This window comes from Chanodichthys erythropterus, chromosome 9, assembly GCF_024489055.1.
Source record: "Chanodichthys erythropterus isolate Z2021 chromosome 9, ASM2448905v1, whole genome shotgun sequence".
Taxonomy (NCBI): Eukaryota; Metazoa; Chordata; class Actinopteri; order Cypriniformes; family Xenocyprididae; genus Chanodichthys; species Chanodichthys erythropterus.
The window spans coordinates 35,981,895-36,126,073 of NC_090229.1; the positions used below are offsets into that span (position 1 = coordinate 35,981,895).

General features: G+C 38.2%; 3 protein-coding genes and 1 long non-coding RNA gene across 14 annotated transcripts; all 4 read right to left on the reverse strand.

Moving 5' to 3' along the window:
* Positions 1 to 1,033: 1,033 nt before the first annotated feature.
* On the reverse strand, positions 1,034 to 6,904 carry ankrd39 (ankyrin repeat domain 39). Of its 4 annotated transcripts, none has more exons than XM_067394072.1 (5): positions 6,828 to 6,904; positions 6,487 to 6,578; positions 6,304 to 6,407; positions 6,014 to 6,217; positions 1,034 to 3,947 (listed from the first exon to the last, which is right to left on the reverse strand). In XM_067394072.1, exons 1-5 carry the CDS (start codon positions 6,887 to 6,889, stop codon positions 3,798 to 3,800), a joined length of 612 nt encoding a protein of 203 aa, XP_067250173.1. In that variant the 5' UTR covers positions 6,890 to 6,904; the 3' UTR covers positions 1,034 to 3,797. The 4 variants fall into 4 exon arrangements, with proteins under 4 accessions (XP_067250173.1, XP_067250174.1, XP_067250175.1 ...); XM_067394073.1 differs by having other exon boundaries at positions 6,487 to 6,610; positions 6,828 to 6,898; XM_067394074.1 differs by lacking the exon at positions 6,828 to 6,904 and adding an exon at positions 6,672 to 6,779.
* Positions 6,905 to 8,769: 1,865 nt separating this feature from the next.
* kctd9a (potassium channel tetramerization domain containing 9a) lies at positions 8,770 to 21,587 on the reverse strand. Of its 4 annotated transcripts, none has more exons than XR_010895901.1 (14): positions 21,400 to 21,564; positions 19,127 to 19,169; positions 18,707 to 18,828; positions 18,339 to 18,382; positions 18,078 to 18,174; positions 17,228 to 17,286; positions 16,981 to 17,109; positions 15,957 to 16,024; positions 15,392 to 15,487; positions 14,477 to 14,626; positions 14,272 to 14,377; positions 14,012 to 14,145; positions 13,696 to 13,778; positions 10,267 to 10,346 (listed from the first exon to the last, which is right to left on the reverse strand). XR_010895901.1 is itself a non-coding variant. In XM_067394076.1 (13 exons), the coding sequence occupies exons 1-13, from the start codon at positions 21,405 to 21,407 to the stop codon at positions 10,230 to 10,232; spliced, it is 1,173 nt and encodes a 390-aa protein (XP_067250177.1). In that variant the 5' UTR covers positions 21,408 to 21,553; the 3' UTR covers positions 8,770 to 10,229. The 4 variants fall into 4 exon arrangements, 2 of the variants coding, with proteins under 2 accessions (XP_067250177.1, XP_067250178.1); XR_010895902.1 differs by having other exon boundaries at positions 10,268 to 10,346; positions 13,696 to 13,775; XM_067394076.1 differs by lacking the exon at positions 13,696 to 13,778 and having other exon boundaries at positions 8,770 to 10,346; positions 21,400 to 21,553.
* Positions 21,588 to 55,903: 34,316 nt separating this feature from the next.
* Positions 55,904 to 81,847, reverse strand: npy8br (neuropeptide Y receptor Y8b). 5 transcript variants are annotated; one of them, XR_010896026.1, is made up of 3 exons: positions 80,650 to 80,812; positions 60,013 to 61,647; positions 55,904 to 57,167 (listed from the first exon to the last, which is right to left on the reverse strand). XR_010896026.1 is itself a non-coding variant. In XM_067395465.1 (3 exons), exon 3 carries the CDS (start codon positions 61,453 to 61,455, stop codon positions 60,322 to 60,324), a length of 1,134 nt encoding a protein of 377 aa, XP_067251566.1. In that variant the 5' UTR covers positions 61,456 to 61,647; positions 71,213 to 71,261; positions 80,650 to 80,812; the 3' UTR covers positions 55,904 to 60,321. The 5 variants fall into 5 exon arrangements, 4 of the variants coding, with proteins under 4 accessions (XP_067251566.1, XP_067251568.1, XP_067251565.1 ...); XM_067395465.1 differs by adding an exon at positions 71,213 to 71,261 and having other exon boundaries at positions 55,904 to 61,647; XM_067395467.1 differs by lacking the exon at positions 80,650 to 80,812 and adding an exon at positions 81,773 to 81,847 and having other exon boundaries at positions 55,904 to 61,647.
* A 6,764-nt stretch (positions 81,848 to 88,611) lies between these two features.
* Positions 88,612 to 91,683, reverse strand: LOC137026665 (uncharacterized). The gene is made up of 3 exons (XR_010895903.1): positions 91,564 to 91,683; positions 90,376 to 90,452; positions 88,612 to 88,916 (listed from the first exon to the last, which is right to left on the reverse strand). It is a non-coding gene; the product is annotated as an uncharacterized lncRNA (long non-coding RNA).
* Between the last annotated feature and the right edge of the window lie 52,496 nt (positions 91,684 to 144,179).

The window sequence follows — 144,179 nt, forward strand, 5'->3', positions numbered from 1 at the left end:
TTTTTTTTTTTTTAGTGGCGGAAACGGGCTTCCATACTACACAGCCAAAGTAATCGAGCAAGCGCTTCAATCAATGATGAACCAATGGTAAGCAAGACCAACCCACCTAATTATCATACATGACAAAGAAATGTAAAAATAAATATGAAGATAAATTTAAAAAGTTGAAATAAATAAATGTTACAATAAATAAATCTGGGAATAAATACATATTGGAATAAATAAATATAAAAATAAATGAATGCATAAAATAAGTAAATATAAAATAAATGGAAAAAATAAATAAAATAATAAATAAATAAAATTAGAAATAATTAAAACATAAAATCAGAAAATAATAAATTAAGGGGGGAAAATGAATTTTAAAAACGAATAATATTTATTTTATCATGTTGTTTATTCATTAATTTATTTTCCTATTATCACATTATTTATCTATTTATTAATTTATATATTCATTCATTTATTATTCATTTTTAATTTCTGCAGGTTTGGTCCTCCATACCGAGTGTGTATTTTTCAGCTGAAAATTACACGTGCGGTTTTTGTAAAGGAAAAAATATATTTTGCGCTCGTCTTGAAAGTAATTTCGTAACGCTTACTGAAAATTTTCGTGCGGTTGTTTGTGATCATGTGAAGGGGGGGGGGGGGGGGGGGGGGGTTCGAAGTCAAAACTAATACAAGCAGTGGGCAGACAGACCTGACTCCCCTCCATCACTGACACACGGTAGCACCAAGCCAAGACTACTTTATTTTCACTAAGATTCACAATTTACAAAGTAAAAAAATCCATTAAAACACTGGAATAGCCTTTGAGTATTTTTCAGTTAAGCAATCATTGCTTCAAAAAGAACAAGTGAAAAATCAGTAATAAAATTATATATAATAGCATAGCCTAATAATATAATATAATATATAATCAGAGTTGGGAGGAATACTTTTAAAATGTAATCCGTTACAGTTACAAATTACTTCATAAAAAAATATCCAGTAATGTAATCCAAGTTCTTTACATTACGAAAGTAATGTAATCTGATTACCTTTGGATTACTCAAAGGTCATATATTTAAATAAAGTTAGATAAAAAGCATCATCAAAGTACTTTTATTTAATTATGAATTTAAAATAAAAACACATTTAAAAGTAAAACAAAAAAACAAGCAATCATGTATTGTTGCACCATCTAGAGATTACACAGCCTCGTATACATTTATATAAAAGGCTATACAGACATCTAGTGGCTACAGTATGGTTTTTTATTTTTTTAACATGTACAAGGAAAAAATATTATAGTTTATACACAACATTAAAAAGACTACATCTACATATTAATCTATATCAAAATATCAAGGCCATGATCTTTCTTAATTTCACTGACTGACCCTGGGGTATTAGTGGTGGGAGATACACTTTGTGGGAACTCTCATGTTAAAGTCCCCCTGTGGTCAATAATTTTATCCCTTAAAACTAATCTTTGATCACCAAAAAGACATATGTTTTTTTTTTTCCTGTGAAAAAAAAAAAAAAAAAGCTTTATGCCTTAAAATAACTTGAATGTAACTCTACACCCCTTCACTTAGTATAGCGGATATATGAATATGATAATTAGCTCCACCTTCTCTCACTCACGCCAGCTCAGAGATCCACTCGGTCAGCACTGCACAATGGTATCATCACTCTTTACAACGTCAGACACATAATGGTAATTACCAGTTGTTCAAAAAGTTTAATCTGGACTATATCTGGAAATCCCATGTTTTGCTATCCAGGATCAAGTAATCCATCTTACTTTTGTGCAGGTTTTTCAAAGAAAAACTGGATTGGATCAACCTGATCCTACTGTCAAAAAGCGCCGTCCTTCAGATGAGACGTTAAACGGAGGTCCTGACTCTCTGTGGTCATTAAAAATCCCAGGACGTCCATCAAAAAGAGTAGGGGTGTAACCATGGCATCCTGGCCAAAATTTGCCCATTGGCCTCTGTCCATCATCATGGCCTCCTAATCATCCCCATATTCTGATTGGCTCCATCACTCCACCAATAAGCTGGTGTGTGGTGGCCGTTCTGGCGCAATATGGCTGCCGTCGCATCATCCAGGTGGATGCTGCACATTGGTGGTGGTTGAGGAGATTCCCCTTTCCATATGAAAAGTGCTATATAAATGTAAGGGATTATTAATTATTATTATTCTTTCTCAGGTTACCAAATCTGGATTACCAGCTCCAAATGGGGTTTTTCATTTCACAATGTATAGGCTGCTAGCTTTATAAAGAACAACAGGTAGAAGAGTCAATGTGGGTCACTATATAAGAGCTTTTATTTGAAGAGAAAGAAAACAAACACCCCCTTACATTTTCAATTTCCTTCAAACAATCTGACCCCTATGGAGGCACTAAAGGGACAAGGGAGGAAAATTATATAAGTTTTGCGCTCCCCCAAAAAACATTTCCTTCACTTGCTAAGAACTCAAATGTTTTGAGAACACAGAGCTTCTCTGGGAATGCAAAATATTTGCATTAAAATATACTTTTAGATTTGAAGTACATTAAAGTAGTACACATTCAGTACAATGAGCACACTTCCTTTTCACAGTGTCAGAAACGATAAATCGGTAGAACTTTGAGTCTGAGAACTTGAATTCATGTTTATCATTGAATCATCTGTATGCGTTTTAAACCTTGCAAGTTTAAGCATTCAAGTGAATTGAAACGGTTCAAGAGCAAACTAAAAAAAAAAATAAGAGAGAACTCATTTCAGTACTTTCTTGACATCCATGTAGGCAACCTAGGATCTGGACATGATGGTCTGGTTTTACAGTAGTGGCCAAAAGTGATGTCCAGCAGGGATATGTGATTTTAATGAACCTAAGGTTCAATTAAACCAACAGAATATGAAAATATTTAATTATAATTATTTAAATATAAAGGAAGAACAAAACACAACTTGGTTAAGGTATTTATCTGACAAAGTATTGTCAAAAACTACACCTTCAGCTTTTATTTTTAATATGCAAAAAGCATGTTTTATGTTACAGCAGACAATATAACTGAAGGCCCTTGTCTGTCTCTGAATCAGATTTACACCAGATCAGAAAAGAAATCCAGACAGTTGATTTCAGAAACACTGTACTGTAGTTTTCCAGATGTGTATGTTACCCTGTGTATAGAATCTACAGTACAGCAGGGCAAAATCTGCTGGTCAAGTACAACACAACATTGTTCTGAACCATATCTTTAGACACGGTGTTAATTGATGTGGCAACCACAAAAAACGTGGTTTGCTTTGCACTGGATCGCTCTTTTGCTATACAGTGATAATCCAGCACTGATCTGTACTGTAACTAGTGTGTGCCATGAAAACTTTTTAAAGCAGTTCATCATCTTCATATAGGATTTACTTATCTGGTGCTGGAAACAGCTGTTTATAAAGGTCTTCAGAAGCATCAATTCTGAGTTTCCTTATTCAGTGAACATTAGCAGGACTCAATCACCCTCTACTGGAGAAAACATAAAGCACAGGCTCACTGTGGAGAAGACTATCAGTGTGGTAAGGCCGTGAATGCATAGATTTTTCGATCATTGAATGGTGTAGTTAAAACATCTACCAGCAGCAGCTAACTGCTCAACAAACCTTATATACTCTTGTAGGCTCTCACAACATGAGGAAAGGCTTGTGAGACCAATTTTAGTATCTATGCCTCTTTTCAACCATGAGTCACACTGATTTAGAAGGCACAGATTTTGAAAATGTTCTTCATAATCCTTAATGAAAAGGCATTACAGACTAAGTTAGATCGGGTCATTGAGGTGGTCTCAGGAACTCCCAAACTCTGTCCTTCTCTGGGCAGAGATCGAAAGGTGTGTGTGATCTTTTGTTCTTCACAACTCGCAAGGCTGGGAAGCGGTTCGCCAACAATTCACAAACCGTGAAATGCCTCTGTTCAGCAGCCTGTGTGCACAAACAATCACAAGCCCAAAACATTAACCAGGGTAGCAAAATATTTAATTTTTGAAAAGAATGAAGATGAGGCGGTGATTGATAGAATACAGTGTGTTCAATGGATTGTACTGTTGTTTAAAGGGATAGTTCACCGTAAAATGAAAATTCTGTCATTTATTACCATCATGTCATTTCAAAGACTTTTGTTTCAAGAACCAGTTAGATTCATTCTCATGTGTTACGCAGCACATTTGAGCTTCAGCGAAAACCAATCAGGGTTGATCTCGCACGTTAAACTTCTGTTTATGTTCACTGATCAATGTTTATATGTGAATAAAAGCCTAAATTCAATCTGTTCATTTAAAGAGATTGTTTCTCTTCAGAAAATTGACTGCTCAATTCATATTAATTAGTTTAACATCTCTTTATGTACTTTTTGAAGTGTCAAAGTGGTAAAGTAAGTAGCTGTCATTGATAGCCATCGCACCAGGGGCGGTTTCTTCATTAGGGCAATAGGGCGACGCACCACCAAAGTGAGAAAGGGACGGATTTTTCAATCACATTCAACCACAGAGTTACGCTAGCTGTCACTGCTAGGCTGTTTGTTCTGCCTCTGGATGTAGTCCAATCAGCGCCGAGTCACGCTCTGTGGAGTACCGCCTCTTTTTGGGCGATTTCAGTCTGGCAGAGATTTGCCCCGACTGCTCCCATAGACTTCCATTCAAAAAGCTTTTTTTTCGAACTGCAGGCGCTGCAATGCAATCTCTATGGGTTCCGGGAGGGCTCGCACTAACGTGCTTTCGTCATCATACGTAACCTTAACTTGTGCAGCGATTGGTGGAAACAAACATTAATTTTTTTTTTTAAGCTGAAGTGACATTTAATAATTTCCTCAGTGCATAATTTACATTTCACAGACATATTCTCCATCTGTAAAAATTAGAAAGTCGAGAAAATATTTCCATTTTGCAGCCTTCAGCAAGCACAAACTTCCGTGAACGAGCGCCGCCGCGAGCATGCGCGCCAAACAGACAGAGTTCAATCTGAGTCAAATACATTTTGCTCAAAATATTTGTTGAAAATTTGTTTTTGTTGGCGAACATAATTATGTCATATGTAGAATTTCGAACCTACAAATAAGTGTATTTGTACGATAGCAGTAACTGTGTAAAGTGACTATTAATAATTATTAGTCTGTTCTTTTGTTTTTATTTTCATTTTTAGTGTATTTAATTTCTGCTTCAAAAAACATTTTGTTTTTAGATTGTAAAGGTACAGTTTTAGAATGTAGCCTAGGCCTAATGTGATTTGACCCATTTTTTGCACATAATTTATAGCATATACTACACAGTTACATTCATGTTTGTTTTTATAGCCTTCAATATGAACATTGTTTCTAGGACAATATTGGGCAGGATCTTAAATAAATTTTTTTTTTAAATTAAATACAGATATTTTTTGTAGATCTCAGCCCTATGGCATGCTTTAAATACTGAATTTTCCATGTTTTAGATAGATACTTTATTATATCACTTGTTAAATGGATATTTAACAATTAGCCTATTCATTCCTGCATTTCTAAATTTTTTTTTTTTTTTTTTTTTTTTTTTTGCGCCCCCCCAAATATTTTTTGCACCAGCCGCCACTGCATCGCACAGATTTCATTAAAATATCTTCATTTGTTTCCCGAAGATAAACTAAAGTCTTACAGGTTTGTAACGACATGAGGGTGAGTAATTGATTAAAGAATTTTCATTTCTGAGTGAACCATCCCTTTAAGAACATACACTGTTCAGCTAATGAAACATTTTTCAGATAAAAGGAGACAAAACTCCATAAAGTTTTGAAAATTTCGTGATCTATGACCTTTATACAGTGCATGTCATTGTAAAGACAGTAAGTCTATCCCTCACAGCCTTGTTTTCATCCGCATTGAATTCAATATGCCATCTAACCTGGCTAAGGTCTATCACTTAGATCCAGCAAAACATGTTCTGCATTTAAAAAAATAGTTCTATTAAGAATTGAGTGAAATAAAATGAGGCAAATTCATCAAATATAGCCATATTGAGTACCTTATGAAGTGGTGTTGATCCATCATCATCAATCAGACATGGATCAGCCCCACGGTCTAGCAGTAGCTGGAGCACACTGTAGTGGCCGCAGTAAGCCGCCCTATGAAGCGGGGTTGCCCCACCACGAGTCTGGGCGTTCACACAAGCGCCACAGTCCAGGAGTAACTCGCACACTGACTGCTTACCTGCTCGACTAGCATAATGCTGCTCCGAAGAAAAAGAAGATGTGCATTATGAGATGATCAAAATGATTAATGATTAGTAGCGAATTATAAAATAAATAAACAAACCAAAGCACTGTAGTTTGCCTGGTCCCTCATATTTGGATCAATCCCTTTTTTAATAAATGTCCTGACTCTCTCCACATCTCCATCCATTGCAGCCGACCAAATACCTACAAACAAGCAATTCACATGTTTTTGATATACCACTATAGTGTGACATGATGACATGAACATAAGCAGATGATGCACCTCTCTCAAAGTCCATCTCCTCCAGAGTTTGATGCACGCTTGGTGTGGAGCGATGGGCACTACAGGTGCACTGACTTCCATGGGAATCCATCCTAAATGCCATATAAAGCATGTTTAAATAACTCTGTGTGAAATAAACGCGGTTATATTTCATATAAACCGTATCAAAGATAAATCTCACACACTTCATACTGGTTATGGACTAACTTTGTAAACAAGAGCTGAACTGATTGTCGCTTTTAGCTGCTTGATAAAATATGTCAAGTTATAATATGACGAGCTTTTGTTTAAGGTTCAATTACTGAACAACCACCAACCAACACCTTTAAAACTGTCATTACCTGCACACGAGCTCAAAAACACTGTAACATATGCGGCTAGTGAAGAGATGTCCTGCATGCATTCAACAAACGGGCGACATTTCAAAATAAGAGTCCTGCGCAGGCTACTTACCATTGGGTCGTTTTGGTTGGGCTGATCTTCAACCAATCTTGTTTTTTGTTTTTTATGAGTTTTGTGAGCACATATGGGTATGCTGTTTGAGTGACCATGTATCGACTTAAGTATATTAGAAATAATCTTTCTAATATGCTGATTTGCTGCTCAAGAAACATTATTGATTATTAATATCCATAAAAATATTAAGCAGCACAACTGTTTTCAACATTAATAAGATTTTTTTTTTTTTTTTTAAATCATGATATTAGAATGATTTCTGAAGGATCATGTGACACTGAAGACTGGAGTAATGATGCTGAAAATTCAGCTTTGATCACAGAAATGAGTTACATTTTAACATATATTCACATAGAAAAGTTATTTTAAATTGTAATAATATTTCACAACATTTCTGTTTTTACTGTATTTTTGATCAAATAGATGCAGCTGTGGTGAGCAGAAGAAAAAATCTTACCGACCCCAAACCACTGAATGTTTGTCCATATGAGTCATTCCATGAAACCGGTATAATTTGAGTCCCTCTGACCTTTTTCAGTGTATTTTATCTATTTGGTCAGCAAAATATGTTTTTAAAAGCTATTTGTATTAATTGAAATGTCTCTTTAAATAATGTTTAAAAACATGACATGCATTTTATCTTCATATTAGAAATTATTTTGTTTTTTTCAGTTGACACTATCTATTTTGTCATGTCCCTTGAGGGGGGAATGAAAGTGTACTTGGAATATGAATAATAAAATGAGAAAAAAGTCATTTTGTCATTTCCATAAATATCAATCTGTGCTTTTTTGCTGGTAATGTAAATTCATGATTATTCATTAAAATCCCATCATTACCTCAGTAACCCCTCAACCCCGTTACACAAACCATTCTCCCCCTGTAAAAATAATAAACTGATACTAATGTGACATAATTAACAGGAAGTGACATCATAGAAGTCTTCTGAACAACATTGTGAGCAGACACAGGCAAGTTACCACCTTCTTTAATAATTATAACTAAATTATGTTATGAAATTGTGTTTGTCAAGCTGAACGACTCAACCCTGTTACATCAATTAAAGATAGAAAACTATTACCTGTGAAAATTATCTTTGTTATTTCAACATTATTCATGATTTCTTAATATCATGCATGCCATGTGCTCTTCATTTATTCACTTGATTTAGAGCAGTGGACAATTTGGGCAAAAAATCGCAACCCCATCACACCTACATTTTTATTTTTATTTTTTATTTTTGTTAAGTTTATGAAAAACTAATTTAAAGTTAGTTGAATTCTGTCTGAAATGTTCAGAGCAATCAAAAAAAAATACTGATTTTAGTTCAAATTCTGAACTTAAGCCTTTGAAAATCAAAAATGAGGTTGCAGTCACAAAAAGTGCCCATTTCAGGCTTTAGTAGCAAAAGTGTGAGATTTTATGTAACTTTTATATTTGCAATTACTGAATTAGTGTGAGGGACATCTGATTAATAGGAAAATGTTGATTTTATCACAAATACATTTTATAATAATATTCAGAGTGCTCCCATAGTGTCCATAACTTAAAATAATGACCAGTAATAATAGGGATTTGATGCCTGAGATGGGAAAATATGTTTTTTGGTAGTTAAATATGTCATTAATGTTGTGGGGTGTTTAGAAAAGTAATACATTTTGGTAAAGAATCTAAAAATGTGCAAGTCCAAATTGTACTTGTTTCGTGGAATGACTCATATATATATACAGTATATATCCACACACATAAATAAAGACAGACAAAAGGACAGACTTTGATTATAACAGTCTATTTATGGAAACACATTTCCGTAATAGAGTGCAACAGAGTTCGGTAAAGAGGGAACCGGTAGATCCTCCCCTCCACCACTTACATAAATACAGCCTGATACATAAATAAATAGCTTGCACCCTTTCCACAAGGGTCTGATATACATAGAGAATCACACTTAAAGTGCAAAAGTCTATTTTGATTGCCTTCATTTAACAGGATTGATGGAGTACCTACAATAACATTTGTAAATGAAAAACAACAGCATGTTTTATAAAAAAAAAAAAAAAAACTCTCTGACAGAGATGGTTAAGTTTTCATTTTTTAACCATGCAGCAAATAATCTAGGAATAGTTGAGCAGCACTAAGACCTAAGCTGCATTTTATAAATGTGCTACTTTTTCAGTCTTATTACACACAATTTTTGGGCACGAATGCACAAAGTCAAGTTCTAGTTTAGTGCTTCATATGTTCAAATGTTAACAAAATGTGGGACAGTATTGATGAACAAATGTTGTATCATGATAAACATTAAGGAAGAACTGGATTTGATAATAACCCGAGAAACATCACATGAAAATTTTTGGTGTGGGTTGGTCACTTCAACATTTCACTTCATCAATTAAAAATCAAATAAAAAAAATGGGGAAAATAAGAACACTGAAAAGTGAAAAGCATAACATTTCCACATATTATATAGTGATATGATAAACCAGCATATATTGGCACCACAGGTTAATTATTGTGCATATTAACCTATGGCTAAATGTTATTACACAGTTATCAAAGATTAAATAGGTTTTGCAAGAACGCAGCAAAATGTGGTTTGCATTTGGTTGAAGTCTTTGCACGACTGCATGAATTCAAAAACTAAAAATGACTAAAAACTAGAACGGGTTGTATGGGAGGTAGATCAACAAATGGCAAACCGAAAACCAAAATAAGCAAATAATTTTGTTTACATGTAAATGTGAAAACGGAATTTGTAAGAGCTGTATGTTTATGTTGCATATTTGAAACCAGAACTGTCAGATGTTTAAGATATATTATTCCATATTTTATATACAAAAGGCTACTATTATGAATTTTGCCTGCAGTAAGCTGTGCAACAATAAGCCTTATCATAAATCTAAAATTCGCTAGATATATTTGGTTGTAGTGATTGATTGAAATGTTGACTTCATTATTTGAGACAAAACACAACATGAAACAAATACATTCGGTAAAATCGAACAATAGTTCAACACAAAGCATAAATAAAAACAAAATCGAAAGCAATAATGACTTTTTTAAATATTTGGAATCTCTATGATAAGCTTTCGCTATGTTGGCCATGACTACAGACCCTGGATGTGCACTAGTGCGTGAGAGTAAAGCTCAAAGAGTAGGGGTGGGAAAACCAAGTGCTAGTATTGCATACGGTTCCACAGGAGCGTGAAACGGAAAGGGGGTCGGGGTGAGGGAGAGCTGTAAATAGCTGGCTGGTGAGGTTGCCGGGCACGGAGAAATGTAATTGGTTATCTCACACTTTGGGACATGTGCAGTGGAGTCAGCATCTCCTCAAAGATGGCACCTTTCACATTTGAGCCACGCAGATTCGCTTCCTGAAGATCACAGCCTGAGAGATCACAGTTCTGCACACATATTACAGAAAACCTTTTTTCAGTGTTATAATGGTGTCATTATTTTAGCTATGCCATTTAGTGTCGCTAGATGCCCCAAAATTACACACAACACTAGCTGTGTTTACATGGACCCTAAATAATCTGACTGTAATTGGACTGGTAGCACAGTCGGAATAAAAACGTCACATGTAATCTTGTCAACTGGAATGAATTGACCAATGAATCGAGACTGGAATGTTCTGCGCACTTGCAGTGATGTAGAAACGGCGAAATGACGTGTGGAATTATGGAGCTAGAAATATGACAAAACTAATATATAATAATAAATATGTTTGAATTTGAATCATGGAAATTTGAATTATAGACAAGTGTCATTTAAAGGTGCCCTAGAACATTCTTTCACAAGATGTAATATAAGTCTAAGGTGTCTCCTGAATGTGTCTGTGAAGTTTCAGCTCAAAATACCCCATAGATTTTTTTTAATAAATTTTTTTAACTGCCTATTTTGGAGCATCATTAACTATGCACCGATTCAGGCCCCCCTGAGCTCTCGACTATAAAACAGTGCATAAACAAAGTTCACACAGCTAATATAACCCTCAAATGGATCTTTACAAGATGTTTGTCATGCATACTGCATGCATGTGTCGGATCATGTGAGTATAGTATTTATTTGGATGTTTATATTTGATTCTGAATGAATTTGATAGTGCTCCGTGGCTAAAGCTAACATTACACTGTGGGAGAGATTTATAAAGAATGAAGTTGTGTTAATGAATTATACAGACTGCAAGTGTTTAAAAATGAAAATGGCGATGCCTCGTCTCTGTGAATACAGTAAGAAACGATGGTAACTTTAACCACATTTAACAGTACATTAGCAACATGCTAACGAAACATTTAGAAAGACAGTTTACAAATATCACTAAAAATATCATGATATCAAGGATCATGTCAGTTATTATTGCTCCATCTGCCATTTTTCGCTGTTGTTCTTGCTTGCTTACCTAGTCTGATGATTCAGCTGTGCACAGATCCAGACGTTAATACTGGCTGCCCTTGTCTAATGCCTTGAACATGAGCTGGCATATGCAAATATTGGGGGCGTACACCCCGACTGTTACGTAACAGTCAGTGTTATGTTGAGATTCACCTGTTCTTTGGAAGTTTTTTAAACAAATGAGATTTATATAAGGAGGAGGAAACAATGGAATTTGAGACTCCCTGTATGTCATTTCCATGTACTGAACTCTTGTTATTCAACTATGCCAAGATAAATTCCATTTTTAATTCTAGGGCACCTTTAACAGAATTGAATATTAAGTGCCATTTTATATAGTTTTGAATTTGATTCAGAATTTTTTAATTAATTTGAATCCTGGTCATTTGATATTTTACGAAATTCAAAATTTTTATGGCGTTATTTTCTACATATTTATTTTCAAGCAGTGTATTTTTTTCAGACTTTTTTGACTGCAAATATCCTCTTCTTAAAAATACAGCTTCAAATTTTTGAACATGAACAAATTCGAAACACCAAATTCAATATTCTAAAATACAAAACGCAGAAATTCAGAAATTCCGGGTTTCACAGGGAACAGTAGAGGTTCTCGGAAAAGTCAAATGCCGCATTTTGGCCAATTAAAACTAAATTGCGCCTGCTATGTTACACATATCTGAATGATCATATGTGGGGTTCTTGAGCTCAAAATGCCAGCGAGTGTTTGAAATAGCCTAACATCTAACTTGGATTTGATTCCGATTACAGAATGAAGCAGAAATATAGTAGTTGTGTGACTGTTATGCATACTAATCACTTCCATACTAAATATACTTAGTACTAAAACAAAAAGGCCTAGCAGAGACCCCCAGAATGTCTCGTGTTCTGAGAATTATTGCTACTCTGTAATTGGCCGAAGTTATACTTTTCCGAGATCCTCGGTGGAACCCAGACCTCTGACCTACTTTCAGTACTATCTGAATTTCTGCGTTTTGAATTTTAGATTATTGAATTTGGTGTTTTGAATTTGTTCTCCATGAAAACTTGAAGCTGTATTTTCAATAAGTGGATATCTGCAATCTAAGAATTCAGAACAAAAAATACACTGTTTGAAAATACATATGTAAAAAAATTATGCCAAATATCAAATGTCCAGGATTTGAGTTTTTAAAAAAATACAAATTCAGAACTGTATAAAATGGCACTTAATATTTAAATCTGTCTTTTAATTCAAAATCACACAATTCAAATCGTTTTGTCATTTTTCTAGCTTCATATGGAATGAGCTGTTATTGATGAACGAACTCGTGTCAATCTAAAATTTTCCTTCCTTTCATTGTTTGTGAAAAGATGCAAGAAGCGTCCCAGCAGTCTTTGCTTCGGACTCTCATCCACAGATGCCTTGGATGTAAAGGGATGAAACAATTACCGGTTTGACAATAAATCATGATAAAATTCCAAATGGAACCGTTTTCAGTTACCGTGATTTGAACAACTCACGATGAATAAATACTGTCCAGCATTAAGAAACGTTTTAAGCAACAGTCTCACGCAGGCGCAGCACACAGAGTAGTTTTGTTTTATGCGAGAACATGGCGGAAAGCTGTGAGGTTTTAAAAGAGTGCTAAGAGAAATTATACGAATGAATATGAATTAATTATATGAATGTACCTTTGAAGGTTCTGACTGTCTCGATGGCATTTTTTTTCATCTTCGCTCCATGTAATGCCTATAAAGTAGTGTTTATAATCGCAATGCTTCTTTGTTTATGGAGGTTACTGGGAAAATTTCTGTGGTTCCATAAGCGCCACCCAGTGTCAGAGAGTGGATTTACAGAGAGTTACATTTATATTTAGCCTGTGTGCAGTTTTTGTCTGGACAAAAAAATTTGCATGAACCACTATAAATTTTAACCGGTTGATGAAAAACAAGCTTATGTGGATTCTACAATTTTAAACAATTTGGGTAAGGCATCTAGAACTATTTATGGAGCAGATAAAATACCTATAATCATTTTGACTTGACCCTTTTCTTCATCTAAAGGCTGAAATGTGAGGCTTACCATTTTATGAACTTTTTCAAAGCTTTATTTGAACATTTTGTATATGTTATTATACAAATAGTTGTCAGTCATGTTGTCATTTGAAATCAGGACATCATTGATAATGTTATGTTACTAGTGTTTTATACAAATAAGACATACTTTTATTTGTTTGTTGATTTTAAATGTAAAAATTGGTGAAATGATTTACGTGTCAGTACTTTTTGAACATTTCCAGTACATTTTAACAATACTGTGATAATATTGATAACCGTGATTATTTTGGTCACTATAATCGTGATAAGAAATTTTCATACCGTTTCATCTCTAGTTTGGAACTTGAAGGTGAGTAAATGATGACAGAATTTTCATTTTTGGGTGAACTGTCCCTTTAAGTCTGCTTTTTAAAACAATGGAAAGGAGGATGGTTAGAATGCGACAACAGAGGAAAACTATTTGCGAGTGTGCGCATGTCAAAAGATCAAATTTGATTTGAAGCTTGTGACATATAAACACACACATTAACCCAATCACTTTATTCAGCGTTCATGTAAACACTGTTCACATTCATCAATCGGAAGGAAATCATTCAAACAAAAGGTGTCCATGTAAACGCAGCTACTGCACCCTTACCTCAAGATCTGTGCCGGCTAATGTAGCACCTCGCAGGTTACAGTTCTTCAGCTTAGCATTCTTCAGCGTAGCCACACGCAGATTAATACCAGTCATCTGACTGCCCTCCATGTCAACTCCCTTCAGATTAGCTCCTAAAGCGCACAGAGAACACACTAATTAACTAAATGCAAACAAAAACATGACAATGCAACATTAATGCGACATAATTTTCATTAACAATGATATTCTATGAATAATTCGGTGTGCAGGAGTTTTACCCTCTAGATTGGCCTTGAGCCCAGAGGGATCCTCAAAGTTACATCCTTTAAGGGACGCTCCCTCTGCATTGGAGCAGAGCATTTTCACGCCCTGAAGATTAGCACCCTGGAGCACATGATTTTTTTTTTAGAAAGTAAACAAGAAAGGCTTCATATCAATTCAAGAGGATTAAAACATAAAGAAAGCAAGAGATGATCAGCTCACATCCAGGTTGGCTCCAGAAAGGTCCGCTCTCTCCAGGTTTGAGCAGCACAGGTTTGCATAGGTGAGATTGCAGCGACTCAGATTCGCCATCTTAAAATTAATATAGCGCAAATCCAGCCGAGAAAGATCCGCTCCACTGAAATTAAGACCCTGAGAGGGAAAAAGACACCCCAATACAAACATCAGACCAGACTCAGGTGAGAAAAAGTAATAAAAAAGTAACGTAACACATTACTTTCTATACAAAGTAACTAAGTAACATAATTAGTTTTTAGGGAGTAACACAATATTGTAATACATTACTTTTAAAAGAACTTTCCCCAACAATGAAATTGTCTACCACAATCTAAATCCAACACAATCTCATGGCAGTTTGTAACTATTTTAAATTTTGGCAAATAAGTGGTTAATTTGTATGAATTTGTACGATTTTGTATGATCTGCTTATGCCCCAGTGGCGGTAAGGTTTAGGAGTGCGGTTAGGGGTGGACCTTCATGCTTACTTTTTTCTAAAAATCATACATTTTCATACGATTGACATCGTACGAAATCACCACCTCGTAAAATAGTTTTGTTTTCCTGTGAGATTGGGTTGGTAAATCTATTTAAATACTCTCCGACCATAAGTTTTAGTGGTCTGCACGGGAAACACCCACAAATGCATATGCAATAAGGACAGGCCTAAAAATAACTGTCTCCACGCTAATTTCTCACTGCGTGTCTTTAGTAAATCCTGACAGTAGTTTTTAATGCCAAAAGAGGGTTTGCACTGGTGGAAGTAAGACATATTTTGTTGATCCTGGAGCAAGATTCCTGTCTGAAAACATAGTCCGAACCCTATCCCTATCCCTATCCTAACCCTAAGCTTATGCCTAAAACACCTGACTGAACAATTACAAAACAAAAGTCTTCTACCTGACAGCGTAGCTCTGATTTGGTTGGTGTAGCCAGCAGGAAACGAACAAATTCTTTCCGTGAGAGTGGAGAGTGGTCTTCAGGTGGATGAGAATTCTGCATGTCATGGAAAAAGTTAAATAAAGTTAAATATATGCATATACACAACCTCTCAAATGCTTGGGGTCAGTTTTATTTCTGAAAGAAATTAGTATTTATTACATTACAGATGCATTAAATTGATACAAATATTAAGTGGCACAACTCTTTTCAACATTGATAATAATCAGAAATGTTCAAATGAGCATCAAATCAGCATATTAGAATGATTTCTGAAGGATCATGTGACACTGAAGACTGGAGTAATGATGCTGAAAATTCAGCTTTGATCACAGGAATAAATTACATTTTAATATATATTCACATAGAAAACAGTTATTTTAAATTGTAATAATATTTCATAATATTAGAGTTTTTAGTGTATTTTTGATCTAATTAATGAAGCCTAGGTGAGCAGAAGAAGAAAACTTTTGAAAGGTAGTGTATCTGTGGATATATTAACAAGAAAAACCTTCCATTCTAATACCTTAATGGCGACTTCGAGCTGTTCTGCCAGTTGCTCTATTCCAAAGAATCGAGCTTCTTCCAGCACTCCTATAAAACATAAAAACATTCCACAAACTAAAGAATAAAACTGGCTTAGGATATGACAAGAATACGTTTTCATTATTAATTATAATTATTTATTAAACAATGGTGTCTTTTATTTAGGGCTGCAACAACTAATCAATTATTATCGATAATGAAAATAATCGACAACGAATTTGATTATCGGAGGTGGGCACATGCGCGTCAAACAGACGGAGTGCAGTAGAACAGAAGTGCAATAATTCTGACTAAAATATTACACATTTTGCTAAAATATTTTTTGTTTAGGTTTAAAATTCTACTTAACAAGAAATCATATTTATGAGATCAGTAACAGTAAAGGCACAATTAATAGCTCATTAATGTAATATCATTACTATGTTCAGATGAGTGAATGTGTGTGTTCTTCACACCTTGTTCAAGTTAACATTTTGTGCTTTTGTTTTTGTTTATTAACATTTTTAATTTAGTCGTTTTAATTTCTGCTTTTAAATAGTAAGCAATCAGTTGATTCTAGGTTTAAAATGTAATGTTTGTATTTTAACCCTTTTTTGCTTCTAATGTACAGCATAGCCTACATTCACTATATTTGTTTTTTTCATAGGATTTACATTACACATTGTTTGGAGGACAGCATTGGGAAGAATGTGGAATAACAATGTATAAAATAATGGATTAAAATTTACTTTTAATAATAATTTTTAGATTTTTCATCTGAATAATCGAGAAAAAAAAAAAAATCAACAGATTAATAGATTATCAAAATAATTGTAAGTTGCAGCCCTACTTTTAATTAAATATTTCTATTGCTGTTACTTTATAAAAATAAAAAACTGGCCTTGAATTACAGTGATTTCACCCCAAGCCTGAATGTACAGTATATCTAATATGCTATCTAATGTATAGCTAATAAACTTGATGAGAACTAAAAATGCTTTAGTAAACATTCAGGCCTCACTCACCGAGTAAGTTTATTCCTTCATTGACAATGATCTGGCCATGCCTCAGGTAATTCAGGATGGGCTCAAAGTACTCTGGGCTGCGATCAATGAGGTAAGCCCCTCGTTCATCCTGCTTATTACCCCATTCATCTGCAGATCAAGACAGCAGGGGAAAGAACTCTGTTATAAGTGTGCTACAAACTGATTCACAATTCAATGAACCAGCAAAACAAAAATCAGTCAGTGAGTGTACAGGAACTGAACTTACCCTTCTCTCTGAACATGTGTGCCAGCATGCTGTCAGGCTCCTTACTCACAAGAGTACTCCTTAAACAAGAGCAAACAGAGACCAGACTTCAGAAATGATACTTGAAGGACAGACCACTGCAGACTACTGTTGTTTCAGTATTATTTTATTTATATACTATTGTATTTGTTAATATGCTGAATTATCTCAGCATATTAGTCCCCCTGTAGTGAAAATCAAGTTTTTAATGTTGTTTATATGTCTATTTGGTGTTTTTAATATGATTTAAGACAAACCATGTGCAAATTCATAAATCAACACCATTGGAGCACCAAAGTCACGTGATTTCAGCTGTCAGTTTGGCAGTTTTATATTCTGATTCTGACAAAAGATTCATAACGCTTTGAAGCAGTGTTTTGAAATTGGTCATCACTTGATATTATTACAATCATTTTTGGGGGTTTTTTGGCGCACAAAAAATATTCTCGTCGCTTTATAATATAATATGTTTTTAGTACATTAATGGATCTTAAGAAAGGAAATGTCATTGCTGTCTATGGAGGCCTCACTGAGCCATCGGATTTCATCAAAAATATCTTAATTTGTGTTCTGAAGATGAACGAAGGACTTACGGGTGTAGAACGACATGAGGGTGAGTAATTAATGACTGAATTTTAATTTTTGGGTGAACTAACCCTTTAACTATTGTCACTTTACAGCCTTTCATTCCCTTTGCTTTATTTCCATTCACTTCTATATTAATTCACAAAAATATCTATTAAAATTAGTTACAGTAATGGATACGAAGTTGATATTTCAATGAGAGTTACAGAGTAAGCCAACAAGACAGCAAATCATGCTGCGTGGTTACCTAGTGGTTGTGAAAAGTCGCCCACCAATATTTAGCGTCAGCCAATCAGTGTGTGATCCTGAGATGTCATCTGACGTTTTCCCATCACTCTGAGGATCTAAAACACAAACACAGTCATAGTTTTACACACTAACCTATATGTACACCTTCAGTATCAATGAACAATGATAATACATTTTATGCAAAAGCATTTGCGTTCCCTGGGAATCCAACTCATGACCTTAGCTGGACAACAGGGAAAACAAAATGACGGTGACTCACCAATGAAAGGGTCTCCTTCTGACACATATAGCACATCATCATCTCTGTGGATTACATACATTATAAATAATCAGTCAGTACATCCGACACATGACCTCTCATTTGCCTATCCCACACAAGAATCAAGTACAAGTCTCACTGTAATCGGTTACACTTAATTTTGATGGTCCCTTTTAGACATTCTACTGAGAATAAGTAATGCTACTGATACTCTAATGAGAGTTAGTTGACATGTAACTACTTATAGTCAACAGAATGTCTAAAGGCATCAAAATAAAGTGCTACCCATCAAAGTTTTCCATAATGTTCCCACCATTGTCTTTCCTAAATGAATGAATAATAGTTGAAGAATGCCAGTGCAACCGTACCTGATGAGCGCAATGTCATCTATAAGACCACCTTTCCCATTATAAAGGTTACAAGCCCTGATTCCCAATTTATTGCTGGCGACTGTCAAAAGATCAGACAGAGTCCCATAAACAGCTACAACCTGCAAAATAAACAAACACATGAAGAAGTCATTAATATTGCAATGTTTGCATTACAGTGGTAGAATGTTTATTACAATAATTATTATGGTAAAGTAGTTAACTACATTAGTTAAAGTCCCCCTGTGGTGAAAATCAAGTTTTTAATGTTGTTTATAGTCTATGTGGTATTTCTAATATGCTTTAAGCAAATTCATTATGAGCAAATTCATGAGTCAGTACCATTGCTGAGTATTTTCTCCTTAAAACTGCAGAGAAAAAAGACAGTCTCAAACCCGCTTTAGCATTTCATTAACTTACCGTGTAAGGGAGTCTCAAAAGAAGGTTATCCTGGTTTATTTTTCTGTTGATATGAAAATCGGGTAGATTTAGCAATATAGCGAGTGTTTGATGTATGTTACGATGTTATGATGAACTACATGTCTTTCTCCACTTTTGTTCAAAATGTTTCTTAGGATACTGATTTTTAGAAGACAGACTGAGATGATGAACGAGAACATGGTTTGTAACATTAGCAACACATAATCAGCTGTTTGATAACATAGTCAAGCAAAGCGCTAGTTATATTAATTACCGTTATGTGTCCGACATTGTAAAGAGCGATACCATTGTGCAGTGTTTACTTCAGTAAGTTGACCGAGTGGATCTCTGAGCTGGTGCGAGTGAGAGGAGGCGGGGCAAATTATCATATTCATAGATCCATGTATATTAAATGATATAGTGTGGAGTTACATTCAAGCTATTTTAAAAGGTGCAATATGTAAGATTTTTGTCCACTAGAGGCCGCTAGAAGCCTATTCAAAACAAAGGTGTAGCTTGATGACGGCAAGTTTGAGCGCGGAATCTTGGGACATGTGCTCTTCACCTCACAGCCGGTGGGAATAATCGGGATAGGACTCAGGAAGAAATCATGTTCATGGATGCGATTATTAACGTTACTGTAGTATGAAGCAAAGCAGGAGCGAGTGTTGTGGAGCTGAACGAGGAGCTGGAGCGATTGATCAACACACGCCTCACGAGCAGCGGGACTTTTATTATGACACAGTCGCCGCGTGCCGCTTCCGCTTTTCCAGTCATGAGTATGAGGTAACGCAGCTCTGTTTATCATATTAGATACATTTGAGAGTGTTGAAAATGATGTTATAACGTTACGAGACACTGTTACACACTGCAGTAAGATTTTTATGATTTTACAATTTCATATTAAATGCTGGATGGCTTGTATTGATAAATGGCATGCAATTAATTTTAAAACGTATTGTATGATGGAGAAAATGCTGTATTACTGTTACTAAAAATAAAGCTGCATCTGATTATGCTATGTTAGCTACTTCACAAAATAGTGTTTTTCTCTGAGGCATGGTAAAGCATGAGACTCGCAAAAAATCAAAAAAATTAGATTTAAACAATAAGACTAAACATGTTGAGCTATATAACAACAATTAGTTTTCTGTCTATAAATATATCAAAACAGTTGTTCCTATTGTGTCTATTAAAACATGTAAATATTAAAGCGTCTTTGGTGTTTCCATGGTTTCTACAAAATAAACCGGAAACCGAGGGTAGCGCAGGTATGACGCAATTGACAGGCGACTCCTCACACGTCCCGGAGCCTTGGTTAAATTTCTCATGATTTACAAATAGTTTCAAACATTTACAAAATATATAACACTGGCATAGTGGATTTTGGATATTTTACTGCAAAAATCTTACATATTGCACATTTAAGGCATTAAGATTTTTTTTTTTTTTTTTCACAGGAAAAATGTTTTAAATATGCAATTTTGGTGATCAAAGATGAGTTTTAAGGGATAAAATTATTGACTACAGGGGGACTTTAATGAACTATAAGTAGAAAAATTCTTCTAAAGCATCATTAATCTCAGTTAATGTAAATTTCAACATTTATTAATACATTATTAAAATCAAAAGTTGTATCTACTAATATCATTTAATGGACCTGAGCGGATATGAACTAAAAGTGACCAGTTGTATTTTTATTAACTAATGCTAACAAAGATTAATAAATAAAACGAATGTATTGCTCATTGTTAGTTAATGCATTAACTAACGTTAACTAATGGAATCTTATTGTAAAGTGTCATCATTATTACAATCATTATTGCAAGTTGTCTGGATGAACAATGTGAAGTGAATAAAGCAATTTAAAAAATAATGTTACTATTATTGAATATTTCAATAAATATTATTATTTTGACTGAATATGAATGTTTTAATATTACAAATGTATATAACAAAAATAGTTTAAACTATACATTTATTGCCGTAACTAGTTGCTGTTGGTAAGGTCAATAAAAAAAAAAAGAATTACAATAACGAGGAATAGTAATAAACAATAATGTTAAAATAACAGTAGAGCGAGCTCTTATGTGGCCTTACGCATATCGTCAGGAGTAAAATGATCACTTAAATGTTTAGAGTTGCATGCCATCTAGTACTTTCCTAAATAAAGTCAGGCACTTAATAGGTTTCATGGCATTAACAGGACATCTCTGTCCCTCAACACTCACTGGAGTTGAGCAGCTAAACGTGCACTGCGTGTGTTCACTCACCTTGCCATTTTTGGAGGTTCCGTTGACAAAAAGCGTCACCCTTCGCATGCTTTGTTTGCACTAATTTAGAGTATTAACTGTACAAATATTAATAAATTAATATCTCGCTAACTTATCTATGTATTAAACTAATACCTATGTAAAGAGAGTAGGAAGAACCAACCTAGCTACATTGTATCAAGATGACGACGAAGAAGCTGTCCAATGAAAATGCGCATACTGTTGCCGACCTCGATGATTCACCAATCACACGACTCGTTTCATAAACTGGGCCTGCGGTTCGGACCAATCGGACACAATTGTGGTGATGGTCATTCTAATGAAAAACTTGCCTGGTGAGAATGGAATTTTGACGCAAGGGAAATGATTACCTCAGTGACTGACTGGGCTGCTCCAGTCCAACTGCTCATTCATCACAACCCAATATAGCAGGACTGCGGTTGAGGTTCTGGAGGCCCAGCCTGTGATATGTAAACAAACTGTCAAGCTTAGGTAAAAATGTCAAAAAACGAATCCAAAATCTCTTATACGTATGCAAAATTTTTAATTGTATTTAAACTCTTGGTGGGTGGGGGGATACAATACAAAATTTTAAAAAAGAAAGAAAGAAAGAAAATAATTAACATTGTTTAAAAAATGATATATGCTGCGGTTGAGCCTTTTTTCTACACTAGGGGGCAGAGTAGGACATCTTTTTATTTTATTTTATTTTTATACGCTCATTTATTTCCTATAAGTTTAACATGAAAACATGAATCTGACACTCCAAGATTTTCTCAATTAATCTTAATCTTGTTAACTGTGTGTGTGTGTGTGTGTGTGTGTGTGTGTGTGTGTGTGTGTGTGTGTGTGTGTGTGTGTGTGTGTGTGTGTGTGTGTGTGTGTGTGTGTGTGTGTGTGTGTAGGTGGGTCATTGACGAATAAGGTTTTTAAAAGTGTAAAAAAAAACATAATGGAGATTAATTAATTTTGAAGTTTTATTCAGTGTTAACAATGAGATTATGTGGTTTTTGTTATCGATTAACACTGCTTTTGTCATTTTTTACAAGATGGACAATTTGTCACCAAAAAATTCATTTGGATTAACCAAATTTCAGTTTTACCGACAATGCTAACTGACTAATTTCTAGCTGGCAAAATGAGTCAAACATTTTATATTTAGTACAAGTTTTTAAAATATTGCAACATTTTCCATGTTTTATAGCGGTTGTACTGAATGACCTGATTTGTTTCGGGACATGCGTATGAGCAAGTGAAAACATTAATTTTTCAAATAGTTAAAAGAGAGTTAGTTACTTTGCTTTACAACCATGTGGTCCTGTGCAGATGTCTAAATGATGTCACATCCTGTCACATGATATTGACCGCATGACTTGATCAAAAATGGTGCCTTTGGTTACTCAAATAACATCAATGAAATTCATTTTTCTGGACATTCTTTCTCAAAACAAAGCAACAACTTCCACACATAATTTTAATCTCATTTTGCACTATGTTGATATATGATGTTATAAAATCATGGCAGAATAAAAAATTAGAAAAATTAGAAAAAATTAGAATAGAAAAATTTAAGATGTTTTAATCACAAATGAAATTGCTGTATTGGGCTTTGGACGGTTAAACCGAATGACCTTTTGACACTTCAAAATCTTTAAAATACCTTTATATGTAGCAAAATATAATTAAAACCCTTTTGGATTCAATAAAAGAGATCTAGTTGTACTATCTTACATACTTTGGATGTCATATCTTTGTTTTTTATTATTATTAAGGCCTTTGGACAAAAAAATGACCCGTCATGTCATTGACCCATATATGTGTATATATATAATTTCTTGTGACAGCCTACACATGCACACACAATCTAAATGATCATTGAAAATGTATTTTTATTGGCAAAACAAGTCATTATTATAAAGAATATGCATCTAAATTTCACCCAAATGCATTCAAGGGAAACAGTATGCTCAGGGCCTAACAACATGAACATTGTGAAGTGCAAGAAAAGTAGTCATATCTGCATGTTAACATTTGTTTATTACACTAATTGTTACTTTAATATTTCACATATTAAATGCAATGAGAAATTCTTCAGTAATCCCAGTAAGAACTGTTACAGCTGCTGCAAATTTACAAATCAGCTGTTCACCAATAAAATTCACTTATGTTATCTTTCTAATACTGACAGTATAAAAAAAATCCCCATAAGCTAAAACTAATATTGTTAGTTGGCCAACAGATGTTGTTTGTCCGTCTATCTGGAGCATTTAGAAAAACTAAAATAGGACACATGTAGAAGCATTGATAAAAGACGTTAAACAATAAGGCAGCGAGTGATAATATCCTGCTTAAAGCTGTCTGATTCTTACACAGTGTCCCCAGTCTTATCTTCTGTAAAACGACTGTCTTCCAGAATGTCCCAGTATGTCTGTAACTGCCCACATGCTCTGCAAACACAGGGCCGATAATCACTTCTCCTGCTGTTGACAAAATTTCCTTCACCTACAGGGAAGTTTCCAGTTCCCCCTTGAATTCCCGTTCAGTTTATTTGGGTTGGGGATTGCCTTCTTGAAAAATAAATTAGATAAGGAGCCATATGTGCGCTGTGCACACACTATATAGAGTGTGTTTTCTTTACACAGGTTTACAGAGATAACGTTATGACCTGTTGTATATTCAAAATCACTGTCAAGCATGAAAGGTTTGTGCTTCTTAACTGACCTGGCAAGACTTATTAGTTATGTTATCAATTGGGATGTTACCCAGATCACGTTCAGTCTCATATTGTTTGACTGATTCAACATTTAATCAGTAAATGTGGAACCAAAGCACAGCTGTGCCATAGTTTAGTTTTGAGGCATAAAATACAAATTATTAAATCCATTTTTCTTCTCTGACTTAGGATCTGACAATACACATTAAGTGTCACATTATCATCTGAACTGGACTGATGGCAGCAGTGAAATTTTAAAGTGCCCTTATTATGTTTTTTCAAAAAGTAACTTTAATGCAGTGTGTAATAGAGCTATTTGTGTATGTAAAAGGACTGCAAAGTTATGAAGATCAAAGTGCACAACAAATAAAGTTATTGCCTCCGAAATGAAAGAATCATTTCTGAACTGCCTGAAGCGAGTTGTCAGTTATTCCAGTCTCTCTTCCTGTTACAAACCTACTTAACAATGTAACATATTTGCATAATGCCAGTCTATGGTCTTCATTGGCTGCTTGTAAACAACGTCTACTTTGCCCCGCCTTCAAACACTGTAGTTGTAGCCGAGACTGGAAGAGGTTCTTGTTGTCGACATGACGAGAAGATGCCATTTTAATGCACTGTGAATCCACTTTCAAAGAATGAGGACTCATTCTGGAATTGATATAGTAAAACCGACTCCATCGTTACTGTTCGTATTACGTATCAAGTTAAGAGGAACATCAGAACTGAAATTCAGATATGGTAATGGACGTTTGGTTTCAGACACACGCTGTAAGCGGTCAACCAATCACAACAGACTGGACCATCTGGCCAATCAGACGGAAAAAAAAGACGAAACCCTTTATCAGTCCCTCCAGGATTTCACGATTCTGCGATTGCTGAATTTCTCAAAATCAAGCAAACTCCGCAATATTCGGAAGAGCTTGCATTTTTCTTAATTGCCACAAAATTCCCGCAGATTTTAGGCTTAAGGTGATAATACATGGGGCAACTTTTTGAGCAATGTTGCCATCAGCGGGCAACCTGGTGAGACACAGGGCAACAACTAATCAGAGAGGAGCAAATCTATTGCCATTATTATAAACACTTGTTAGGCACTCTATTTCAACTTTTCAAATATTTTCTTAGTTTTTATTAAATATAAATGCCTTTCCAATCGGATTGGTGATAGGAAAAGTTTGGCAAAGAGGCGGATTTGAACCCGCGTCAAAAGCTACTTTCACGTGTCATACGCCCTACAGCTTACGCCACTACAGACAGTAAACATCGTCTTTTTAGTATTTAACCGAAAACATTCGATGGCAAAATTACAGCCTAGGCACATTAAATTGGACACCTGTTGGTATTTTAAGCATTAAATGAGGTAAATTCCCTGTTTTTGGTCGACTCCTGACGACCAGCGTAAAAAGATATAAGTTCACTCTCCTTTTTTCTCCTTTTTCACTCTCCACCCTATGGTGGCTGCTAGCAATCTGAATGGAGGATCTCAAAAACTTGCCCACGACCGATCTAAAGTATCCAGATAAACATTTGTTGCTCATTCTCAATAGGAAAGTGCTCAAGCAACATTGCCCGGCAACATTGCTCAAAAAGTTGCCCCGTGTATCATTACATTTAAGGCCCCGGTATACTTCAAACGAAATAGAAGAACGAACTGATGTGACGTCATTTCGAACAAAAGATTCAAAAGATTAATTTCAAAACAAAAGATTTGTAAAGCTTTGAAGCTTCATGAAGCAGTGTTTTGAAATCCCCTATCACTAGATATTGTTGAATAAAGTCATTATTTTGTTTTTTGCCACACAAAAAGTATTCTCATCGCTTCATAACATTAACGCTGAATCACTGTAGTCACATGAACATGAAATATGTCTTTTGTAGCTTTCTGGGCATTGAAAGTGTTAATTAACTTGCTGGCAATGGAGGCCTCACTGAGTGTTACGACCCTTCCTTGGCTGTAATTTATCTAGGGAAGAAGGGGAACATTGGGCCAGTCGAAGGTCGCTGTCATTTAAAAAAAAACACCGGAAAATGGGATGAGAGGTGAACGGAGACTGCAATACAAGGTATAAGTGAACCTGTAATTTATTATAAATTATACATAAAGTTTTAAAGTTAAAATTATTTACAAAAGGAAGAAAAAAAAAAGAAAAACAAACAAACACCAGCAAACTCACAGTATTTAAGAACTGAGGAGAACAAAGGAACACCAGACCGTGCCAAATGAAAGAATAGAATAAAACAAAAACAAGCTTTCTAACCCATTTACACACTTTAGTTAGTTTTACTAACTAAAAAAAAGAAAAAGAAAAGAAAAATCTTCAACGTCCGAGACGTCGTATCTTTTCTACACTAACTAACAAACCAAAATTACAATAGATGGCACAGATCCCTAACCTAATGTGTCTAAACAAAAATCAAACTAAGTGTGTGCACCATGTAGGTCACGTGACATGCTTACCTAACCCCTTTTCCTCCGTTCAGTTCGACACTTTTATAAGCTTTCAAACAGTCACAAATGAGAAAACAATAGGGAAACTCAGAGAAACAATGTTTACATGGTAAGCAAAGCACACACTAACATAACTCTAAAAAGGACAAAAAAATAAGCCAAAAAGTATAACAAAAAAAACACAAGATACAGAAACAAAGACTAAAGTTCACACAAATAGGCCGGCTGCTGTCTGCTCTTTGGCGTTTTCCTTATATAGCGTCCCTCCCCTGTCGCACAGCATTCCGATTGGATCATCTCCTACCATCATCCCATCCAATCCGTTTTCTTTTCCCGAATGATTGGTAGCTAAAACAACCAATCAGCTTACATCTGCATCACAGAGAGAGAAAAAGAGCGACAGAAAACAACAGGGGAGAGAGAAAAATACAAAAGAACACCTACACCACCACTAAACGTCACAAAAGGAGTCATCGGATATCATCAAATATATCTTAATTTGTGTTCTGAAGATGAATGAAGATCTTACGGGTTTGGAATGACATGAGTAATTAATGACAGGAATTTCATTTTTGGGTGAACTAACCCTTTAATAATTGCACATCTACATGAGGTTGCATGGTAGGCTAAAGGTGTAGGCGCTTGGTGTCAGTAGTCATATTTTAAAAATTCATAAAAAAAATCATAAAATCAAATTGTTTTCTGCAAACTCCACCAGATTCTTGTTCTACATCTCCCCAAGTACCACTGTGGTGATTTTAATGTTGTTTAAATCTTTCCTTATTTAATAATTGCTTGACAAAGTCATATACTATTTGCCTTGCTATACAGACATTTAAAAGAAAAAATCATAAAAAGTAGATTTTCTGTGTTATTCATTAACAGATGTACAGTTACTTTTCCAAGTTGTTATTTGGTGCTGGTTATTTGGAGTTCAACCTATTCAATGTAAACAATTCCTTTGTTTTGTGGTATGCTGACATTTTTTATATGTATATTGTTTTATCTGAGACCTGTGATCTTAAAAAGATGCTGAGAAAATGTTTATTCCAAAATGTAATTTTTGTAATAACTACATTAATTTTAAAAAATGTCACATTGGGTGAATATTCAATACATCTATATATTTGTAAACATTAGTCATCACGTATGGGACATGTTCATGTTGCATGTCAAGACAGACGAACAGCACACACAAGGCAATATACAAGGCACAGTCAATATACAAACCTCATGGTTATCCCAAAGCCAGCCAAAATTATATAAAAGTCTATAGGTTAGTCTATGTTTATGGGGTAGGAATACCGGTCATGACTTTGGAATGCAATTACTAAAGAATAAAACAAATAAGCAACATAAAAATAAATCACCACAGTGGTACTTGGGGACAAGAATCTGGTGGATTTTGCAGAAAACTATTTGATTTTATTCATTTTTTTATCATTTTTTAAAGTATGTCTACCAACACCAAGTGCCCACACCTTTAAAGGGATAGTTCACCCAAAAAAGAAAATTTGATGATTATCTGCTTACCCCCAGCGCATCCAAGATGTAGGTGACTTTGTTTCTCCAGTAGAACACAAATGATGATTTTTAACTCCAACCATTGCTGTCTGTCAGTCAAATAATGCGAGTGAATAGGAACACAATCAATAAGAGTCGAAAAAACTTGCACAGACAAATCCAAATTAAACCCTGCGGCTCGTGATGACACAATGATGCACACCTCCTGTTACGTTATCATCACTGACCAATGGACGCATGAAGGTGTTTTGCAGCTGGAGCGAACTTTTCCTGAAAGTTCGCTTTGGCAAGCCGTTTCGAATTTCCAAAAAGAACACAAAACGAACTTCTTTTTGGCCTGATTTTGTTCAAAATGACGTCACATCAGTTCATTCTTTAATTTCGTTTGAAGTACACCGGGGCCTTTAGCCTACCACTCAACCTCATATAGACGCAAAATTATTTTTAAGCGTGACCGCGCTAGGAAAGCGCTTGAATTATTGTGAGAAATGTTCCTGGAATCTTGTGAGAAGCATTCCATTTCGTCGCAGAATTCTCTGTTAAACCATGTAACTGGAAACCATGAGAAACATTACACCATGATGAACACAAAGTGTAAACTGTAGTGACACGAACAGAAATAACTTGTTTTCGAGTGCTTTCAAGTGCTTTACACAACTTTTCCTAGCACTTCAAAGCGTTAATATTGCCCATATTTAATGTCATTTTCAATGTGATGTCCAAAACATTATTTGTTCATCCTTCATAGTTTGTCCCCATTTGTAATATATAAAGTAAAATATAACAGCATATGCACATGAAATGACATGGGTGAGTAAATATTGACAGATTTCAAATTTTTAGGGTGATTTACTCCTGTAAACATTGACTGGTTTGCTGTAGGACCGCTGACATACCTCCACTAAGCTATAGCAGTGTCTTCCAGCGGTTAGAGTAAAAAGTACTGTATGCATAAAGAGGGAAGTGTAAATAGTGGTTAGTACTAAGCTTCTGTCTTCATGCGTGACTTGTGCAAATTGTCTCTAAGCAACTGTGGCCCTCAATATGGTTCTGAAATGGCTAATGGGTTGTAAAGCTCACAGAAGATTATGATAAACGACTGTCCCTGCTGAAAGGGAGAAGACTTTTATATTTACTCTGTATTGTAACATGCCTTTTGAGTTGAGGGTTGCCAGTTGTGTTTTGCAAAACCTTTTGCTGAGAGCGTGGATGTTGCTGAGGCTGATGAAAATCACAGTGCAACATTTCTTCAGTATTGAGGAAACACTTGGAGCCGTGTAAGAGCAACCCTTGTGCCAGTGGGTCGTCTGAAAGCTGCACCAGTCCATGAATAAAGCATCAGGTGCCGTGTAGCTCTGATCTGTTTTTTAGGAACTCTTTGAAATAAATCAGATGGATAAATAATAAATGCATACAGTCAGAGAGGGGACAAGGTAAAGCAGAACACAAACACAGAGCAATGAAGGAATAGAAAAGGACATCACAAACACTAAATTACCTTACAAACATCTTTAATTACTTCCTTGTCATGCCTTTTATCAGTATAGCTTCCTTACTTTCAACAGAATTGCTTTATAACAATAACAACTATATTTTAGGGCTGTCAAAACTATTAAATCGCATCTAACATAAAAGTTTGTGTATGTAATATATGTGCGTGTATAATATATATATACAGTACAGTCCAAAAGTTTGGAACCACTAAGATTTTTAATGTTTTTAAATGTTTTGTCTGCTCACCAAGGCTACATTTATTTAATTAAAAATACAGTAAAAACAGTAATATTGTGAAATATTATTACAATTTAAAATAACTGTGTACTATTTAAATATATTTGACAAAGTAATTTATTCCTGTGATGCAAAGCTGAATTTTCAGCATCGTTACTCCAGTCTTCAGTGTCACATGATCCTTCAGAAATCATTCTAATACGCTGATCTGCTGCTCAAGAAACATTTCTGATTATGTTCAATGTTAAAAACAGTTGTGTACTTTTTTCAGGATTCCTTGATGAATAGAAAGTTCAAAAGAACAGCATTTATCTGAAATACAAAGCTTCTGTAGCATTATACACTACCGTTCAAAAGTTTGGGGTCAGTAAGAATTTTTATTTTTATTTTTTTTAAAAGAAATGAATACTTTTATTCAGCAAGGATGCATTAAATCAATACAGATGCATTAAATCAATCAGATACACACGGTGCTTTTGAACTTTCTATTCAACAAATAATCCTGAAAAAAAATATTGTACACATTAAATGTTTCTTGAGCAGCAGATCAGCATATTAGAATGATTTCTGAAGGATCATGTGACACTGAAGACTGCAGACGAAACTTCTTTTAAAAACATTAAAAATCTTAGTGGTTCCAAACTTTTGGACTGTACTAATATATATATATATATATATATATAATATATATATATATATATATATATATATATATATATATATATATATATATATATATATATATATATATATATATATATATATATATATATATATATATATATATATATATATATATATATATATATATATATATATATATATATATATATAAAATTAAAGGAACACTTTGAAAACACATCAGATCTCAATGGGAAAAATAGCATGCTGGATATCTATTGATATGGACTGGATAATGTGTTAGGAACAAAAGGATGCCACATCGTTTGATGGAAATTAAAATGATCAACCTACAGCGGACTTAATTCAATGACACCCCGAAAATCAAAGTGAAATGATTATGCAGCAGGCTAGTCCATTTTGTTGAAATTTCATTGCAGCAACTCAAAATGGTACTCAGTAGTTTGTATGGTCCCCATGTGCTTGTATGCATGCCTGACAACATCGGGACATGCTCCTGATGAGATGACGGATGGTGTCCTGGGGTATTTCCTCCCATATCTGGACCAGGGCATCACTGAGCTCCTGGACAGTCTGAGGTGCAACCTGGCGGCATTGGATGGACCGAAACATAATGTCCCAGAGGTGTTATTTGATTTAATTCAGGCGAGCGTGGGGGCCATTCAATGGTATCAATTTCTTCATCCTCCAGGAACTGCCTGCATACTCTCGCCACATGAAACCAGGCATTGTCGTGCACCAGGAGGAACCCAGGACCCACTGCACCAGTGTAGGGTCTGACAATGGGTCCAAGAATTCATCCTGATACCTAATGGCAGTCAGGGTTCCATTTTCTAGACTGTAGAAGTTTGTGCGTCCCTCCATGGATATGCCTCCCTAGACCATCACTGACCCACCACCAAACCGGTCATGCTGAATAATGTTACAAGCAGCATAACGTTGTCCCCAGCTTCTCCAGACCATTTCACGTCCATCACATGTGCTCAGGGTGAACCTGCTCTTATCTGTGAAATTCCAATTCTGGTGTTCAATTGCTAATGCCAATTGAGCTCCACGGTGCAGGGCAGTGAGCACAGGGCCCACTAGAGGACGTAAGGCCCTCAGGCCACCCTCATGAAGTCTGTTTCTGATTGTTTGGTCAGAGACATTCACGCCTGCTGGAGGTCATTTTGTAGGGCTCTGGCAGTGCTCATCCTGTTCCTCCTTGCAGAAAGGAGCAGATACTGGTCCTGCTGATGGGTTAAGGACCTTCTACATCCCTGTCCAGCTCTCCTAGAGTAACTGCCGGTCTCCTGGAATCTCCTCCATGCTCTCGAGACTGTGCTGGGTGACACAGCAACGTTCTTTCACAAGATGTAATACAAGTCTAAGGTGTCCCCTGAATGTGTCTGTTAAGTTTCATCTCAAAATAAAATTAATTTAATTTTTTTTTTTTTATTAATTTGTTTAACTGCCTATTTTGGGGCATCGTTAACTATGCACCGATTCAGGCTGCGGGCCCTTTAAATCTTGCGCTCCCTGAATATTGTTAAAATAGTAGAGAGAAAAGAAAATCCTCTTAGAAGTTGATGTATAAATATACTACTTCATATAAGAAACATTTGGAACACCTACAAACTCAAACTGGGTGAATTATTATTATTTATGAACTTAATATTGCTTAATTGTTTAATTTGTCTGAATACCAATAAATAAATAAATAAAAATCATAATTGTCTTATATTTATGCCTAATACAAAAGTTACACAAGAAATGCATTTAATAGCACAGGGTATTGCAGAAGATGGAGTCATTATTAAGGGTCACAGATGGAGGAAAGCTGTCATCTACCTTCTACAATGCATTTGCTGTCATTTGGAGGAGACTGAGAGCACCAGTAGAGCTGCTAGACAGCATGAGGCATCAGATCAAAGACCAAGGAAATGGTGTTTCAGATGGTGAAGCAACATCTCACTCTGCTCCTGTCTGGGCTGTCCATGGGTAAATTGTTTTTCATACAGCGATGGAATTCATTGGAAAGCACTTCTGAAAGCCTCCTGCTTTTCTGATAAAAAGTTTAAAGAGTTCCCAGAAGGGATCTCAAAAATGAAATGAGGGTCTACATGAGGAATATATAGAGAACAACCCAACATACACTATAACATACACTTAAAATATAGATTGTATTCCTAATGTTATTATCCATTTTAAAGTGTATCTTTGGGATTTAAATGATCTTTTATGGCTTGCTGTATTTTTCATCCTATATGTCTCCATAGAGCTTCCGAATGTGAGGATGTGTATCGACTAAAATTGTATGTCCACATGAAATATATAAATTTGCATTGAGTTATACTGTAGTTTAATTCAGTGATAGTCATATTAAAAAACGGATAGTTCACCCCAAAAATTAAAAATGTACTCACCATCAAGCCATCCTTGGTGTATATGACTTTCTTCTTTCAGCCAAACACAGTCAGAGATATTATATCCCGGCTCTTCCAAGTTTTATAATACAGCATTTTATCATAAAAGTAATCCATACGACTCCAGGCGATTAATAAAGTCCTTCTGAAGCGAAGCAATGCGTTTTTGTTAGAAAAATATCCATAATCATAACTTTATAAACTGTAATTACTAGCTTCCGGTAATGTCCGTCCACGGGTTCACGAGTGAACCTCTCAACGAACTCAAGCTCCTCCAACATTTCTCTTTAAAAATTCTAGTGTTAGACCTCTAATTCCTGACCGCTGTTTTGTGTTGCTCTATCCTCTGCGCTTACGCATTCATCAATACATCCTGTGTCGAGTCAGAGGTCACTCTGCCGCGGCATTCGACTCATAGACAGAAGCCAGTGATCCTAGTTAATAAAGTTAGAAATTTTTATTACAATCATTATTACAAAAATCCATCGCTTCACTTCAGAAGGCGTTATTAACCCTCTGGAGCCATATGGATTACTTTTAAGATGGATGGATGCGCTTTTTTGGGCTTCAAAATTTCGAGCCCCATTCACTCCCATTATAAAGCTTGGAAGAGCTGTGATTTTTTTAAAATATAACTCTTGATTGTGTTCATCAGAAAGAAGAATGTCATATACACCTAGGATGGCTTGAGAGTGAGTAAATCAAATTTTTGGGTGAACTATCACTTTAAAGCTCTACAAAAGGCCCTGGAGGAAACTGGCAGCTGGTGAACTGACCAGGCTGCATGTCTTTCTGAGGGGACTAGACAAGGAAGATATGATTTTCCTTGAACTTCTTCAATTACGAAATCAGAACCATTTAAGAAGAGAATCAGATTAATAGACTTGACTAGGGACAAGGAACAGGCAGGTTTAATATAACGGATAGTATCCTCGTCCAGGCCCAAAGCACGCGTTAAGCGATGCATCTGGCCAGTTCACCATCTAGCTCAGAAAATTCCTCCACGTACCTCTCCAGCGGGCGACCGTCCTGTTTAAGGGCCCATACACGGTCCACCGCTGAGCTGTAGTTCTGCGGGACAGCTGGAGGGATTGGCAGGAGGAAGTTTCCCATTTTGCTGTAGAAGTCCTCATAGTTTGGTCCATTCTTCTGTTACAGTTGGTTGTAGTAGAGAATGCACAGAAACAGACTTCAACAGAAAAAGGGTTTTAATCACCAAAGGAACATTACAACCAAACATTAAAGGTGCCCTAGATTCAAAAATGGAATTTATCTCGGCATAGTTGAATAACAAGAGTTCAGTACATGGAAATGACATACAGTCTCAAACTCCATTGTTTCCTCCTCCTTATATAAATCTCATTTGTTTAAAAGACCTCCGAAAAACAGGCGAATCTCAATATAACACCGAATGTAACGAAACAGTCGGGGTGTACGCCCCCAATATTTGCATATGCCAGCCCATGATTGAGGCATTAGACAAGGGCAGATTGTCTGGATCTGTGCACAGCTGAATCATCAGACTAGGTAAGCAAGCAAGGACAACAGCAAAAAATGGCAGATGGAGCAATAATAACTGACATGATCCATGATATCATGATATTTTTAGTGATATTTGTAAATTGTCTTTCTAAATGTTTCGTTAGCATGTTGCTAATGTACTGTTAAATGAGGTTAAAGTTACCATCGTTTCTTACTGTATTCATGGAGACAAAAGTCGTCGCTATTTTCATTTTTAAACACTTGCAGTCTGTATAATTCATAAACACAACTTCATTCTTTATAAATCTCTCCAACAGTGTAGCATTAGCCGTTAGCCATGGAGCACAGCCTCAAACTCATTCAGAATCAAATGTAAACATCAAAATAAACACTTACGCGATTAGACATGCTGCATGACGAACACTTTGTAAAGATCCATTTTGAGGATTATATTAGCTGTTTGAACTTTTTTATGTTGTTTAAGGCAAGCGTGAGCTCTTGGGGCGTGGAGCACGAGATTTAAAGGGCCACACACCCTGAATCGGCTCATTTCTAATTATGTCCCAAAATAGGCAGTTAAATGAACTAAAAAAAATCTATGGGGTATTTTGAGCTGAAACTTCACAGATACATTCAGGGGACACCTTAGACTTATATTACATCTTTTAAAAAAAAAAGTTCTAGGGCACCTTTAAGCAAACAATACAACATCAAGAACGGACAGGGAGTGCAGGGAAGTGAGTCCTTGGCTGCGTCCGAAAACTGGAAAATGCTGCCTTCCGAGGACACATTTCAAGGTAGTAAGGCATCAAGGCACGTCCGAATCCAATGTTAGCTTCACTTCCTCTCTCATGAGATACCTTCATCTGATCGATTTTTGAAGGAAGCATAGATGTATCCTTAGCTGCCTTTGATATCCCACAATCCTGTGCTTTCCACTCTGTGACAGTTGAGCTAGAAAAATAAAGATGGCGTCCGAAGGTTGCGTTTGCTCCTCAGTTTGTGTATAAATGTACAATTTTGATCAACATATTTCAATTTTGATATCATTTCTATAGAGAAATTACTACTGTAGTAATTAAATATTTGTTTAGTTCTCACCAAAGCTCGTGCTATATTGCTGTAGACCATTAAACTGTTACGCTGCCTCAGAAGTCTGTCCGAAATCAATTTCGTGAGGTACCTTCATGAACAAATGCTGCCGTACAAGTCATTCTCTTATAAGATAGCGAGGCAGCAAGACAGCTACCTATGTTTTCGGATGCAGCCGGGAGTGCTGATGAACCAGTCCAGGTGCAGGTAATCGGTGATGATGGGGAGATGATGAGGAAGTTGGTGCAAGTGTGGAAATGGAGGATCATAGGATTTGGAGTCCAGAACGGAAGGGAACTGTGACACATGCAGGTATTTTTAAAATATAAGTACAATGTAAAAACATGTATGTACATTGTATCAAATGATTAATTTAAATATAAGTGCATAGTTGTTAAGGCCACCTAATATAAAGTGGGACCCATGATTTAACTAACATGCAAAAAGCGCCACAAAATTGAGCAAAACACACTAATGACTTAATAAATTATGCGTCATTGATGTATTTTAGGCCACAATCAAACATTTATTGAATAAATGAGCAAGAAACAATCTGCAGTAGCAGATGCAATATTAACATTCACATGTTTTATTCCTGATGATGTACTGATTTAAACTATATGTTTAAAGAAAAATATTTTGGTGTTTCAGAAGTTATCACCTTAAACCAAATAATATTCTGCTTGCTAAAATCAAAATGTGGTTAGAAGTGTCATTTCCTAACCCTCCTGCTGTTTTGACTGCAGTCATGGAGAGGCTACACAGTGTTTTGTAGGGTGAGAAGGGAAAGCCTGTGATGAATATTTTATGAGCGATCATTCAGCTAGTTTTCTGTGGTATGACAGCTGTGAAGAGTCCTACGCTCTCTTAAAACATCCCTTCTGTCAAACAGAATGGCATGCAGGAAAAGATGATAGTATGACAGAGTCTTTGTGAAATCCTCAGCTGACTTAAAATTTAATGTAAAGCTAAGTGACTTCACCATCAAACAATATTATAAAGCTTACTTTTATTCTATTTAGCTAATGTTTTTGAGTTAGACACCTTTGTGTAATAAACTACATGACAGGAGTCAAACTTACATCATACAACAGGACTGAATTTCATGAATTATTTAAATAATATTACTTTTCTCAACCATGGCCTGGTTATGTAATAATAAGTTTGATGAAAGTTTATGAAAACATGCAAAAAAGCCTTATTTCAACATGCTACATTCATTCAAACAATGTACAAAAATGTGCGCTGCTGTATTGTTTTTCTTTAAACATGCATGTGACACACTTTAAACCAGAGGTTGTTATCCATCAAGCTTGTTTTAGGTGATTGATACAGTCCAATTTGGAAGCATATGTATCCCAGAAAACATATATATCATATTTATTTCTTGTAGTGGCACAGTTGTCAGATGATGTATGAAGCGTCTGTGTGATCCTGATATTTACGATGATGCTCTGAGTTTCTGTTGAAAAGGAAAACTATAGTCTACATTTTAACTTCATCATCTGCCTTTAAAACATGAATCACCCTAAAATGAAAAGTTTGTCATCATTTATTTATTTATTTCATATTTTGTTGTTCCTCTACTTCAGCTGTAGGAAGTGATACATTTCTGAGTGAAACTGTCAAATTTAGGCTGGGATTTGGATATTATGAAATATTTCAGTAAAATTATTAGGTAAAGGTGCAATATGTAAGAATTTTGCAGTAAAATATCCAAAAACCACTAGGCCAGTGTTATATATTTTGTTCACTTGAGTACTTACAATATCCCAAATGTTTCCAACTATTTGTAAATCATGAGAAAATTGCAATTTTAACCAAGGCTCCGGGACGTGTGAGGAGTCGCCTGTCAATTGCGTCATACCCGCGTTACCCTCGGTTTCTGGTTTTATTTTGTAGAAACCATGAAAACACCAAAGACACTTTAATATTTACATGTTTTAATAGACAAGGGAACAACTGTTTTGATATATTTATAGACTCAACACGTTTAGTCTTATTGTTTAAATCTAATTTTCATGATTTTTTGCGAGTACCATGCTTTACCATGCCTCAGAGAAAAACACTATTTTGTGAAGTAGCTAACATAACATAATCAGATGCAGCTTTATTTTTAGTAACAGCATTTTCTCCATCATACAACATGTTTTAAAATTAATTTCAAGCCATTTATCAACACAAGCCATCCAGCATTTAATATGATATTGAAAAATCGATCTATCTTACTGCAGTGTGTAACAGTGTCTCACAGCAGAGTAACGTTATAACATCATTTTCAACACTCTCAAATGTATCTAATATGATAAACAGAGCTGCGTTACCTCATACTCATGACCGGAAAAGCGGAAGCAGCCCTGGCGACTGTGTCATAATAAAAGTCCCGCTGCTCGTGAGGCGTGTGTTGATCAATCGCTCCAGCTCCTCGTTCAGCTCCACAACACTCGCTCCTGCTCTGCTTCATACTACAGTAACGTTAATAATCTCATCCATAAACATGAGTTATTCCCGAGTCCAATCCAGATTGTTTCCACCGGCTGTGAGGTGAAGACGTCATGTCCCAAGATTCCGCGCTCAAACTTGCCATCATCAAGCTACACCTTGTTTTGAATAGACCTTTAGCGACCTCTAGTGGACAGAAAATCGCACATATTGCACCTTTTAATAGGGGTGTAATGGTACACAAAAAAGACGGTTCGGTATACCTTGGTATTGAAGTCACAGATCGATAAAGCAGGGGGAGAAAACTAAACATAGAATTGCTTCCTTTTTTTATCAAACAGTGGTTTACTGAACAAATTGTCTCTCTTTTTAAATGAATTCAGTTATAATTAAAAGCTTCTTAAAGATAAAAAATTATCTCTGCAAATGGTCTAAACTATATGAGGAGCTCTTACTTGCACATCACATGTGTGTCATGTCCATGACAGATTTATTTAAATATACATTATATAATCAAGGCATCGCTAACAGGTTAAGTAAAATATAATAAATGTATAGGCTACATATAGTGCATGTGTTTAGAGAAAGAGTTCATTTCTCTAGCGAACTAACAAGCTGTGGACACTGAATGACTTACCTGAGGTAAATGTAATGCTATACATGACATATTGTTTACAAGCTGTTTTACTGATGTCTTTCTGCTGTTGAAACACTGAGCGATTACATGAGATATGACTGTTTCAGTAAGTTGTACTGTTTCTTTTTAACATACCTTCAGATGTTCATTCATGTTTAGTCTGTAACTAGTATTAAAGAGGAAAAGATGATCGCGTTCAATCGCACTCCACGCTGCTGCTTGAACTGAGGCACCTGTATGCTAATCTGTCACGCCACATCAAAGAGCATCAAAACGACATTTTTTGGTTAAATTTCCTGATCAAATGGACAGAATTTGAAAGCGACACTTTATTTCTTATCAAAACTAGCAAAACGCAGAGCTTATTGCGATCATTAATGGTTAATGGTGGTTAGGCCAAACTGCTGTATTTGTTGTGTACACATACGTACCAAACCGTAGGACACGCACCGAAAATTAGCAGGACAAATATGTGTACCATTACACCCCTATTAGTTAATATTATTTTTATCCTGTGTAGCTTTGGTTATGTCAGCAGAAATCAAAGTCTGTTCCCAAAGCCAAGAAATCAATAGCAAATTATGGGTCATGTCTACGCAAACTAAGGTCTATACTGGCTAATGTAAAAGAGGCCAAAAAAGGACAAGCTCCTTGATATGTTTCACCTCTCCTTTTTCTATAGAAAATATGTCACCACAAGAAAGAAAGACCAGCAACAGCTTTCTTACACTCGCAGAAAAACACTTCTGTCATGCTAAATGCTATAGCCACTGGAATACTGTGGGCTGCAGCTGGATTCTTTCAAGGATCAGCCATATCATTGCTCAGTTTTTCTCATCTCTACTTAATCACAAGACGTCATCCTTCTGTCAACACATAAGGCCTCGGTTCAGCAGTGATTAAGCAGTCAGGATACGGATTCATCAAGGCTGAATGAAGCAAAATGATCAGGACTTTCTGTTGGTCTCTTCTCCCAGCACCCCTATAATAAATGAAGTTCATTTCCAAGTTAATAGCTGCCCTCATTTGTCATGCCTTATTTTCATGTTTATCTGTTTCCAGCTGATGCATAATGAGTTTGAGCTTGTTTTCCACAATTTGTCCACATCTACAGAGGAGTAACAGTGGTCAAAGGTGCTTGTTGATGGAATGAGGCTGCATTATTCATACTGAAAGGATGTGGATAAAATCACTTGCTCCATGTTGCCTTTTTTTAGCAGCTGTAATTGCAAATGGACCATCCTCCACAAAATAACCATATAAACCAGCAAAACCAAAGAGAAATATGGAATAAACAAGAACGACAAGTACTTTTTCCAGTCACAACAGATATTATCCTGAGTAATAAAGTTTCTTAATTTTTTAAAACTCAGAGATGCTCTTGTGAAAAAGAAGTACTTTTAAATACAAAGCTTATAATACAGCCTATTAAAAAGAATATAGGCCTATTTAAGTGTGAACTAAACCTAATGTTTTCGGACACTTAATTACATGTAAATGTCAGTTCAATTAAAATTTATTACAGCCTATATTTTATATAAATTTATATTCAAATTATTAAGTTGAACTTAAGAGTGCCTTTTTGAACCACTGTTTTATCATATTAGATGCATTTGTGTGTTGAAAGTTGTTTTAATGCTACTCTGCGTTCGCACTGCAACTAATGAGACACTTGTTGCACACTGCAGTAAGCTAGTCATGGTAAAACATGGTACTCACGGTAAATCAAGAAAACGAGATTTAACAATAAGACTTACTGTGTTGAGCTAAATAACATGATTAGTTTTCTGTCGATGAATGAATCCAAACATTTGCTCCCCTGTCTAATAAAACACATAATATATTAAAGCATCTTTGGTGTTTCCATGGTTTCTACAAAATAAAACCGGAAATCGAGGGTAACGCAGGTATGATGTCATTGATAGGCAACGCATGGATACGGTCCGTGTCCTGGTTAAAATTTCTTATTTCTCTGGATTTAAACATTCTTGGAAACATTTGGGGTAATGCAAGTACACAAGTCAACAAAATAAATAACATTGTTCTAGTGGTTTTTGGATATTTTTATTCAAAATCCTTACATATTGTGCCTTTTAACATAGTCATGAAAGTGTACTTCCTTTTAGTGGCCTTTTATTTCAGTAATATTATTTTATATGCAAGTACAGTTTTTTTTTTTTTAAATATACTTTAAAGTTTTAAGTACACTAAGTGCACATTCAACAGAATTAAGCACACTTATTTTTCACAAGCTGATCATGCTGATCCACGTCGATAGCAGCGCATCTAGTTAGTTAGACTTACTATAATTAGACTATAATTAGTTAGACTTCGCTAAAAACTGATCGCCTTAAACAAGTAAAGTAAAATAGGAATTTTGTTGTACTGACAAATGCTTAGTTAGTATAGTTCACTATACATGAGAGTTATAGTACTAAAAATGAACTGTAGAGAGTACTTGATCATTTACTTTAAATAATATGTAATTGTTACTGTTGTTGTGTTTTGCATGCTGAATGTTGAAGTCTGTGCGTGACTCAGGCATGGTCAATTGCAAGATACTGTCACAAATATAGAAGTGTCACAAGGTGTTTATGAAATAAGTGTTAGCAATAATCATAATCCGACATGAAAAACAGACTAGTTAATGATTTAGTTAGAAGTTCGCTCACCTTTTAAAAGCAACCTATTATTTCCCTTCCTTCGAAACCAAATAACTGTGATGTCTTGTTGCATCACTGCAAAAATAGGAAGAGAATTATAATAATATAAATGAAGTTCCAAGTGCCCAACCAAATGGAACACTGATCAGAATAATGGTGAATTAAAACAAAAACAAATTCAACATTCAAGATGACTTTGGGGAATGAGTGAATGCAACTAGAGATAACTGCAGAAGTGGAGGAAATGTCAAAGAATTCCCCCACCTTTTATTTATATATATATATATATATATATATATATATATATATATATAATATATATATCCCTTCATGGCGGACGGTAGCAGGCTCCGGCCCACGGCGTACGACGACAACTCCCCTGCTCCCACCTGGACGGCAGCCACCTCACCTCGTCCCAGGAGCATGGCAACGGGGTCCTAGTCACAGCTGTCACAAGGCTCCAGTACCTCTGCCTCAGGCAGCCTCTCACGGTCTTCACTCCCACGCTGCCCGAACTCCGCAGCACCGCGATCCCCCTCAGCAGCGAGGGCTCTCCGACAGCATGTCCCTCCTTCCTCTCGGGTTTCGGCACCAATGTAACAAGGTTCTTAGATGTGGGAAAAAGGAGGCGGGAAACAGCGAACGTTCAACAATAATCTTTAATAAAATTAACAAAGAAAAAAATGAAAGTAATGCCGACAGACCCTTGCAGACGTCTGTCGGCCACACAAACATAATAAAACATAAAAAAAAGTCCAGGCCTGACCCTCTGTCATCCTGTCGTCGCTCCTCCTTTTATGCTCCCGGAGCTCCTCCGTGAGAGACTCAACGACCTCGCGCCATTCCCTCATGGCTCTCGCCCGCCCTGCTTGCCACACCATGTGTTTGTGTAAGAAAAATATCCATATTTAACAAGTTATGAAGTAAAATATCTAGCTTCTGCCAGACCACCTTCCGTATTCAATTTACAAAGACATGCACTTTCTTGAGATTCAAACTCATTGCCCACGCCATTATAATGCTCGGATATTTATTAATATATCTCTGATTGTGTTCATCGGAAAGAAGAAAGTCATATACACCTAGGATGGCTTGAAGGTGAGTAAAGCTTGGGGTAATTATCATTTTAAAGTGAACTAATACCATGGTACATACACTATATTGCCAAAAGTATTGGGGCACTCCTCCAAATCATTGAATTCAGGTGTTCCAATCACTTCCATGGCCACAGGTGTGTAAAATCAAGAACCTAGGCATGCAGACTGCTTCTACAAACATTTGTGAAAGAACGGGTCGCTCTCAGGAGCTCAGTGAATTAAAGCGTGGTACTGTGATAGGTTGCCACCTGCGCAATAAGTCCATTCGTGAAATTTCCTCACTACTAAATATTCCACGGTCAGCTGTTAGTGGTATCATAACAAAGTGGAAGCAATCGGGAACAACAGCAACTCACCACGGAGTGGTAGGCCACGTAAAATCACAGAGCGGGGTCAGCGCATGATGAGGCGCATAGTGCGCAGAAGTCACCAACTTTCTGCAGAGTCAATAGATAGTGTTCTCTGGAGTGACCAATCACGCTTCTCTGTCTGGCAATCCGATGGAGTGGTCTGGGTTTGGTGGTCGCCAGGAGAACAGTACTTGCCTGACTGCATTGTGCCGAGTGTAAAGTTTGGTGGAGGGGGATTATGGTGTGGGGGTGTTTTTCAGGGGTTGGGCTTGAACCCTTAGTTCCAGTGAAAGGAACTCTTAATGCTTCAGCATACCAAGACATTTTGGACAATTTCATGCTCCCGACTTTGTGGGAACAGTTTGGGGATGTTCCTGTTCCAACATGACTGCGCACCAGTGCACAAAGCAAGGTCCATAAAGACATGGATGAACGAGTTTTTGGTCTGGAGGAACTTGACTGGCCTGCACAGAGTCCTGACCTCAACCTGATAGAACACCTTTGGGATGAATTAGAGCGGAGACTGTGAGCCAGACTTTCTCGCCAACATCACTGCCTGACCTCACAAATGCACTTCTAAAAGAATGGTCAAAAATTCCCATAAACAACCTCCTAAACCTTGTGGAAAGCCTTCTCAGAAGAGTTGAGGCTGTTATAGCTGCAAAGGGTGGGCCAACTCCATATTAAACCCTACGGATCAAGAATATGATGTCATTAAAGTTCATGTGCACGTAAAGGCAAAACTCAGCTATGGTGCAAGCTCCCATTATAAATTTAGTGCTTCTGCAGAACATTTCACAACACAGAGAGGATATTTAGCTTCTCTCTCAACTCACCAGTTCTCAGCTTCCATAATCACATGCTTTTATTTTTATTTATGCTTGGTGCTTTACAACTGTCATTTAGTGTAATTGCTTTAGGGTAGAGCAGGTGCTGGATCTCAGCTGTAATTAAATAGTCTATTTCAGAGCATTTCAGGCAATCCATTTAGTATTCCATTTAATATTGCAGTGTAATATTTCTATAACGGATACACACACACACACACAACGACGGATGAGATCTATTTACAAAGATGGGTCATGGAGAGCAGTGTCACATGTGTTTGTGGGGACTGGTGATAGTTAAATAAATAAAGTTTCCAGTACTGTTTCCAGTAATTCCCAGCAAAAAGTATTCTAAACAGAAAGATGATCAAATATCCCGAACGATCCAGACTGTGTTTACGTGAGGTTATCCAGGATTCTTGTGAAGTCCACACATTCATGTCTTCTTGCAATAAAACATTTTTAAGGTTGGTGATAAAAATGTATACACAATGTGCACGTCTGTGTTCTTTTATCCTGTTTTAACCCCAGAGTGTGTGTTCTGGTGCCGTATAATAATGCCAATACTCCGTATATGGACTCAAAACTCTGAGACTCGTTTGACATCCTATGAATAAGGCATGAATTTCACAGTGTGGGTTTGCTCATTAAAGACAGGTGAGAACTGAATCCTGAGGCGAAAAGGCAAAATGGAACATAAGAAGGGGGGTAGAAGGAGAGAACCACAACATAAGGTGGGAAAAATAGATCTTATTATAGGTATGGGCTGGTGGATGGAAAGAGAAAATTAAAGTGACAGAGGCTCATTAATACAGCTCATTTTGCTGTCTGTGCCCTGTCAAATCTCTTTCTCCATTTTTCCATGAAGCTGTCCGATTATATGTCTAAAGCAGAAATTACTCAAGGTCCCATTCACACTCATTAGAAGTGAAGTTAGACTGCTGTGGCATGACATGCTACATCCTACTAGGACATATTGTGTGAGCAAAGTACATGTGGAAGAGAAAGATATGTTGTGAGTGAGTCGTTTCTATTCATTATTGTCTCTGCCCTGCCTTAGATATGCATGACCTGATGTAGACGTTGTCCATAAAGCACATTAATTCTGGAATGTCTCATTTGAGTGTCCATGCTGTTTTGTACAATCCTTTAATTTGAGCTCACTCAATTCTTAACATGACATCTTCAACTTTTTTGTACAGTAGCATTAAATTAATATTAGTCAAAAGGTTTGACATCCGTTGTAAAAAAAGAAGTGTATTGTATTGAATGTACACGTCAAATCTTAAAAGTATTTTTTAAAACTGTACTTGCAGCTAATATACTGAAGTAAAAGACCACTTAAATGTACTTTAAGAAAGTGTACTTTAAAGTAATGTCAATTTAAAGTGTAATTACAGATGTATTAAATGCATGGCATACAAGTTTCATTAGAAATTTCATTTAAGTACATTTTAGTTACCATAAATGCTTTTTATGCACAACAAATGCTTACCACACATTTCAAAGACAATAGAAGTTGTGAAGTTACATATAAAGATGTACTTAAGTCCTACTTAAATGGGTCAAAAACAGCAGTATGTTCAACAGGTTTAAACTTAAATTTAAACTATAATTCCTTTTCATTTAATTGCAAATAACATGCAATAATTCACCCTTCTCCTTGAGTTTGATTGACAAGCTATCTGAACAATCATAAGGCCAAAATATTATGTTGGTGGATCCATTTTGTCTAACAAACAAACAAACAAACCAGACTGTAGAGTTAGTAGATTAACGTTGGTGGACTTGAACTTGAAAAATGGTGTGTACTGATGTCTTTCTTTGGATAAAACAACATGGTGTTCATTCATGTTTATTTCATGCTATAACTAGTAAAGAGGAAGAGATGTTCGCTTGAACTGAGGTGATACAGCGACCTGTCACAACACATTAAAGAGCCACAAAATGGTGTTTATTGTTTGAATTTCTTTAAAAAGGACCCAATTTGAAAGCTGAGACTTTGTTTCCTACCAAAAGTAACCTCCTCTGTCTTGTCTGTCGGCATGTTTTCAGTGTCCTCTTTGCTCCACAATGTATTTGTCACTGCGATAGGATCTTTGCAGTAATAATCATTGCAGTAAGATGTTTACTTGACTCAACCTCTTTACTCCCATTTACATGCCATTTTCATTATTCTGATTATTTGCTTATTATATGTGGTTATTTTTGATCGACAACACAAATAATGAACTCAACTGCATGTTTCTGGCCACTGTTTTAATCTACTTACATCAAATGCAAAACCATTTCTATGGACGTATTGGAAGGTTATTCAGTTCCGTTATGAACATTGCAATGCTGCTGTAACCTGGATTTGTTCTTTGTGCCTGTGTCCTTACTTTTCATCCTACCCGTCAAATTGCATCAATATTACATAATTTTTGTCATGATAGATAACACAAAATTACTGTATATGCACTGTTGCAAGGGTAGTTCCCTTTCGTGGGAACTATCGACGCTACGTCGGATGACGTGATGGGAACCCTCTGTATTTTGTGTTCGTGAAGCACCTCTGTATCCAACCAATGAAAAGACGTGACGTCAGAGGCGGGTGACGTCACGGATCAGGAAGCTGTAAAGCACACCTGAACACAAAGCACGCCAGCTTCTGTTGTCTTCAGCAAGCGCTCTCTGTATCTTGTTTGTCTTATTTATTGTTTGTCTGTCTGATATATTCACACAGTGATCTCTTCGTCCGAGAACAAGAGTTTCAAGCACAATAAAGACATATAAAGAAATAATATGGCGGAAAAGCAGCAGTTCAAGAAGTGTGTTCCTCCCTGCCCACGCTTCATTGTGGAAGGGGATACACACGACATGTGTGTAAAATGCCTGGGGGTTGAGCACGCACAGACGGCTCTCGAGGGAGCTGTCTGTGTGCACTGTGAGCGGCTCACCCTCAGAGTGCTGCGATCGCGTCGAGCGCTCTTCGAGGAGGGCGCCGAGGCGAGTGTTCCCCGCGGGTCCGGTCCCGCTGTTGCCGAGGCACAGCGTAGGCTGCGTTCGTGGGGTTCACAGATGGATCTAGCGGAGGGGGAAGAGACGGCCCTGCCTTATCGCTTCCCTTACCCGCTAGACCCAGTGTCTCTCCTTTGGTGGTGGAAGCACGCGTAGCGGTTTCTTCCCCCCGAAGAGAGGCACCGATACTCAATATATCTTCCTCCAAGGAGGTTGATGTAGAGAGTGTCGATGATGTACCGCCATCAACTTTACCGGCTTATGAGGAGTTATTAGAGGTAGTGACCAGGGCTGTTGAAAAGTTGAATATAGAATGGCCTGCGGAGAAAGCCGAGTCCAGAGTGAAAAGTAAACTGGACGAACGCTTTCTTCCCCCTCGGTCACTGCCTCAGCGCCGGGGTCTCCCGTTCTTTCCCGACCTCCATGCCGAGGTGTCAAGGTCGTGGAAGAGACCCGTACAGTATCGGCTGTACAGTCCGCAGACATCGCTGTACAGCAATATTGTTGGCCTAAAAAAATCATGGCTATGGGGCGATGCCTCGGGTAGAGGAGACGCTTGCGAGCCATCTCTCGCCCGAGACCGCGTCGTCCCTTAAGACTCCGGCGCTGCCCACCAAGCCTCTGAAAACTACATCCAGCTTGGTGGGCAAGGCTTACTCGGCAGCAGGTCAGGCGGCGGCATGCCTTCATACAATGTCTATCCTCCAGGCATATCAAGCCGACCTGCTGGGGGAAATTGATCAGAGCGGGGAAGTGTCCTTTGAGGCAATCCATGAGTTGCGTAAAGCCACAGATTTAGCTCTCCGGGCTACCAAGGAAACGGCCAAATCCATCGGCCGTTCTATGGCAGCCCTGGTGGCCACGGAGAGGCACCTATGGTTGAATCTGTCGGACATCAAGGAACGTGATAAGAACACGCTCATGGACGCGCCGCTGTCTCCTGATGGCCTGTTCGGCGACGCAGTGTCAACAGTCGTCGACAGTTTTCTAAAGTTATTCCCCGCCGCGCTCATCCCCCCGAGGCTGCTGGGCGGGAGCAGCCTCGGCCGACAGCTAGCTCCTCAGCAACATCCGCGCACAGAGCGCAGCAAAAAGCCAGTGTCGCTTCCCGTACTCCCCCACGCAGTGCCTGGGGACCGGGACGGGCGGCACAGGCGAAGCCTTCCGGAGGTAGGGCGGATCTGAGGACCGTCATTATCTCCCGGAAGGCTTCAAAGAAGAAGTCCTGACACTAGTGTCACAGGACTTCTTGAGGGCAGCCCCCTCCGGGAGGATTCGGATATCGGGTCCTCCTCGGTGCCTTCAGGGGACCGTTCTGCCAACCCTGCCACCAAGTGTGAGTCAGGGCGCAGCGGTCTCCACCGATCCTCCGAGGGGGGTCGGTCAGCACGTGATTCGCCTGTCTGCCGGTGCGCCGCGTCAGATAGACGAGCCAAGTGCTCAAACACCAGAGACCAGTCTCGAGAGACTGGTTCCCTTAGTAGAATATTTGGAAGAGTGGAAAAATCTCCCGAATGTTTCAAAGTGGGTGCTGCTCATGATAGAACAGGGCTACAGAATTCAGTTCGGTTCACGACCGCCCAGGTTCAACGGGGTGCTTCCCACGGTGGTAGCAAGAAGTAACGACGCTCTTGCAAAAAGGGGCTATAGAAAGGGTTTCCCCTCCCAGCAAAATGTCGGGCTTTTACAGCCGCTACTTCATTGTTCCGAAGAAGGATGGAGGGTTGCGTCCGATCATAGATTTACGTGTGTTAAATCGATCTGTAAAGAAGCTCAAGTTCAAAATGCTTACACTCAGACAGATCATCCCTCAGATCAGGTCCGAGGACTGGTTTGTAGCGATAGATCTGAAAGACGCATACTTTCATGTATCCATCCATCCTTCACACAGGAAGTTCCTCAGGTTTGCTTTCGGGGGCGAAGCTTACCAATACAGGGTTCTTCCGTTCGGCCTATCCCTCTCACCCCGCACGTTCACGAAGTGCGTGGATGCAGCGCTGGCTCCGCTGAGACTCCAGGGCATCCGCGTGCTGAACTATATCGACGATTGGTTGATATTAGCTCAAACAGAACAATTGGCAGTTCAACATCGAGATGTTGTTCTGTCGCACATGAAGAGGCTTGGGCTGAGGCTCAACGCCAAAAAGAGTGTGCTGGTCCCGAGTCAGGTTGCAAACTACTTAGGTGTAATCTGGGATTCCACCACGATGCAGGCGCAGTTGTCCCCTGCTCGTGTGAGTTCCATTCTCGGGGCCGTGAAAGGGGTGAAGTTAGGCCAGTCACTCACTGTAAAACAGTTTCAGAGACTGGTGGGTCTGATGGCAGCTGCGTCCAACGTTATTACTTTTGGCCTTCTGCACATGAGACCCCTACAGTGGTGTCTCAGGACCAAGGGGTTTTCCCCGAGGGGAAATCCTTTTCGCATGATCAAAGTCACGCGGCGATGCCTTCGTGCTCTGGTCATGTGGAAGAAGCCTTGGTTCCTAACCCAGGGACCCGTGCTGGGGACTTCTGGTCGTCATGTAATGCTTACGACAGATACTTCCCTCACGGGCTGGGGAGCGGTCATGAGTGGCCGCTCAGCTCAAGGTCTGTGGGAGGACCATCAGCGCTCCTGGCACATAAATCGGCTGGAGATGATGGCGGTGTTCCTTGCACTAAAACACTTCCTCCCCGACCTAAGAGATCATCATGTGTTGGTCCGCACGGACAACACTACGGTGGTCTCGTATATCAACCATCAGGGGGGTTTGCTGTCTCGCCTATTATCAAAGTTGGCCAGCCGCATCCTCCTCTGGTCCCAGGGGAAGCTCCTCTCGCTGAGAGCAGCTTACATCCCCGGGCGGTTGAATGTGGGAGCGGACGCCCTGTCGAGGCAGGGCGCGAGACCGGGGGAATGGAAACTCCACACCGAGGTGGTGGAGGTGATATGGAAAACTTTCGGTCGAGCTCAAGTCGATCTCTTTGCCACAGAGGAGTCAGCTCAGTGCCCTCTGTGGTACTCACTTCAGCACCCAGCACCTCTAGGGCTGGATGCCATGCCGCAGACGTGGCCGAGGCTACGTCTGTATGCATTCCCCCCAGTCTCAATGCTCGCCCGGAGAAGGTCGACCTAATATTGGTGGCCCCTTACTGGCCGACCAGAATATGGTTTTCAGACATAATGTTTCTACTACACGGCTCTCCCTTAGAGTTTCCTCTCAGGCAGGATCTCCTGTCTCAAGTGGGTGGCACGATTCTCCATCCCCGCCCAGATATGTGGAAACTGTGAGCCTGGCCCCTGAGGGGACAAGGCTCATAGAAACTGGTCTCCCAACCGAGGTTGTGGAGACCATCCTTCATTCCAGAGCTCCCTCCACGAGGAAACTGTACTTATACAAATGGAAAGTGTTCGCCTTGTGGTGTGAACAGCATAATTTGGACCCGGTCCATTCCTCAGTCTCAGACGTGCTTCGGTTCCTTCAGGAAAAGTTCTCGGAAGGTTTAACCCCTTCCACGCGGAAAGTATATGTCGCCGCTATTTCGGCTCATCACATCCCTGTAGGGGGCTCCTCGCTGGGTTGAGACCCCTTAGTAGTACGCTTCCTCCGTGGTGCACTCAGGTTGAGACCTGTGGTGCGCACAAAGACCCCGACCTGGGACCTCACTATTGTGCTCCAAGGGCTGGCTGAGGCTCCCTTCGAGCCAATAGAAGAGGTGTCAGACAAGTTCCTGACACTGAAAACTATCATTCTCTTGGCCGTCTCTTCTCTGAAGAGAATTGGCGATTTACAAGCGCTGTCAGTCGCTCCATCCTGTCTCGAGTTCGCGCCTGGTATGGTGAAAGTCTTTCTACATACCAGGCCGGGCTATGTTCCAAAGGTTCCGACGAGGGTCCCAGGCCCCATTGTACTGGAGGCTTTCTGCCCGCCTCCTTTCACAAATGTGGATCAGGAAAGAAAGAATCTGCTTTGCCCTGTAAGAGCACTAGATGCGTATGTCCACAGAGCTGCCCTGTGGAGGAAAACAGAACAATTGTTTGTGTGTTATGGGTCCCCTAAGAAGGGGGGTCCAGCATCTAAGCAGCGGATGAGCAAGTGGTTGGTCGAGGCCATCTCACTTGCGTATGAGACGGTGGGGCGCCCGTGTCCTTTGATGGTGCGGGCTCACTCCACGAGAGGTATGGCCGTGTCCAGAGCTCTTCTGTCTGGGGTCTCTATGGACGACATTTGTGGTGCGGCTGGATGGTCATCCCAGCACACCTTTATCAGATTTTATAATCTTCATCTTAATATCACTCCCGGGGCCGGGGTGCTACAAGATAGCAGCCAGGCACTTGGAGAGACGGCGTAGTTGGGATTGCGTTCCCATCACGTCATCCGACGTAGCGTCGATAGTTCCCACGAAAGGGAACGTCTCGGGTTACGAGTGTAACCCTTGTTCCCTGAGTAAGGGAACGAGACGCTACGTCACGTGGCCGTATCTCCTGCATACCTGGCGCGCTTGCTTCAGACAACCTACAGAAGCTGGCGTGCTTTGTGTTCAGGTGTGCTTTATAGCTTCCTGATCCGTGACGTCACCCGCCTCTGACGTCACGTCTTTTCATTGGTTGGATACAGAGGTGCTTCACGAACACAAAATACAGAGGGTTCCCATCACGTCATCCGACGTAGCGTCTCGTTCCCTTACTCAGGGAACAAGGGTTACACTCGTAACCCGAGACGGTTTAGGGTTGGGGTAGGTGTAGATATTAAAATATCACATCTGATAGGTAGCGTTTCGCAAAAAAAATGCTGTATCAGATTATGCTACCATCACTGTACTTGCATTATTGTAAGGGTAGCTTTAGGTTGGGGGTAGATGTCGATGTTAAAAAAGCCTTGAACCAGATTAATATCTGCATCTTTGCAAAGGGTCAATTAAAGTGGACCTATTATGCCTCTTTTCACAAGATGTAATATAAGTCTCTGGTGTCCCCAGAATGTTTCTGTGAAGTTTCATCTCAAAATACTCCACAGATCATTTATTATAGCTTTACAAATTTGCCCCTATTTGCGTGTGAGCAAAAACACGCCGTTTGTGTGTGTGTCCCTTTAAATGCAAATGAGCTGCTGCTACCCTGGCGCTTTCCAAAAGAGGGCAGAGCTTTCACAGCTCGCGGTTCGGTTCGGATGTTTCTGAATGGTTGGATAAATTGATGTACACTGAAAATAATGACTATGTGCTATGGTAAAATCTATTACATTAATTCATGTAATTTATACATTGTAAAATCAAGATTAAGTTGGTACTATAATATCTTGAGTAAAATTTACACATTTTATTCATGTAATAACATAACTGAGAAGAAAAAGTAAATTGTATCTTATATTTACACATTCACCAAAAAAACTAAGTAAATTTTAATCTGAAAAAAGCAAAGTGTGTCGGTGCGCTTTTTTTTTTTTTTTACAACAAGATCCGGCTTGCAGTGGCAGAGACGGTCCGTAGACATTGGTCTGCGAAGCATCAATGGAAACTTTACAAATCCTGACCGCTGTTGGAAACTTCGCAACCGCGTGCATTAGATACAGGGCATCCGTACTCGTCTCATCGCGCTGCACCGCATATTGTTTACCTTGCTTTTTGACCCATCGCGATGCTCGTCGCATTGCTGTAATCTTGTCTTTATTTATTTAATTGTTTGGAAAGTCGTGTTTTTTGTTTGGTTTTGCTACTGAAATGGAAGCACTCACTTAAAACGAGGATGTTTGCTGCTTTTTTAATAGGCCTATATTTAAATGAACATTTACTTAATTTTATTGTGTATAATCTACTGGGGGATTTATAGTTCCCAGAATGCTTTGCATCGGATTTAATTTGAAGAGAAAATGTTTAATTTGTTTATCTTCATGTGTTTTAAGCAAGATAAATAAGTAAAAGACTTGTTATTATTGTTTAATGTTCTATTAAGGTGGGATTTAGAAAAGTTTTTGTCATGTTGGGAGTTTTGGGGGTTACCGTCGTGGTGACAAGTGGAGCCTGACGTTAGTTTGACGACAGGTTAGACCGGCATGTAAAACAATTACTGAATAAGTAATTGTAAGTAGTAATACTGTTAATTTTATTCTTACAACATTCTGCTTAGAATGTATGAGTTTTGCTAAAGTTAGAGTAAAACCAAGGCAAGAATTATTGCAGTGTATATGAGTAATATTAATTTAAACTAAGTAATTCAAAATGTGAAATGGATAGACATTATAAAATCTACTTAATTACTTCATAACAGTAAATGTTAAAGATTAATAAAATTTACTTGATATTTTCACATTTTAAATTTACTTAATTACTTTTAATAAATACAACATGCTAAGTTAAATATAATTAAGTAACATTTACTTAATGTCTTCACAAATGTTACATTTAGAGTTAAGTACATTTTACTTGATACTGGCAAGTAAATTGTACTTGATATCACAGCAGTAAAATTTACTTAGAAAAACTGAGTGCAAATTGTTACAATGATTTTATCAAGTAAATCCTACAAGTTGTTTTTATCAGTGTAGTTGCTGTGGAGTTGATTCAACTCATCCACTAGCATGTGCCGTCATGTTAATCTTTTGTGTAAAACCCATATGGACGCAAACCCGTATGTACCTGTTTGCCAAACTGAGCCATACACACCAGGCTAACATTTATGATTGCTATCTCTATGTTTCAGCTCAGACAGAAACGCTCTTTTTTTAGCAATTGATCTTGCCAGGGTCAACTTGCAGGCTATCCAAGCTAACGAGACTCTAATTAGTGTTCAGTGCTTGTCTGTGCAGCCAAAAACAGAACAGTTGGTGGAAACGTGCAGATTAAGGGGTGGCAATATTACAATAAGATCCCCTTCCTATGTCACAAGGGGAGAGAAATCTGAGCGGCTTGTTTTTTCACATGTTTTCAGAGAAAGGCTCAACAAAACAAAGTTACTGGGTTGTCCCTTTTCACATTTTCTGGGTTGGTAAATGCACCAGGACCCAATTATAGCACTTAAACATGGAAAAAGTCAGATTTTCGTGATATGCCTGCTTTAAGCCTCAGAAAACATAGCATTCACTTCGCACTTAAGAATATTATTTAGTGAGTATACAATGAATGTCTAATCATTTTACAGTATTAGGCCTATATTTCCCATATACCTCCAACAACACAAATGGGATGTACAGTATAGGAATTCAGTGACTCAAAAAAAAAAAAAAAAAAGATGTTTTAATGAATATGAGGGTTATGTGATTATAACCATGTAATTATAAATGCAGCCAGAGGTAGCTTTTACCCCAAATTTGAGATATGTCCCCTAGTGATATAGATACAGTGGGTACGGAAAGTATGCAGACCCCCTTAAATTTTTCACTCTTTGTTATATTGCAGCCATTTGCTAAAATCATTTGTTCACACTCATATATTTAACTCAGGTGCTGTCCATTTCTTCTGATCATCCTTGAGATGGTTCTACACCTTCATTTGAGTCCAGCTGTGTTTGATTATACTGATTGGACTTGATTAGGAAAGCCACACACCTGTCTATAAGACCTTACAGCTCACAGTGCATGTTAGAGCAAATGAGAATCATGAGGTCAAAGGAACTGCCTGAAGAGCTCAGAGACAGAATTGTGGCAAGGCACAGATTTGGCCAAGGTTACAAAAAAATTCTGCTGCACTTAAGGTTCCTAAGAGCACAGTGGCCTCCATAACCTTAAATGGAAGACGTTTGGGATGACCAGAACCTTTCCTAGAGCTGGCCGTCCGGCCAAACTGAGCTATAGGGGGAGAAGAGCCTTGGTGAGAGAGGTAAAGAAGAACCCAAAGATCACTGTGGCTGAGCTCCAGAGATGCAGTCGGGAGATGGGAGAAAGTTGTAGAAAGTCAACCATCACTGCAGCCCTCCACCAGTCGAGGCTTTATGGCAGAGTGTCCCTACGGAAGCCTCTTCTCAGTGCAAGACACATGAAAGCCCACATGGAGTTTGCCAAGATGGTGAGAAATAAGATTCTCTGGTCTGATGAGACCAAGACAGAACATTTTGGCCTTAATTCTAAGCAGTATGTGTGGAGAAAACCAGGCACTGCTCATCACCTGTCCAATACAGTACCAACAGTGAAGCATGGTGGTGGCAGCATCATGCTGTGGGGTGTTTTTCAGCTGCAGGGACAGGACGACTGGTTGCAATCGAGGGAAAGATCAATGCGGACAAGTACAGGGATATCCTGAATGAAAACCTTCTCCAGAGTGCTCAGGACCTCAGACTGGGCCGAAGGTTTACCTTCCAACAAGACAATGACCCTAAGCACACAGCTAAAATAATGAAGGAGTGGCTGTTCTTGAATGGCCCAGCCAGAGCCCTGACTTAAACCCAATTGAGCATCTCTGGAGAGACCTAAAAGTGGCTGTCCACCAACGTTTACATCCAACCTGACAGAACTGGAGAGGATCTGCAAGGAGGAATGGCAGAGGATCCCCAAATCCAGGTGTGAAAAACTTGTTGCATCTTTCCCAAAAAGACTCATGGCTGTATTAGATCAAAAGGGTGCTTCTACTAAATACTGAGCAAAGGGTCTGAATACTTAGGACCATGTGATATTTCAGTTTTTCTTTTTTAATAAATCTGCAAAAATGTCAACAATTCTGTGTTTTTCTGTCAATATGGGGTGCTGTGTGTACATTAATGAGGAAAAAAATTAACTTAAATGATTTCAGCAAATGGCTGCAAAATGAGTGAAAAATTGAAGGGGGTCTGAATACTTTCCGTACCCATTGTATATGAGCAATAGTGATACAGTATATATGTCACTATGTGCAAAAACTTTTCATATGGCAAGATAAGAAATATTTAAGAACATAGTCATTCATAATATAATCTGTGATCTGTTCATTTAATAGTATTCTGTGAGAACTTCTACATTATTAAGCTTTTGTTAAAGCATTTAATGACTTCCACTGGTGTAACCCAATGCCGTTGGGTTGATTCCATCATATTTTTGCCTTGGCTTGAACAAAAGCAGTTCATTTAAATGTTGACTGACATGACTGACAAAATTTATACCATTGTGTACTCAGTCATAATGTCCGAGAAATTCATTATTATCTCTGGACTATAATCTCTGGACTCTGCCCTGAGTTTCAGTCATAATTTATTATGTGTGAGAAAGATAAAAGTGAATTTGGCTTAAGATCAGCTAACACAACCTCTATTAATACCAACATGGAGAAAAATTTACAAAGAGACTAAAGACTGTAGGGCACTTAATGGTGAGATACGATGGGGATTCATTCTCTCTCTCAGCTCATTCATTCTCTCTTTCTCTGTGCTGTGTCTGTTGCAGATCTACAAACATTAACTGAACAGATCAAAACTTAAAGCATATTTAAAGTTAAGCATCAGCTGCTCTCAGAAATGAGTAACATGCATTAACAAACACAAAAGAAGTGCAAGATATAGAGAGGTTAAAAGTTTTAATATACATGAAAGTATACATTCAAGAATTGAGGAAAAACATCAATAGAAGTTCGATATAAACTTTGGTCCTTTTTATATGTACATCATTACCAAATATCCAATGACATGAATGATGTACAAATGACTACACCGTTGAGAATACTTCAGAGAACATTAGATGGCCATCTATTCTTCATAAACCAAAGCACATGCTTGGCAGAATTTTAATTGAATTTTCTTGACTAGAAAATAAAATGACACTCATAGGACTTTGGTTCTCCTTATGAAATGAGGCCATAATGAGTCAAATAATGATTCCAGATCATGTAGAACTACTTAAGACACTAAATCTTGTTGAGTATGTTGCATGAATTATGATTTCTGTAAGCTATGTATGACACATTCCTTTGTCCTGAACAACAAATTATACAGATGTGAGTGCTCAATGACATATAAAAGAACATTTAGTATTGTGTTATAATATAAAATTAGGTGCATATAATGTTGAGAGCTGATTTGTCCAGGTGATTTTTGAATAATTCACTGGGTTTGTAAACAGCGTTATTATACTGTATATTTCAGCCTCACGAATGGAAATCTGCCGTATATGACTTTGTGTGTATGGTAGGTCTGTTGTAAATGCTTTATTGCGAGTTGTCCAGATACCAACTTAATGCTAAACAGCCAGCTGACCTCAGGCACACGCCACTATTGTGGCCAGCAAAATGAGAAAAAAAAATATTGATTCACATAAATACCTCCAAGCAATTTTCTAAAGGTCTATTGCTGAAATATAGGCTTCCCACATTGTCCGCTTTTCCAATAACTGACCCTCCAATGTTTGAAAAGAAGAGAGAGAGAGAGAGAGAGAAACAGAGAGAGGAAAACTACTCACCAAGAGTTGATGCTTCTGAAATATACTGTATCACACCATAAATATCTTTTTAAATGGTGACTGAATGTTTAAACTTTTCCAGGTGAATGGTTACAGTGTTTTTATGGCTACACATTAATGCCTTTCACTCTTCAGAAACTCTCAATGCAACCATGCTTTTGAAAAACTCAAGCTAGTATAGTTAAAGCATAAAACGTCCCATTCAGTCAGGCCTTAAAAACAACATTTCAGCAAAACACAATGAATAAAATCAATAAAAGTAAGCATGTAGAGCTACACGGCATGTGAAAAAAGCAAACAAACTCTAGTCAATGTGCTCTCAGTGCTAAGAGCTTTGCTTAATAAATAATAAGAGCCGTGTTTCTCTGGGGTCTGAACTGTAACAGAGAGGAAATATTTGATTAATATCAAGCTAGATATCATCAGTGAGAACTTAGGCCCTGTCCCAAATGATGCACTAGTTTTTGTCAAGGTGTCACATTTGTCATGTTTCATGATTTAGTACGATACTATGTGTCGTTTTGCGAAGCCTTCACAGCAGGCTACTTTTTAGCAGCTTATGTGGCATTATGTCGCCAAAACATTGACTATGAGGACTGCGAGGGTTGATGGTGTCATTTGGGACAGGGCAATAACAACATGTTATGGTTGGAAATACAGTGACAGATAACAGGCATTTCAAAGGTATTTCAAAAGTATAAAAACATAAGGATGGCAAGATATTAGTGTATAATATCTAATATAAATAAAAATATATAAATATATATAAATATTAGTGTATATCCATGTCGAAGTATACCCTTGTGAAAAAGAACACTTTAGCATACCTTGGAAAAAGTAGACTTTATAAGAATATATTGAAATGAATGTAATCTTTTAGGACACTTAAGTGCATGTTAATTGGAATTAAATGAATATACATTATAATTTGCACTTATGTTACATTTTGTGTGTTATTTGACCCACTTAAGTAGGACTTAGGTACATCTTTATATGTAATTTCATAAATACTTCTATTGTCTTTGAAATATAAACACTACTGATAAATTTACTGACTTTAATGTCATTGCTATTTAAATTTGTAGGTCATGTATTTAAAATATTTGTAATTACACATTTGTAATTATGAAGTTACAATTTAGAAAATTTTTAATGAACACACTACAATTCAAATTATAATCAAATACTTTACATGTGCGTTAGTCAACACATCAAAATAAGTGTACTTCTTTAAAGCACAACAAAATGATGTGAATTTAGTGATTCATGATGATTAAAAGCTAATTTAAAACAAAACCTCTAATTTGATATTACAAAGTGCACTTTTCAAAAGTGTATTTAAGTATGTTAAGAAACAGCATGAAAGCGTACTTCAAGTGCACTTAAGTAGCCTTTTGTTTAATTGATAGTAACTGCAAGTTCAGTTGTTTTAAAAATACACTTTTACAATTTAAAGTACATTACAAGTTCACATTCAATACAGTTAAGCACACTTCTTTTTCACAAGGGTACGATAAGTGGCAATTTAGTAATCGTAATCCAATTTAATTGTAAATTAGTGACCGGAATACTAGCCCAGAAACTTCAAATAAAGGATCATTTCCAACATGTGACTAGACATCTGACATTTGCAGAGTGTTTCAAAGTGTTATTATTCTAATAACTAAATAAAATGATATGATGTTTTGGCCACATATACATATTACAGATATTATTTGCATGCACTTTGCTTTGTTTTGAGCCTCTGTGAAAGCACAAATGAGGAACTTAATCTATAATTCACTGGAATAGCTTTGACAAAAGAAGGACACAGCGTATTTATATTGACTAATATTTAGAGCAGTGAAACACATTACAGCTGTCACACAGAGCAACAAAATGTGTAAATTATAGTACATATCAATTTAAAAATAGCAGACATTCTAATCCTAATCAATGACACAATGTGCTTATATAGTCATGGTGCTGGATTATAACTATTATATGTGTTTCAAATGTACACATTATACACATATTGCTAGTTCTGCACCTTCCTTTAAAGAAATAGTTGAAAATTGTGTCACCAGTTACTCACCTTCGTGTTGTTTCAAATTTAAATTTATGGAAGCTTGTTTCTGCCATTATATAAAAAATAAAAAAGGTAATTGACTTTTTATCTGGCAATTCTGACTTTTTTTCTTGTGATATGGCTTTTATAAAATCTCAATTGTGTGTTATAAAGTCAGAATTGTGTGATATAAACTCGCAACTCTGAGAAAAAAAGTCAGTCTTTTTTCCCTCAGAATTAAATCTCGCAATTCAAAGTCAGAATTGCGAGATAAAAAGTGACAATTATCTTTTATTCCATGGCAAAAACAAGCTTCCATACAATTTACTTTCTTTCCTTATGAAGCAGAAAAGGAGAACGGTTGTTTTTTTTCCCATGCAGTTGCAACAAATTTGGATTCAAGCTTTTAAGCTTCAAAAGGGACAACAAAGTACTATAAAAGTATCAGAAAAGTGGTCCGAATGAGTCATGTGCTGTATTTCAGGTCTTGTGACGCCAAATGAGAAACAGACAGAAATTTAAGTCATCCACCCTAGCGCTCCTTTAGCATATTCAAAGAATTTATGAGAGAATGAATCATTATTTTGAATCAGATGTTTACATTGAATCCAAATGGATCAAAATGGCAGTCTGATTGATCCATTTTCCAAAACATAACGATCTGGATCTCGAGTCATTAACAGCTCACTACGGGGAAGATTTTCAGTTGATAATGACATAATTTTCATGTCAAGTCTATTGTTTGATTTCAGAAGACTTGGGACAAAGCACACAGGTCATACGATCTAGGTTTAGGATATTTTTATAGTGTTTCTCTGTCCTTTTTGACAGCTTCAGTCCACTTTCATTGCAATTACACGAAAAGAGTGACAACCACAGTCTTCAGAATATCTACTTTTATGTTCCACAGCAGAAAAAAAGTCACACAGATGACACAATGGTGAGTAAATGATGACCGAATGTGTATTTTAAGTGAATTATCCATTTAATAGTGACAAGAATCTAAATAGTTCATGTCTTTTGCTGTTACTAAGTCATATACTTCCTCCACAGGCCTAACCTGGACAAAGACAGTGAGAAGAAAAGGCCTTCACTCAGTATTTCATTATAACGTCTCAGAGAGAGAACCTTGCTCTAAATAGGGAAAATAGTTTTCTGTGCCATTGAGAACTCACCATATAATGAGCACAAGACCAACATGTTTAATTGGCCATTTCAGCAGTGGTTAAAACATCAACACAATTTACTTGGTCCTCATCTGCAGATCCCAGCAACAATTAACCATTCCTTATATGTTTCAGACCATTTCCGTGTTAAAAGAAGACAAGTGGACATCTTTAAATCTTGAAATATCACAGACTTTCACTGTCCAAATTGGAATTCTGCACCTCAAATTCAGTCATGAAACTTGCACAGATTGGCTGACAGTGTTCTCAAGCCATCTCTGAGTGCTTGAAGAAACGTAAAAATTGTCTTCTAGTACATTAAACGGCCTCTTTCTGTTCCAAACTGTTTTTCTTGTGCGGTTGGTAAGTGCTAGTGGAGCCATTGCTCAGGATGGAGCCTTTAGTAATGCCCGTACTGACCGTGGACAAAGGGAAACTCTCGTAACTCTCGGGCGGCCCCCAGCAGCGGCATCTGGAAAGCAGCGATTTCAGCTCCTTCTGGAAGTTATTGTTCAGGAACCCATAGATCACTGGATTGACACATGTCGACGCCATGGCGGTGAGGTGACAAGCTGAGAAAATAGCATCATGCTGGCATACGGGAATGGCCTCGTGGTTCCAGTCAAAAACTGTGTTGAAAACATTCAGCGGCAGCCAACAGAGGGCGAAAGCTGCTACGATTGAGGCTAGCATGGCGTTGACTCGCTTTGAGCCTTTGGCCTTTTTCTGCCGTCCACCTCGAGCCCTTTCGACCATGTCTTTACGCCGGCTGAGACGCAGGAATATGCGGAAATAGCAGACTAGAATGAGCGCCAACGGTAAGCAGTACTGGCACAGCAGCAGCGTTGTGGTATAAGTGAGCCGGTTGCCCTCAGACGGCCACTGCTCTATGCAGATGAAGTGATCGCTGAAGGGGTTGAAGGGAAGACTGAGGTTGTGGAAGGGCGAGTTTGTGAGGATGTTGAAGGAAAGGAACGGAAGGGAGATAAAACACGCTACGATCCAGATAACCGCTACAGCCAGGTAGGAGTGTCTGACGACTGGCTTCCAACCGGTGGGATGGATGATGAGCTGGTGCCTTTCCAAGGCGATGAGAACCATGGAGAAAATCGAAACCGTGACGGACATACACTGGACGAATGGCGTCACCTTACACAGAGCTTCGCCCAAAATCCAGCGATCCATTAGGGTGTAGATAATGGTGACGGGCAAACACACCAGGCAAACAAGGATATCGGAGCATGAGAGGTTTACGATGAAGATGTTGGTCACGTTGCGCATCTCTTTCTGTCGTGTGATGACTAAGACCAGGCAAGTGTTGCCCACCAGGCCCACCGCTAACATGGTGCTGTATGCTACAATAAGGAAAGTGGTGCTGCTGAGAGAGGTTGGACAGACGGGATCCTCTAATAACCAAGACCCGGAGCTGTTGTTCAGATGAGACCGCTCCATCGCTGCTCAGTTGCAGTTGTGTCTCTTGAAATGTATGATGACCACTCTGTCTGGCTTACTCTCCAGGGAAGTGAGAAAATGAAGTGGAAATGTCAAGCGAAGACTGCTCCTTCCCAACACCAATTTTCTTTTAGTTTCCGAGTTGTCTCATCTTGTTTTCTGGCATACCACAGAACTGATGATCTGTGAAACCTGTGGACAGAATGATAAAAAAAAATAGCTTTCAAGATCAGAAGAAAAACCAAAGTTGTAAAACATGACAACAATATGAAATCCCCCCCTTGGATTCATTCAAATTGGGGCATTTGCTCCCTTAGATATTTTGAATGCATGTCCAAAAAGAGAAATTTGTGATTATTAAATTTCGTGATTATAGGTAAAACCAAACAAAACAACTGTTCTTCTAAAATGCTGTTGCATAAAAAAAATCTACATTTGCTCAGTCCAATCAAGTTGCATCATCTACACAGTGAAATCCCCAGAGTTAAATTAACTCTGCTCAGAGTACATATGCACTCAAAAAATGAACTTTCACTGTTGTTAGTTTCACTCAAACCACCCTTGTTCACATTACTTAAAAAACTCATGTAACTACATGAACGTAATTTAACTGCATTGTTTCTACTAAAATTGAGTATTGTAAGCTTTACTTAGTAAGTGTTTGTTCAGTCAACTTAACATTGCTGTGTGAAATGCACACAATGGGTCTCATTCATGAAACAAGAGCAGAACGAATTTTTGTGTAAATCGTGTGTAAAGTGGTTCTGGCGTAAATTTTCGGATTCATTAAAATGTTCGTATTTTCCAAATGTTAGTTGGTACGAAAGAAATCTACACCTGCTCCCAGTCACGCGTAAATAGTGCGTTTAACATCCGAACGTTTTGCTCATTAATAAGGCTGCTTTTTAATTCACCTTAAGGTACATATTTACAGCATTTTGAAAAAAATATTATATAAAGTAATCACATACGTTTTTTCTTTTTACTTTTGTTGTGAGAGCCAGTAATAAGCTGCGTTCATGTCACCTTGTATTTACCGCTATCTTGAAATGATGTTATATTCGGAGCTGTTCACGTCCTTTTGGTCCTTGGACTGGAAATTATGCGTTTCCATGGCACCACTATCAACGCCTAAATGAATCTACAGCGGTCAGGTGGTATAGTGGCCACATGTTACATGTGGGAGCTTTCAGAAAACTCCCAGCTTACAAACTGTAATTACGAACTCTACGAGGATGTGAACGCTTTTTACAAGCTAGAATCTTGTAACTACAAGAATTACGAGGCCGTTTGAACGCACCTATAGCATCTGCAAACGGAGCACTTTAATCAAATAATGAATTGATTTCAATAGGGCTGGGCAAACTATGGAACTTGTTTCCTATAAAATGGCCAAAATCCTTCATTTGGTGTCATAATATGATGCCCATATATAGTTGTCAGTCGGATTTAATGGGCGGGATTTATGGTAATTGAGAATGAACATGCACGCGCGTCCCATTTACGACTGATTGGAATTCATTAACACACACACACATTTCACTATCACTTCTGACGTTTACGAAGTATTTGTGAATCAGGAGGAGAGTTTTTGGGAAAGTCTGTTTACGCGCAAATCACTCACATATTTACTCGTATATTTACGAATGTTTCATGAATGAGACCCAATATTGTTGACATAATCCATAGTTCCCAGCATGCTTTGCAAGAGACTGCATTAGAAGAGTAAATTTAGGGATTAAAGTGTTATTTTATGTGTTTTTCAGTAAAGGGAAAGATGTTTTTAGTTTATAGGATGAAATTCCTGCTCTCAATTCAATTGAGTTTGTTCAATTAGTTATTTTTTGAGTGCATTTTGGGGTGAGGGGCTGCATTCGGATATGTTGTATCCTTTTTATTTAAATGATTATTTAAAAAAAATGTGTTCACCTTACGTAATCATCATAACATTATTAAGTAAACTGCACATATAAATATTATGTAACAGTGACATTCAAATGATTTGCATTTAAATTTTGTCAGCTTTACTTAAATTTCTTTTGTTCATTCAACTAAATAGTTTTTTTTGTACAAATTACTCAATATTGTTGCGTGGTTCCACTTGACACTTATTTTTTTAAGTAAATCCAACAATTCATTTTTTTGAGTGTGGTCCCTCTCTAAATAATGTTAAAGTAACACTGAAGCAGAGTTAAAGTTAATGAGATAATTAAGCAATTAATAAGGCTGTGACTGAAGTCAGTTGTTGTTCTTGTGTTTCTCTTTTCTTCAGTGATTCTGCTTGTTAACAGCAGGTGTTCATCACTAATTCACAATCATCACTTAATTAATTGCTTAATTATCTCATTAACTTTAACTCTGCTTTAGTGTTATTTTAACACTATTTAGAGAGGGACCATATGTACTCTGAGCAGAGCGGATTTAACTCTGGAGATTTTGCTGTGTACCCACCCCTCATTTCATTCAAACACACACACGCAAATTAGTGGCAAGATGCTAAAAATAGGTGCATGACGTCCCTGTCTCGTACAGTCACATAAAACTGAGAAACACATTGTCATAAATGGGAACAAAATCTAGACCTTTTCAAGTGATCTGTGTTAAAAGCAAAACTGAGTGCTTATCTTTCTGTTCACAAAAATATTCTTATTATAGAGAAATGGGACAGACAGAGGCGTCTTTTTCTCTTCTTTGATATTTCTTTTGTTCTGCTCTTTTTGACTCTAGTCGTTTCATTACTTTAACGTATTCTCTTCATCTCCCTCTTTGTATTCAGCACATACAACACAAAAGTAGTGAATTATGAAACATTCTCTGGTAAATCTCTTTTTTTTGGCAGTCTACCTAACACCCCAAAAAGGGCAAATACATCACAAGCAGGCAAATAATAATAAAAATTTTTTTTAATTCTGATTGCAGCTTGTATTATGAATTTTTAATGCAGCAACAGTGAAAAAAATATATAAATATCAACACTGTAATAATAACAGACACTCAGTTCAGTAACTTTACTAGAGAGGAATCTTATCCAGACAACACAACAACATGAATATGATTTGACTTCACAAATCTATCTATAAAAGAAAAACATTATACTTTGGACTAACTTAAAAAAAAAACATTTTTTATTGCTTACAGCCAAATTTATTTATTTTTATTTGTTTAAATTATATTTATGGTTTGACTCAAACCTTAAATTTTGAGTTAATATTAATCAAAAATATTTCTTATCCAATGGGAAAAAAAAAAAAAAAAAAAAAAAAAACATACAAAGTAAAAAGATTATTTATTATAAAGGCCATTTTTAATCAATATATTTTCTTAGACACAAACCAAAATGTTATTTAATAGGTCAAAATAATATAATGGCTTTTTACAAATTAAAGGGTCATGCTGCCTTCACATGCTCTCGGAATTATCGTTAATGTGAGTTTCCTAGGTAAAAATTTGCACATGAACATCCTCCCATTTGAATGTGATGAGCTCGTAATCACGACATCAGAAGTAGGAATTATCAATTTTCTGATAGTTCATGAAGGCAGCATTACTTCACCCAAAAATGAAAATTCTGTCATTATTTACTCACCCTCATGTCGTTCCATACCAGTAAGACCTTCCTTCATCTTCAGAACACAAATGAAGATATTTTTGATGAAATCCGAGAGGTTTTTTTTTTTTTTAATCTCCCATAGGAAGCAAGGAAATCAAAACATTCAGAGAAGTAGTAAAGACACTGTTAAAATTAGTCGACATGACTGCAGTGGTATAATCTTAATTTTATGAAGCGATGAGAATACTTTTTGTGTGCAAAAACAAAACAAAAATAACTTTATTCAACAATAACAACTTTATTTATAACATTAAGGCTGAACCTCTGCAGTCATGTTGAATTTTAACAAATTCTTTTTTAATTTTTTACTACTTCTCTGGACCTTAAATGATAGTAATTACGTTGCTTTCTATGGGGGACCAAAAAACTCTTGGATTTCATCAAAAAATATCTTAATTTGTGTTCTGAAGATGAACGAAGGTCTTACAGGTGTGGAACGACATGAGGGTGAGTAATTAATGACAGAATTTTCATTTTTGAGCCTGGTCTCATTAGTAAAACGTACCCATAGGACTGTTTTCATGAGTCGCAAAATACGTACCAATACGTACATATCACTGCAGTTTCAGCTATGTGAAATGTCCACTGAGTGGCGCTAAAAGCATGTTCATTTTTTTGCCGGAACAGATAAACATGAATGTTTTTATGACACTGGTTTTTATACGAATCACTGCAGTTCTTATTTGAAATAAACCTACCCGATAGTCTTAACAAAAGCAAACTTGACATAAAAAGCATCCATAATCGTGAAGTTTTAGCTTGTTTTGATCTCTCATCTTTGAGCTCTTTTACCGAGACTCCTTTTTCACGGGATTTGTACCCAAGGCTTCCTCGTTTTAAGTACAACTCCGTATCAGCTGAGCTACCGAGCAAGTGTATGTCAGAAAAGTGAAACATATGGAGCTGGTTGAGCGATGCAAAGTCCAAAATATATTCGTTTACAAATCGCGCACTATGGTAAAAAGTGTTTTGAGGTCATAACATAATATTGTGCAAGGAGACGTGAAAACAAGTCTTTATTAAAGCGCTTTGCTGTTTTTTTTAAAACTATAATAATAAAACTAAAAACGTTTGATCAATGTTAAAGGTGCCATCGAACGTTTTTTTAAAAGATGTAATATAAGTCTACGGTGTCCCCTGAATGTGTCTGTGAAGTTTCAGCTCAAAATACCCCATAGCTTTTTTTAATACATTTTTTTAACTGCCTATTTTAGGGCATCATTAACTATGCACCGATTCAGACTGTGGCCCCTTTAAATCTCGTGCTCCGCCCCCTCCCGAGCTCTTGACTCTATCATTGCATAAACAAAGTTCACACAGCTAATATAATCCTCAAAATGGATCTTTACAAAGTGTTCTTCATGCATGCGGCATGCATGCGTCAGATTATGTGAGTATAGTATTTATTTGGATGTTTACATTTGATTCTGAATGAGTTTGATAGTGCTCCGTGGCTAAAGCTAACATTACACACTGTTGGAGAGATTTATAAAGAATGAAGTTGTGTTTATGAATTATACAGACTGCAAGTGTTTAAAAAATGAAAATAACGACAGCTATCTCCGTGAATACAGTAATAAACGATGGTAACTTTAACCACATTTAACAGTACATTAGCAACATGATAACGAAACATTTAGAAAGACAATTTACAAATATCACTAAAAATATCATGATATCATGGATCATGTCAGTTATTATCGCCAGTGTTGGGGAAGCTACTCTGAAACTGTAGTTTGACAAGCTACAAGCTACTCATAAATTAAAGTAGTTAAACTACAGTCAAGCTACCCTTTTGAAAAAGTAGTTAGCTACACTACAAGTTACTAACAAAAAGTAGCTAGCTACATTGAAACTATTTTTTTTTTAATGACATAGCTTATAAATAACTGGATAACTGTTAATGAAGAATGTTTAAGTAAGATGTATTGGGTTTAAAACAAAGCAATGCATTACAATTATGATTTCAAAGCGTACTGTTTTATTTTGTAAACTATATCAAAAGATACAATAGTCAAATGTAGCCTATATCTGACACAGACTCTCTTTGCATGCTTTATATATAATACATTCAGAATTTTAATATAAGTTTTGTTTATCATGCAATAGTATGAGAGGACCGACCACCAATTGCACTCTGCAGTTTCAGAAGTGATTTCTACATATAAATGCAGGATTCACACTTAAAATTGCTACCATAACCATAACACGGGACAAAAATATGCAATGAGAATAAGCAATGTAAATGCAGACTAGAAAAATATTAGAATTTTTGTATCAATATTTTTGAAATTCTTTTCCAATTATTTGAAAAATGACTTAAAATCTTAAATGTCTCACTGTATATATTGCTATTCTTATTACGGTGTTAACACATTACATCTACAAGTTACTATAGCACCCTCACTTATTTCAGAAGCACCTCTAATGATTTGATTCTGGAAATGGACCTGCACTTAAACCGAACCAGAACTTAAATTGGATACACGGAAAAATACAGGTTAAACTCACAGCACATGCAGTGATGAAGCTTTGAGACGCGAATCATGTGAACATTCTCATACCCGAGCAACCTATTAGAGCAGCCTTTGCCGTGTGATAAGCGCACTAAGCTATGTTTCGATTTTGTGTTCTGTTCAACTGATGGATGCTTTGCCCTTTACATAATCAGAAGATCTCTTCTCGAACTGATAAAGCCACAAAATGCGTGATTTAACAATAGATGGCAGTAATACACAATTTTAGTTCGTGATCTGAAGTGCTGCTTCATGAATGAGCTCGTCAGAACGTAAATTGGAATGTAGCTTGTAGCTTTTGGTCGCGCTACACCGATACTTGCCGGAAAATGTAGTTAACTACTGGAAAAGCTACACTGTTTTAAAAGTAGCTGAACTGCATACAAGCTACTGAAGAATGTAGTTAAACTAGTAGCGCCGCTACATGTAGTTAACTACTCCCCAACACTGATTATCGCTTCATCTGCCATTTTTCGCTATTGTTCTTGCTTGCTTGCCTAGTCTGATGATTCAGCCGTGCACATCCAGACGTCCTGCCGTTGTGTAATGCCTCAATCATGAGCTGGCATATGCTAATATTGGGGGTGTACATATTAATGATCCCGACTGTTACGTAACAGTCGGTGTTATGTTGAGATTCACCTGTTCTTCGGAGGTCTTTTAAACAAATTTATATAAGAAGGAGGAAGCAATTGAGTTTGAGACTCACTGTATGTCATTTCCATGTACTGAACTCTTATTCAACTATGCCAAGATAAATTCAATTTTTGATTCTAGGGCACCTTTAAGTCAATGTTTAATTTTGTTTGCTTATTTAATGTTTATTGTGATGTCTTTTTTTCTTTTCTTTTTTTTAAATGCATCATATATTACGTTTAGGCTACTAACAAAAAAAAAAAAAAAACAGCAGAATTTTTTTTTTTTACATTTCTCTTAAAAGCAGGTCATAAATTATGAATAATAATAAACAATAGCCTATTTATTGAATGTATATCAGCCATCAGATCGGTTATTGTTCAGAACACTAAAAATAAGCAACTATATAATAATAATCTTTATTGGTGCATCCTCAGTAACTGACACAGAACTGGAACAGACTAGAGATGCTTACGTGATGTTATACAACTTTGTTATGAAACTCTTATGGAAGCGCAGGGATGCTACCGTTCAATCCCCACTGCACCAAAGTGCCACCGAGCAACACACTTGTTGCTCCAAAAGTCTTGTACTTGCACAAGGGCATAAAACACATACATCCATACTGGGAAACTCTGTCAAAAAATGTGAGCAGAAAACCTGATAATTAAAGCAGCACTTGCAGCAGCACTCCTTCTCTCCATCTGTCTCACACATTTTTTCTTGATGATTTCTTAAAGTGCTCTGGCTTTGCAGTAATAGTTACTGAGCCTGCACATATAAGCACACTGGCAGGTGATGAATAAGCCAGTGAGGTTTAACAATGGGAATGTAATTATGAGCAGAATCCTGCTGTGTTAAACCCATCTGATTTCCTCAAGCCAGAGTGAAACTTCAGTACAGCTCAAATACATACAGCTACGGAGAAAAATAAATCCTTTCTCTTTGGCCTGTCTCTCATTTGGCTGAGAAAATACTTAGCCAATCATAGTAAATACATTATTTTAAACAATATGAATATTCCAAACAATTAATAACCTAAACTGCAGCAAACAGAATTGCAAAGAAATTGCCTTCACAGTCCGTCTCCGAGTCTACTCATCACTGCATGACCGCTGGAAAAAAGGGCACACTCATTAGCAGTCTTTAAAAGTTAAAATTACAAATGAGACACCCTACTGAAGAAAGTATTTTAAGTCAGGGAAACATCCTTAAACGAATGACCCGAGGCTTTGATTGGACAGGAGAGAAATAATGCGAGTGTAATTCTGCATTCAAACAGCCAAATGACATTTAACAGCAGACACCAGATGCAATTATTGCATAAAGCTTGAGCCATCACATAATCACCATAACAATGATAGCTGTGATTGGCATTAATGAATAATTCATTAGATTATGTGCATTTAAATTGATTTATGATTGCAGACTTTGTCATTTTGAGAATGCTGTAGTTTTCTCATTGAATCCACACACACGGTGAGGCCGGAGTTTATTCTCTCCCTCTGCCGAGTCGTTTCCCCGTTGGACCTCAAAGCGGTTCCATTGGCTGAGACAACTTTTTTACATATGCTTTATTCAGTTATCCAGTGTACTTATTCTTAAAGGATTACTCAACTTTAAGATGAAAACTAGCCCAAGCTTTACTCACCTTTCTTCATTCTGATGAACACAATCTAAGAAATATTAATAAATATCCTGATGCATCCGAGCTTTATAATGGCATTGAACAGGGGTCACGTGTATGAAGCTGAAGAAAGTGCTTCCCTCCACATCCATCCATCATAAACATACTCCACACAGCTCCGGGGTGTTAATAAAGGCCTTCTGAAGTTAAGCGATGCGTTTGTGTAAAAAAAAAAAAATCCATATTTAACAAGTTATGAAGTAAAATATCTAGCTTCCGCCAGACCACTTTCCATACTCAAGTTACAAAACAAATGGAACTGGCGTCGCATCAGTTAAGCTTTTTCCATAAGTTGAATAGGGAAGGCGTAGGATGTAGCGTAAGCTTTTTGAACTGCAAGAGTTTTACAATTTCTGTGTAAGCATAATACAAAAGGCGGTCTGGTAGAAGCTAGATATTTTACTTCATTACTTGTTAAATATGGATATTTTTCTTACAAAAATGCATCGCTTCGCTTCAGAAGGCCTTTATTAGCCCCGGGAGGCATGTGGAGTATGTTTATGATGGATGGATGTGGAATAAATGGAGGCACTTTCTTCAGCTTCATACTCATTGATCCCTCTCACTGCCATTATAAAGCTTGGTTGTATGATGCAATGAAACTGATTTCTGACAGACTTCTGAGGCAGCGTAACACAGACATGCCACTTCTCATAAGATCCGGGAGTCTCCTGCATATTGATAGCTGCTCCCTGACAGGCGCAAGTTATAAACAATATCCCGGAAATCGAGCAAGCGAGAGAGAAAGCCTGTTTCCATCTGGTATTAAGATGCGATTTCAGTGAACCAACAAGTGGTCAGCCAGGACACATTACACCACCGTTACACCAGGTATTATCACGCGTTTCAAATGCATCTTCTGTGACCACTTTCGTTCGGATTTTGTGGAGACCCTCGCCTTGAGATCACTTTCACTTTCATCACACAAATACATACGTAAATAAACAAACCCATGTAAGTCAGTTTATGCACATAAATATAATAGAATATAATAATATATAATATTTTAATAATAGTATTATAATAAAATGGGGTGCTGTGGTGATAACTATGTGAATACTGAATTACCCCAATGCTAATTTCTTGGTAGAAAGGACATCAAAGGTGAAAAAGTAGGTAAAAAATGTACATTTACACAACTGTTTATCACAGCAACTTTAAGACGCCATATTTTTTTAGTGTCACAGAATGGAAAGCCCAGGATTGTGGGATATCAAAGGCAGCAAAGGATACAACTATGCTGCCTTCAAAAATCGATCAGATGAAGGTATCTCAGGAGACAGGAAGTGATACTTAGTGCCTTCCTACCTCTGTATCCTGCCTGCTGAAGCAGCATTTTTCAGCTTTTAGATGCAGCCTAAATGAGACACAGGTGAAAGTAATGGGTAACTAACATGGGAGTAATGAGTAAATATGGAACCCGAAACTAAACAGAACAGAGAAACAGGAACTAATGGAAACAAAACATAATGTCAAAATAAAAGTCTACGTAACAGAACACAACCATCACTATACTTAAGTGTGAAATGAGTGTAATGTTTTCAGACACTTGATTGCATGTCACTTATAGTTTAAATTTATATTTGATGCAAATAGTTTAACTTGGTGCTTTTTTGACATACTTAAGTAGAACTTAAAGGTAGTTTCATGATTGTGTTTGAAATATGGTAAAAGTGTGCTGCCGAACAGACTGACAATCAGTGGTAAACTAAAATATACTTCTGTGTCATTTCTATTGAAACTTGTGTATCATGTATTTAAATATATTTGTAATTAAACATTTGTAAGAAGGAAATTGCAATTTAGTACATTTAAAATATATTAACTTTAAATGTAATATCAAACAACATACTACAGTTAAAATGATAATCAAGTATTTTACATGTGCTTTAGTATATGCAAGTCCACATCAAAATAAGTGTACTTCGTTAAAACTTGCATTAAAGAAAAACTTTTAATTTGACATTATTACAAAGTGCACTTTTTAAAAAAGTGTGTTGAGAAACATTCATGAGAGTGTACTCTCTTCAAGTAGCCTTTTATTTCATTAATGGTATATAATCTGCAAGAACAGTTTATATATACTTTAAAGATTTTAATTGTCTTTAAATTGAGTACACTTTTTTCACAAGGGCTAGCATCAGCATTATTTAATAAATGATTTGGTCATTAATGATTATGGAAATGAGCAGCGTGAAGATTCTTTTGGGGAAGAAAAAATGAGGGCAAATAAATGCTGCAATTTTCATCATTCCCTTGAAGAAATGCACCATCGGCCCTTTATGGGACAATCCATCTAAATAGAAATAACTAGCTTAAGTGTAATTAACATAGATCCCGAAGGGTTATTGCAGTTAACTTACAAGTGACAGTAAATCAATCACAGAGTTTCAGCCCAGATGTGCCTCACATACGGCTGATAAGTGGTAATAAAGCTCATTATTGCCCCCATCTCTAACCGCCCCTCTATAAAGGACACTGATTGTTTTCAATTAGGATGCTGTAGACTCTGCCAATGAATCTCCTCCTGTGACAGTGTGTTGAAATGAAGCAGAGACACTCTGTTCAATATCTGAGACAAAGAGCACATGATGCACCATTGCTTGCACACACAAAGGTTAAAACCTCAAAAACAACTTCCCCACAGAGCTCTTGAATCGGTCTCCATGACTCCTCCATTTTCAAAAAGATGACATGGAGAAAAGAGACTTCTGGTCAGCCCTGATATGCTGTTGACTTATTTCAGACAGTTGTAACAGTAAGCTTAACGTGTTAAATTTTCTAGGTGGGCCTAGCTGGTTATTTGCTGTATCTGTTATGGTTTAGCACATTTTAGTAGATTACCTTTCTGATAAAGGAAAAAAAATACAACGTGAGTGCACCTTTTTTTTACAGTTCAAGGCTCACGTAACTACATCTGGTTAGACCATTTCCTGTTGGCTCTTTCGGCGGTGGACAGGGGTCAGCATGGGCACCTTGACTGGTCTGCAGCTATGCATCTACCATACGTAAAAAACTGTGATGCACTGTGTATTCTGACACCTTTCGATCAGAACCAGCATTAACTTCAATTTGAGTATAGCTCATCTGTTGGATCAGACCACACAGGCCAGCCTTCGCTCCCCACATGCATCAATGAGCCTTGGCCGCCCATGACCCTGTCGCCGGTTCACCACTGTCCTTCCTTGGAGCACTTTTGACAGATACTGACCACTGCAGATTGGGAACACCCCACAAGAGCTGCAGTTTTGGAGATGCTCTGATCCAGTCATCAAGCCATTACTTTCTTCAGTCGAAAAGAAATAAAGGTTTTTGATGAAAACATTCCAGGATTATTCTCCTTACAGTGGACTTCAATGGCCTCCAAACGGTTGAAGGTCAAAATGTCAATTTCAGTGCAGCTTCAAAGAGCTTTAAACAATACCAGATGAGGAATAAGGGTCTTATCTAGAGAAACAATCATTTTCTAAAAAAAAAAATACAACTGTATATGCTTTATAAACAAATGATTTTGACCTTCTACTGTTTGGAAGCCACTGAAGTCCACTATAAGGAGAATAATCCTGGAATGTTTTCATCAAAAACCTTCATTTCTTTTCGACTGAAGAAAGAAAGACATGAACATCTTTTTTTTTTTTTTATCAAAATTTTTTTCGAAAGTGAACTAGTCCTTTAATGTTCCATTATAGTAGATGTTTTACAAGTGCCTGATTCATTTTGGAGAGGGGGCCATCATGTTCCTGTCAACTATGTAAGTAGTTACAGTTAGAGCACAGGTGATTTTCACTTAAAAAGTTCTGAAAGAAGATAGCAGATTTTTTTAGCTCATACTTCCAGGGGTTCTGTGCCAGTCGAACTACTTGTATTGAAATGTATGAGAATGCTAACGGATCTCTCCAGGTATTATATTAACAATATCTCTTTGTTAGAAACCAGCTGCCGTGCTCCCAAAAACTACCTAAAGATGAATTTCCTAGCAGGGCTCTCAGCTCATTCGGGGCTTTGCTGGCGCAGTAGCTGAGAACAGCTAAAACTGCAGGTCCCTGTTGACTGTAGACTTCTGTTTTGCCTGAAGTGCAGGTATGAATTTTTAAGAGGTGCTGCGTGAGTTCATGACTAAGAAAGAAAAATGAAGTAATGCTGAAACTCAAAGTTGCCTACTTGTAATCAAGCGGAAACCTCCCCCAGTTTCTCGTGAAGCCAATACGGAAGTAACTTAAACTGCGATTCATCGACTGGCTGCTAGGGATAGGCTGCAAAAGGAAGCAGAATCTCATTGACCATAATGTTTACAGCAGAAAAAAACATGTTTACACTCTGGTTTTGGTCTATACTGCTAATTTTGCCCTAATTTTTCATGACAACTCTGAGGGGGGTGAATTTTTTTTATAACTCATTAGTTTAAATTATATTAAGCCTTAAAGTTCTGCATAATTAGGGCGTGGTCACTTGAGTGACAGGTGGATTGCGCTGCTGTCTGTGAGCCGTCATGTTACCTCAGCTAATTCCAGCCTCTGAATTTGGCATCTCAGCCGTATTTGTGCCTTTTTTCTGGATTATTTTATACAATATATGGCTTGCTGCATACTCGAGACAGATGTCAGTCTGTGTACATGTGCTCGCATGCAGAACACACGTTGTTGGATCATCGTTGCATTGGCTAAAAGTTTTGTAACTGAGATTTACTACAATGACAAAACCAGGAGGATATACAACTCTGACAGCACTGCTTGGATATAACTAAAACTGCTGCACTATTTTGAAAAATTACACTTTGGACACGTGCTCATTAGTTTGAGAGAACATTTGGGAGTTATATAGATATCTGGTACGTATAGAGTTTTACATTATAAACGATGCTCAGATTGCTTCCTTTCTTGAAGAACGATGATGGAGAGTAAATCATTCCAAAGATATGTAATGCAAACGATGGATAATATATAAAGATTTCATGGATTTAACGCTTTCATGAACAAAAAGTAGTTCTTTTTATGTTTTGAAATGGACATTTTACCCAAGTGCAACGCATTGGATTCATCTCTCGATCTCTAATGATATTGTTATCTTTATTAATATTTTAGATAGTATCTAAGATAGATATGCTAGGCGGGCGTGGTTTCAGCAACAAGTCGCATGGGCTCCAACTACATCCCGCCTCTTTGCCCATTTTCAGTTATCCGGGAGTGACGTGCGGTGACGCGCAGCTAAGATGGCAGCGGCCTCATTTTCGCTTCAAAACTGCTGTTCAGAACTCTATGGGTGACGTCACGGACATTACGTCCATATTTTTTTACAGTCTATGCTTGTAATACATTACCACAAGCTGTGCCTATCTTTCTGAAACTTAACTGTACCTGGTGTGTGTTTGGAGACAGAAGTGACAGTGCCTGTTATTCCAGAATTGCTGTATGGAAAACATGCCACAACTTTTTTGCCAACACTCAAGCTTCAAAAACCTGTGCATCAGCATGCATAAGGCAAAGAGCGCCTATATTTATAACAGAGCCTGCCACGGGCAAACACACCCTGTGATAGCAGGAGGGATCCAAGATGAGCTTTAGCTTTGATAGTTCTCAGATGTGGCACAACCTACAGGGCTCCAGTCGAATGAAAAACATGCATGTTTTATTAAAGTTAATGAACAGTGGCGTGCTGTGATGTGTGGACAGAAATGCATTAGTTGTTTTATATTGTAAAGGGTAAAATCATGATTTGCATTCAAATACAGCAAGTTTTAACCATGTCTCTGTGCCTGCTGAGCATTTATTTAGAAGGAAAACAGCATGAGCTTTACTAAACAGTGGGGTTCAGAAATGTGACACTGCTAACATCTGGGATTTTGTCCTTGATTCTGGAGAGTTTTAGGATTTTGACCGATTTAAAAAAAAACAAGTTCAAATGAAAAAGAAATATTTAAAATAATAATTAAAATAAACCATTATAATAAATAACTACAATTAATGTATAAATTACGTAATACTATGTAAAATTAATAATAAATTGATAAATAAAACAATAAAAATACATTAAAAAAATTAAAGTCCTCCTGTGGTGAAAATCAAGTTGTTTATATGTCTATGTGGTGTTTTTAATATGCTTTAAGACAAACCATGTGCAAATTCATATGAACACCATTGCTATCTCCAGTATTTTCTCCTTAAAACTGCAGTAAACCAAAGACAGTCTCAAAAACACGGTTTGAAATCACTGACGTCACAAACTACCTTGTAACCAATCATGTCAACGTGCCGGTGGGCTTTAGCATATCATTAACAATGACCGCTCTGCAGCAGGAGAGTCTCAAGAGAATATATCTTGGTATATTTTTCTGTTGATATAAAAAATCATGAAGATTTAGCAATATAGCGGGTGTATGATGTATATTACGATGTTATGATGAACTCTATGTCTTTCTCCACTGACATTAAGGTGTTCAAAGCATTTGTACGGATACTGATTGTTAGAAGGCAGCTGTCTGACTCTGAAGAACGGGAACATGGTTTGTGTAGCATTAGCAACACATTATCAGCTGTTTGATAACATAGTCAAGCAAAGGGCTAATCAAATTAATTACTGTGTCCAACATTGTTAAAAAACGATACCATTGTGCAGCGTTTACCTCAGCAAGTTGACCGAGTGGATCTCTGAGTCAGTGGAGGCGGGGCTAATTTGCATATTCATAGATCCGCATATAATAATTGAAGCAAGGGTGTAGAGTTACATTCATGCTATTTTAAGGCATGAAGAATTTAAATGTGTTTAAATGTGTCATTTTGGTGATCAAAGATGAGTTTTAAGGGATAAAGTTATTGACTACAGGGGAACTATTAAAGAATCTGCACTAATAAGCAATTTTTGTGTTATTTCTAAGTTATTAGATGAGTAAATCTAAGTCAATGATCAACTCTTTACTTCCAGTAAAGAACCAGATGCTTTTTGGATTATTCTTAAATTGCCCCTGTTACGCTTTTTCATATATGACCTTTCATGTAGTGTGTAATATAGCTGTTTGTGAATGATCAAAGTGCATGATAAATATAGTTATTGTCTTCCAAAAGAAAGAATTGATTCTGAACTGCCTGAATCGAGTCGTCAGTAATTCCAGTCTCTCTTCCTGCTCAAACCTACATAGGTTTGTAACAAATTTGCATATTATGGTCTTCATTGGCTGCTCGTGAACAATGTCTAATTTGACCCTCAAACACCATAGTTGTAGCTGAGACTGGAATAGTTTGGTTCGTGTTTTTGACATTTCAAGAAAATGCAGTTTTCTACTGCAAAAGCAAATCTACTTTGATGCACTTCCAAAGGATGAGGACTGAAATAGATATGGTAAAACTGATGCCATCATTACTGTTCATATCACTGTCTATCAAGTGCTGAGTGTTTGGTTTCTGACACGTGCTGTTAGTGGTCAACCAATCAACAGACTGGACCAATCAGAGCAGAACAGGCTCTCAGAAAGGAAGGGTTTAGAGAGACCGGATCTTTGATTGAACCATTTCAGACACTGAGGAAATGTAAGTGTTTTTGGCCTTGGATGCTTGTAAACTTATTATAAATGATCAAAATCTCACTTGAAAATATTCACTTTATATAAAGAATTTATAAAAATTCCTTCAGTGCTCCTGTTCTCCTTCCTCTTCTCAAATCTTACTGTTCAACATGATAAGGGAGAGACAAACAAACTAGTTTTAGATCAGAGAGGCAGCCATCAACTGAACATGTCAGAGATGAAAGGTGTATCATGGGTGCACTCTGTCAGCCATCTCACTTTCAGACTTTTATAGCATCTCAGTTTTCACAGAGATAGAATACTAGCAAGAAGGCTAATAGACCTTATTTTGAGACTAAAACCGACAGCTACTACCTCTCTTTAACCAATACTAATGCACATCAAATCAGTGATAAAAAAAACCTAAAGGAACAAGGAACAAGACTTTAAGGTTTAGTTGACTTTCAGATTATCCTGATAATTTACTCACCCCCATATCATCCAAGATGTCCATGTCGAAAAGAAATAAAGGTTTTTGATGAAAACATTCCAGGATTTTTCTCCATATAGTGGACTTCAATGGCCTCCAGATGGTTGAAGTTCAAAATGTCAGTTTCAGTGCAGCTTCAAAGGGCTTTAAACGACACCAGACGAAGAATAAGGGTCTTATCTAGAGAAACGAATCTGCCATTTTCTAAAAAAATAAGATTAAAAGTGTACGTTTTAACCATAAATGCTCATCTTGAACTAGCTCTCTTCTTCTTCTTCTTCTCTATTTGAATTCCAGCAGTGTAGACACTGCTAAGTGTATTACTGCCATCCACAGGTTAAAGTTTCAACTAAATTGTTATACAGTATGTTAGTGCAAGTATATAACAATTAGTTCAAACTTTGACCTGTGGAGGGCAGTAATACACTTAGCAGTGTCTACACTGCTGGAATTCTAATAGAGAAGAAGAAGAAGAGAGCTAGTTCAAGATAATAATAATAATAATAATAATAACTTTATTTAAGATGAGCATTTATGGTTAAAATGTATAAAAAATTTAATATTTTTTTTAAAAAATGATGGTTTCTCTAGATAAGACCCTTATTTCTCGTCTGGGATCACGTAGAACACTTTGAAGCTGCACTGAAACTGTCATTTTAACCTTCACCGTTTGGGCTCCATTGAAGTCCACTATATGGAGAATAATCCTGGAATGTTTTCATCAAAAACCTTCATTTCTTTTCGACTGAAGAAAAAAAGACAGGAACATCTTGGATGACATGGGGGTGAGTAAATTATCAGGAAATTTTAATTTGAAAGTGAACTAATCCTTTAAAGACTTGAGTCAAAGCGTTCTAGACCTCAGAAGCAAAATTCAAATATTATTTGAATATCATTTTTAAAAATTATCCATTTCAGGTCACAAGAGATCAGCTAATAAAAACTGGTTTCAGAATTCAAAAAAGAAAGAATTCTTGAGATGATGCACATACGCATTCTATTTTTAACAATGCCGAGATGACTAATGAATCTGGCTACGTATGCTTATTTTTATGAGGAAAAATACGATCATGATAAACCATATGAAATGAGAATACATTTTTCTTTGTCATGCCACCTGTTTTACTGAAACCTTTTGTCTGTGAAGACCTCTAAAACCTGTATTATTAAACTAGAACTGGTACTATTTTTGTAGTAATAAGCAAACACAACGAATTGTCAGACCTTGCCAAAGCTGATCTGATCTGCAGTCAGTCTTAAACTAACATCAAAAGATATAGCTGACATTTGTTCCTCATACGCTTATTTATAACTTTATACCACTTATGTAACAGGTGTTTTTAGTTTGCATGTCTTTGGCGGGTGATAATGAGTTGAGTGTGAAATAACATTTATAATGAAAAAGCAGCGCTTGCCCATTTCGTCAGCGAGTGTGAAGACAGCGCATGTGAATCAAAGCTTTAGATGCTTCACTGTTTGCATCTGTCTTTGATTCCTTGGGTTGTTAGGCATTTATGATGATAGAGAAACAGCTCTGAAGAGAAACATAGCCCAATTATAATGAGCACAGCAAACTAGTTTTGAATACCCAGCATTTATAATATTCACATGATGGAAATGACTTGGTGTGTTTTTTCAGAGCCAAGCACTTGTGTTAAGAGGCTGGCTCTTACTGAAAGAGCCATTATCTTGAGATGAGAAAGATATTTACATATTTCCACAGTAATAAATGCAAAAGCATGAATAATGGCTGCGTGACCGTAGCGCATTCTGGTGTACGGAGATTCAACATTTCTTTTCTGTCTTTAATGAGAATGAGCTGACGTAGTAATTCATATGATCAACATACTTTGCTAATAACACCAATATTCATATCTGAACTATGAAAAAAAAAAAAAAAAAAAAAAAAAAGCATTTTTGGGGACTCTCCATAGACATGATTTTTATTCTGTACAAACTGTATAGTCTCCTAACCCTACCCTCAAACTTGCCCATTAAAGGAAACTTTATGCATTTTTACATTTAAAAAAATAAATTAAAAATCCTCATATCTTTTGATTTTTCAGCTGTTTTCCTCATGGGGGCCAAAAAAATGACGTGTGGTCCCCATAAAGTAGAGAATACCAGGTACACACACACACACACACACACACACACAAAACATAAACTGAATAGAACAGAAGAGAACAACAGATTAGAACAGGAAAACAGAATAAATAGAACAGAACAGAACAGAACAGAATAGAATAGAATAGAATAGAACAAATACGAACAGGTCAGAGCAGTAGAATAGAATAGAATAGAATAGAATAGAATAGAATAGAATAGAATAGAATAGAATAGAATAGAATAGAATATGACAACAAAATAACAGAACACCATAAGAGACCAGAATTTTTCAATATATATAAAAAAAGAATAAAACAGTGCACGAGAATAGAATAGAATAGAATAGAATAGAATAGAATAGAATAGAATAGAATAGAATAGAATAGAATGCAGAGAGATGATCATAACCATGATCATGCCTACTGACAGGACTGACCAATTGATCCGATCTGAACCGAACATCATCGGAGTCTCCAATGTCACGTACGACTTCGAAAGTATGCAACATCTTTCAGACCCTCTGCACCCATAACTGAAGGAGGCTGAATCCCTAATGCCACACTGTAAAGATCATGAAACAAATACGCCAAATGTTTCGCTAAGTTCCCCTAATTAAAACCCATTGTGAAACTCCGCTCACGCGCATCTTACCGTGTATGACTGGCGCAAACCCTGTGTCCGTGACTGTATCTCGATACGGCGCTTTCAGATGTACTGTTCTCTCCTGTGCAGGAGTAACTGGTGGTTTGAGGAGCTGAGGTTTATCAAGCAAACCTGAGGCGCAAGAAGGAGGTGCCTTCAGATATCGAGGTCGAGAGAGACTCGCTCGCACATGGACTCGATCGCGGCGGTGTATCTGTTGACATGGACTTCACCAGAGACCCATTTGTTAATAATTATCGACACTGAAAAACGTTCCAATTATATTGCCTTCAAAAAATCCCTAATTAAATCCCACATTGACACTGCAACCCTCTGTTTTAGCACCCAGCTGTGTTCTGTTGAAAAAGGTGTAATCAAAAATAGTGTTTACCACATAAGGACTTTGGTAAAATTTCATGCCTGGATCCTCTGATTTCATGCTGGACATTTGGACATGTTGAAGTTGATGTCTATTTAATTACCAGTTCTCATAAATTTAGGAAAAGTCAAGTGTCATCCATGCTTCACTGTTTTTTATGCTTTTGAGCTTTTAAAGGGATAGTCCACCCAAAAAACAGTTTCGGTTCCCAAATGTTCTGTTATGTTGGATATGTGGTCAATAATTATTTGATTTGAATTAATGTTGAAAGGTATGTTGTTTAAGAGGAATAATCAAAGTAACAGTTATGTAACAGATGTCAATAATGGGTTCAGTGAACTGTATACTTTAAAAGCATGTGTGCAAACATAATTTATTTTTTTAATGGTTGACTTAAATGGTTGATTTTATGACAGCTTAGTCATTTATACTAAGGATAATGGATGGCTTCATAACTCAAAACTTAAAACAAAAATGTTATAATAAATTTCACAAGCTCAATATGATTTTGCTCATCTACTGCAGCGTATTACATGTCTTCATTCTGGTAAGATATTAAAAGTCCTATAAAGAACCACATTAAGACACCATTATTCTTGAGACTTCAAAGAAATGTAATGCACATTCCCATTAGAGGCACACTCCTATTAGAGCAGTGTCATTAAACACACACTGTGTTTTCTGGAACAATCCATATAGTGCTTCTTCTTGTTCAAATGTTTAATCTGTTCTGCAGGTTTTATCTGGACCTACCTGGGGCTTCCTGGTGCTCTTGTAATTGACATTTCCAAGTGATGTTGTTTTTCCAGTCACAAACCACTACTAAAGGGGCTCGCACACCGGACGCGAAGCTCAGCGCCGCGCAGCGCCACGACACGTTTTTAAAATTCGAACACATTATTTTCTATGAGTGTACGCACACCGCCGGCGATATTCGAGAAAACAATAGAAAACAATGTTAAGACATGTCGCGGCGTTGCGCGGCGCTGAGCTTCGCGTCCGGTGTGCGAGCCCCTTAAGTAGTTGGAGTGCACTCTGCACCTACTTTTAAATCTTTAAATTTCAGATTTTTCGACCTACAAATGTGAGAGATTGTGACGTTGCTTAGGGCCGCAGTGTGAATTCATCACTTGAAGCTATTACATGATGGTAATGTTCCTCTTGGTCATGGGACAAAGGTTTTGCCAAGTAGAACATCAACATCTTTAAAGAAAAATAGTCCTAACCCCCACTTGTACAATCCAATAAAAGGGAATGATGGCTGATAAGAATGTTCAAGGCTCTATAACCTTTTACATTCTGATTGTACATGAACATTGTGGACCAAAATGATGCTGATCCTGCTTTTTGAAATCACGGACGCTCACAGTTCTGGTATTTGGTAATTTCATGAATAAAGGTATGGTCAGATTAGTGAAATTTCATGTGCAAAAAGTCCATTATAAATAGTGTAGAGATGTATGAAGCACAGAGCACAGATCACAAGTCACTTTCAAACCAAGCAGCTATCTGTTGGTCAGCATGGCAGATTTGCATGACTAACTTGAACATGAGCGAAACCTGCATGGGAAACTTTTTCGCCCTCACACTAAACTCTCGGTTATGCAAATTACTATCAAGCCCCATTCACACCTCCAGCAATTTTTTTTTTTTTTGCCTGTATGTCGCAAGTCTCTGTACTGTGAAGATACTTTCCTTATTAAAAATTTACCATGGTTTTACTACAAATAAAACAAAACAAGGTGATTATAGTACACAAATTAACCATGGTTCCCTTTGGGGAATCTGGCCAGAGAGACCAATCTACTTTGAGTGTAAACTAAACAAGCCAATGCACATTGGCATGCTATATTTGCATATGACTGCCACGCTTTGTCATGTGGGTATAAATAATATCATGTCAAGTCACCTTTATTTATATAATGCTTTTTACAATATGTATTGTGTCAAAGCAGCATTACAGTGATAACTGGTATATAATTTTGGCTGCACATCAGCTCTTAAAGAAAATGTCTTTGTCCATCTTAAGTAAATTCAGTATTGATTAATTCGGTTGTAAGAATCAATAGAAATTAATTTAGCACTGGAGTGAATAGTGATGTCATCATCCAGCTCAGTTCAGTTTGCATAAAATGGTGTCGATGCAGGCAGATCGAAACACTGTTGAATATCAAATGTCAAGTGTCCCCAACTAAGCAACCCATAGGTGACAGTGGCAAGAAGGTGCAACCGGGTGTGTCTCATACATTCTGAAAAGTGAAGCCACGGGCTCTTTGATCGCCCCCTGGAGGCTGGATGCAGTACAGGTCATAAACCCCGCCCTCTCAATGCAGTCGAATGAGACTTCAGTGAAAACTTAAAAATAAATTCTGCTTCAAATAAAACTTTCTGAAAGATGGTTTTGGTCATTTAAGGTAGTTGTTATCACATTGATATATATTCAATTGTTCGTTTTTGTGATGATTTAGATTTTAGCTAGCAATTTGATGCTATAAAAACGGGGCGTGTCGTCATGATTCTAAGTTGATTGACAGCTTGTCTGAGGACTGTCGGAGCTTCGAGGGGAGATTGAAGATGTATTAACTAACTGTTAATTTTCGATTTCTTTGTTATTTAACACCAACAAAATGAGTTGTTCAGCAGTAAACTGTACTAACCGACCTACAGGATCTGACGGATCACTGAACTTTTTTTCTGTAACATCAAATGTGGGCGTTATAAGCTAATTAATAAATGTTATTAGTTAAGATAACACACCTAATGTTAACCATGTCGGGAAAAAGCAGGTGATCGTTATCTGGCAGTTACTTATTTTTATGGGTTTAAAATAATAATTAGCAGGACAAAACTAATGATAGCTTAATTACAGCAATCGATCTCCTGTAACGTAGTTGAACTTGATTTAAAATGGCAGGACCGTTTCTGACAATTTAGAGTTGTTTCTAGTGGCATATTATATTGATTCTATCTACTGAATTTGCTGTTTCAAAAATATTATTGCTCTAGAAACAGAATAGCCTATTATTTTATAGGTAGACTTTTGTGTATAATTTTTATAGTCTATTTAAAATACATGAATGATGCATAGGAATGATGACGCAGTCGTCTGGGCGGAAGTTTGATATCGCGACTCCGCCTCCGGCTCAACTGACGATTCCTTCTGCGCATGCCCAGGCTCCAAACTTTTTTTTTTTTGACGTATTGCGTAACGTGTCAGCGCCCATTCATCAGCCCATTTTGGCTTCAGTTCAATACAATGGAATGGTTTTTACAGTCTATGGGTGCAACGCATATCAGCTTTTTGCTTCGGAGCTGTGCGAACTGTCTTTTGCTCTACAATTTATTAGAATGTTTTCTACAAGTCATTTCTTCAGGAAGAAGCCTCTTTTGTTTGGTGTTTGTGTGACGGCACTGCGTCGGTGGTCGTGATCTCTGAGAGCACTTCAAAACAGCTGTTTCAAAGAGATTCAAAGAGGGCCTTCAATGAGATTGTTGTTCGTTCAGTAAAGTTCAGCGACGCGGTCGAGAGCTTCACCCATTAGTTCTAGGCCACACAGAAGCAGACCGAGGCCATCAAGCACATCATGCCCTGGCAGACAGCTGCTGCATCCACCCGACTCCCGGCCGCAGCGCTTCAGCCTGCTTGTTGCCAAGGGCGCCCTCCTGTATCTGCCCCCTATTCCACAGCAGCATCCACAGCAGCCTCCAACTAAAAAGCATTGTGGAGCTGGTCGCGAGCATGGCACCCAGCCTGTCCAGGCCCCCGCCAAACCTGGGTTTCCTCTATCTCTGGATCCCAAGTGGGCATGGAGAGAAATGGGTAGTGAAAAACCTCAACACTCTTATCCTCCTCTTCTGTCTCCAGCGGGCAGCATTAGGAGCTTTGAGAGCATGACCAAGTCTTCTGACACACCCTCTGCCCAACTGCAAGGTAAGTGTTGCATCGCGCACTCAGACCCCACTGCAGGCCACCACAGAGCTCCCCGGGCCAGGTCCATGTGTTCCACCTCGCTGCCCCACCCCGGGTATTTCTGTGGTTCTCTTGGTCTCTGAGAGCCTAGCTAGCACTCCCCAGCCTGTCTCACTGGCTCCTTCAGACCATCAGACACGGCTATGCGATTCAGTTCACCTGGCATCCCCCCAAGTTCAGAGGCATCCAGTTTACCTCAGTGAAGGCTGACAATGCTCATGTCTTGTGCACAGAGATCACAGTCCTACTGGCTACTACTCCCTACTGCTGATATGAAGACAGGGTTTTACAGCCCCTAATTAATTTTATCCAAGAAAGGTGGCCAATCTTGGACCTGCAAGTTTTGATCCGAGCCCTTCACAAGCTACTGTTTAAAATGTTAATGCAGAAACACATTTTCGAATGCATCCATTCCCGAGATTGGTTTGCAGTGATTGACCTGAAGAATGCGTAAGTAACGCCGCTCGGTCTGTTACATATGAGACCACTTCAGCACTGGCTTCATGGCTGAGGCCAGAGATGGGCATGGCAACACAGCACTCACTAGGTTAGAATCACACTGGCCTGCCACTGAACCTCCAGCCTGTGGTCAGACCGTTTGTTTCTTCAGGCAGCAGTGCCCCTAGAACAGGTGTCCAGGCATGCTGTTGTATCCACAGTTGCCTCTGCCACCGGCTGGGGTGCCACGTATACAGGCATGCAGTGTCAGGGGTTTGGATGGGCCCATCAATTGCCTCAAGTTGCTAGCATTACATCTTGCACTGAGCCACCTAAAAAAGCCACTACAGGGAAAAGACGTATTGGTCTGTACGGACAACACTGCAACCATTGTGTACATCAACCATCAAGGTGGTCTATGCTCCCGTCACATGTCGCAATCTCCTCCTCTGAAATCAGAAACATCTGAGGTCACTTCGTGCCATTCACATCCCCAGGGTGCTCAACCGTGTTGCCGACAAGTTATCAGGAGCTTTGCTCCTGGGAGAATGGAAACTCCATGCCCAGGTGGTCCAGCTGATTTGGAGACATTTCGGAGCTGCTCAGGTAGACCTGTTTGCCTCTCCAGAAACCTCTCACTGCCAGTTGTTTTACAGGGAAGACTTGGCACGGACACACTGGCACACAGCAGGCCCCAGGGCCTGCGCAAATGTGCATTCCCCCCAGTGAGCCTACTTGCACAGACACTGTGTCAGGGGAGCAGGTCTTGCTAGTTGCACCCTATTGGCCCAACCAGACCTGGTTCCCAGAACTGATGTTCCTTGCGACAGCCCCTCCCAGGCAGATTAGTCAGAGGAAGGATCTACTTTCTCAGAGACATGGCACCCTATGGCACCTGAGTCCAGACTTCTGGAAACTTCATGTCTGGTTTCATGTCTGTTTTCTTATGAGACACAAAGGTTCTAGGTGACCTACCCCAGGAGGTACCGGACACCATCACTTCGGCGCAAGCAAGAGACACGCTTGCACTTTGAAGTGGAACCTGTTCGTTGAATGGTGTTCTTCTCACCGAGAAGACACCTGATCAGAGTCGTGCTTTCCTTCCTTCCCAGTGTTATCCAAATCTCACTCATGGGACAGCTGTGATCGACTCTATCTGCACTCTGTAAGCCCTGTCCCATCTCCAAGAGGGTTCAGCAGGCTTATTCAGGGTTCTGGAGGGGGCAACACCTGTAGTGCTTTGGTAGGGATTGTCAATTCGTTAGTCACTGATGTGACGTTGAACTTTACCTGACTGAAAGGGAATGTCCCTCTTTCCCTGGAGGAGGGAAAGGAGACGTCATGCCCTGTTGCCACAGTTGCTGTACCACTGCTAGCATGCCGGGTCACCGGCTCAGCTCCTGAGAGAGAAAACCAGATATGCATTGCACCTGCTTAGGGCTGGGCGATGTATCGAATGCTTTTGTCACGCGCATTTCTTCAGTAAAGCCGGTTCCCTGATTACCGCTAAATCGCCATCACCTGCTTTCAAATGAAGCGGCATTTAATAGACAGAACCGTAGTTCACTGATAAGACACGCAATATCGCGTTCAATATCGACGGCGATACATATCGATATTGAACGCGATATTGCGTGTCTTATCAGTGAACTACGGTTCTGTTTATTAAATGCCGCTTCATTTGAAAGCAGGTGATGGCGATTTAGCGGTAATCAGGGAACCGGCTTTACTGAAGAAATGCGCGTGACAAAAGCATTCGATACATCGCCCAGCCCTACACCTGCTACATATTTATACCCACCTGGCAAGGCATGGCAGTCAGATGTAAATATTGCATGCCATGGTTCGTTTAGTTTACACTCAAAGTAGATTGGTCTCTCTGGCAAGATTCCCCAAATCGTAGGACGGTGACATCTCTGTTCCCTCCTTCAGGGAACGAGGATTACATATGTAACCAAGACTAGTTTTACTATGGCATTTGTAGCAAAATGTCAAGCAACGGTAAATGTGAGCCCACCTTAAGGCGGTAATCCAATGTAATTCAAAACCATATTCTTCATTATAATGAAAATTTACACAGATTTTTCCTAACTATTTTGTTATTTTGATTTAAATAAAAGACTGGCACGAAATAGAGGAAAAGGTGTTCAAGAGGAGGAATACCCAAAAGACTATGGAGAAGAGGTAATAGATTGCCCTTACCTGCCATCATCTTATCAAATGTTAGATCCCTGAGGAATAAAATTGACAAACTGTCTGCATTGATCAAATATGATGTGGGTTGTCTGTTTTACTGGCTTTCCCAGGAAACAATGGATTTTAATCTAGATGGATTTACTCTTATTTAGTTTGATCATGACACTTTTAAAACTCAGAAACCGATTGCTCTAAACGTTATGAAGTCACGGTGGTCTCCTTTCATGCTCAATGCCTCCAAATCTGGGTATGTTAATTTTTGTTTAGACAGTTTTAATTCCTGTAAATTGTATGAGGTGTTTCCCTAACAATAAGCCCTGGGTTACAAAAGGTCCTAAATATTGTCTAAATCTAAAAAAAAAATAAAATAGCTTTTTCAAATGGTGATGTATTTGGTTTTAAGCTTTTACAGAAAGAATTAAAGCAAAAAATTAAGGAGGCCAAACAGCAATATAAACGTAAGGTTGAGGAAAGGTTTACAATGGGTAATGCTCAGTTGGTCTAGCATGGCTTAAATACTATGATGGGAAGAAATCAGAAGTAACACAATATCCAGTGCCCTGATCCTCTCTGTTTTGCTACTGAGTTGAATCCATTTTATGCTTGTTTTAATAACAGCTTTTTAGGTGAGCCCTGGACTCCTACAGAGCATCTCGACTTTCCACCCCCAAAATGGAAAAACATGGTGAACATGCACACTAAAAACTCCTGGGTCAAAAATAACCCATTATGGGTTATTTTTGACCCAAATCCTGGGTTAAAAAGGGACCAACTAATTTCTGGGTTATTTCAACCCAGAAAAATGGGTTATTCTTTTTGACCCAAATTCTGGGTCAAATACCTGACCCAAATTTTGGGTTAAAATAACCCAAAATTGTAGTTAATATAACCCAACTTCTGGGTCAAAAGAACAACCCCAATATCTGGGTTGAAATAACCCAGAAATGAGTAGGTCCCTTTTTAACCAAAGGTCAAAAATAACCTAACTTGGGTTACTATGCCAGTATGCCTTATTTCAGAAAATAAAACTTCAGGCACTTACACACTTCAAGCACTTTTACATTTTTATTGCATTAAAATTAAATTAAACTCTACATAAACTCTACACACTTGGACCTATTTATCTTAGGTCACACTGTAATAACATTAGACATTAGAAAAAATAGAAAAATAAACAACTCATTCTCTTTCAAACATTTGACAACATTCAATAACTGGATTGAACTTGAGGGACAAGAGTTTTCATAGTGTCCTCATCTAAGAGAAGAAATGCCTCCTCATCTCTGTCTTCACCTGAAGGACAGAAAACAAGACAACATGAGTATTGTTAATAAGTCGAGACAATTGTGAACCACTCACCGGACACTCTGATTATCAAGCTAACAAATAATCACTTTTATGGGAATGCTGTTTTTTTTGTTTTTTTGTTAAAAACAACAACAACAACAACAAAAAAAACCTGGCCCAATTTGCTAGTTAACTAATGTGGTTCTTTTGCAGCACTACCCATTTTGTGTGAATGACAGTCTATACTGTCCATCTTTTCTTTCATTAACAAGTGTAATAATGACATTAATGCGAAGGTAAATATCTGGCCCATTATTATGCATAACAGCTTAAAGACAAGGCACAAGTATCTTTTAACTATAAGGGTTATTATAGAGATGCATTCCCCACTGTCGAAGAAGTTGTGACTGTCACAAAATCTTGCACTGACACATTTAAGCCATATTAAAGAAAAATATTTAGGTATAGAGAGATGATATGAGGGCAGTTAAAGGGATAGTTCACCCAAAAATGAAAATGTGATGTTTATCTGCTTACCCCCAGGGCATCCAAGATGTAGGTGACTTTGTTTCTTCAGTCGAACACAAATGATGATTTTTAACTCCAAACGTTGCCGTCTGTCAGTCTTATAATGCGAATGAATGGTAACACAATTTATAAGAGTCAAAAAATATGCTTAGACAAGTCCAAATTAAACCCTGCGGATCGTGACGACACATTGATGTCCTAACCGTGCGTTCACACCGCCGCCGGCGAGAGCGTCAACAGTCACCTTGGCCGCCCTGCCAACAACGCTGTACTGTTCGTTCAAACCGATGGGAGGGTCAAAGTAAATGACAAGTTGCGTTAACCAATCGGAAGCCTGTCAAGCGAGGACATCTACATTCCGATTGGTTGCCGCCGAACCGCGTCATAGCTCATTACCATAAAGTTAACCTGATTTCAACTCTCCTCGCCGCTCTCATCGTCCAAAACGCGCCGCGCCGCACCGCTCTCGCCGGAGCTCGCCGCCGTGCTCTTATTGAAAATTAATGACTTCCTGTCACTTTGACGTTCTCGCCGCCGGCGGTGTGAACACACAGTTAGACACAAAACGATCGGTTTGTGCAAGAAACCGAAAATGATTTATATCATTTTTTACCTCTAAAACACCACTATGTCCAACTGACATAGTGGTTTCTCAGACAAACCGATCGTTTCGTGTCTTAGGACATCAATGTGTCGTCACGTGCCGCATGGTTCAGTTTGGATTTGTCTAAGTATATTTTTTGACTCTTATAAATTGTGTGACCATTCACTCGCATTATAAGACTGACAGACGGCAACGGTTGGAGTTAAAAATCATCATTTGTGTTCGACTGAAGGAAACAAAGTCACCTACATCTTGGATGCCCTGGGGGTAAGCAAATAAACATCACATTTTCATTATTGGGTGAACTATCCCTTTAAAGAGTAAAACGCTCACCTCTAAAATTCTCTATCAGCTCAGACATCCGCCACTCAGTTAGCTTATCAGCGACAAAGCTGTACATTTAAAATGACCTGGAGAAAACAATAGAGGTTAGCAACAATTTGAAGACTTGACACGCTTCTTTAACTCTCACTACTCAGCACTGTATAATATGATAAGCACAGCGCAGCTGGTTATTCTGTAGCCTCGTCGCTCTAGCCACGGCTAAAGGGGGTCGCACACCGGAAGAGAAGCGTAACGTTATATTCAAACACATTATTCTCTATGAGTGTACACACACCGGCGCCCAGCAACGGTTCAGGACCTTGTTCAAAATCCTGCAGCGCCACAGCGCGCTATGTAATGTTACATAGATTTATATTAAATTTACACTTATTTGTCTCAAATCGTCGTTAATGTATATACTGACTTCACCATGTGCTGCAATATAAAGTTAGTTTTACATTAATTTACAGAAATCAGCTGCATGAATACAAATTGCTGATGTTATTGGATTTTCAGGTGATATTCTCCATTCAGTTAACGGACGCTCTGAGGTAACTTAAAGTGTTCAGGCTGCAGACTCAGCAACGGTTGTATTTAATTATACAGTACACTCATAACATACTGACATTATCTTAATTCCACAATGTCCTAAAACATAACAATATTGCTGGCCATAAACTGAGAAAGTACACGATACCTCGAGTTGTTCTAGACGCGGCGCGGCGCTTCTCGTCCGGTGTTCAACCCCCTTAACGCGGCATGAAGTCGCCACTAGCTGCACGTACCTATCGTATTATTACCAGTATTATAACAATGAGATAAGTACAGCACAGTTGTCATTTCCTTCTAAACACATTAAATAGGTCACACGTTTCTCAACTATGTGTAAAAAGCATTTCAACCATTTTGACACCTAATTTCATGAACTTATCGTTATTTTTAATCATTCAAATTTGGCTGGGTGGTTAATAACACTTTCTTATTTAGTCTGACAAATTCAAAACACACATTTATTTTGACTTTACACGGACTTTAAACTAGTTAGATGTTGTTGCGATATCCGCAGGCGGCTACATGCTCACCACAGAATTACCACGGTAAGCCATGGTCATTTTTTTACAAATGGTGCTAAACTAGCAACGGGGACATGGACACAGAAAACTTTACGTTACATTGACACTGAAAATACTTGCTTACCTTGAATACGCGACGAAGTTGCACCGAAGAAGCCCAGACCAAAACGGATCGAGTGCGTTCAAGTTCAAGTGACGGTTATTCCAAACGACTGTTGTGAGAAAATTCCAGAACAACAGCGGGGGGCAGGGAGAGGGGCGTTAACCCAGAACATGGGTTACTCTTTGAAAAATAACCCAGAAAACTAAACAACCCAGGAATTGGGTCAAAATATTAGCCCTATAACCCAGAAAATGGTTACTCTCTGAAAAAATAACCCATAATTTTAACCCAACACAAATAACCCAGAAAATGGGTTAAAGAAATAACCCAGGAGTTTTTAGAGTGTGGTAATCCTGTAGATATGGCAGTGGGACGTCTATACTGTAGCTTGATTATGATGAGCAGTGAGGTCCATGCTAGCCGGGACTTGAAAGCCTTAGTGATCTGAAACAAAAGAAGATGACAACCAGAAGGTGCACAGTAATATGCTCATGCTTATAATGAAGGGAGTGTTGTGAGTAGTTTGAGCATATTTACCGAGCAGTAATGCCATGTATATACAGTATATGTCCCGTGTCTAATAGGAGAATGGTAGTGATTGGAGCACTTTGACAGCTGAACGCATCAGCTGGTCGCAGCACTATGCCTACGTGGCCTGACTGAACTAACGCAGCGCTCTATTTAAACCTAAAAAGACATCTGGGACAGATGGAATAAAGGACAAGGTACTAAGGGAATGTGCAACTCAGCTGAAGAGTGTGTTGACACAACTTTTTCAGCTGTCTCTTGACTTGAACGTTGTACCTCAGACCTGGAAGGAAAGTACCATCATCCCTTTACCAAAAAAAGCACATGCTAAGCAACTTGTGGACTATAGACCAGTGGCTTTAACATCTGTGCTCTGTAAGTGCAATTTGCTCATAAAACTGGGCGCAGAGTTGAAGATGCCACTCTTACTCTGTTGGACAGGGCTGCAAAGCATTTGGACTCGGCAAACTCGTATACTTTAGGATTTTATTCATGGACTTTTCTTCTGCTTTTAACACTGTGAATATGAATACATGTTTGAGACATCTGGAGGAATTACATGGTGCACCAAACCCTGATTTTATGCATTAACACTCTCCTACCGGCCACAACATGTGCTGGTAAATGGTAAGTCTGAAAATGTGGTTTTAAAAACTGGTCTCCACACAGGGTTGTGTTTTATCCCCAAATCTTTTTTCTATTTATACAATTGAGATAACCTGTAATAATGAGAATTTAATGCTTATAAAATATGTGAATGACATGGCACTGGTGGGATGTGTGAAGAATACCCAATCACAGGACAGTTGTATTTTAATTTTGTTCATTTTCTCACAGCCTGGACAGAGAAGAGCTCTTTGCAGCTTAATATTAAAAAAATTAAAGAAATGTGTTGTGGGGCTAGTAATGCATGTATACCTTTTAAGCCCTTGGTACTTAAAGGATTAGTTCACTTTCAAATAAATTTTTCCACTATAAGGAGAATAATCCTGGAATGTTTTCATCAAAAAATGTAATTTCTTTTCAAGAAATTGAAGAAAGAAAGACATGAACATCTTGGATGACATGGGGGTGAGTATCAGGAAAATTTTATTTGAAAGTGAACTAATCCTTTAATGCTGAGGTAGTTGAACAGGTGGGATCTTTTAAATATCTGGGTACAGAGATTGACTCCCAGTTTAGATTTAATAAGCATTCAGACAAAACATCTAGGCTACTGAAGAAATTGAGTTTTAACATTGAAAAAGAAATTTTGATATGCTGACTTTTAACATTGTTTGCTGGTTTAGTCCTCTTTCTGTTAAATATAAAAACAGACTTTTAACAATTATAAATATAGCTGGTAAAATTATCGGTGAGAAACAAGTACCTCTGTCTGATCTCTACACTGTTGCAGTTGCAACAGTTGCTGTTGCAAAGACCTCCACTATTGTGGCAGATACTTCCCATCCCCTTTTTAGTTCATTTCAGGTACTTCCATCAGGTAGATGTATAAAGTATCTTTGATTAAAAAGTCCAAGTACAAGAAGACATTTGTTCCATCTGCCATTGATATTTTGAATAGGATCTAAAGATGATATTTTATTTGTTTGAGTTAAATTTTTGTTGTGTTTTCCTTGAGACAATTTTCTACCCTAGTGGGGATAGATAATAAAGCTTTGTGAATTTGAATTTGAATTTGATTTTTTTTTTTAAAGATTATTATTGAAATATTTTGTGGAAAGGCAGTGTCTGTGTTATTTATGAGTATTTGTATTTTTTTATATTTACCATCTATTTCAAATAAAGCAGCTTTCTGTTGATCAACAAGGTTAATCCAAGTGACCAACATGAACCCATTGCAAAATCTACATGGGGAAATCTTTTGCCCTCATGTGAAATTCCCAGTCCCGTGGATTCCTGTTCAAATGATGGATTTTGCCTCTGAAAGTTCACTGAACAGCAGTAAATGTGACTGCAGCAGTAAAAAGCAAAACAAAAGTTCATAGTCTTCATATCCTAATAATGAATACTTCAGACAATATTTACCATCTATTCATTTTGGGGAAACTGGCAGTCAGTTTTTAGAAAGTAGTGAATAACGATGTATCAAAAATAGGTTCTTTAAAGCACTCCACATCATAAATATATCTTCCACATTGCAGAGACTCAGCCTACATTTGTAGCTTCCTAAATTGGGCACTATGTAGGAAATGAAGCTTATCCAGAGCCGTCTGTGGCACAGTGGGGGAGTGTTCACGTGATCTCCACATTCATCCCACGAGAACGAGATGTTCATGAAGTGCAACACCTTATTCTCTCTATGAGTCAGGCTGGAGTGATACCAGAGAACAGCTAGAATATACCTCTCAGACTATGCAGTGATTGCCAGGGCCTTAAATACCACAGAGACTGAGAGAGACACATCAGTGTTCAGAATTATGGTGTACTGATAGTTTCTATTTAATAGATGATTCTTAAATCACTACATTTGGCCCCTCAATTCTAAATATGTGGTTACATTTTGGGAGTTTCTGGCCCCTGTGAAAAAGAAGTACACATTAGCATAATTTCAAAAAGAATACTCATTACGGATATAATAGAATTTAAAAGAATATATTTAAGTGTGAACTGTTATGTTTTCAGACACTTAATTGCATGAAAATTGCAATAAAATTAAATTTGGGCTACATTTTATTTGGTAAACCTTTATTTTTACACATTTTATATGCATTTACCATAGTAATAAAATTATGCATAATTACATGCAGCTAACGCTCATCCTACCCAAACCCTATAGTAAGTGTAAGATGAAGATGAAGACAGACGAATAGATCAAAATACTCCATGTTTAATTACAATAATCCAAATAGGCAGACAGGCAGGGTGAAAACAACATAATGTAATGTAGATCGGACAAAGACAGAGTAAACAGGAGGAACTAAAATAGCAAACACAACCAAGGATAAATAATAGAACACAGCTGACATATGAACTGATAACAATGGTAAAGAGGGGAAACAGACGAGTAGCGGAAAACTGAACAAAGGAACATGTAACAAATGAAAACAATCTGAACTTCCAAGAAACAGAACATAATGGTGACAGCAAGTACAATTAATTTGTACAAAAAGTTGTTAATTATTATTACTCAGTACTCAAATTTATAATTACACTGTAACAATGAGACCTTAAAAAAGTGTAACCTTTTATTTTAAGTTGTCCATGTTACAGTGTAAATCTACATTTAAGTTCTGAGAAATAATAATTAACTACCTGTAATTAGTTTAGAGTTAGGGTTAGGATTTTTATAGAAATTACTAAAGCAACTACTGTACATGTAACATGTGTAACAAGGCAACAACTGCTTTTTTGACCCACTTAAATACATCTTTATATGTAATTTCATAATTACTTCTTTGAAATGGTTATTGTCATGAGCCGGGTCTGATTTTCTTCTTGTTTTCTCCCTTTTCCCTGTTGTTTGTGTGTTCATCCTAGTCTTAGTCCCTGCCCAGTAGTCGTCTTGTGAACCAGCTGTCTGAGCCCTCTGTTCCTCAAGCCTGGTTTCTTCCAGCTGCCAGGCATAGAGCACTCCATCTTCTGTCTGAGGTGCTTCCAGATTTGAGACCAAGCTACTGTGCACTGCGAAGCCTTCGTCTGTTACTGTTACCTGTTTTGTGTTTACCAGCTGCAGCATCCCTGTGTGACGACGCTTGGCAGACTTTGTACATGTAAAATATATTAACCTTAAATATATCAAACAACACACTACAGTTAATCAAGTACTTTAAAGTCCCCCTGTAGACAATTATTTTATTCCTCAAAATTCATCTTTGATCACCAAAATGACACATTTGAAAAAAAAAAAAATTGTGTGAAAATACATTCTTCATACCTTAAAATAGCTTGAATGTAACTCTACACCCTTGCTTCATTAAGTATATGCGGAACCATGAATATGCAAATTATCCCCGCCTCCACTCACTTACACCAGCTCAGAATAGAGTGCCCCAGGGATGACGCGTTTTTGTAGGCAAAACCCGGAAGCGAGTTAGCATTTTAGGACTTCCGGTTCCAACGCTGTAAAGTCTATGGGTTTCTTGAATGCGTTTTTGCTAAATCGCCTGAAATAAGGTGTGTGGTTAACAAAGCCTCTAAATACTTTCACGTCTTGATCTATGACATAAAACACACCAGTTATAACCCACTTGTGATTTTTTTTAACTTTTACTGTGTCTTCAAATCGGCGGTTGCTGACAAATTGCTAAAAGGGACTACTTCCTTTGGCGGGGACTTTAGACGTCATCATTAAAAACGGGACATTTGGACAGTATTTCTCATGAAAAAGTGGATAAGTATTAATAACAGCGCAGATCATAATCAGCGAGCATGTTTTTAAATAGAGTTGTTTTCTAAATAAAGTTTGAGGAAGCTTGGTGGCGGTGATGTTGTTCCGTGACCATGGTGTGCTGTAGTCCGTTTATAGCCTACTGTTAGCCTTTATATCTGACGACTTTATTTAGGCTTCAAAATCTATAAATGTTGTGTTAACTTGTAAAGAAAGACTTGTAAAGAACCCTTTGTTAAACACAGAGCTTATTTTCTGCGATTTTCCAAAAGTCTATGGGAAAAAATGAATAGGCTTTCAGTCGAGGGAACCCGTGCGCCGCTAACTTCCGGGTTGGCCTACAAAAACGCGTCATCCCTGGGGCACTCTAGGCGTTTCTCAATGTCAAGGATACTTCCTTGGCAGGACTGGTCCTTCCAAGTCACTTCCTTCAGAGTCTAGGAGAGGCTCCTCTTTAGCATTCGGAGAACACGTAAATGGAACAGACTAGCAAGTGCACGTCATTGCGTCATTACCCCCCGGTAAACAGCTGCTTGTTTTCTACCTTTACAGTCTATGTTTTCTACACGGAGACGTATGAACGCCTCCGTTTGTTCCTTGGTCTCTGTTAAAAAATACGAGAAAGCTATGAATAACGCTGTGAATGGTATAAATGGTATAATATTAAATTTAAATTACTTTAGACAACTTAACTAGTTATTTATAAAGGATGCCGGTGATGGCAAACAAGCTAACAACGGTCCGGTTCAGTTAGCCATCAATAACGTAATTTGTATTTGTATAATTTATAATATCAATACGGTAGTAATTTGTACTGGCATTTAAACGTTAAACTTTATTTATCTGACATATTTACTACTGTTATAACAAATGTTTGGTAACGTAAATATACTTACATTTGAAAGCATATTGCCCGCTAACGTCCAACATTTTTTAAAAACATTTTTGAACAAGATTGCAAAGCTGCACGCATAGGATTGTGGGTGATTTGAGAGCGCGAAGGATACACATATGCATCCTTTCCTGTGTATGGGATATTTTTCGAACGAAGGACTCAGTCCTTGTTTGAAATTCAGAGGATCCTCGACATTGGAACAGTCCTTTGACGGATGTCGATGACGTAGCATCCTCGAAATTCTGGCTTCCGAGGATCCTTCCTTGACATTGAGAAACGCCTTCTATTCCTGCTTCACTCGATCAACTTTATTGTAGTAAATGGTGCACAATGGAAAGTGGAAATATTGGTTTAATTTAGACATACAAGTTTGAATCAGAAATTAGGCCAGTCTACAAGACGATGTATCAGAATGGTAATGCGTTTTAGGTATCGCTCTTTTGAACATATAATTGATATGGTAAATGATATGATTAGCTTTTGCTCGCCTACGTTATCAAACAGCTAATAATGTTACACAAACCATATTCTCATTCGCCATCTCAATCTGCCTTTTAGGCTACCCTTAGAAACGTTTTGAACAACACAGAACGTCAGTGGAGAAAGGCATATAGTTCATCATAATATTGTAATATACATCATACACATAATTCACTCGTTATTTTGCTAAATGTACCCTATTTTTCATATCAACAGAAAAACATACTGGGCTAAATTAGCTTCTCTTGAGACCCCCTTTCTTCGCAGCATAGTTAATTCACAAATAAAGGCTATTGGTCTGTATTTGACAAACAAATTTGAAAAAATAAATAAAAAATTGACCAGAAAAATTGATGCCAGTAAAAAATAAAATGACAAGCATCCACCTAGCAACACCTCAGAAAATCCTAGCATCACAACAACACCCTTGCAACACCTATCAAGCAACAGTTTTTGCACAGACAGGCACCAATCACAATATATTCATAAAAGTATCCCAGAGGACAAAGTATAAGTATAAATTGTCACTGAGGTTTTAGATATACGTATTTATCTCTCTGTCACTGTCAATTCCAAGCTTGAAATGGGAGTTGCATTGGATTATTGGATGAGTTATTTCACCATAGACGCCATAATTACAAGCTTCAATTCAATCTGCTTGTTCTGCACATAATCAGAAAGAGTGAAATCAGAAGAACAGAGTGTGAGAATGTGTTTCACAGAGTGTGTGTCGATGTGTGAACGAGAGCAAGTGTGTGTCAGAGAGAGGTTTCCTGAAGGTGAGAGATGTGATAGACAGTTTGGTGGAGGCTGGATTAGATCAAATCAGAACATGAGAGGAAGGAAAAAGTGTGTGTGTGTGTGTGTTTGTGTGTGTGTGTGTGTGTGTGTGTGTGTGTGTGTGTGTGTGTGTGTGTGTGTGTTGGTTTTTGTGGTTTACGAGGACTTTTGACCTGAATACGCACCGGCATTACGGGGACATTTGGGTTTATGAGGACACAGGCCATGTCCTTGTAATTCCGGCAATGTAGATGCCTTTCTCTATGTCCCAGAAGCACCCTCTCCAATTTTCGCGGCATGTCCTTATATACCACAAAAACCTGATTTTATACCATACACTGTGTATCCTCTGTGTACGAGAGTGCGCCCCTGCAGCCGGGTCCTGGTACTGTACCGGCGTCATCGAAAATTTGCATTTTTCACACAAGTGTAAGTATTGAGGCCTGTGACTGGTCAGATCGGTACTGGTAGGCGGGAAATCACGAAAACAAGATGGCGCCGACGGGCGGAGCCTAATTCTGCAGCTCCTATTGGTTGCATATGCAATGAACAACAGCGAGACAAGATGGCGCCGGTGGGCGGAGCTTCATTCAGCTTCAGCTTCAGCATAGGTCTGTATAACAAGCGAGTTAATGCAAAATACTAATTATTTAAGTGTTATTGCCTATAATTTTTTATTTGTGAATTAAATATATGAATAAATAGTGATCCTCGATTAAAAATATCCCTTAAATGTCATGTAATAAAGTATAAAAATAACTTGAATGCTGTTTACTCAGTATTTATACAGTTTATTTAGCTCGTTAGCATATGCTATTCATGTAAACACAACCACACATTAACTCGTGCGCTCACATCACATATATTTATTATTATTATTTTAATCCCGCGTATATTATATTAAGTATGGTTTATAATAAGAGTCTTCGCGTTCATTTCCTGTTTGGGCCGGATAGAAGCTGCACCTGAGAAGACATCTGAGCACCTGATGGAGGCTACTATTATTTTAAAGGTAAGTTGTTCTGCTTTTTAAATGCTTGTGGGTCCGTTTGGCTTGTTTGTTCATGTTTTGTAAGCTCTTTGCAGCTCGTTTTACAGTTATAAAACAGCTAGCTCGCGATGCTAACGGCGCTAGCGAGATTGTGATTGTGTTTAAAGACTGTCAGGAGGGAATCAGCGATGCTTGTCATTTAAAGCTGGTTTTCGATTAAACTATAATTGTAACTGCATCATTTTCTGATCGCATGCAATAACCTAGCCAAGCCATCATAATAAGGCGTTGTCATGACTACAGTCTGAAGGGGACGGCATTTCACCCAGTACAGTATCCTCACATACCAGCCTACTGTAAATATTACTACAGTTCTGCTTGATTTAAAGACATTAAGAAACAAAGATTTACTGGCTATGATAAGATGTATCAGAACTGTCAGTCTTATTCAGTCAAATTAATGCTGTCAGTATTATTGTCTATAATTTATCAATTGTGAAAATTTATGAAGGAATATTGATCCTCAATTATACATAATTCTTAAATATCATACAATAAAGTATGAAAATAACTTGCTGTTTACTATAATTTATCTTTTGACGTTTATACTAAAAACAGAAGATGACAGAAGACACATCAGATCATGCTGAAGTGAAACAGTGATGGAGAAAGCCCAATCTCAGGAGGAAGACATACAGTATTCACAAAGATTCATCAGTGATTTCACCTGTGTCAGGTATATTATATGTTATTTACAGTCATGATTTTACTTGCTTTATTATTAAAGGTTAAATGTTACTCAGGGAAATAGGGCTACACAATATTGCAGAAAAACTGACATTGCAATATTTAGTTTTTCTGCAATTTATATATTGCGATATGAAAACAATTCCACCAGATGAATTGAATAGCACTATTTGAAAATAATTAATCATTCTAGGATGATTGGGATCATTTTGTAGGGTAGTGCATCTGCTTAGAGAATAATAAACGAATTACAAGCTTAGATAAACACAATAAAAATAAGATACAAATTAAAATAAGCAGTGCTTTATGTTTTTCAGGTTAATCTAACTGTATTGAGGTACACACATTGAGGAAAGCATGTATGGGTCCAATATTATATGCATCCGTTTTCTTAATTGTTTACAACACAGAACCAACTGTTTTCGCTGAGAGTGTTTGTTCAAGCTCAAAGATAAGAGAAAGAGAACTGAACTCTGTGTTCACGTGCTATCTGTCTGTCAGAAAACAGCGCGAGTTCCAGTCATAGTGCGTTTGATGTTTAAATTGACAGGACTTAAAAACACAAGCAAATGACATTTGTAAAAGTCACATGCGCTCTTAACCGGGGGGCAGCTGGACCGTTCGGATCAACTACGATCCCTACACTTGACATTGCACATCCTGTGATGTGACTTTTGTGGATGCACACATCGGGATACAATGCTAAAACCATACATCGTGCAGCCGTAGTCCGTATGGATCGCAGATCAACTATGATCCCTATAGCCTACTTGACTTCATTTGTACTGCAATGTCACACCCACAGATAGGTATCAGTGACAAAACTATATATTGTGCAGCCCTACATGGCTTTATATATGCATTAGGGCTGCACGATATATCGCATGCTTTTGTCACGCGCATTTCTTCAGTAAAGCCGGTTCCCTGATTACCGCTAAATCACCATCACCTGCTTTCAAATGGAGCGCCATTTAATAGACAGAGCCGTAGATCACTGAAAAGCCACGCAATATCGCGTTCATTATCGAAGGCGATTCATCTGCGATATGAACGCGATATTGCGTAGCTTGTCAGTGATCTACGGCTCTGTCTATTAAATTTGAAAGCAGGTGATGGCGATTTAGCGGCAATCAGGGAACCGGCTTTACTGACGAAATGCGCGTGACAATCACATGCGATATATCGCCCAGCCCTAATATGCATCACATTACATGCATGTTCATGGCAGTATGTGAGGTGGTGTGTAGCTTTACACCTGTTTTATGAGGACACGTGTTTTATGAGGACATCATGCGAACATGTTCTTCATGTTTGACTTGACTGAAGAATCTCTGTGTGTTGTTAGATTGACACAAGCCTGGTCTATGAGGACACTCGTTTTACCGGGACTCTGGGGTGCACCCATATGGAAGATTGGGATTGATACTGATAACCCATAATTCACAGCTCACTGTAGCAAATGTCAATATTGAAAACTCATTATTGTGTTTGTTAGATTAGATATAATCATTTTAGAAGTAGGTAAAAAGAAGCACCCTCAGTTGAAATTGACTTTCAATGAGTAATACTGCAATGAATAATTGTTTTTTTTTTTATTTTGATTTGATTTTTATTTGCTTTTCTTTCTTATTTTCAGATGGTAACTGAGAAGAATCAGATTCAGAAGAATAAGATACAGCAACAATAAAGGTATCAAATAAAAGTAAAGTAATAATTGAGTTAGTCCTTAAAGGTGGTAAAGAGGATGTTTTGTTTTATACATTTTTGCAATATTACTTGAAACTGTGTTTACTAACTGATAAAAGACTATTTATTAGGTGCACTGAAAGTAATAATATTAATATACATAATCTGTGCACGAGGTAGGGCCTTAAAAACATCAGCCAATCGCGTAAACGGTTGGCCCTCTGGCTTGTCAATCACTGCCGTGACGTTCCTTGTGAGAGACGAGCGCGGCTGCGCTCCAGTAACTTTCCAAACTCCACAGGCGCCGCACGCAATGTTTTTGTCAGGAGACAGGAGTAACAGCTGCAGATTATGAGTTACCTGCGGTGAGTCCGACATAATGAATCCACTAACACGACACAGCGAATGCCGGTGGTAAACACTCGTGATCTAATACTTGTGCAGGAGTTTTGGGAGGCGTTCCCGTGAAATGAGCTGTGAAGGAGGGGGCTGTTCTTACGCATGCGCTCATTTCAAAAACTCAGTAACAGTCTTTGGTTTCTCAGTCGACGAAAAGATCCTCTTTAGCACCTTTTAAAGAATAGAACAGATTTCAGTGTTTCTAAGAAGCAGATTGTTTGCCACAGTTATCAGTCACTGAATTATGATTGTGTGTGTGAAAAGTGAGTCATGATCACTTACTGTACAACTAGCACACCTCGTTTCACCACTATCACTCTCATACATACCCCTAACCTAACCCTAACCCTAACCCTAACCCTGAACTCAGGGCGCCATCCAAATGTATCTAGTTATCAGTGTCCCGTTAAAACTAGTGTCCTCATAGACCAGGCTTCTGTCAATCTAACAACACACTGAGATTCTTCAGTCAAGTCAAACATGAAGAACATGTTCTCATGATGTCCTCATAAAACACGTGTCCTCATAAAACAGGTGTAAAGCTACACACAACCTGACATACTGTGATGAACACACACACATAATGTAATGCATATATAAAGCCATGAACATTACCATGGGTTTTTAAATATTGAAATATTGATTTGAAATGGATCTATTATGTGATCTTGTATATGATCTTAAATCAATATTTCATGTGCACATATTTATTGATCGGAAGCTGTGAATGGTTGACACTGATCATCCTGTCCATGTTTAATTTGCATTAATTACTGTCTAACTGTACATTACCCCTTTGATATATTTCATATATACTGAAGGTTTGCAACTCTTAGTTGAAGTGATTGTATATAAAGCTTTATTTCTTATTTTCAGATAAGCCGTGAGACCCCGCTGTCATCAGTGACGATTGTGCTGCTCTTACTGTGGGCCTACACCAGGTAAGTGAGAGTTGTGCTGTAAGAGAATGAGCAAATGTAGCAGAGACTCTTGTGAGATCTAGGCTGTTAACATATTCAGACCAGTGTTTATGTCTAATTTGATGTTTGCAGACTCTCAGTGAGGTTGGACCCTCTGCTCTCAAAATGAACACTCTGTCCCAGTCAGAAGTCAGAGATGTACAGAAGGTATTGTTTTTCTTTTTGGAAATCAAATTAGGCATGTGCTGACAGGAAAATTTGGGCCAATTTTGATAACCAATAATTTTTTATATTTGAAAGGTGATAAATGATACATTGGCAGATAAATCTAAATCCAAATTCTAATATACTTTGAGAGCCTGATTACAAAAACAATAGACCGTGTCCCAAACACTTCAGCATAAATCAAACATATACAGTACAGCAGTCTAGTTTGATCCAGTATAAGATTCCTTTACTTTTACAATTATTTTGACACTACCATTCAAAAGTTTGGGGTCAGTAAGAATTTTTAATGTTTTAAAAGAAGTATCTTCTGCTCACCAAGTCTGCATTTATTTGATTAAAAATACAAACAAAAACAGTAATATTGTGAAATATTATTCCAATTTAAAACGGCTGTTTTCTTTGTCAGTATACAGTAGAGTGTAATTTATTCCTGTGATCAAAGCTGCATTTTCAGCATCATTACTCCAGTCTTCAATGTCACATGATCCTTCAGAAATCAATCTAATATGATGATGCGATGCTCAAGAAACATTTATTATTATTATCAATGTTGAAAACGGTTGTGTACAATTTTTTTTTCAAAATTCTTCGATGAATAGAAAGTTCAAAAGAACAGCATTTATTTAAAATAGAATATTTTCTAACATTATAATTGTCTTTACTGCCACTTTTGATCAGTTTAACTTATCCTTGATGAATAAAAGTATTGATTAATTTTATTTCTATCCCCCAAAAATAAAATTAAAATTCTTACTGACCCCAAACTTTTGAACGGTAGTGTTTAATGTTACAAAAGATGTAGATTTCAGACAAATGCTGTTCTTTTGGACTTTCTATTCACCACAGCATCATAAAAAAATGTAAATAACTGTTTTCAACATTAATAATAATCATAAATGTTTCTTGAGCAGCAAATCATCATATTAGAATGATTTCTGAAGGATCATGTGACACTGAAGACTGGAGTAACGATGCTGAAAATTCAGCTTTGATCACAGAAATAAATTACACTTTACTGTATATTGACATAGAAAACAACTGTTTTAATTTGGAATAATATTTCATAATATTGCTGTTTTGTTTGTATTTTTAATCAAATAAATGCAGGCTAGGTGAGCAGAAGATACTTCTTTTAAAACATTAAAAAAATCATACTGACCCCAAACTTTTGAACGGTGGTGTACATTCATATGGCCAATTTTCTTTATTTAAAAAAAGTGTCAACACTTTACAGTAAAGTTTATTGTTAGTATTAGTTAACATGAGCTAACAATGAATGGACAAATCCTGTCGAAGTTTTATTAATCTTAGCTAAGGTTAATCTCAACATTTCCCAAGACATTTTAGGATCCAGTGTTTTATCTGTTAACCTAAAATATGCGTGTTCATGTTAGTTCACAGTGCATTATTAACTCACATTTACAAGGGTTTTGCTCAGTTGATTCACGTTAGTTAATACAATAACAAATGAGACCTTATTGTAAAGTTGCAAAAAATATATATATTGCCTCACTACTACTACTACTAATAATAAATAAAATTAAATAAAAATGCAAACAAGTTATTGGTCAACATTACTTAGGCTACATAAAAAGAAACACAATACATGTGCTATGGATGAATAAAATGAAAGCCTGTTGGGAAATGATTTACTCAAACCATATTGTTGATGAAAATAAGAACAATACAAGTTGTAATGTTTTTGAAAAAAAAAAGTGTATATAAACATCTTTATTAAACATCTTTAGCATTACTGTTTCAAATAACACTGTTTTAGCATGAACCTGAAGAGCTGAATGAACACCCATAAACCAAAGCGCTTTGTTAGATGGTTTTCGCTCAACGGGATGCAACTTATATATGATAAAGTAGATATTTATACAAAAAAATTACAACTTATACCTGCACAAACTCATGCACAGATGTACATGAATTAAGTCACAAAGTGTTCTGGATACGCTCCCCACAACAACACACTAAAAAACGGCAACTAATCCAAAATAATTCACAGCGTTTTATTACAGTCGTGTTCTCATTATAATGTTATGTATATATGACAGTCCCAGCTATAGTTATTAATGTTATCCATTGCTGTTTGAGTGCGCATGCTGAAGAGATGATCACCGGTAGGCCTACAATGAAGCGCTTTCCTGCCGCGTTCATTAACTCAACCAAATGCATCCTATATGAGTTTAATCAGATATATACACAAAATAAAAAAATTCAACTTATAATTCCACAAAAGGCTGCGAATGCACAAGCAAACTGACTGTGCTAGTCATAAAGGTGTAACTCCGCAGATGTGCTCTTCGTGTAACAACGCTCTGATTTCACAGATTTGTGATTCACCGTAACTGTATCTTCCTTCAAGCAGTTCAATACTATCATGGAGAACAACGCACATCATATAATCCATTATTTATCAGTGTTAAAATATCTGCCTAGTTCGGACTGAGAATGATAACATTAAAATGAGCATTTATCGGCCAGTAAGATATGGTGGCTGATATATCATGAATCCCTGATTGGTTATGGCAGTATATTTATAGAGTTTTAACTATATGCATGATTTTAATGTTAACTTGTCACTGTTTTAAATGTGTAGGTCACTACTATAACGCATTAGTTTGATCACTATTAAAACGGAGTGGTTTAAAATGTACCATCATACCTGAAGACATTTGTGTTGAGCATGTGAACACAATAGCCAATCGGATGCGTTTGTTAGTCTGAGTTTTTGCTTAGCGCGAGTGCTGCATGTTGAATCCTTTCATTATAACCAACAAAGTATTGACACAATGCCAATAAAAGATGCACAACGTAGACAGACACACACACACAACTTCATTTATTATAACGGACGTTTCTGCAGAAGTACAGCTTTGTGTTTCTCGTGTTGTAATCGATAGCTTCAGTGGCTAATATGGCAGCGATCTTTGATTTCTGTAGGCCTATATAACACATTTGTTTATGCTGCTAACTACACATTGCATAGTTTCTGGATTGACAAATGTATTTATATGTGCAATTAAATCCAATTGATGCTGATAACCATAGCAATGGGTGGAACAAAATAATCTTGATGTTGTGTGTCAAATGATCTTTTTATTAAGTATTGGAGTGTAAATGTAAAAAAATAATAGACCTCCCACTTTTGCAATGTAATGTATTATTTTGTTCATTTGTTCAAACTGGCCACTCAGTGACTTTTTACTTTTAAATGTACAGATATTTAAATATAAAATTGTTCTAAGCTCTTTCTTTTGTCATCTGTCCTGACAGAATTAATTATTTCATTTGTGAATGAATAGGATATGTTAAATTCCAAACTTTTTCTTCGCATTTATTGTGGAAAACCCTGTAATGTAAAATAGTTTTCATTGTATGTTTTCAGTTGACAGTGATCAGTCAGTGTTAATCAGTGTTAAGTTTCTGTACTGCTTCATTTGGATCATCTCTGAATCCTTTGTCTGTAGTAGAATGTTTATTTTTCTTTCTTTACCTTGCTTTCAGGTGAGCCCTGAGAAGGACCAGTTATCAATGGACAATCAAGATGGTGTTAGACGGAGAAGGTAATAAAAAGAGCATTGCATCCTTTTAGAAAATGGTAGTCTAGTGAGAACTTTTTCACATAATCTTTGGGCCTGTTAACACCTGGTCATTTTATGTGTTTTTTTACTGATTTGTTCAAACAATTTCATTTACGATTGGCCACATAAATGTGTCTGTACAGAATCAGGGGCCATATTCACAAAACATCTTACGGCTAAAAGTAGCTCCTGACATGCCGATTTATGAGAAACTCTATAATCGGCGTGTCAGTCCTAATTTTTGCTCTTAAGAGTATTTCACAAAACATTTTAGTGCTAAAACTAGCTCCCAAATCTGTAAAAGGTTAGGAGTAGTCAAGAGGACTCCTAAATCACTAAGACCAAATCACAAACAATCCTAATGGCCGTTGATGCCAATCCGCCCAAAGACACTGAACACTATTGAGACAATAGCGATAGAGCCTTGGGTGCTGAACCTTTTCTTCATACATGTAATAAATATTTGGATTTATAGATTTGAATTTATGAAAAAATGCCAAAAATCTATAATAAATAAATAAATAAATAAAGTCCAATTACCTGTAGCAGTTGTTTTCACAAATTCACACTTACAAATAATTGAATAGAGTAAAAAACCAAGTGTAATAAGTGTATTTGGCGTCCTGTTCAAGGCGGTCGAGGGATCAGAGTTTGAAAATTTAGCCCAAATCCATATTACTTCCTCATATCTCCACTGAGAGTAAGGAACGGGGTGGCGACGGGATGCAGAAAACGGTCGAGGAAACTATAGGTGAGATCGGCTCTAGTCAGTGTATATATACCTCCTCTCGAGCCAATTAGACTGCTTGAACACGCTCCTCCCAAATTTTGTTTATAAAACATCATTTGACGCTTGAATTCTGCAATCTCTCGAGACGCAGACATGTAAGAGGCTGACAATTAGCTGAACGTATACTAGTTTAATTGACCCTTCACCAGGAGTTTGATTGACAAACAATCTAACCAATTATAACGCTAAATCCACCATCCAACCAAAGCTGTCAGGAGTTTAAGATTAACCTCGGTGGACTTGGAAAAATGGTGTACTGATGTCTTTCTGTGTTTTAAACAACATTCCTTCTGATGTTCATTCATGTTTATTTGATGCTATAAATGAACTAGTAGGAAGAGATGATCGATTCACGAGCCGCTTGAGCGGAGGCGCTACAGCGATCTGTCTTCAATTCCCTTACTATACGCAGATTTAACAGTATTCACATCATTAAAAGCTACCGCTATGAGCTCCATTTTATTGATCATGAGCAGCATCAGCACTGGTCAAATCATTTATTCTCACATTTTTTTAATGAAGATGATTGTGTGTTGAGCGTTTTCGACTTTTTAAGTTTCATTTGAGGTATTTTGCACGTCAGCTTACTGAAGAGATACTCATCTGTTCATCTGCGCCAACGCATGCTGCAGTAATGCTGTCATATCTTTCTATAACATGCCTATAACACATTCTCACATGTTTATTATTTAGTATTTTTGCAAAATTGCAAAAGCTGATAATTTATTAAGACTGTAGTCCGTTGCGCTCCCCGTTTCAAAGTGGAGATCACACTTTGTTCACTCGATCATCTTGTGATTCGGTGTTTTCCATGTCTCAGTTCACAGGGAATGAATGTAGTGAACTCTATCTCAGCAGTTTAACATGCATTTGGGAACGCAACGAGCACCAGTTACACATTTCACATTCGCATTATTTACAAAATTTGTGTGGCCAGTTGTTTCAAGTATTTCACCTGATTTGTAATAAGATGCATTTATAAACCTGTTTTCACTGAAACAGCTTAAGCGAAGAAATGAAGATAGAAGTATTGTAATGTCGTATTGTAAAATAGTTTTTCATTTACAGTAGTAGTATATTTCTGTCTTGGCAATAATTCTAATAATAGTCATCTAAAAGTATTAGTTATTATTTTTATTTTTATTTTTATTTATTATTAAACAGCATAAAGTTTCATAAATTACTTTTGAAAACAGGTTAAACTGAAGATGTTCTTGTGTTTTAAAATTCTGTTTTTCTTCAAGATGAGATCAGTATGATGGATCCTAATGCCAGTGATCCTGATGAAAGCGTTTCTCAGGATGTTGTTCCTGCTGGAGCTGCGCAGGCGTCTCCAGTAATGCTGGTATGTGTTAACTAACAGGTTTATGTTTATTATTATTTTAACCCATTATTATTTTAGATTATTGTCATAAATACAATGCATAGATACAATTATATATTTATAGTTCAACTTAACATTTGTATTTTCACAAAAGAAAAATGGTTTTAAGCCAGTTATTTTTATCTATTGCTGTAGTGTGTCAGTAGGAAATATCAGTTTATATTTCCAAACATTCCTTTTGCCATTAATTGTAATAATTAATGAGCAATAATCAGTTATTATATACAGAGATTTTTGCACTTATATAGTGCAACTTTTCTATAAGAATATTATTGGAATCAGGGTTGCACCAACATTGTAAATCTGGTTGATACAAATGAGTTTATCATTTTTGTGTTGGTAAAAGACTTGGAGATTTTTAAAGGGTAGTTCACCCAAAAATGAAAATTTGATGTTTATCTGCTTACCCCCAGCACATCCAAGATGTAGGTGACTTTGTTTCTTCAGTCGAACACAAATGATGATTTTTAACTCCAACCATTGCCATCTGACAGCTGTATAATTGGTGTCAATGGGAGCACAATTTATGAGTCAAAAAACATGCACAGACAAATCCATATTAAACCCTGCGGCTCGTGACGACACATTGATGTCCTAAGACACGAAACTATCGGTTTGTGTGAGAAACCAAACAGTATTTATATCATTTCTTACCTCTAATACACCATGTCCAACTGCGTTCAGCACTCGGTTAGTGAGGTCTGATCGCGCTCTGACAGCGGCAGTGATGTCTCGAGCATATACTTCAATGAGTGCTAGACATTACTTCCACTGTTAGACCGCAATCAGACATCACTGGTGTATTAGAGGTAAAAAATGATATAAATACTGTTTGGTTTCTCGCACAAACCGATCTTTTCGTGTCTTAGGACATAAATGTGCCGTCACAAGCCACAGGGTTTCATTTGAATTTGTCTATGTATATGTTTTGACTCTTATGAATTGTTTCCATTGACACCCATTATACAGCTGACAGACGGCAACGGTTGGAGTTAAAAATCATCATTTGTGTTCGACTGAAGAAACAAAGTCACCTACATCTTGGATGCGCTGGGGGTAAGCAGATAAACATCACATTTTCATTTTGGGGTGAATTATCCCTTTAACAGGCTAATAACATTTAATCTCCAGAATAATATTTTGTGTCACTTGAAATTTTATTTTTAGATATCAGGTGTATAACCAGTTTTAAGTTCTAGGTATTTGAGAGTTAAATCTTAAGTTTCCTGATCAGTATGTAACTGATTTCTTGCAGATGTTCAGAAGATGCCCATTTGGAAAACTGCTGAGTTTGTCAAGGTACCTGAGGTTTAAATTAGAGTACGACCATCATTGTAAGTACATGAGCTTTGATAGAGTAGGAGCTTAATAAAGTATGTATCTGTACAGAGAATGAGAGTTCGGCAGAAATTAAAAAACGGAAAGGAAAAGGACAAGACGGAAAGGACAAAAGGTTTGCTGGTCAGATGCTGAAGTTACAGCTGTAATTGATCATTTTAAGGCACATATGACCAAAGGAAAATTGTGGACAAAACACAAGAGATTTTGTAAGAAATCAAGGAATTAGCTTGAAAAAAAAAGCACAAAATAAGTGATGTTGCATTGTGTCTCATTTGATGCTGTTGTATAAGGATTATTATTTTAGTTGTTGGTTATGTTAGTTTCATTCTAGAGCATGAATATACTAAGACTTCACTCTGTAAATCTCTAAAGTTTAACTGTTCTTTAAAGCAGTAGTTTGTCACAAAAACATGACAATTTAATATTCAACATTATTATTGATCTGACTGCATTGACACTATTGTATGAGAACTGAACTGAGCTGGACGATGACATGACTGTTGTCTCCAGAGCTGCTGCTGCTGCTGTATAGATGAAGTGAACTAAATTAATAACTGATGAGTTTTACAACGTAATTGAATCAACACTGAACTGACTCTGGCTGAACAATGACACAATACTCTTCTGCTGTACAGCCCAAACAATCTTTGTTGAACAATGTTCCTGTTATGAGGGCTGCTTTGAAACAATATGTAGTTTAAAAAGCGCTTTATAAATAAAGGTGACTTGACTTGACTCAACAATTCTGTTCACATTTTTTCAAAGTTTTGAATGGTTGCCATTTCAATATGTCAAAACATTAATATTGCTGTATGCTTTCTGATTACACAGATTACACAGTTGTCCATGTGTTATTGACCTAGTTTTTTAGTTGTGGATTTCATTTTCCCCTTAAAATGCCATTCCATGATGGTATTACATGGTTAAAACCGGAAAAACTCAATGTTTATGTTGTTATTTTAAGTCATAATTAAAGTACTTCTAATACACACTGGTCCCTGTAATGTTGGAGTGTGTCAGGTGTGTATTGTGTTTAAGATCAGGTACTCATTAATCACCTCAGTCTTGCTAATACACCATATCGTCAGGTTTGTGTGTTGTGTGTGGTCATGTACCATTAAACACACTGGTCCCTGTAATGTTGGAGTGTGTCAGGTGTGTATTGTATTGAGGAACCGGTACTCATTAATCACCTCAGTCTTGCTAATACACCTTATCGTCAGGTTTGTGTGTTGTGTGTGGTCATGTACCATTAAACACACTGGTCCCTGTAATGTTGGAGTGTGTCAGGTGTGTATTGTATTGAGGAACCGGTACTCATTAATCACCTCAGTCTTGCTAATACACCATATCGTCAGGTTTGTGTGTGTGTGTGGTCATGTACCATTAAACACACTGGTCCCTGTAATGTTGGAGTGTGTCAGGTGTGTATTGTATTGAGGAACCGGTACTCATTAATCACCTCAGTCTTGCTAATACACCATATCGTCAGGTTTGTGTGTTGTGTGTGGTCATGTACCATTAAACACACTGGTCCCTGTAATGTTGGAGTGTGTCAGGTGTGTATTGTATTGAGGAACCGGTACTCATTAATCACCTCAGTCTTGCTAATACACCATATCGTCAGGTTTGTGTGTGTGTGTGGTCATGTACCTGTAAAACACACTAGTCCTTGTAATCCAGAGAAATGACATGTTTTGTGTATTGTACAATAGGTGTCCTCATAAATCAGGTTGTACCCAAAAATCACAATTATGTCATAGGCGGGAACATTTTTGGATGGGCGGGAATGTCCTTGTATACCACTGATATGTCATGTTGTCATATTTTCCGTTCTGTTGTGTGTAAAGAAACTTTAAAGCCAGATGTGTGATCTGCAGATCAAAACAAAATTTTTGATAGTTTTATCATCACTGTAGGGCATCGGGAAAGGTGTGTCCCCCTAAACCACAATCCTACTGGTTTGAGCATCAAAGTCCTCGTAAACCACAAAAACCAGTATGTGTGTGTGTGTGTGTGTGTGTGTGTGTGTGTGTGTGTGTGTGTGTGTGTGTGTGTGTGTGTGTGTGTGTGTGTGTGTGTGTGTGTGTGTGTGTTCAGAAGTGTCTTGGTACATCAAAATATCTTTAAGATGTCTGCAATATTGTGGTTTTGATAACTGAAGTTGTGGTTCATAAAATGCTAATAAATGCACACAGAATATTCTTTCTATGATACAAACAACATCTTAACGTTTCAGCACCATATTTTTTTTAATGTATTTGCATTCATTTACTTAAATTACATAATCATTCCTGTCTAATTCAGTGAAGAGCCAAGTAATATATTAAGATAACCATTTGACATGTTTCTGCCTCAAAGTAAAATAAGTATAAATGAAAAAAGTCACATTGTGAGATATACGTTGTCAGATATAAAGTCGCAGAAAATATTGTGAGATAAATTTGCCAAAAAAAGTTGTGACTGTGAGATATGAAGTTATCATATTTTGCAAAGCAAAATATGAAGTCACAATTTTGATATATGAAAGTTGCAATAAAGTCAAACAAGTCAAAATGTTTTGTATTGCATTTTTTACAATACACATTTGTTTGGTAGCAGTTTACTTAGAGTGTTTCTGTTATGTATATATATATATATATATATATATATATATATATATATATATATATATATATATATATATATATATATATATATATATATATATATATATATATATATATATATATATATATATATATGTCTTTATGCTTAAACCTGATGCTTTTGCACTCAAAAATGAATTCATTCTTGTATTTGATTGTGTTCAAAAGGACCAAATGGTTGGAGAAGTCCGGCATATGTCACAAGAGAGAATAAAGTATAAAGTCATAATCTGAGATATTAAAGGATTAGTTCACTTTCAAATGAAAATTAGCCCAAGATTTACTCACTCTCAATCCATCCTAGGTGTATATGACTTTCTTCTTTCTGATGAACACAATCAGAGAAATATTAATAAATATCCTGATGCATCCAAGCTTTATAATGGCAGTAAACGTTACCAAATGAGTATGAGCTGAAGAAAATGTCTCCATCCATCATAAATGTACTCCACACGGCTCCAGGGGATTAATAAAGGCCTTCTGAAGCGAAGCAATGCGGTTGTGTAAATAAATATCCATATTTAACAAGTTATCTAGCTTCTGCCAGACCGCCTTCCATATTCTACTCACAAAGAAAGTGTAAAACTCTTGCAGTTCCAAAAGCTTATGCTACATCCTGCACCTTGACTATTCAATTTTTCCGGAAAAAATTTAACTGATGTGATGCCAGTTTACACTTTCTTCGTAACTTGAATATGGAAGACGGTCTGGCAGAAACTAGATACTTACAGTTTACAGTCGATGTCAAGTTTAGGCTTACAACCAGGGATAGGTGCTTCTACATAAGAATTATTCACCTGCCACAGCCACATCCATATCCCAAGACTGGTTTCCCACTGAAGCTATGCAGGGTTGAGCCTGGTCAGTACCTGGATGGAGAACTCCTGATAAAACTAGGTTGCTGATGGAAGAGGTCTTAGTGAAGCCACCAGGGGGCGCTCACCCTGTGGTCTGTGTGGGTCCTAATGCCCCAGAATAGTGATGGGACAAGCACTGTACTTCAGATGAGAGGTTAAACTGAGGTCCTGACCCTCTGTGGTCATTAAAAATTCCATGGCACTTCTCCTGGCCAAATTCCCTCCATTAGCCTACTAATAATCCCCATCTATTGAATTGACTCTATCCCTCTCTCTCCTCTCCACCTATAGCTGATGTGTGGTGATAGCACTGTACTGTGGAGACCCACTGATTTGATTGTAAAGTGCTTTGGGTACAGTACTACATAAGAAAGCTCTATAAAAATGCCTCATTCATTTATTCATTTAATTTCCCTCTAATATAAGGGATAAGTTATGGTTAGGGTTGGGTTTAGGGTAGAGATATGGTTAAGACTAAATTAAGACTAAATCAAGTCTTACTTGGCAAAATCATGGTGACTGTACACCAATGCACGTAGATGTTTTCAGTAATTCACATCTACGATATTTAGAGACAAAAGAGCATTTCTCCTGCACTGCAGTCCCATACACAAACACAGATACACATATCTTAAAAATATAATACTCCCCTTTGGGCACTGAACTCTGTGTGGGATATTTTTTATAATAATAAATGTTTCCAGATGCACATATGAAAGGGGGTGAGTTGGTTCAAAAATGTGAATTTAAGCATATTAAGACTTCTAGTTGTGTGTCCTAATGTATCCATCACATTTAGACAGTATTTCTCACAAAATACTGCCAATAATAACCTTCCTAGAGTTTTTGCTATTCATAGTTTTTAGTTACGTGACTGGTGCAGAAACCTGGAGGGCAAAACACTACAGAACTGCAGCACAGCACAACTACAGCACTGTCAGTTTTCCATCTCAAAAGAAGAAAGAAAAAAAAAAAAATATATGTGAACAAAATGCAAGTTTTGGGCACTTGTGATCCATGTCCAGGACCTGCTGCAGTATTTCAGTCACTAAAAACTGCGGGACGCTCTTAACATGAAAAACACTTAAAGTGCCTTAATGTACTAAAACAGTGATATTAAAAGATCAAATTCAGTATACAGCTTATTTATGATGCACACAATATACAGGCGAACAGATGAGCCCAGAATATGAATACAAAGTGCTAAATGGTTAAGCGTTTTCTTTATAATGGTTTTCTTTGGAAAAGCGCTTAATGAGAAACTGCTCATTGCTTTCATATTCTGGGTTCATCTGCTTGCCTGTACATAGTATGCATTGTTAATAAGGTGTAGTAGGCTACTTACAACCCTGGTAAAAATGTTTTTTTTAGTCTTGTTTTCATAGAGTGAACATATCTGCCAGTGGTCAAATACCAGTGTGAATGTGTGAGACTTCTGATTTATTAACCACCATGCTGCAGGGATGAGGTATTTCTGTAGGCCAAAACCGGGAAAAGAGTTAGCACTTCCGATACCATCTCTGGCTTTTGAATCAATGTGATGTTGTGAATCAATGTGTTTTACTGTCAGTCTATGTATTTTATTCTACTGCAGTCTTTTTGTGTTGTGATTGTACATCACTTTGGTCAGCAGGAGCTGTTTTAAATGTGCTTTAGAAATAAAAATGCCTTGCCTTGCCATTATTCTAAAGTCAATGGGGTTTTTAATGGGTTTTTGGTTAAAGGCCTGAAATAATGTAGTTAACACAAGCTCAAGATATTTTCACATTTTATTCTAAGAGATAAAATACATCAGTAATACCTCTTTTGGATGGTTGATAACAAGTGACTAAATGAGACTACAGAGGTTGTTGAGGACATTAAACATCACCACGCCCAACAAGGAAACTTACCTAATCACTAATTATGTTTAGTTAGTTTTGTTTTCATGGACTTTTAGTTTGTATTCATCCATTGCCTGTTTCCCGTGTTTTCTGCATTCCTAGAGTCATGCCAATCATTAGTTGTCACAGGCGATCATTCAGTTTGTTATTTAGTCATCACCACTGTGTATTTAAGTTCCCCTGTCAGGGTTCTCTATATGTTTTCCTGTGTCACATTTGTTCAGTTTTCCTGCCACTAGTTTGTTCCCTTGGTTACCCTGATTTGAGATCATTAGTCCCAGCTGTGTCATGTTTATTAGCCTGGTTTGCCCCTTCCTTTCTACATTTCTCCTAATCGTGATAGTTTATCTACCATGGCACGTGCTATGCACACTGTTTGTTTGTTATGTTTTGTTGGATTACCTGAACTTGCTCCATTTAATAATTTTATTTTATAATTTTTTAGGTTTGAAACCTTTTTGGATCTTCATCATCTTCATTTGGACTAAACATGACACTGCTTTCACAGCCTCATTTTGTTTATTATAATTGCACTCTTGCAAATTATTTGTCATGGTCAGTGGCTGTAGTAAATTCATGGCGATAGAGAATATCATTAACTATTTGCACTACAAACCAGTGTGTTTATGATTACGATAATAAATTAAAATAATATAATAACAAATATCAGTTTGCAACATCAAACAGCATAACAGATTGTTTTTGTGTAGCTAAAATGACTGGATAAAACTGGAAGCCTTGTACATTAATGTTAGGAATGGCCTCACCTGCTCTTACATTTAGAAATAAGATGGATAAGACAAAGGATTTTAACAAAGAATAAATGACTCGCTTCACATTTACAGGTGCTGGTCATATAATTAGAATATCATCAAAAAGTTGATTTATTTCACTAATTCCATTCAAAAAGTGAAACTTGTATATTAGATTCATTCATTACACACAGACTGATATATTTCAAATGTTTATTTTCTTTTAATTTTGATGATTATAACTTACAACTAAGGAAAATCCCAAATTCAGTATCTCAGAAAATTAGAATATTGCGAAAAGGTTCAATATTGAAGACACCTGGTGCCACACTCTAATCAGCTAATTAACTCAAAACATCTGCAAAGGCCTTTAAATGGTCTCTCAGTCTAGTTCTGTAGGCTACACAATCATGGGGAAGACTGCTGACTTGACAGTTGTCCAAAAGACGACCACTGACACCTTGCACAAGGAGGGCAAGATACAAAAGGTCAAAGAGGCTGGCTGTTCACAGAGCTCCGTGTCCAAGCACATTAATAGAGAGGTGAAGGGAAGGAAAAGATGTGGTAGAAAAAAGTGTACAATCAATAGGGATAACCGCACCCTGGAGAGGATTGTGAAGCAAACCCCAATTAAAAAATGTGGGGGAGATTCGCAAAGAGTGGACTGCAGCTGGAGTCAGTGCTTCAAGAACCACTACACACAGACGTATGCAAGACATGGGTTTCAGCTGTCGCATTCCTTGTGTCAAGCCACTCTTGAACCACAGACAGCGTCAGAAGCGTCTAAAGTCAAAAAGGACTGGACTGCTGCTGAGTGGTCCAAAATTATGTTCTCTGATGAAAGCAAAATTTGCATTTCCTTTGGAAATCAGGGTCCCAGAGTCTGGAGGAAGACAGGAGAGGCACACAATCCACGTTGCTTGAGGTCCAGTGTAAAGTTTTCACAGTCAGTGATGGTTTGGGGTGCCATGTCATCTTCTGGTCTTGGTCCACTGTGTTTTCTGAGGTCCAAGGTCAACTCAGCCGTATACCAGGAAGTTTGAGCACTTCAAGCTTCCTGCTGCTTACCAACTTTATGGAGATGCAGATTTCATTTTCCAACAGGATTTGGCACCTGCACACAGTTCCAAAGCTACCAGTACCTGGTTTAAGGACCATGGTATCCCTGTTCATAACTGGCCAGCAAACTCGCCTGACCTTAACCCCATATAAAATATATGGGGTATTGTGAAGAGGAAGATGCGATATGCCAGACCCAACAATGCAGAAGAGCTGAAGGCCACTATCAGAGCAACATGGGCTCTCATAACACCTGAGCAGTGCCACAGACTGATCGACTCCATGCCATGCCGCATTGCTGCAGTAATTCAGGCAAAAGGAGCCCCAACTAAGTATTGAGTGCTGTACATGCTCATACTTTTCATGTTCATACTTTTCAGTTGGCCAAGATTTCTAAAAATCTTTTCTTTGTATTGATCTTAAGTAATATTCTAATTTTCTGAGGTACTGAATTTGGGATTTTCCTTAGTTGTCAGTTATAATCATCAAAATTAAAAGAAATAAACATTTGAAATATATCAGTCTGTGTGTAATGAATTAATATAATATACAAGTTTCACTTTTTTAATGGAATTAGTGAAATAAATCAACTTTTTGATGATCTTCTGATTATATGACCAGCACCTGTAAATGTCATCAACCATGAAAAAAATAATCTCTCTAAAATCTCTTTTCTTTTTGGAATTAGGACATTTAAAAGCAATTTTAGCTAAAACATTCAGCAAATAGCCAATAAAACTAAATAATTAAAAACTGAAAGTGAGGCTTTGTGAAATGCGACAATCCCATCAGTGCAAGTACAACTCATTGCAGTGGGAATTAGAATGTCACATTGGGTCAAGAACTAGAAGAAGAAGAAGAGGTATGTGAGGGAAAGATTATAGGAGAGGACAGGAGTGCTAATCCGTCAACCCAACCTTTAAACAAGGATCAATACAATCCAAATGAAAAGCTCAAGGAATCATTTAACACTTTTGCACTTACCTTCCACATTCCATGACCCTTCACTCCATTTTCTTAACAATGCACCAGTTTTGGGGGAAGCTGATAATCTACAGAGCATTATTCCAGACAAATGACATAGAAAAGAAGAATTGCAACCTGAAGTTTTTTTCAGTACACAAGGGGAATGTCATGCTACATGTACTTACTAATTACCTTGTTATTGTACTTGTAACAATGTCATAAATCTACTTCAAATATGCTACAGCTCAAAAACCCTGAGGACTCAGCATTCAGACTGTTGAACTGGCAACCCGTTCTCGAATTAATTTTGACAAGAGCAAGTTGCCTGGTTTCAGGTCACTTCAGGTCATGACATTTCAAGATGTCACACAGATCTGAAGGGTTTATTAAGATTTGTCACTGTGCCCTAGTGGTGGAGGTTTGGGGTAATAATAAGCAACTAGCTCTCAAACCATGATTTCAGGCACATTAATGACACGTACAGCACATTTTACAAGAATGATTTGTCATTTTGACATTTATGGCATTGACTGCCATAAATTAACACATTAGTTCTGTTCCAAATACTAGTGAGCTTTATTGTGAAATTGCCCACATAGCTACCTTCAAATCTAAGGCAACATGCAACCTAAAAACCTCATGCTCTACAAAGACAGCAACTACCATGAAGTTCTGCGTGAAATTTAATCACAATTAAATCTAATAGTTTGACATCAGCATGTTGCTTTTATTTGCAATTAAATGAAAATGTATTAAATTTTACATTTATATTAAATGCAATTAGTTGAACTTAAATACATCTTGTAATTTTATAATTTTCTTTTCTTTGAAATATGGGTAAAGCGTACTGCCAAATGTACTGACAAGCATTTATGATCAACTACTTTAATATTTTTTCTATTGAAATGTGAATGTCATACAAATATATATGTACAGTAATTATACATTTGTAATTATGAAGTCAATTTAGTACATTTAAAATATATTAACTTTAAATTTAATACTGATTAACACAAAATGTGATTAATGTGCATATGTAGTAGTCAACACATCAAAATAAGTGTAGTTTAAAGCACAACAAAAATTATTAGTACAATGATTAAAATCCATTTTAAGGTAAAACTTAATTTCATCTAATTACAAAGTGCAATATGTTAAGAAACATATTCATTAAAGTGTATTCTCCTTAAGTACACTTAGAGGTTTATTATTTCAATACTATTAGCATTTCAAAATCCATTCTCCTAGAAAGGCTTTACTTTATGAGCAGCACTGTCTTTCTAAAACTTAGCATTGTTACATGTCCAGTTATGTTTTCCATCTTCCTGTTTCCAAAGGCAGGTACAAAAATCTCTGTTATCCGGTTACTCTGGTACATACACATAATGGGGTGTGGATCATTGGTGAGAAAGCAACAGTATGAATAGCCCCCTTTTTAAATCCTTTTCAGTATTTACTGAAACTACATTGTGAAATTGTATTCTAGTGTTGCTCACTGACAAAAGACATGAACCAGTGAGATAATTACAAGTCTAGATAAGTCTCTTACCTATAGCCCAGCTAATGAACCTCTATGTTTAGCTTTTGTATTGAGTTAAATAGATAGCTTGGATGATGCTGTTCTCACATCTGTGACGTAGATAAAACCAGAAGCCTAGCAACCATTATAACCATTCAAAAGTGATAGTTTGCCTGAGCATCACTATTAGCTTACTATTAAATTTCATTGTCTAATTCATCCTACGTCATTTGTGCTATGAATATTATCAAATCATGCAGCTTGTTCAGGAGATATGCACCATTGCTTTTCCGATTGGACTTTTCCAATTAAACCCAATTTTTGGCAACAAAAATAATTTTAAACAATGTCAAAGCAGAATCTACCATCACGTCTCAAGAAACATGTAATACTGGTGATTTGTTCCTGAATGAATCAGTGTTATTGAACAAATCATTTGAGTGAATGATTCAAATGACTCACTCATAAAGACACTGGTTGTATTTAAAATCGCATACTTCCCTACTAGTGTTGTAGAATCTAAAAGACGACGCGTGACACAGGATGAACAATCAGGAATACTCTTTAATAAACACCAAGAGCAAACATACACAACTATATACTGTTCACGTGAGCCAATGAACTGAGGAAAACTGAGGGATTAATTACACAAGGAAAGATTATTAAAGGAACAGGAAACAGGGGTGAACCAATCAGGAACCATGACAACTAATGAATGAATGAGAACTCAGAATAAAACTAAACGAACATGGGCTGAACCAGTGATGACTTAGACGACTTGGAATCAGGCTGAACCAGCAGAGACGAAGAAGGCTTGAAACTGGACGGGACCAGCAGAGACAGTAGAGCAGCATCTCCTCATCCAGCTCATCTCATATTAATTCCGTTGAGTTCCAGTTTTGTTTACGCACATCAGCAAAGGGAATGTGGGCCAATATGCCTTCAATGACAGACAACCGCTCATTGAGGCTAGTGTTGAAGAATACACAAAGCGAGTGATTGGGGTAGTGGGTGAGGCACACCATATCTAGCAAGTCCCTCGAGTGATCCTCAAGGGAGCGATCCCTCTGCTTCAACAGGAAGAGATGAATAGAAGGAATATCCATATTTCTAAATTTCATTTTGATATTAATCTTATCTTAGGTCTCACGTTCTGTAATGGCTGCTGTGTAGTAGAATCCAACATATGATGCGTGACCCAGAATGAACTATCAAGAATAATCTTAAATAAACACATACACTTAACGTGAGACAAGGAACTGAGGAAAACCAAGGGCTTAAATATGCAATGAAAGATCATTAACAGAACAGGGAACAGGTGTGATCTAATCAGGAACCATGACAACTAATGAATCAATGAGAACTCAGGCAAAACAGTGACAGGGAACATGAAACAGTACATGGAAAAAAGGGGAAAAAAAAGAGAAAAGAATATGACCGTGACAACTAGTATGCAAAAACATAATATAAAAGAGTAGTATGTCCAAATTCATAGTATTTCTAAACCAGTAGGCTAAAAGTACCCGGATGATTGTCTGGCTATCACCAGACCAAGCTCAATTTAAAATTGAACATTGGTCTGGGGAGTCTGTATGTATTTTCTGCTGCACAAGAGGCGTGATCAACAAGCATTATTCACGCAATTGGATAGTCCTTCAACCAATCAGATCAACGATCCGGGTGACGTACTTTGCAGAGTGATGCGAAAACTCCAGACAGGTTTAGTTTTTATTGGTTTGTAGCATTGATCAGCGGTTTGCAGAAGCAGCAATGGCATCAAGCGATTTTTGCAGGTTGTGCAAAAAAAAAACATGAAAGTGAGTGGTATTTACACTCACTCGAGTGATTTGTTTGCTAAACTAAAGAAGTCATTCAGTATCGTCAAGAGGTTAAAGGAATCGAGGGTATGCATCGACGTCACTTTCCCACCGAAAACGCGCTCCCTCAGATGGACTGAGTGGCAAAAGAACCTGCTGCATGACTGGATTTAATAGGGGAACTGCAAAAACTAGAGTAAAACAAACAAATTACACTAAAGGTTGGAATTGAATGTGTTCCTTACAACTTGTCAAATAAACCTGATCCATTGACATACAGCCGGAAGTCGTGTTTCCTGACATTTATATGTGCCTGATTTGACGCCGGGGAAATACATAAAGCAAATCTGCCTGTGAATATTTTATATAACTACAACATCCGTAGGTTTAAATCCGCATAATCACTTCAATGTTATATATATTGTCATATTGTCCAGCCCTAAAACTTATATAGTTTTATAGTATAGTTTTTGTCAGTGTTTATTTAAAAACACCCAATTATGCAGAATATAAGATGGAAAATATTTAATTGATGATTTGTCATAATATATAACAATACAATATATATAGAAAGATTTTACCTCAAAATCCAACAATTTGACAAAATGATAACTGCAAATCCATGTTTCTCTGCTGGATTCCAGCTGTTTCTGTGAATTGCAGCGATCCAGTTGCTTTTTTTTTCTATAGCTTTCTGCAGTTTTTTATATATACCTCAGGTTTTGTGCCAAAGCTATTTGTACAGTCAATCGCAAAGCTCTTTCCTGTTTTGGATGTGTTTTGTGTGTTTTTTGCGACATTCACGCTGAAAACCAACGCTGCCGCTCAGTCTTTTGCCACTTAGCGGCGTAACCGCAGTCCTAACGGTCGACGGTCACATCAAGTGCATATCCTCTATTGGATTGACTGTCATGCTTGCCGTCGCTTCTCTATCGTCATCGTGTGATACCCGCCAATAGCGAGCACGGTGGATAAGCCAGTCTGTGATTGGTTCCCCCAAAAGTGTAACAGAAGCAGTAGAAATGAATGTACAGGATTCCAGACTGAGTTGCCGGGTGAAATCAAATCGCCGGCAGATCAGGCTGGTTTTGTCCAGTCTACCTGGATGACCTACTACTTCTGGCAGTGCCCAAGGAAGTCGACCGGAAGTTGAAGTCGGCCGCGTGCCGCCATCTTGTAGCAGAACTTCACTTGCATTAGTTAACTTCACATTGACTCCCCAGCGAATAACTTTACATCTGAGGCGTTTAAAGACTCCATTTGTCCATTATTTATTTCTAAACATACACGACAATGTATAAAGGGTTCCATTACCTTCTATGTTACATTATGGCCCGTAGAAACAGTTTTTGTAAAAATAGGCTAACGATTGCGTCATAACCACTCGACTCTCTGTCGCACAGTAGAGAAATTACCGTACAGACAGGAGGAGAAGCTCGCAGGCAATAGTATGCATTAACTTAATATGGCGTACTGGCGTTACATTTTAAAATACTATACAAACTAATTAATCAGAATACTTACTCCTGCTCACTCACACCAAAGAACTCCTCGCTCAAGCTCGCCATCTCTGCAAGATTAACGATGGCAGTTTTCACGCACAGCTACTAGAAGATTTACATCTGTCAGACAGGTCGCTGACGTCATCAAGCTTAGTTTGAGTCTGTGCGTCAGAAATGGGCTAAAAATGGGCTTCACTTGTCTCAATTGAGTTCCAATGGGGTCGCTGTGTCCATTTCTTTTACTGTCTATGACTTCTGGCGAGTTTCAAAGTGCGCATTCAATGGATACTTTACTATCCCATGAGGCCACAGGAGAGGTGTTGTGAATGGCAGTGACACAACTAAGGCAAGTTTGACAACCGCATTTACTTACAGATGTGAGTCTCGAAATGTCTAGTTCACACAGCAACTTAGAGTAGCGTTTAGAACACTGCCTGTATGAACGTACAGTGAGAGTCATTTTTAACCATAAAGGGTGAAGATGTCAATTTTCCTAGGCCGGACATCACCTTTGGCCACTAGTGTATGACCAGATTGCATATTCATACTATATAGAGTATACAATGTAATTCTAAACTAATTATTCATTGAAAAAGAGTCATCTCTGTGTTTGTACTGACTGCTTCTTTTTTAGCAGGCTAACAGAATTTTGTAAAACATACTTTTAAGAGTAACATTCCCCATCACCGCCACAGACCACATGCAGTGCAGTCAGGCAAAAGTTTAGCAGCTTTTATGTTCAAAGGCCAAGCTATTCAAATAAATGCAACACTCAAATATAATATCTTTAAAAAAGGAATTGGAACAACACATTCTGAAAGGATGTCGTCTCTGAAAATAATTGAAGATGTGGTCTTTGAGCAGTAGACGTTCCTACTCCCAAACCTGGTAGCTGAGACCAGTCTTATTGAAATATTTCAAATGAAGTTTGAGATAATAAAAGCATGCTGGCTTTTGCAGAGAATCTCACGCTGGTTCAGTTATCGTTAGATATGCAAAAGAGACTTCCTCATACATAAACAACACTGTGTTCTGTGTAGCGCAGAGACTGTGTCAGCCGCAGTGTAAATCAAAGCAATCTCTGGCTCATAACCTGCACAGACCTCAGCATGAAGGCCCGGGACGCCCATCATTCGCTCTGCCCTCTGGGGAACTGTAAATCATGCACTAATGTGATGTACAATGTCAGTTTCCACAGAATGTATTTTTTTTCACCTAACAAGCCCAACCGGGAAGCATTCCACTTCTTTTCCACTTGTTTTCTCTCCCATTCTTTACCTCATTGTTCTTATATTCTCATTTGGCCCCCATAAATGACATTTTTCTGTTCTTTGTTCGTAAAGCGTTGTTTTTAGTTATAGCTGACTGGAACAAGTAGATTTACTTTGGAAGAGGAACCAGAATATCATATTAAGGGTGGACTTTTATAACTAGGGCCAGCACTGAAAAAAATTATACTTAAAGGGATAGTTCACCCAAAAATGAAAATTTGATGTTTATCTGCTTACCCCCAGCGCATCCAAGATGTAGGTGATGTTTTTTATTTAGTTGAACACAAATGATGATTTTTAACTGCAACCGTTGCTGTCTGTCAGTCAAATAATGGGAGTGAATGGTCACACAATTTATAAGAGTCAATAAACATGCACAGACAAATCCAAATTAAACCCTGCGGCTCGTGACAACACGTTGATGTCGTAAGACACGAAACGATCGGTTTGTGTGAGAAACCGAACAGTATTTATATAATTTTTTACCTCTAATACACCACTATGTCCAACAGCATTCATCACTCGATTCGTGAGGTCTGATCGCGCTCTGACAACGGCAGTGATGTCTAGTTTTCATTGAAGTATATGCGCGAGACATCACTGCCGCTGTCAGAGCGTGATCAGACCTCATCAAGCGATTGCTGAACACAGTTGGACATAGTGGTTTTTTAGAGGTAAAAAATTATATAAATACTGTTCGGTTTCTCACACAAACCTAACGTTTTATGTCTTAGGACATCAATGTGTCGTCACGAGCTGCAGGGTTTAAGGTTTGACAAACTGTACAAAACAGGTTTGAACCAGTAACACTCGAAAAATGTCAAAGTTTCAGTAATTCCATTATTTTCAGTCCATCATTTCCATGTATCGAGCCTTCTCAGGTTTACTGCATCTGTGAACAGTCAAGTAATCAATCAATGTTTTTGTTTTTTTCATCATGCACAGGTGTTTGGGGTTGCATGCTTCCTGCAGTTATGTTCAGATGAGTGAAAGACAGGGAGATGTGATTATGTACTTTCTGCTGATTGGCGCCATGGGACAGCAGATGTTGGGTGTATGCCGATGCAGAAAACTCATTACCCTAGTGAAGAACAAAGAAAATTGTTATCCATCTGCAATTATTACAAGGCTGTAACCTTGCCTTCAGAATTCATATGTTTAATTTCAAAAAAGGAAAACAGTTCTTGTCTTGTCACATTCAGTTATGAATCAAATATGAATTATGTAGGCTAAATTAATACACTCTATCTACTCAATAAAAATGTGGCAACAGATTCCAAGCAATTTAGTCAAGTCAAGTCACCTTTATTTATATAGCACTTTTTATAATGCAGATTGTGTCAAAGCAGCTTTACAGTGATAACTGGAATAGAATTTTGGCTGCACATCAGCTCTTAAAGAAAATGGTGTCAATGCAGGCAGATGCAAAGCACTATTGAATATCAAATGTCAAGTGTCCCCAACTAAGCAAGCCGAAGGCGACAGCGGCAAGGAACCCAAACTCCAACAGGTGACATCAGGTGTTAAGTGGCAAATAGGTGTTAAAATAGAGAAAGAAAAAAAAAACCTTGGGAGAAACCAGGCTTAGTCAGGGGGCCAGTTCAGAAATTAACATTTATGTGATGAAAGTCGAGTCGATGTCGACTAGTCACTGATGATGTCATTAATGAACAAATAAGCCTCGAGTCGAACGCGAGTCGCCTTGTGCACAGCTATGGCATATGACACAGCGCTGCCCACAAGACTATTGCTCCTACATAACAGCTCTTTTTTATCAGTTTTATCAAAGTAGCACAGTAAGGATTACATTTATACTGTATAAATGCATTAGTGATTGTGTGTGAATTACCTGGCAGAATCTCTCTACTAATAGTGAGACTGTGGGTTTTAGTTACTAAGAAATATATGCTAGAACGTCTCGGTTACGTATGTAACCCTCGTTCCCTGAAGGAGGGAACGGAGACGTACGTCAGTAGTGACCGACGAATTGGGATATCGCTTAGAGAGCCCTATCATCTTCGTGTAAACTAAAACAAGCCAATGGAATTGGCGTGCGATATTTGCATAATGCGCACCGCCCCTGACAGGTGTATATAAATAGGAAGCAGATGCAATCGCACTCTGTTTTTCGCTGAGGAGACAACTGGTGTCCGCACTACAGCGAGGGTACAGAAACTGTGGCGACGGGACGTACGTCTCCGTTCCCTCCTTCAGGGAACGAGGGTTACATACGTAACCGAGACGTTCCCTTTCAGTCGGTCACGTTCGACGTACGTCAGTAGTGACCGACGAATTGGGATCCCAACTAAAGCGCCACAGTTACGAAACCCCTTCCAGTGCCCAGCGCAAGCTCAGCCGCCCATAGCACCGGCTGGCGGTGAAGGGGCGAGCTTACACCGAGAGAGTCTACTGCTGTCTACCACTACCCACTAAGTAAACTAGACACACTGGGAAAGCGAACCCGAAGGGACGCTGCGGAGACCACTACCTACCCAATGGGGGAGGAGTTTACGTGGGAATACACATATGGACTGGCCCGGGGGCAGTACGCATATGGAGTCCCTGGGATGGCTCCACCTGGTTAGGGGAGACTCATCTGACAGGTGACAGCAGAGCTGGCTCTGCTAAGGGAAAGACACGGACTCGGCCCGTAGGGAGTTTTAAACCGTGGAAAATACACATATGGGACCGCTCACGTAGAGGGGTCACGACATATGGGCCCCAGCCAACAGACAGCGTCAGCGACGGATGTAGGCCTGGCATCAGACACTCCGCAATGTCCGAGCCGAAGGGGGAGGCGGAGGAACTCGACAGGGTTCGCCAAGCGGGGAACGCGACTGGAGTGAAAGTATGCACGTATCCGGCCAGAGGCGGGAATGGCATTGCAAGCCGACACTTAGAGTGGGTACAACACGTCTACCGACTAGTGGATGCGAGTACACGCGAGGATACCGGCTCTACACGTAGGCTATAAAACCTAGCGAACGTGTTAGGTGTCGCCCAGCCCGCAGCTCTACAGATATCTGTCAGCGAGGCGCCATGAGCCAGCGCCCAGGAAGAGGCCACCCCTCTGGTGGAGTGGGCTCTCAACCCGAGCGGGCAAGGCACGCCCTGGGATTCGTACGCCAAGGCGATGGCATCCACTATCCAGTGGGCCATCCTCTGCTTGGAGACAGCCTTTCCCTTCTGCTGGCCTCCGTAACAGATGAAGAGCTGATCTGAGGTCCTAAAGCTTCGCGTTCTGTCCACGTAAACGCGCAGAGCGCGGACGGGACAGAGCAAAGCTAGGGCTGGGTCTGCCTCCTCCGAGGGCAGCGCTTGCAGGTTCACTACCTGATCTCTGAAGGGAGTGGTAGGAACCTTGGGCACGTATCCAGGCCGGGGTCTCAGGATGACGTGAGAAGCACCGGGCCCGAATTCTAGGCACGTTTCGTCGACCGAAAATGCATGCAGATCCCCTACCCTCTTCAGGGAAGCCAATGCAACCAGAAGAACCGTCTTAAGAGACATTAGTTTCAGGTCGACTGATTGCAAAAGGTTCGAAGGGATGACCCCGGAGAGCTGTGAGAACCAGGGTCAAATCCCAAGAGGGTACGGAGGAAGGGCGAGGAGGATTCAGTCTCCTGGCCCCCCTCAGGAATCTGACGATCAGATCGTGTTTCCCCAGGGACTTACCCTCAACTGCATGGTGATGTGCGGCAATGGCGGCAACATACACCTTGAGGGTGGAGGGAGACAGCCTTCGCTCCAACCCATCTTGCAGAAAGGAAAGCACGGATCCGACCGAACACGATCGGGGGTCCTCTCGGCGAGAGGCGCACCATTCGACGAACAGGTTCCACTTCAGCGCGTAGAGATTCCTAGTAGAAGGAGCTCTAGCGGAAGTGATGGTGTCTACGACCGCTTGCGGGAGATCACTCAGAACCTCCGCATCCCGTCCAGGGACCACACGTGGAGGTTCCACAGATCGGGAGGCGGGTGCCACAGGGTGCCCCGTCTCTGAGTCAGGGTGTCCTTCCTCAGAGGAATCGGCCAGGGAGGTGCTGTCACGAGGAGAATGAGGTCTGAGATCAGCTGGACCGCCTGGGGGTGGAGCCGCCACTCGCCCGCAAGTAGATGCTGCCGTGACAGCTCGTCGGCTGCACGGTTGAGCACACCTGAGACACGAGTGGCCCGAAGGGACCTCAGATCCTTCTGACTCCACAACAAGAGATGGCGGGCGAGTTGCAACATGCGACGGAAGCGTAGACCACCTTGACGGTAGGTGTACGCAACGGCCGCAATGCTTAGTGAGCGGACTAGAACGTGCTTGCCTGACAACAGCTCCTTGAAGCGGGCCAGCGCAAGACGAACCGCTAGCAACTCGAGGCAATTGGTATGCCAATGCAGCTGAGGCCCCGTCCAAAGACCTGTCACTGCATGCCCGTTGTACGTGGCCCCCCATCCCGTGGCAGAGACATCTGTGGAGACCGCAGCGTGCCTGGACACTCGTTCGAGGGGTACTCCGGCCCACAGAAACGAAGGGTCCAACCACCGGATAAGGGTGCGACGGCAGCTCGGTGTCACGGGGACACGGAGCGTGCCGCACTGCCACGCCCATCTCGGGACCCGGCCGCGGAGCCAGTGTTGAAGCGGTCTCATATGAAGCAATCCGAGCGGCGTTACCGCGGCTGCAGATGCCATATGCCCCAGGAGCCTCTGAAAGTCTTTCAGTGGAGCCGCTGTCCTGCACTTGAGCGAGCTCAGGCAGTTCAACACCGACTGGACGCGCACCTCGGTGAGACGCGCAGTCCGTGCGACCGAGTCTAGCTCGAGACCGAAACAAGAGATCCTCTACCCGGGGGCGAGTTTGCTCTTGTCCCAGTTGACCTGAAGACCCAACCGGTTGGGAGCTACAACCATGTCGGGTAGGACTTTGTACTGACATGCCCGACCCTCGAACGCAGACCGACCTAGGAAGGGTCTGCGTCGAGGCAGAATCGAGACATGAAAGTATGCGTCCTTCAGGTCTATTGCTGCAAACCAATCCTGGGGACGGTCCAGGATTGGCCGTAGCCCACCGCCCTTTTACGGTACAATGAAGTAGGGGCTGTAAAACCCCGACTTCATATCGGCTGGAGGGACCGGCTTGATTGTACCCTTCGCCAGGAGGACAGCAATCTCCACCCGGAGAACAGGAGCACTGTCCAACGACACCGGAGTGAAGTGGACAGCCCTGAAGACCGGGGGGACGCCGGGCGAACTGAATCGCATAGCCGAGTCTGATAGTACGAATGAGCCAACTGGACAGGCTGGGGAGCGTGCTCCACGCTTCCAGACACTGAGCCAGCAGGACCAAAGGCACCACAGACGCACCGGGGGTGGGGCAGCAAGGCAGAGAGGGACCCGACCCGGACGGCAGGGGCGGCCCGGAGTGGGGTCAGACTCTGCGAGGCAGCAGTGTGCATGGGAGACCGCGCACGGGACGCGGTCTGCACCATCACACTGCCACCTGCTGGCGAATGGGGGGGAGCTGTCAGCGGCGAGGCAGAGCCTGGCACACTGACAGACACCCCTTGTTGTGACCTGGAGTTTGAGGGAAACTGCTCTTTTTGTGAAAAAGTGGGTACCGCTGGACTCCGGAGAGCCAGCGGCGGTAGACAGACAAACACAAATTCCCCCCGGCCCTCCTCCGGGGGTGGGAGAGATGGTGGAAAACTCTCCCGAAGAGCAAGATCCTTCCCCTCCAGGTTGCCCGTCTCAGTGCCGTGTTTTGCTCTTACGCTTACCACCGGGCTTAGCGGAGACGGGCTGGGCACCACGCCCGCGACCGGCACCCTGCTGTCTGGCTGGTGTAGGCTGCTGCTTTGCCGTCTTAGCAGGGGCGGAGGACGATGCAGGCGGGCGCCCTCGGCGACGAGCGGGCTGAGGCTGAGCCACGGGCGGCTGGGTGGAGGCAGCAGCGGACCGCCGTGGCATAACGTGACTGATAGCCTCAGCCTGCTTCTGTGCAGCGGAGAACTGATGGGCGAAGCTCTCCACCGCGTCGCCGAATAGGCCGACCGGGGACACGGGGGAATTTAGGAACCTCTGCTTGTCGGCATCCCGCATGTCCGCCAGGGTCAGCCAGAGATGGCGTTGCTGGACTACCAAGGTAGACATCGCATGACCAACAGCGCGTGCTGTCACCTTCGTCGCTCGGAGGGCGAGGTCGGTGGCAGCGCGCAGCTCCCCCAGCAGCTGTTGGTCAGGACCTTCCTGGGGCATTTCCGACAGCGCTTTTGCCTGGTAGACCTGCAAAAGCGCCATCGCCTATGCAGGGCAGAGGCAGCCTGCCCACAGGAACTGTAAGCTTTCTCAGTCAGACCGGCTGAGAATTTACAGGCCCGGGGACGGGAGTCGCGGCTCACCACGCCAGCCAGCGGCCGTTGGACACAGTTGCATCGCAACAGACCGCTCGACTGGCGGGATCCTCGCGTACCCCCTGGCTGCCCCGCCGTCCAGGGAGGTGAAGGCGGACGGGGGGCCAGGCCTCGAACGAACACTATACGGTGTCTGCCAAGACCTGGTCACCTCATCGTGCACCTCCGGGAAGAAAGGCATTGGGGCGGGACGCTGGGGCTGACCAGCGCGACCCCCCCCCCAAGTACCAATCATCCAGCCGAGATGGGCCGGGACAGTTCGGAGGGTTCCACTCGAGCCCGACACACAAGGCGGCCCGGGAGAGCACAGCCGAGAGTTCGGGATCCGATTCGGGCGGGGCGGCAGCGCGTCCGGATCTTCCTCCCCCGAACACTCAAACTCGCCTTCCGACGCAGCGATCGACATCTGATCCTCCGCCGGTGCACCAAAGGTAACGGCTGGACAGTCCGAAGAGGGCCCAGCGGAAACCAACGGCGGCAGGATGGGTTGCGGTGCTGATGAGGGGGCAGGGGCCCGCGGAGCGTTTCCGCTCGACGGGGGAGCCCTGACCGTTATCCTCAGGTCGCCCTCCCTATACAGCGCCGTACCGTCATTCCGGTTCCCGGGGCCGGAAAAAACGGTCGTACGCGGCATAGGAGAGGGGACTCCCGCTTCCTGAGACTTCAGGAAGGAGAGCCTCGACCTCAGCACCGCGATGGTCATGTTCCCGCAATGGGAACATGAACCATCCACAAACGCTGCTTCCAGCGTGCTGAACGCCCAAACACGAGATGCAGCGATTGTGCCCATCAGCAGGGACCAGGGAACGACCGCACCCAGTAACGCACAGACGAAATGACATACTGTCAGGGTTCGTCTGTAAAGCTCTTTTAGAAGGGGAAGTCAACTCACTCGTGCTGAAGCACCCAGGGAGCGACGCGATGTGTCAGGTACACCACTCCCTGACACACCGAGGAACCGGCCCAAATCGCTGCCTCACACACACTCTTTTTTGTGTTGCTGTGAAAACAGCAGTTTAGAGCTTATAGCTCGGCTCCTCAGACACTCGCGACCTCGCTGCACGTGCCCTCTTCACCAGCACCAAAGCTCGCTGCAGATCCTCTTCTGAGGCAGTGTTTTAGTAGGAAAAACACACGAAGAAAGGAGTCTTCTAAATAGGACACCAGTGAATGGCTCCGAAGCGAAAGACAGAGTGCGATTGCATCTGCTTCCTATTTATATACACCTGTCGGGGGCGGTGCGCATTATGCAAATATCGCACGCCAATTCCATTGGCTTGTTTTAGTTTACACGAAGATGATAGGGCTCTCTAAGCGATATCCCAATTCGTCGGTCACTACTGACGTACGTCGAACGTGACCGACTGAAAGGGAACTCTTCAGTTTTTTAAGCCATTTTATTAATAAATCACAGAACAGTGTTGACAATACATTTCCATGCTACTGAAACCACACCGTCGGCTGAAGTTGGTCCTCATCAGATTTTTTTCGGCCGATACGTCATGTTGGATCGGCATCAGAGCTCGTCGGGCCATCTGATCATTCTGATTGGCTGTGCAGCTACTGCCACCTGCTGGTACGGAAAGGCATTTCATCTTACGCAGGCGCAGAACGGACGTGCTGTCGAGCATCAGTTTGGTGTGTCAGGGCAACTTTGGACATAGATGCTGCCGACATGAACCAACCCTGCAGTCTGCTTTCGTCACCACTAGTTTGTCGGCGTCATCTTGGTGTGTTACTCCCTTTAGTTTAGAATGGTGATTAACTTACCTGTACAATAAGCTGTGTAAAGCGTGCATTCTCCAGTTCAATTTCGAGAATCCAGATGGTATAATCACACATCTTGTGGAGGGCTCTCGGAGTATGCATTTATTTGTAATTTTGGAAATGAAGCGTAAATGTGGACTTCAAAGATTTCTTATGCTGTTGCACCCTCTATAGGACCAGTGACTAGTTGACGTCAAGCTTAAAGTCCTCCTGAAATCAAAAAAGCTTTTAGTATGGATATGTTAGCATTAAAGGGTTAGTTCACCCAAAAAATGAAAATTATGTCATTAATGACTCACCCTCATGTCGTTCCAAACCCATAAGACCTTCTTTCATCTTCAGAACACAGTTTAAGATATTTTAGATTTAGTCCGAGAGCTTTCTGTCCCTCCATTGAAAATGTATGTACGGTATACTGTCCATGTCCAGAAAGGTAATAAAAACATCATCAAAGTAGTCCATGTGACATCAGTGTGTTAGTTAGAAGTTTTTGAAGCATCGAAAATACATTTTGGTCCAAAAATAACAAAAACTACGACTTTATTCAGCATTGTCTTCTCTTCCGGGTCTGTTGTATATCCGCTTTCACTCCACAGTGATGCTGCTTCTTTTTCTTCTTCTTCTTTCCTGTTTCACGGCGGTTGGCATCCAGCCTATTGGTGCATTACCGCCCCCTTCTGCTCCAGACAGCAAGGCGATTAGGACATCCGTGACATGCACACCTACGCACCATTTTAAAAAATATAGCAATACCAAAATACAAACAATGTAGAAAAGAATGCGTCTCCCTCAGACTGTAAACGAAGCTTGGGCGCACCGGATAACACGTTAGCAGCGTCACTGTCCGGAGCAGAAGGGGGCGGTAATGCACCAATAAGCTGGATGCCAACTGCTGTAAAACAGGAAAGAAGAAGGGGGGGGGGGGGGGGTTATGGTGGTTACGGCTATGGTGGTTATGGCCCTGAATTATTAGGACACAGTATGAGTTTTCTGACTTTTAATTGACATACTGTGAAGCAATGTGTCTTCTCGAAAGATTGTCATTTTGACTGGCATAGTATAGAGTTAATATAATTGCCATCACTGTTGGTTTTGTACCTGGTAAGAAGTAAGTGGAATGTCTAGTGTAATTTAAATAAGGGCCTTTTCCCAAATCCATCAGCTAAAGTTCCACTGAACACCCTAAACCAGACCAGAGTGGTTTCTGTCACAGTGAATCAATAGTCACTGTAATAGCACAGGCAAGTGATTATGAGTACACTTGTTTCAGTCAGGATGAGAGGTCAAGAGGTGACTTGTTTTTTTTGTTTGTTTTTTTTGTTTTTTTGTTACTGTACTCAACAGAATACAGAACATTCTGGAAGTCCCCTAATGACTTGAGCGGAGTTGAGGAGAGAACAGCACACATCAGTTCCTGAGAGCCTGAATCACTGCAGGAAATAAAGGCCACGACACATTCAAGCATGATGGACTCTTTGTCTCATCAGAGTGCAAATAGAGCCAAAAATGACTAATCATTCCAAAGAGAATTGCATAAAAAATTACAAAACAAAACTGTTCTGGAAAACAAAATGAGGTTCATTTGTTCACTTTTATTCTATTTATCATCTTTGTTTATTAGCTGTTAAACTGCTTAGATAAAATGTATTTAAATACATGAAGCATTTCAAATGCATATCTGTAGGGACTGAGAAGCAAAAAGAAACTTTAAAATGTTATATTAACATCACAACATATTATACTATATGATATTTTTTACGCAGCAGATCGTTAGTTAATGTATGTGGGCCAATGATTTAATGCTTAGATATATTTTGTATTTTTAATGTTTTGTTTTTTTTACATGAAACCAACATACAGATAAAGAATATCACATTACACAACTTGTATATGTATTTTAAACATAATAATAATAATTAATAATAATAATAATTTGTGATATTTATATAATGCTTTTCTCCCACACAGTGATATACAGAGAGTTTAGGGGGATATATATATATTTTATGTATTATATTTAAATTCTGAGATATGTAAATTACACATTTAATGATTTATTAAAGTTGTAAGGTGTTACCAAACTAACAAGCTGAAACTTTTTCCTAGCAAAACAAATTCACCTATTATGCTCATGACACATGAATATGCAAATTGCTTTATATTATCATTTATGTAATAAGACCTCTCAAGTGTGTGCATCATTTTTCAAAGTGTTTACTTGGGGTCAAACAACTTCAGATTTTTCAGAAGTCAACATTTATGTTATAAATATAAAAAGCTACTTAAACAAAATTCTGTCCAAAACTGCATCCACTCTGATGAATGGATACACTCCAAAACCATGAATGCAAAACCTGCATGAGAGAATAATGCTTTATCAAGATTACATTTCATTAGGAGAGTGAAAAGTAAACTCTAGCAGGGGATTAGATCCCCTCCCTCTCCATTTCCCTTACGCTCTCTCTTTCCTCCTGTATTAATCTTAATTCTTCCTCTGCTTTTGGTCAGAGTTTCTTGGTAATGAATGCACATGTTTGCTTAATGTTACATCATGTCCATCCTTCATCATAACCGTACATTTCAGATGCCCAGACCGCCTCCATTTGAGCACATCAGAGCTGGAGTCAAATTCATTATAGACATAACTTGATTTACAGCTTAAAGGGATTAAATGGAAATTCTGTATTTTATTTATTCCACTTCATGTTGTTTTTGTACTTGTATGGAAGAGAGTAGCGTGAACTTTCTGCTAAATTTCTCCTTTTATGTTTCATGTAAAAGAAAGTCGAACAGGTTTAGAACTACACAAATGTGAGAATGATAACAAAACATCCATTTCTCAGTAAACTTTTCTCTTTTATCTGAAGATATTTTCCTTTGTTCAGTTTCTTGCAGATGTGTTTGGACATGTTTAATAAAAAGCACAGAGAACATGCTTTCATTGTTATAACAACAGGCATGAGAGGACAGATAAGGGTGAATGAGTCCATAGTGAATCACTTAGCTGCTCTGTTATCAGCCTGTTTTGTGTTTAATATTGTCTTTAATTGTGTCTGTGTGTGTTTGTGTGTGTAATCGCTCAATATACTTTGTTACCTAGAAATCGGACTGTGGACCTTTTAAGCTGGCACTGCAAAATGCTCAATATGGATCTTTGAAAAAAAGCATAATTTACCTTAATAACTAATGTCCTCTTGACCACTATTAAAAGCAGCCCCAAAATAATCTAATCAGTAATTAATGCAAATCAATGGAATGATAAATTAAATATTGACTCTAAACATAACAAGCCTATTGGACTCAAACCTGTTGTTGTAATACCTTTTATATATACATCCATCATTCAATACATTCCTGAAAAATTTAATTCCTTCCACATAATGTAATGATTTCTAGGTTTCAGTTTGCCATCATACTGTACGTGCACTGAAGAAAAAAAGTTTTGTCAGGAAGTTTAACAATTGTGGTACAATTACTGACTGTATTTAATACTACTGAATTAGCCTGACTATATTAGATTACTGCAATAAAAATAATTTTTAATGGAATAAATTGCATGCACTTTGCAATTGTTTTTTTTTTGTTTTTTTAATCTTGTGCTGGCTGAGTTGCAAATGGTTGCAGCAAGGATGAGTAGATGTAGGATCTAGTTGCTGGTGAAAAGCAGGAAGGACATTGAAGGAGATGACCATGACGGTGGGAGGAGCCAGGTGGGGACCCAGGGTGGAGTCGAGGGGGGAGGAGCCATGGTGGAGGTTTGGCTGATGACACCAGGGGGACAACTGACAGAGATGTTTTTTTATTGTTGTTGTTTTTATATATATATATATATATATATATATATATATATATATAATATATCAATTTAATTAAAAGGCACCTATTATGCAAAATTCACTTTTACATGGTGTTTGAACATAATTGTGTGTTGGCAATGTGTATATGCAAACACCCTATACTGATAAAAAATCCACCCACTCCTTAATTTTAATCCCCGTAAATCATAAGCAGTGTCTCTGCAGATTCCTGGAAAAGAGAAGTCACTTTGTACAGGCCCCACCCATGACTGTTGACGGACACTGCCATATTAGCAAAGACCCCGCCCTGAGTGAGTTGTACACAGTCCGCCATTTTCTCCAGGCTGGAGCAGCTGAAGACAACAATGTCTCGTAAGCAACTTGGGTGTTTTATTGTTGGATGTAAGAGTGAAAATAATATTCTTCATGTACTCCTGACATCAGAGCTGCTGAAGAATCAGTGGATTAGTTTTATTTTTGAAACGGAATGCGCCCCCATATACCTAATCTCATTGGTGCGAATCATTTTACACCACACTTCTTTGTGAATGAGGGTCAATACAAAGGGACAATACAAAACACAGGTTTTGCTAAAAAGTTGTTACTCAAGGATGGATCAGTACCAACTGTTCGTGATCCAGCTTACAGTCTCCAGAGCGATACTGGATACGGCAGTAATGAAGGTGAGAGCACTTTATTACAGTTCATCGGAGTTGATTTACAGATATAAAGTTTACCAGTTTATTAAGCACCCCCTGAAAAGGCATAACGTTTGTATATATTTGTTTACTTTTAATTGTAACGAGTGTTTCTGTGTACTTCGCTGTGTATGTTGATGATAATGCAAGGGAGAGAGAGAGATTATGGATAATATTTTAATGCACACTTGCACTGTGTTTTATTAAGCTCTTACAGTGATTTTCTAGAGTGAAAACAGATGCTTCATATTTTGTGTGATGTACAGTAAACTTCAAAAAACTAATTGGTAAAGTTTTGGCCATCATTCGGATGGGGTCCAGTAAACAGGCTTATATTAATATAGTGGATAAAAACAAAAAGACAATATAAGTTATAACCGTAATTAAACTAAACTATACCTGTTCTATCTCCATGCATCACATTTTTTTGACATTATTAGTGCGTCCTGACTAAATCCTGAAACCGGAGAATGAGCTCTTGAAGCTCCGCCCTCTTAGGCCGAGCACAGCAGTTCATTTGCATTTAAAGGGCCCACACTGAAACGGTGCGTTTTTGCTCAACCTCAAAAAGTGGCAATTTTAACATGCTATAAAAATGATCTGTGTGTATTTTGAGCTAAAACTTCTCTGGGGGACATTAGAGACTTATTTTACATCTTGTAAAAAGGGGCATAATAGGTGCCCTTTAATTTTATCGAACATACTCGAAAGTTTAAAAGTGTAACAAACCAAATAACACCACAAAACATCACAGTATTTATCAAATACATTGCTAATCATTACTGAGGCGTGTGCTGTTTTTTTTTTTTCCCAAAGTGTCACTTTTTACAGGATGATGTCACTGAGGAACTGGCTTTTTATTTTTTATTAAAAATATACAAATGACTAACAGGTTGATTAAAAGGGAAAAAAAAAAAAAATTATTTACATTAAAATTTTTAAATATTGAAAAATAATCCCAAAAAACGTTTTGTTTGAAACTCCTGGAATATTTTCTCATTTCTCGACTAACATGATTTTTTTTTAATACAATATAATAAGCTATAGGCATGATGGAGACATGAATGTGTATATGCACAGTCAGGGCTCGTTCACACAGAATGCGTCTTTGCATCTAAAAATGCTTTTGAGACGTGATGCAATAATATGGAAGGCCAAAAGGGCCAAAAACACATGAATTTTAACACATCAACAAACGCGTGAAATATGCCTTAAAAATCTGTTTGAATCAGTCATTGGCTGCTGAAAACTTGGGTCAAACCATTTCTGTGAGCTTAAGGTGGTGTACCATTCATTAGGATGCCACAATTTAATATGCTAGATCAGCTTATTCAGCCCTTTTATTCTGTCTTTTTTATATAACCTATAGAAATAACATATTTAAATTGCCGTTTTATGAAAAAATAGATTTAATTTTTCCACTTATGCCATTTTTTTTTTTACAACACCCTTACCCTTACTGACAATAAAATGCGGCATTATAAGCTCACTGAATTCGAGTATGCTCTCTCTTAGCCATATGACCTGCAAAGTTTTTTCTCTGGTGTGTGTTGGCGCATAAGCTAGCTAAAGAAGATTGGTGTGTGACTTGAGATGATAGACCTGCACAGTTTCTAAAGAAATAGTGCAGGTTAGTCATACAGAAATAAAATTTTAAACTGATAATAATGTACCACACACTCTCTGTGTTTGTGTCAGAACATGGGAGCGGAGTGCAATCTCAAACCTTTGTGACATACTGGATCGAAAATATGTGAAATAAGTTATTTCTTGTTGACTAGTAGTAGTTAATTTAAGCCATTAGTAAATAAATTTAATTTCTTAATTACTAATTGACTAGAAATAACTTATTTCACATATTTTCAAACAGATTTTTAGCACATTTTTCACGTGTTTTTCACATATTTAACGCTTTGATTTTTCACGTGTATTTAACACATTAAATATGTGTGAAATACACTTATTTAACGCGTTGTTGACGTATTAAAATTCACCTGTTTTTGGCCCTTTTGGCCTTCCATACAATAATGGCAATAACAGAAATAATAGACACAATCTAAGCAAACAGAAGAATAGATAGATACTATTTTTGACATGGAAAAAAGAAAATAATCGCAATGGCTATAGCCTCTCCGCCATGTTGCCGTCAAATAAAACAGCTGCCATGCCAACTTGCTACTGTAAACAAAAGCATGCAAGGCTTGCCCAGCCTCTGAGTTCTTCTGATTGGTCCACTGCTTTGGAACTGACATTGATGAGTGGCGCTGCGTGTAAAAGTTGAAATTTTTTCAACTTGACACAGTGTCTTAAAAACACGACGCTCACGTGCGAGGCACTGCAAAAGACGTGAGATGCGAGCATAACGGTCATACACATCCGTGGAGTGCGCGTTCACATAGAATAACAATGGAAAAGTGGCACGCTGGAATAGAAGAAAGCCCCTAAATGGCCCATAGAACAACTGAATTTCAGCTCACATTCCCATCTTCAATTCAGCCGAGGCAAAGCCATTTGCCCATGGATCACCTCTGCACTCCATTACTGTTTCAGTCTCCAACAGCTCACACAGTTACCAACGGGAGCTCATTGGACAAGATGAGCAGGGGACTATACAACAACAAAACACAGTAAACAATGGTGGACCAAGAATAACACTGAGCAATGGTCAGAGAAGAAGCTGAAGAGGTACTGAGCTATTGACCAAATCTTTCCACCAACACATGCACTTCATGAAAGAATATAACTAAAATACTGAATGACTTCTTTAAGAAAAGCCTCTGTGTATGTGTCAGGTCCACTGTAATGGTTGAGAAACAGATGCTTCCTTTGCTGTGAGCCAAATCAACAATGACTGGTATTTAGCCCTGCCCTTCTGCTTACCCTGTCTTTCCTAATATAGCTTCTCAAATGCCCTGGCATTTCTGGAAAAGAACCACAAAATGTTCCCCCTACCCTTAAGTCCAAACTTTCGGATAGATTGAGAGAGACTGAAAAGACCTCGGGTGACATGACCTGACCAACAAAACAAAGCCAAAACCACCAACAATGGAAGATTGTGTTGCATAAACATGACAGGTGGATGCTCATGTCTTATTATATCATGTTGCACTCATTGCATCACAACTACATAAAAAAAAAAAAAATGAATTGGCAAGCTGAACACATGCAGTTTTATATTCTAATCTAGTCTTATCTTCATCAGCGCATGTTGAGTTTTGGATGCTGGGGTTCAACGTGAAATCAAAACTGAATGTATTGCTTGCAAAAGATTTTATTTCATCAGTACAGTAGGAAAGTTTAATATCCCTCTAGACCAGAGATGTCATTACACACATCTCATCTCAACACATTTATTGAATGGCTATGGGTTTTTTTTTTTGGTTTTTTTTTAATCTCAGTATCAGCAATTAACACTTTCAATGCCCAGAAAGCTACTAAAGACATATTTAAAACAGTTCATGTGACTACAGGGGTTCAACTTTAATGTTATGAAGCAACAAGAATACTTTTTGTGCTCCAAAAAAACTAAATAAGGACTTTATTCAACAATATCTAGTGATGGGCGATTTCAAAACACTGCTTCATGAAGCTTCGAAGCTTTACAAACCTTTTGTCTTGAATCAAGTGTTCGTAGTGTGTATTAAACTGGCAAAGTCACGTGATTTCAGTAAATGATTGTTCTCGTCGCTTCATAAAATTAAGGTTGAACCACTGTAGTCACATGAACATGAAATATGTCTTCAGTAGCTTTCTGGGAATCTGAAAGCGTTAATTATCTTGCTGGCGATGCAGGCCTCACTGAGCCATCGGATTTTATCAAAAATATCTTAATTTGTGTTCTGAAGATGAACGAAGGTCTCGACATGAGGGTGAGTAATTAATGACAGAATTTTCATTTTTGGATGACCTAACCCTTTAAGAAATGCACTACAGAAATTGAAAAGTGGCTTGAATGTACATGTTCACATCCAAATACAGTATGTTTCCATTTAACAGTAAATTCATACTGTTCTTAATGGAGGCATGTTCCGCATCTCCCCCAATGGCTGATTTTAAATGACCGTTTGTTGAGAAAGAGGCTCTTTGTAGAGCTAACTGAACCATTCTTCACTGCCGTGCTGATCCATCAGCAAGACCAATGTCAAACCAGCACTAATTAGTATAAACCAGTATGTAAGTCCTGGTCCAAACTGATCATTTTGGCTGAAACATGTCCTGAGGGTTGTGGGTTGGGATCAGGGTCAGCTATAGGTCAACTGTCAGTGATGGGAAGTAGAACAGGAGTGCAAATGTGAGCGCTCACAGTTGAGATACTGATCAATCCCTCCCTTTGTGAAAATACAATTTGGGATACTTTAAAAAGAGTATACTTATGAATTTCGTAGGCGCTGTGTTTTTAGATCTGAAGAAGGCTTTCGACACAGTGGACCATTGTATCTTATTGCAGAAATTACAGCAATTTCAATTTTCAGCTGAAGCTCTGTTATGGTTTAAGTCCTACCTGGAGGGTAGAGAACAATTTGTGAAAGTAGGAACTGTTAAATCCAACCTAAGTCCTAATGACTTGGGAGTGCCTCAAGGGTCAGTTCTAGGACCATTATTGTTTTCACTGTATATAAATGATCTCCCAGATTGCTGTCAGGGTGTAAATTGCCAGCTTTATGCTGATGACACAGTTATCTATGTGTCAGCAAAAACAACTGCACTGGCCGGGCAGCAGTTAACACAGGCTTTACATAACGTCTCAAGATGGCTTCAGCTGTCCCATTTAACTCTAAACACACAGAAAACTTTCTCAATGTGTTTTTCTATCAACCAGAGGTCCCCAGACAGCATCTTTGAGGTTCATTTAGACCATGAACCCATTCATGAGGTTCATGAAACGAAATACTTGGGCATAATCTTGGATAAACACCTGAAGTTTCAAAGTCAAGTAAATCATGTTTGCAGGAAAGTTAAATCAAATCTGAACTGTTTTCGTTTTATTAGAGGAGAGTTGTCACATCACGCGGCTGTATTGTTTATGCATGCAATGGTTTTTTCACATTTGTCATACTGTATAACAGCATGGTCACAAACATCAGTGTCCACATTGAAACCAGTTATTTCTCTATATAAACAGCCAGGCAATTAAGATATTTGACAAAAAAACAATGAGATGGCATCATTGTGATATCATACAAAAGCATAAGCTTTTTACTTTTGAAAATTTTGTAAATTTTTGTATTTTGAAATTGACTTTTAAATGTTTGAACAACTGTGTGTCACCACTGTTCTCTGGCCTCATGGAGAGGCATCGGGGCTCTTTTAGACCTTCCACCAGAGCCTCAGTTAGTGGGGATTGTGTGCTCCCGAAGTTTAGAACATCTTTTGGACAGTCTAGCTTCTCCTTTAGAGGGGCTACACTATGGAACTCTCTCCCCACAGGATTTAAATTACAGAACAATATTAACATCTTCACCAGAGAGCTCAAAAAGTGGCTTAAATCAGGCCAAAGTTGTTCCGATGTGTAAATTGTTCCGTGTTTTGTTTTATAATGTGTTTTTTTTTTTTTTTTCGTTATAAAAGTCCCTATGGACAGGTGCTGAAAATTAGCACATGTGCTATAACACTTTAAACAATGCATCTGGTTTGTCCAATGTTATTGCTATGTCCATATTAATTAAATAAATAAATAAATAAATAAATAAAATAAATAAATAAAGGAAATTTATTAAATTTCAAGATCCAGTTATAAAAGTCCCTATGGACAGGTGCTGAAAATTAGCACATGTGCTATAACACTTTAAACAATGCATCTGGTTTGTCCAATGTTATTGCTATGTCCATATTAATTAATTAAATAAATAAATAAATAAATAAATAAATAAATAAATAAATAAATAAATAAATAAATAAATAAATAAAGGAAATAATGTACTGAAAGTAATGTTTTCAGACAATTAGTTGCATGTTATTTCAATTAAATGAAAATGTATTACGGTTTAAATTTATATTACATGCAATTAGCTAAAGCCGAGTACTTTTTTGACACACCTGACATTCATCTTTGGAACACAAATCAAGATATTTTTGATGAAATCTGGTGGTTCTGTGAGGCTTGTATTGAGAGCAAAGTCACTGATCCTCTCAAGATCCAGAAAGGTACTAAAGTCATATTTAAAACAGTTAATGTGACTACATTGGTTCTACCTTAATATTATAAAGCAACAAAAATAATTAAAAAAGGACTAAAAAAGGACTTTTCAACAATATCTAGTGATTTCAAAACCCTGCTTCATGAAGCTTCGGAGCTTTACGAATTTTTTGTTCGAATCCGTGGTTCGGAGTGTGGCCTTTTATGTTATTAATATGATCATATCTGCAAGTACAATATAAAACATATACAGATGCTGGTCATATAATTAGAATATCGTGAAAAAGTTCATTTTTTTATTGTAAATTATTTTTTTAAAATGAAACTTTCATATATTCTAGGTTCCCTACATGTAAAGTAAAACATTTCAAAAGTTTTTTTTTTTTTTTTTAAATTTTGATGATTAGAGCGTACAGCTCATGAAAGTCCAAAATCCAATATCTCAAAATATTAGAATATTTCCTAAGATCAATCA

Coding starts and splice junctions, on each gene's coding strand:
- ankrd39 (XM_067394072.1), bottom strand. CDS start 6,889: ATGCATGCAGGACATCTCTTCACTAGCCGCATATGTTACAGTGTTTTT. Junction 6,579..6,827: donor GTTTTTGAGCTCGTGTGCAG/GTAATGACAGTT, acceptor TATGGCATTTAG/GATGGATTCCCATGGAAGTC. Junction 6,218..6,303: donor AGGCAAACTACAGTGCTTTG/GTTTGTTTATTT, acceptor TCTTCGGAGCAG/CATTATGCTAGTCGAGCAGG.
- kctd9a (XM_067394076.1), bottom strand. Junction 18,829..19,126: donor TTTTGAGACTCCCTTACACG/GTAAGTTAATGA, acceptor TTTATTTTGCAG/GTTGTAGCTGTTTATGGGAC. Junction 14,378..14,476: donor TTTCTGGAGCCAACCTGGAT/GTGAGCTGATCA, acceptor CATGTGCTCCAG/GGTGCTAATCTTCAGGGCGT.
- npy8br (XM_067395467.1), bottom strand. CDS start 61,455: ATGGAGCGGTCTCATCTGAACAACAGCTCCGGGTCTTGGTTATTAGAG.